The sequence below is a fragment of the Falco rusticolus genome, chromosome 6 (assembly GCF_015220075.1).
Source record: "Falco rusticolus isolate bFalRus1 chromosome 6, bFalRus1.pri, whole genome shotgun sequence".
NCBI classification, from domain to species: domain Eukaryota; kingdom Metazoa; phylum Chordata; class Aves; order Falconiformes; family Falconidae; genus Falco; species Falco rusticolus.
This window is the reverse complement of record NC_051192.1, coordinates 45104291-45226186: the sequence shown is the minus strand read 5'-3', so window position 1 is coordinate 45226186 and position 121896 is coordinate 45104291. Positions and strand designations below refer to the sequence as shown.

Here is a 121896-nt window from a genome sequence, read left to right as displayed (position 1 = left end):
TCAGGCCATGTGCACAGCTGCACAGGGTCCCCCGGTATCTCCAGCTTGAAGCAGAAACAAAGATTGCAGGTGGGGGGAGGAGGTTCCCAAGTGCTGTCTGGCTGCAGGAGGGCTCTGCTCGCCACATACAATGTGCTGTGAAAGCTACAGTTGGGTTCCTGACGCACTCAACTTCCCATCGTGGTATTGGTTCTCCTGTGTTCAACATCGTGAGAGTATTCTCACTTTCTAGGATAGTGGGGTTAGTTGCTCATACTTTGATGCAGCTGCCAATGGGTAGTGTGTGGAAAAAAAAGTGGATACAAAGTTTTAACGCACAGGTAAGGCTTAACTGCGGCTGCAAAACTGAGTTGCCACTCAGCGCACTAAGTGGAGCTGGGGGCTTGGCGGGAGAGTGTGTGGCTTTGTAGCTACTATTTTATGTGCGGATATAACCTGATTTAAGCTTTCGGAAGTAACTGTGTTTCTCTTGTTTTAAGTGTTTGACTTGGTAACTCTTAAATACGGTCCCAGGACAGAACGCTTAAAATAATCAAGCCTAGATATTTTATGCTTTTAAAGAGCATCTAGGAGTCCTCAAATGGCTCTGTTAAAACCACTTTTCCTGACAGATGCAGTTGGCCTGCAAATTTACATTTCAGCAATCTAGCTGAAATACTGAAACATTAAATGTGAGATGAATGAGAACTTACGTTCTTGAGCATAGGTGTTACGCTCAGATGTGGTTAGGGAAAGCCTGTTTGTCTAAAGGGGTGAAAAATGTTTGCTAGAAAAATTACAATTAAAATGTAACCTAATTCTTTGTCACTGGAATTAAGTGCCAATTGGCAAGTTTCTTCTGCTGCATAAAGAATCTAATGTACTATTTCTCTGATAACCCTGTGTAAGTCAGATCAGTGCCGAGGAGCTGTTCTGCAGTGTACTGTGAGACTCTGTCACCCAGCTGTTCTGCTGATGGCACTTTCCTGAGTGGAGCTGGTGGTTCAGACCTTCTCAGCAGTTCAGAAAAGTAGTAGTTGAGCTTTTCCAGAACCAAGATCTCCAGGTACAACCCGTTCTGATTCTGAGGAGAAAGCCTACTCTTTAAGAAGAGCTGTTGCTTCTTAAGAGGCTCCTGCTCCCATGGCACTAGTAACACAATGTAGGGCAAAAGGATGGGTTAGCAGCTGGATGTTTTGGCTAGCTCTCCCTCATTTTATTGCCTTTCCCATCATGTGTGTCTGATGTATTCAACAGGAGTCTAATATCACACTCAGAAATAGTTTTCAGGTGAAGAGAGAACAGTAAGCTACAAGAAACACAGTTGCACTTCTAGCCTGAATTCAGTCATTGTGGCTTGTTAATGAGACTTCAGGAGCTTTTAACAAAATTCTTAAGTTATGTTCCTGAAGCAAGACACTGGACCAACCAGAGTTTGAAAAAGGTGGTAAGACAGCAGTTGCGTAGTAGTTCCTGAAAACACGTTTAGCGAGTGAAGTTGCTGGGAAAGAAGATTCCCTTACAGGAGCAAGTGATAACATTCTAAAAATAGCCATCTACAGACTTATGTAGGTTAGGAGTAGATTTTTTTTTTTTTTTAAAAGGAAACTTTTAAAGTTTTTTTACTTATATTACTCAGGTAATATAAGGTAGAAGAGAAATTTTGTGAACCTTAGTTTATCATTCTGATGTAGCTTCATGTGACCTCAGATAAAGTCCAACTAGTTCCCCTTTCATATAAACACTTTCTATAATAAATGTATTCCCATACAAGTATGTAAACACATTTTGTGCAACATTAAGTACACCTGCCAGGTATATTAAAGTCATGCCAGGTAACTTCAGGAGAACAAGTAATAACGTTTCCAAGCTTGGGACAGTGTCACAGCTATCTAAGAAGGAGCTGGGGAAAACAAGCAGAATCTTCATCATGAAAACATCATGAATTTCATGAATTTTCATGAAAGCAGAATGCACTTATTGCTCAGAAGTGCATGAAGTAGCAAAGTACTTGGCATCTTTTTAACTGTCAAGGGGACAAGGCAGTAGAGTCCTTCACCAAATGAACAGTCAGCACAGAAGGGACTCATCCTTCTGTCTTTGCTCATTATGAAGACAAAGCTACATCTCTCCCTGCATCAGTCCTGCAGACATATGGGCCTACTCACTAGAAAAACCTCCCCTAGAAATATGTCATGAGTATCTCAAGCTTTACACTAGCAAATCTGTAGATTAAGACTTCTCTAAAATCACTAGTACAGCAGCTGGTAATCATGTTCACAGACTGATTTATTGTTTTTTAATTTGAATAAGAAGGTGTACATATTTATCAAGGGACACAATTCGACTATTTTCCAGAAGCATCTGATAGACAAGAATTTTCAGGTTTTGTCAGTCTTGAGTTTCTTCTGTCATCAGAAAACAACCCTTGCAAGTTCAAACAGAACCTGTGGAATGGCAAACACATTGATACGAATTTTTATTTGATTTAATAATCCTTAGAACAGCTTATACTGTAAACAACGTAATCTGAAAAATAATTATAGCTGCAATTCTAAAGTTACTTGCAAAGAACTGAAGACTAATCCCCTTATACAGTACATTACATTAATAAAATAATCCTAATTCTCAAATTGTGAAGCATATAAATTGCACCTGTTCCAACATTTTCAGTGTGACAGTGGGGAAAAAACCCACCACTACCAACCTCTATGGTGATGAGTATGACTATCATCCACTCGAGGCGCAGAGCGTGCTTTTCATTCAGGTGATTTCGCATTAGATCTGTCAGGTCCATGCAGTGCTGAAGCTTTTCATTCATTACCTGCAAGAGATTCCAAATGTATGGCAAATCTGGATTCTGTAAGGGGAATAAGACCACTACACAAAGGAACACAATCCACAGAAGGGCTTCACTGAGCAGAACCAGAAAGGTGTTGACACCTTTCTGCGAAAGAACAGAACAGAAAGTCCTGTAAGGCAACATGCACAAGCAACAGAAATTTCAATATAAATGAGCCTGTTATTTCAAGAAGTTCACAAAAATAATAGAAATTTAGATATGCATCTGCAGGTATTAAACTGCTTCTGGCTGATATCTACTCATGGAAACAGGCACAAGCAAAAGATGCAGCTTATTGGAATGCCTTGAAAGTGACTAAATATTTACGGTTGCTGTACCACCGGAAGAGGTAGTTTTAGTGCTTCTTACTCTGGTTCGGCAGTAAGCATCATGTCGTCCTTCAATGAACTGACCTGAATGATCATGTCAGTAAGAAGACTGCTTCACATCTGGTTTTTTTGACTTGTTTTCTTGCACGTGTTTCAGAAGAAGAATTAAATCTCCTCTTCTTACAACTACTTAAAGCCTAATTTAGTGGCTTGGGAAATACACAATCCATTAATGTGAGGCAGCGTTGTTAACCTGAACTGGATAGAAGATGTGAGTGGGTTACAAACGTGGAAAAGGGGATAGTATATAGGATCCTATTATTCTTTATTCAGTTTTTACAATTCAAACATTCATTCCTGGAGCAGTCTGTAACTGTGCTGAGCAAAGACAGCTGATCTGAGTGGAAAATTCTCCTAACAGTAAGACACCTACCTTAACTCTGCGATTAATGTTGAGGAACTGACAAGTCTTGTCATAGAGCTCTTCCAATTTTTCTCTATCCCAGTAGAAATCAGGAGTTATTAGCAGATCTGAACTCAGATTTATACGGTGTCTAAAAAGAATGGGTACTACTGTAGTTCAAACTTCCTTTTGGTGAATATAGGAGCAAATATTTACATAGCAGTTAAAAAAAAACAGAAAAAGTTTCCTGTAATTTTAAATAAAAAAAAAAGTATGAAAAGAATCTCCTTTCATCATAAAAATACAATAGTAGTCATTGTTTAAAATTGGTCACATCTGAAACTTTTATAAGAATACTGTACTGTGTAATACTTTTGAGCATAAATGACTTTTACCTGTGGCAGTGTTGCCTCCTCAACTCCTCACCTTCCTTGGCTTCTGCAGTTCGTCCTTGACTATGCTAGTAACTCACTGAAGCTGAAGTGGTACCCGAATGAAAGTTGCTGGGGAGCTCCTTAACAACTTGACTGTATCTCAGAACTCCCAAGTGTGACTAGTACTGCATGCTGGGTATGTAAGCACAGCACACCTTCCAGGACCAGGCTAAAGTTTCAACATTATAAAGGCTAAGACCTAAAATCTCCCACTTGCAACCTACTGCTCACATAAATCTTTGGACACTTAGAACATCACTGTTCATTACAGAACAGTCTTTCAAATAAGGATATAAAATCCAGTGTTTAAAACAGTAATCACTTTTTAAATTTACCTCTTCACTGATTTTTGAGTTTTGTGAAAAAGTTTATAATGCTCTGTGTTCTCAATGGCCAAACTTCACTTGAGAGGGGAAAAACCCCCAATAAATTTTTACAATGTAGCAGTGGTTTCTGACTAAGTTAAGGGAAGAACAGAACTCACAGAAAAGCTTTACTAACTCTAGTCTGTAGTTAACAGTTCTGCCTACCCCTGTCCTTCCTCCTGGTATCCTTTGCATACTCCAGTATCTACTGTAATTACTGGCGATGAGATGTGTTGCTGGACCTAGGGAGGGAAAAGGGTGCAGAATGTGGGCATTCACAATATGCTGCTTAATGTCCTAAGAGACACCACAGTGTGAGTGGTGAGCCAGTGGGTCCTCTGACCACCATAAACAGCACACACAGTCTCCAGCCAACAGAAGGTTGAAGGAATCCTCACCCACCCCACCATGTTTAGTGTGTATTCTGGTCTTTGGATCATGCACAACTTAATTTTTAAGTTCTGTGTAATACAGTGTCTTGGGTGTAACCAGGAAAGTTACCTTAATGCGAAGAGTTCTCCAATTTTCTGCATTACATCTGCATGAGACAGTTTTACCTTCCTTCGTGACTTTAGTATCTGCAAAGTAACAAGTTTTTTATTGTTGGATCAAGTAGCATGTACCAGCAGTTAAGAAGTATGGAGTTTTACAGCCTGATGTATGTATATGAGTTAAAATCTGGATGCATATCGTAATAAAAAATTAATGCCTATCACAATAACATTGGAGTTTTATTTGCTTAGTGCCTTACTTATCTAGCTTTATAAGAATATCACCATGCAACTGTTCAAACAGGTTTTTCAATAAATCATTGAGTACATCATCGGTACCTATACAAAATCCTGGGGTATTTTCTATGAATCATTTCCTGAACGAGATATCATTCGGTTTTTCTTCCTACTATTGTTATTTTTAAGCCATGACGGTGCTCTTTCACCTTGCCACTACTTAGCCTTTTTACAGTCTCTTTCCTTACAACAAATAAAAAAAAAAACCAATTATAGTTTCTCTTTTGAACTCTATTAATCTCATTTTATATGTGACATCATATGGGCTTTGTATTTTAATTAAGTCTCAGAAAAAACTCTTTTTAAGTCACTCAAACCTCTTCATTATATGCGAGTTAAAGCACATTACTTTCAGCGCAAGCTGCCAGACATTGTGTTTGGCCAGGTTTTTAAATGCTGCTTGTCCTGTTACGTGTACACATTCAACAGTAGCAGTGACAGTGGCGCAACATGGGAAACATTATTCCAGCAGATCCCCGCTCCCAACCCTTTAAAGACTGATGATTTCTTGTCCCACCACTGTGCAAGTGTTCTGAGCTTCTCAACATTGGCTTCATCAAATGCATTAAGCATTCAGTTGCTTTTCCCATATCCTCAGCTGTATCTGGACTGATCTTTTACAAAGCACATTAGAAAAGGAGAGGAGAGCTACAAACAAGACCTCACCTCGGGAATTGACTGGATAGATTCCACGAAGTTATCCAACAATGATTCCCAAATAGCCAGCTTTACTGCAACACAGAGGTGACAAAAGCAGAACACTGAGATGCAGATATGCTTTCAAGTAACTTTGAATCTGCTGACGTGCTGCTTCAAGACATGTTGATACATACGGACATTATTTGCAGCAAGCTACTGTTAGTATTATACAATCAATGCCTGTACATGTACAAACAAATCCAGGCTGGGCACGGACACAGCACTGCACACAGCGCAGCTCTTCTCCAAATGATCAGTTCAGATCCTGGAGAGTTTTTCCTTCAGCTCAAAAGTTACATGTTTGTTAAGTGCTCTCCTGTATGTTCAAAGCTTTTGCAAAGTACGTTCCAAGGAGGCTGGCGATAATGAGCCATCACGCTCACTTCATGTGGTGCCACTCAAAGAGTCTCTGCTGCATTTCTAGTGTCCTCCAGAACCCTCACTCTCCATTTGTCCAGTGTTTGATGCAGCATGCTCAAACCAAGTTGGCTTGCGTAGATACACCACCTGTACTTGCTGAAGTTCAGTTCAAACTTAACTCCCATTTTGTTTTTTGGTGAATACACTGTTCACTGAAGATGTTAACATCTATAGAAGCTGTTCAGCGCAGGCCATGGCAACATAAATTCTACTATGCCTCAGCTTGAGCCTGGAAAGATGTTTCTACAGGAAGATGATACAACTCAGGCCTTTGTTCTTTAGTCCACAGATTCCCAGACAAGAATAAGGTAGCAACAGATCAAACGTTAACCCTATTCACTCAGAAAAATTAATCAGGAATGATTTAATTGTCAAAATGAACTCCATTGTGGTAGTAATCAATATTATCATCTAGTCAGGACACTGATAGTAAATCCAATGCCAAGCATTTTTCACAATCATCTTTTGAACAGAGAGGCCTAATTCAAGCCAGTGACTTAACTGACATTTAATTTAGCCCCTGACAAAAAGCCAATAGGCATTTCAACTATCACCGATTATTTGACAGAGGCTGTTTTCCGCTGTGTCATGAATTTGACTTCAACTATACTTGCATCCTTTATTTTTATTGAACATTATTGAACTGTTTTCCTTCATGTGCATGTTTCACACTAACATAAACTGGTACCAATTATATCCCGGAAATAAATCACTTGCTCAGTTATGTGGCACTACTCTTCCATGCATTTGCTTTATGAATAGGAAAGCTATAGAGAACATAAGTTTTTTTCTCAGTAGCTTTTCCTTTGACAGTCAAGAACCATTTAGTTATGCTGTACTCCTTGATCAAGTGGCGTATCAGTTCAAAAATATGCATTCTGTGTTTAAAGGTGCACTTCCCAAACACTGCAAGAATCTTGTAATTTACCCTAAAAGCAGTAGGGGTGGACAGAACTGATGTCCTTTAAAGGTCTTTTCAAAGACAGCCTTACTGCTGCTAGATTGTACTGCCACTTTCTACCTCATTTGCAGTCTGAAGCAGCAGAGAGGGCATTTCCTCAAGCAGCAGCACTGCTGCTGAGCCTGGCTTCTTCCCAGTGCCCCTTGCTATCTCCTGCCATGGCTAGTAAGCCTGGAAAACACTATCTGTGGCTCTGGTCCACACCTGTATACCAGTACACCTCCCCAGCTGGGAATCACTGCTCTACATTACTTCTTCAGCTGACATCTTGCTTTTTCTGTTAGAGGAGATGATGTCAGGATTAATTACCTAAGATTATTGACAGGTTTCAAGTACTGAACTTTATGCTCATTGCTGTCCTAGAATAGTTCTCAAGGGTGGGGAACAGAATGTTCAGCGGAATGAGTATCTTCTGCAAAGTATGTTTCTTAATGTGCTTTGTTCATCTTTAAGGTGATTTCCATTGAATAATTCCAATTTATAGAAAACAAGGTAAAAACTTTGAAAATGAATCCTCCCACTGAATCACAATCAATCTTTGCAGTTTGCCTAAATCAGACACTGAGCCTTCTCCAATCTGTCACTGTACAGGTCCCACTTACAATGACATTTCACAAGATCTGTAGCATAGGCTGATATTACAAACAATATTAACTTACCAGAAAGGCAAAGGGCATTTGAAAAGGCAAATTTCTGCAGAACAACTTCATCACTATCCAGCTCAGAATTTAATAAGATTTCTCCTTTATGAAGCTTTGACTGACCTCTGTTAAAATAGGATTGAAACGTCTTCATTGACTAAGCCACCACCAAAGGAACACTTAAAGAACAATCAACAACGCAAGAAAGGTTGTTTGTTTATATAAAGTATGCCATATCTTTATGGATGTCATCCCCATCCTTGCGTTTTACTCACATTCAACCTGACAGTAACCAAAATAAATCACTAAAAATTAGTTACTCAGTCTAGTATCATGACCAGGTTTTCTAGGTTTAAATGAAACTGCAGCACGCTATGATGGTAACTACAGCATGACTATATACACAGTTAATTTAGAGTAAGCAGGATGCTGGCCTCTCTCTTGCTCTCAAGCTCCTGTATTATCTTTCTGTTTCTGTTTGCCTTTTCTTCTGCTACTTTTATGAATGTCGCTCCCTCCCTGCTATGATGTTACTTTCCCCAAAACCTCTATTTTGCATAGTGGGCCAGGAGCAAAGAAAAAGAGGCATGAGAGTCCTTCTATTTATCATGTCAACCTCACTATGAAACTTGCATTAACACAATGGAATATATCAGGAATCACAAATTACACAATTGGATAGTACATGCAGTTTTCAAATGGCCAGGAAGAAAAACCTGCCCTCATATCAGGTTACCTTAAATAAGATCAACCTCATTAGCTCAGCTCCTAGCGTTATAGTGTCCTGTCTACGAGATGTTTCTTGGTGCTGTTGGAAAGTGACAGAATTTATATAATCACTTACATAGAGAAATATTTCCATACAGATTATTTGCTCCTCATGATGAAAAAACACTATTTTACAAGGCAAGACAACTTGCCAGGTTTATTGTTCCACAGTATTCAAGTTATGGTTTTCCTAGGAAGTGAAGTGATGTGCTGAGTTACATCCTTTATATGGACCTAGAGGCCACTGAGGAAAAGCTTACACAGAGAATCCTCTTTAAAATCAGGCTTGTCTCAATAATCCTTATTTGTTTTTTTGGTTTGTTTTTTTTTTTTTTTTAAGGTACATAGTTTCTGTTTGGGACTGCTGTAGAATGTTCAGGTGTATGGGCAGGGAGCTTTGTAATTTACAAAATCTACTATATAACCAAGTCACAAAGGCCACTGCATAAATGCAAGTTTAGCAGTACGGCAAAATTTGTCAATTTGGACATACTGTTTTCTCCTTTCCTTATTTTAATCATTCGGGGTGGGGGTGGTGGTGGTGGGGTGGGGCGGGAGGGGAAAGAGTAAGAACACCTATATTCTTACTAGATGCTTTCATGCTTTCACTTGAATTTGTCTTAGGTGTCTATTAGCTTTTATATAAAGAGTGCCTGAAGATACTTACTCTCCTATTCTATAGTTCATCTCTTCATTCTCCCAGTAGACTAGTGCAACTTCGTACGGCTGGATTTCATGCTGTTCTAGTACTTGCATGATATTCTTCATCTATGAAAAAAAGACCACTGCATGCACAGGAACAGTTACCACGCACTATACTATCACTCTACAAAGATCTCGTGTCTAATAGGTTGATGATAACTCTTCATGCTGAAGTTATTTAAATAACAATTAATAGGTTTGCTAAGGAATTAAGTGATAATTAACAGTTTACTTCTGAAGCTATCTGTAGCTGCGTGGAAGAATTTGTGGCTATGAACACGGAATCTGTAAAGACTAAGATGTCATTTAACAATGAGCTGTTCAAGATTTTGGCAGATATCCTAAAGATTCATTCCCACACTCGGATAAGTACATCAGGTGGCTGTCTCTGCCGAAATTACTAGTTTGCTGATAAAATCAATAGTTTGGTTTCAGCTACCAGAGGTTGGGTTGTTTTACAGAAATCCTTTACTGCTACAGAAATCTGTAAAAATGCTTTCAACTGCCCACAATCAACCCTGTAAACAGTTAAATGTGCAATTTTACTTGGAGAAGTAATCTCATTGTCATTTTATTCTCAAGCACACTAAAACCTGATGCAGGAAGAAAGAACTCTTTTCCTTCACAAAACTTTCTCCTCTGACATCTGTCTTAGGATCCCTCATCCTTGTTTTTTTCTATGTGCTACAAGGCTCCTCTCATAAAAATCATTCTGCAATTAGCTCAAATTCTGAACCAAAAAATAAAAGCAGTCACCTACAGGTTTGTAAAGGCATTTAGTTACATAACAGTCAAAAAAACCCCTCACTACCACAATACACTTCTGATACATAAATTCTTTAAAGAGGTAAATCTTCTACTAAGTCATACCTGAAACACTGTCTTCAAAACAACAGATAATAGTTTACCTTTTAGTGCAAAACTGTATGCTAGTAAATTGTTCATGAAGTGTATTCTCCAGTTAAATACTCTAAAAAAAATCTGTTGGATCACCTGCAAGAAGGATTTTCTTCGCAGTGCTAGCTTTCTTACTTGCTTTCAAGAAATTTGGCTATACTGGCTATGTAAGACACGTTAACATTTTTCACTAACCCCCCTCCCCAACCCTACAGCTGCAACTGCTTGTTTCATAATCCTGAATTTAATATTAGTGTGACTAGTACCTGCCATATATTTCAAGTCTTGTGATAAAAAAGGGTATGAAAAATTGTTTTGATTTTTTAAGCAAGGAAGGGTCTGCTGTTAGACCAGTCAGTTTGGCCAACCAGCTATGCTGTGTCCAGGGACAGTTCAGCAATGCAAACCCCGCTAAAATAATGCCAGAGTTAATAGCCAAACCATAATGCAGCATGCCAAACTTCAAGAGTGTGTTCAATTGAACTGAGGTGCTCTAGCTGGCTTTGTGAAATCATTACTAATACAGTAGTAATTACGCTGTTAATAGACTAACATTCCCTTCCAGAACTACAACCAGCTCAGGCTTCCCAGGGCCAGTACAGAGCAAGATTTAACAAAGCTTTACAGACCGCAATCAATTCTGTGAAATTCATGTGTCTTGTAATATGCGTACTTCCAAAGTTCTCCCATTGCTCTGGATAACGAGAAATTGTATTTCAGTGGCAGCTTTCTTTTATCTAGTTAAAAGTAATACAAAGGCTTCCACTAACTTGAGTTTCTTCTAGGCCCAGCCTAATTTTACAGAAGGGACTACCTGTCACACAGCACACTTAATGAGAAGAGATGTTCTGGATTCACTAAATACAAACTCTTGCTATTACAGGCAATCACATCACACAATTTCCTTTTAAGAAAAAGATGAAACTCCACCTCAAAGCTAGTTTTGCTTTTTGCCTGTGTTATTTTTGGTGGGGAAGCTGTTGCTGTACAACCTCCCTATTCAGATATTTTAAAGCACTATTTTACATTTTGAATTTCTATTAATGATCAGTCTGTATCTGCTAGTTTAAAGTGTTTTTTCTTCTCCTAACAGTCATTCTGGAGTACTTTTAAAAAGCAAGTTTGTCCACTCACAGCAATTCTCTAAGTTTTGTTTTACTGAACTACTTTCAGTTTCTGTTCTACAGTTTGATTTTCTTTTTTGCTTCAGTTCATTAAAACATGTGCATAACACCTCTATTTGAGCAAGTCATTTGGAAGTTAAAACTTTGACTATGATTTCAACGAGCAGAAAACGGCAGTTTTCCTCCGCTTTTATAGATAAAGCTAGCAACGGACCAACTAAAGGTACTAGCACTGACAGGAAAAACGTGGTATCAAATTTTCAAAGGTACTTAAGCGTGTACAACAAACCAAGATTTTTTCAGAGTACTCCAGTGGTAGAGGTGCCCAGCTCACAAAAATCAACAGGAGTTAGTCAGCTAGTCTTCAGTAATACCTATGGATCAGTACTGTAGTTACGGCCATAGCATCCCAAGTGTGCTACAGGCAAGATTTGAAGGGAGAACTAGTATCTTTTTGTAGGCCAGCTGTCATACTGACCCGCCCCAAAACAGACAGGAAATGAGGAACATTTCAGGTCTGAAACAGAAAAAGCAAACTTGAATCCAGAAATTGTTCACATCTGGAAACAAATGTTCTGTGTTTTCATTTACTTTAATGAAAATCCTCCTGTGAACTCCTGTGAATCTTAGTATCATCTATTCAATAGACCATTTAATTTCACATATTCTGCCTACTGATAAGATTAAGACTTTTCCTCTTTGTATCTGGACTCCATTTTTATTTAACCACAGTACTAAAAATATATCACAAAACCTGTTAAATAACTATAAATATATTCATAAAAAAAGATATGCCTGTGGCATACCCCTCTTGGTCAGCAAAGAGCACCCAACTATCATAACAGGTTTGTCATTTCAATTATCAACACATTTTAGCAATTAAATCAATCAATATACATCTTTCTTCAGGAAAATTGCTAGCTGCTAGAAACACAAAGCATTAAAAAGTTGCTTACAAATCTTGCCTCTTGCAAAGTTCTGCAAACATAGGTTTTGAATAGTTTTGACTTGAATGGACTAGAACAGAATGATACTTTTTTCCTAACACATTTTCTGTTATATTAGTGCCTTTCAAACAACCGTTCACAGGTTGATTTTTCTGATCTACTTCCTCCAGATGTAGAGCTGCAAGAATTTTCTTATTGTCAATCTCACTAGATTAAGCTTTCAAATTCTTGGCCTTAAGTAGAAAATGTTACCCACTTTGTGTTACACATAATCTTTGCTCATTTTCTGCAGAAATTCAAGTTTCAAAGCTGATACATCAGCGACCCACACACTCAAGGGCAGCAGCAGGCAAGCACCTGCACTCCTTAGGAGAGGAATCGGTCCTTTTCTTTCACAGAATGATCCAGGCTCCCAAACAAAGCCCAAGCATGCCGAGCTTTGTGGGACTGATAAAACACCTGCTTACGAAGTTTTTGACAAACAGTTTTGCTTTACTTACACTCTTCTCTTCCACATTCCAAAACACAACAGCCCCTTCCCTGTGAATTCAAGGAAAAAACTGATGTGTAATCATACTGTTTTAAATGTATTTCAATGAAATTGTCAGATTGTACTGGGCAATTTTTGTCATTCTGAATCATGAAACTTAATACTATCTTTGCAAAAACAACATAATAGTTGTTTTTAAACAATACCTTAATTAAAAGAAAAACAAACCACAAGGTAAGTTATTTTTTAACTGTTGAAATAATTCTGATTTCCCCCCCACCAATCATTCTGATTGGGCAGTTATTCCTCCTCGAATTTCATGAGGTAATATAACGCAAATATCTAACAAGCTGCACTACTTCTTTCACACCATTGCTATTAACAAAATAACACTTTGGGCATGATTTATAGCTTACCTGAAAAAAAAAATTATGCCAGAATCATCACCTTTTGCAGAGTGCTCAGTACCAACCACCAAAACATTTGCAGCATCTAGTTTGAAATACATGAAAAAAATTGAATTAGTCAAACTTTTAAACATGATAGCTATTAAGCATATAATTCCAGTTTAACAGTTACATGCTAACATGTCAGTCAGTCCCAGATTTTATTTTTCTGATGAAAATGTTTTCAAGGGAACAACTACAATATGAAACTACACTGCTTCTCTGAAGTGTCACGCTCTAGACAGACTCAGCTACAATGCTGAACTTCACTGCAATCTTTCATTAATGAAATGTGAGTTTTGAAGAAAAAAAAAATACTTATGGGAAAACTGATGCAGGGCATAGTAAATAACCAGGAACAGAACACAGCAGTGGATGTGCAACCTGAGTGGACTGTGGAAGTTGCCCACAGGTGCAGTGATATTACCATTCAAATCTGCTTGCCCAGATCTCTCTCTTTTCTATATAGTAAGGGACTAATCTACACTCAAATTCTGCTGACTTTGCTTTCACAGAAACACGAAAGAGCACACCCTCAAGACAGGAGAGGGTACACCTGCATTTTCCTCCAGAACAGAAGCATGCTTTTGAAACAAATCTTCCAGCCACCATCATTTACCACACTTCTGATGTGTTAAACTGGATTTTTTTTTCCACTAAATTAAAATGAAAGAGGAGCTCAAAAAATGCACCTGTGGTACTCCAGCCACAAGGTTTTGTGTTTTTTTTCGAATTGTTACATTTGTTACATGCATTTATTACAAAGGACCAGACTTGTGCCAAGGTAGGGACAATGTCCCAAAACTTACAAAATGTGCATGATGGATTCTCAAAACAGGGTTTTGGTTTTTTTCCTACAGGTCTGCTCCACTGTTCTACTTGCTCATATAGACAAAGTTTTATAAGTCCTGATGTGGCTTTGACAAAAAAACATTACTTTCCAGCATTACTCATGTTGTTTCAGAACTAGTGGAAGATAGACCAGCAAAACTCCCTATCTTCTATTATAAAGTGAGACTCCGCAAACAGGAATTTGCAGGGCCTAACACCTAAGCCTTGAAAAGTTCAACCTCTTTGCAGAACGATCACAGGTCAAGTGACAAGGCATCAAATTCAGCCCATGTACAAATTCCACCCTCTGCTTTACTGCTCAAGCCATACAGGCCAGGTAGACTGAGGCCGCAGCGAAAGATGCCTAAATATTGCATGCTCTTTTGCCAATACCTGAACTGAGACCACACACTTGGTCTGCATGAACTCTTTTAAAGACTTCTCTTCCACTCGCTGTTCCAGTTCAGAAACGCATCATTTGATGAATCAATAGAGCAAGTTTTGGGTGTGGAGTTTGAGTTCACCATGGATTTGCCTGCGTTTTCTCATTTGCCTTTTCAAATATCACCCTTATCTATTTATCCACTCAAGATGAAACACAATTGAAGAGAATTTGGTCCATTTTGGTCCATTCTAAGCGGAGGTACAGGATCTGCCTCCAAAATGTCTTTAAAGAGGTTGAAAACAAGAATAATGCTTAAGAAGAACACTACAAAGCAACAAATCCACACAATAATTGCTAATTTGGATTTCTGTGTGATAATATTTTTTTATTTTCCAAGATTCAGTGTTTGAGCTGCTAACCAACCAGTCCTACACACACAAGCCAACTACCACAACACATCAGATCTGCTGGCATAATCCAACATCCTTTCACCATTACTTCCTCCAAACTTTTGATAAATAGAGTACCTATTGTGAGAAGTCAAAAACCACACCATGAAGAAATGAAAAAACTGTCAAACCCACACTCCCAGGGTAAAATACCAGCAACAGCAACATTTGCCTTACAGTAATTCACAGTCATACTAGGGATTGTACGAAGTTTCTAACCCAAAGCTGTGAAACCACTGTTGGTTTTAATACAAAGGAACATGAAGCCTATATGCTAAAGCCCCTTGTCTTTTTGCCATGTTCAACTTTCTGAGCAAGACGATCTTGGTAAATCTTGTCTTTGAAAGAGACCCACTAGAGCATTCTTGCACTTGGATTATTAAGAGTTTGAGAGACAGCCAGATATTTGATAACCTCTACTGAAGTGCCCATAAACACTACCTGTCATTCTCTTGGTTTCATATAATCTGTTTATTTAAAAAAAAAAAAAAAAAAGATTCTACTGCCAACATATGAAAATCACAGCTGTTCTAGGGCATAAGGTTCCTTAGGCTATAAAAAGCTCCATTTGTTTTTCTCTTGTATTATATATACTTCAACTAGTTCCAAGCCATACTTTCCTAAGTCTTCAGGGATACTCTGAGCAGAAATCAGAACCAATTATTTTGCTGAAGCCTAGCTAAGTGAAGCATTCAACAATTGCTAGGATATATTTGACTCAGTAAAAAAACCCAACAAAACAACCAAAACCCAAACAAACTATCAACTGCATTCTCTTTACTAGAACTAAGCATTTATGTGTATATCTTTTCCATTTCACTTAGTCAGCAAGATTCTCTCTCGCATGCCTTCCCCTCCAACCCTCAGTGATTTACATTAATAGAACTGTGGGTATGGAAAGAAGATGCAACTTCAAATTACAAAATTTTTTTGACAGCTGAAGCACTACGGTGTCACATTACTGGAAGATTAATTAAAATAAAGAAAACTTTCAAAATCTTTTCAGTTAGCAAATTTCCATAGAAATTCTTTGTACCAGAAAAATTTCCAAATTTATTTTCCTGCATGCATCTAATTTTTCAATAACTCTAGTGTAATACTAATTTTGAGAAAAATTATCATAAGATTAACAGCAAGTGCTGGTTATACTGCTATTCTGTAAGGTTTAGTTATTTTTTTTTAGGCAAATGGAATTTTTAAGCAAAGCAATATTTTTATAGGCAGTATGATATATTCCTCGGTATTAGCAGAATAAGAATACACAGTTATAAAAATTATATCCTCATCCATATTTAATTTCCCAAGGTATAACATTACTTTTAATATGTTTCAAAAATCTACCTCTAGGCAAACTTGTTATTTCAACATATCCATGTGAAGTCAGGTCATGACACAGATTACCAAGATGATATTCATCTGCTGTTGCAAAGGCTGTGCACTGCATCAGATTCTGCACCAAAGGAATAAAGATTTGAGTTAGGGCAAGGCTGAAGCAAGATGTCTGTAAACAACTGTTTGCCTCAAATTTATCACGTGAGTGACATTTTTAATTTATTAACTCTTTTCCACAGTATCATTGCCATGCTGTCCACCTAGTGCACAAATACTAATGAGATTACTTGCTCCCTGTTAAGTGGCAAAGCAAATCACAGACTGTGATCAAACCAGGTGACATGAACAAGTCACACCAAAAACTTCGTTACAGAGCCACAAAGTGAACCTTTCTTCCCCGAGTGCCAACCAAATGCTTTAACAGTAGAGCTACACTTGCTACTCCTGTCCCATCCTACAGCTTATGCCATACTTGGCTGACCACTGAAATAAAAAACAAGATACCCCCAAAATCAGCTTTAATTTTACAGACAAATGGGTGTTCAACTATCCTAGCTTGTTTATCAAGCAGAAGCTCCAACTGCAATCATGATGTTCTTCCATGCACAAAGCTCACTGCCCAGCTAACTCCCAGGGTATGAGCTGCTGCAACACTGCAGCACAAAGTCATGAATCTCCTGGGCCAGTTGTAGGTGCTGCAGATCTACAATGTCCCCGCCTTGAGCTGAATCTTGCACTAACAACATAGTCTCAACTGGCACCACAGTCCAACAACAGCCAGTTTCCCTCAATATTCCACAGCCTTAAATAACTAAAATGCCATATTCAAACAAGTAACTGGAAAAATGATGCTAACTTGCAACAAGACTGACTCATGCATGGCAAAGAAATCAGAAGTCATCCGTGCAAAGATTTTCTTGATTAATCAAACAAATCACAAGAAACCGATTTACAAATTCCACTAATTTTAAGTGGATTTCTTTGTTCTGATACTGTGTATGTCCCATGATGATGTTTTTCAGTACAATGTAGTGGAAGATATCCAGAAAGCAATGTGTCTCATTGTGGATCAGTCACTTCCCAGCTTTTTGTAACTAATACAAATGGGGATGTAACTAACAACAAATGAACAAAAGAACAGTACTCATCTGCAAGCATTTATACCCACAATACACTTCAACTTAAAATCCAAGTTGTATTCTCACAGCACTCCTGCAGCATCAAACAGCAAGGCTTAAAAAGGTGTTGTACTCCTTGGGAGGCCTGTTACCAGTCATCACATTCACAACCACACATTTAAACTTCTTTTTTAATGTTAATATTCTGTTACCACTTCCAAAGCTTTGCTTACACATCATCTTAATCCAGTAATCGCTAACAGAAAATATGTTTTAAAATTACAATATTCATTGTAATTTTATAGGCCTATTTCCATGACTGTACTGTGAGGCTGAGTTAACAGGGGAACAGAACTGTTTTCAGTTCCCTCGCTGCAATACCTTTGAAAAGTTGCAATATCACAATTTTGTCTGTATAAATCCATTTTCAATCTCTAAACTGCAATGTGAATTATATATTTCAGATTCTCCCAGACAGCTCTGGTTACTAGAAGTATACATGTCCTGCCATGAAACCCTTCTGTCAAGAATTAAGGGCGCAAACTCTTATCTAGCTAGTGTATAATCTGAAAATATCTATCTTGCTCTATGCTTCCCATAGTTTATTACTTGTGCTATTGGCTATTGTTCACTCCAAAGCAGGTACACTAAAGGACAGACCTTATGGCTGCAATTTTAGTTTCAATGTAAAGATGACACTGAGTTAGAACCAGAAGTTTTCTGCTAGACTACATGCCCGAAATAGCATTTTGGATATGCACTAGTTTGTTTGGTTTGGGGTGGGGTTTTTTTTTGTTTGGTTTTTCACACTGTACTGTTTTACTTGTACTTTTAATAAAATCTCCAATGTTACCCATCAGATGAATTGGGTGTAATTTGAGGTTAAGATATCTAAAATACATGTGCCCACAGGCATGCTAGATACCTAAGCTTCCATGATAGCTGGAGAAGATAGAGCCAGGAAGTCTATACTGTAACGAGTGATTCAGCTAATCCTAAAATAGACCTGCTTACTGGCTGATTAACCTTAATGCCATGCTTTCACCTGCACATTTCAAAAAACCAGAATACAAAATCTGTACTGGCGCTAGAAAGAAACTCACCACCCTCCTCCTCTCTGCCTACAGCTGGGGCTTCATTGAGATTCTATTCAGAGCACCGCAACAGCTATCCTTAGGAGTAGCTATCCCAAGTACCTTAAGAACTCCTTTTCTGTACCATCACACCCCCAACAACTGTACAGGCTCATGGAACCATCATTCTCCTTACCTCATCCCTTCCACTTTAAGCATACACAATTTTATAGAAAGAAAACCTGTAGGATGAGCGTAAATCCTGATATCACCATAGGAATTAGTCTTTATCTTAAGTGTAGTAAATACTATATCTTTACTTGAATTTCAAGCTCTTTCTATACTATATGTCTGTAGCATTAAAAATTAGCTCTGAGGCTTTTCAGGCCATCAGACCTTACGATTTTAAGTAAGCTGAGTAGTGGTACTCACTGTCAGACTGACTAAACCAGTTAACTGCTTTCAAGTAACTCCTCCACCTATCCTGAAAAACTGGTCTTACCACCATTTATCACTGCTGGGGCTCAGCACTCTGCCTGTAAACAACACATGAAGACCAGGAGTGAGGAAGACCTCATTCACAGACTGTTCTGCAAAAGAAAGGCGTCAGCTGTCAGGCCCTCCCAGACAGAAAACACCAGAGATCCTCGGGGTTCATCTAACCGAGAACCTTTGGAGCAGGTCTAGGAGCTAACGTTCCAAGGGGCAGAGCGGTAAGGCGAAGAGGCAGCAGCCTGCCCCTGGGTACCTGCCCTGGCAATAAGCCCTACGTTACTGCAGGGTTCTTGGCTGCCTCCACACGTGCGCAGAAAGGCAAGAGCAGCTTTTTTGTGACACCAGGATTTAGAGAAAACTGACTGTGTGGTGAAAAAACCCCTCAAGAACCCTCCATTTGTGCTACTTCTATTAGTCATCTTGCAGAAATCAGCCACATCTGTAAGTTCTTTCTCTATACATATCTATAATGAAGTACACAAACAGGTAAAAAAATATGTTTATTCCAAAATACTGTCAGCCTGTGGTCAAAGTGACAGTCTGTCTGTACCCCTGCAGATAGGGCTGTATCTCTGACCAAACCATAAGGGGTTTATTCAAAAATATCTTTCTGTTATGTCTGAATTTATGTGATTTCTGGCACAGCATTTTGCCCTGTGGAAGCTTCCCCAGAAAGCATATTATTATTTCAGTGTATCAGCAAGTATTTTCTCCATTTCTTCACAATGGAAGAAAGTAAAAATAGAAGTGCATATTACTTGCATACATATATATGAAAATGTCAAACAAAGAAAGTACTTGTATTCTATGCTGCCACTTAAAAGCCTCGAGAATCTGAGAAAATTGTCACTTCAATTCACCCAACAACAAAAAGAGGAAATTTCTGAATGTAAATGTCATAGTATGAATAACAAACTTGAAACATTACATCATGTTTCAGGACTAATATTATTCACTTTCTTTTTTCAAAGCAATGGGAAAATACAAGTGGGAACTAAACTGTCTATAATGAAGTCTTTATGTTACATTAAAGCATATCCCTGGTCATCATACGAAATATTAAACAGAAGCATAGATAATGAGAAGGCAAGCATTAAAACTTCAGTTTCTGCGCTCACGTTCAGTACATCATGTAATATGACATATTGTGCAATGTGGAAACTATTTCTGAAAGCACAATACTTGTTGCAGTCTCATCTATAATACTATTTTATTAACAATACCCTGGAACTCAGCTGTTTTTGCAGCTTGAGGCCAACAGCAACACTTCTTACACCAGGATTTTCCTTGGAGATTTTCCTTGGAGATCTTGTATTCAAATGATCTTGGGTATTGAGGCTTGCAAAGAACTATCTTAGGGAGAAACAGCCACAAATGCACTGTTCCACTTACTTGTACCCAAAACAGTTTGTTGCTGCAGATACTCTGTATACCTAGGAGTCTGGAGATCAAGGTGCTATTTCTACACATGGACTAATTTTCCTCAAGGAACACTGGCTACATCTGCACCTCTGTTTCCCATCTGAAACTTAATCTGAATGTGAACTTAAACTATTTACTTTCATCATCATTTCTGTTCGAGTGAAGCCTTAAAACTGGGTAAATTGGACAAGCAAGGATACCTAGGGCAACTTAAATTATTCTGAAAGCTAGACTTTGTTTCTCAATATTAAAAGTGAGAAGCACTGTGACAGCACTGGTTAAAAATTATTTTTCATGGACTTCATCTTCTCTCTTTAATAACTACTTATCTTCCCTCCAGTTTTGTTTACACATTGACATTAAATCTCTATTTTATCTTGAAAATACCAGACACACTAGTTTCTACCAAGCTTGTTTCTGTCTGCAGCATTCCAACACTAGGGTAAATAATTAAATCCTCCATCACTAAATAAACATGTTCATTTTACTAAAACGTTACTCTAAACCCAAATTTGAATCTAAATTAAATTGATGAAGTTCCCTTAACGTTATACAGACTATAAATTTTATACTTTACCTCCATGTCTGATGGTAGTGGCTGGTTAGCTCTGGATGGCTGCTTGGTCCTTGGTGCCTTTGGTGGCCTCTTAACTGGCTGGTTACTGTGTTTTGGAATAATTTTTCCAGCTGATACAACCGAGTAAAATCTTGATGATATGTTGCTAAATTTTTTAATATGCTCTGCATTGAGCTTGTAGTTTTCCGTTATGGCCACACCAAAATGTTTCCAGGATGGAAAAAAACCCTCCCCACTCTGATAATAAACATTTTTTCCCAAAGCTGATCCATTTCCTTGGAGCAACTGCCAATTCTTGATTTGTACACATCGACTTGTCAAATAAGGGGAAGTGCTTCTCACAGCATACACATTCCAAGATTTTGCTGTTCTGTGAGCTGTTCCGTCAACTTCATTATTCTGCTTCAATAGCAGATGTCCAGTTTTCTTAAAGGTTTGGCATTGGCATACTGTTGTTAAAGTGTGGAAAGATCTAGCTGGAAAGTGCAGAAGTTTCAGTCTCATAGCTTCCCTCAGACCTGTATTTAAAACAAACAAAATCACCCATCAACCTTTTGGAAAAAATGAAAAACAGCATTATTTTTCCCTTATCTAAAAGGTCAGCCATACTCCTTCTGCACGTGTTAGTACTCCTAAGCACATACATATTGGTGGGATTAAAGAGCTTTTTTTCAATGCTGTGGAAATAGTCTAATTAAAATCAATACACAGTATTGAGCTGCGTGCTTGCAACACATGGTGAAAAAATAGAATTGGCTGCTACATCAATATATAAACAGGCATCTTTCTGTTGCTCAGTCTGCGTAGCTGTCTGCACTCCCAGTAACTCTGCCGACAAAATTACTCATGAGCAAGCACACACCTTAAAGAGGACATCACATTCTGTGAATCATTAGTTTATACGTAACAAAACCAACAATTAGATTACTGTGTGGTTATATGGGAATGTCACCTATGGAACACACACACTGATCAACATCAGCTCATAGTGCCTTATCATAAACGGCCAAGCATGGATCCAGCTCCATTCATCTGTCTCGACTAGAGTGAGAGCCGAGTCAATCAGGTTACGGTCTCGATCCTGCTAGTATACACTGGTGCAACAGGGACCTGGCTTGCAGATCTACCCATGCTGACAGAAACGCGACAGTGTCCTTACTCTGTTATTCCAGACTAAGAGTAGGTTTATTATATTTACACTACATTGCATGAGCTGATCAAATAAACTTAGTATCCACAGGCCACAGACTGAACACCTCAGTGGCTGTTTCACTTGCTGAAAAATCACAGTGTCAAATCCCTGCCCCCACCAGCTTTTATTAGCCAAGAACATTTCCCTTGTGACATAAAATCCATCTTCAGCAAGTTATTAATAAAAAAAGTCATTAAGTTGTGTAGTTTGAAAAAACTGCCGGTTTCAGATCATTTTTCAAAACTGTGTAAAGAAAGATCTTCAATACTACCCATACACTACCTAACGTAATAGTTCAAACAAGGATTTCCTTAAGAACAAATCATTGTGTGCTGACTGGAACAAGCCCTCCATCCTGACAAGGGTACCTAGATGCTAGCACAATATACACTTAACTTGAAAAAACCCCAAATCTCACCCTGACATAACTTAACGGAAGGGTAGTACACTAACTCTGGTGAACGATATACAATTCTAAAAAAAAATAATATAAATAAATAAATATATAAACCACCTTTAGGCTATCACAGAGTAATTAACATCTGTCATAATTTTATATACTCTTCACTTGTAGCTTTTTGCCAATTTAGTAAGCCTCTTATTTGCATACTTATTAAAATAAGCTGTTGCTTTTATTTTAAACTTGTCCTGTATTTAAAAAGCAACCCAAAAGACTCTGCCTGGGACAAGGTGCTGTTTTTAAAGGGCCTGTTACACCTGGATAATAGAGAGAGCTGGCAAACTCAGCAAATACAACCCAAGGTGGTGGAAATCCAGGACGAGGCAGTAAGTCTCTGGTGGTGCAGGGTAACTAGCAGAAAGAGACTGACAAATGCCAGGTAGATCCATACTTTCCCAGCCAACAAAACCTTGTGTCAAATCACAGCGATCCCAGGGGCGATTTTTCGACAGCACAGGCTAGTAACAAGGAAGCAGTGATCATACATAACGAATCCCATCGAGGAGCCCCAACGCCACATTTGCAGCAGCAGAGGCACCCAGCCAGCTAGTGCGGAACCGAGCAAGCCAGGAAACAAGCAGGACAAAGCGCTACCACAGGGCAGCGGGCGCCATCTCCGAGCAGCAGCCACAAATCTGCACTTGACTTTCCAACGTCCCTTTAATACAAGACACACTTTATTCACGCCCGTTGCCTTTCAAGGCCGGGAGCCCAAGCTTACTGCGGCAGAGCCAGCAAGATGGACAAATAAGCCGGGCCCGCTCCACGGCGGACAGACCGGCCCGGCCCAGCCCAGCCCAGCCCCGCCAGGTGCTGCGGACCCCGCAGCGGCGAGACACCCGGGCCTCATCTGCCGCCGCCAGCCGGGCGCTGCTCTCCTGCGCCTCGCCGCCGGCACGCTCGGCTCCGTCCCTGCCCCCACCCGGCGGCGGCGGGCCCCTCACCGCCCCCGGCGGTATGCGCGGAGGAAAGGCAGCGGCCTCGCTCCCATTGGCTGCCAGCCGGGGAGGCGGGAAGGAGGCGGCCGGGCAGCCAATCGGGAGGAGAAGGCGTCTCGCCTCCGCAGGAAGAGCGAGGCCGGCCCCGCCCCTGCCCCAGGCGGCGGCCGAAGTGCTCAGGCCCCGCCGCGCCGTGCGGCTCCCGGGCGCCCCTAGCGGGCGCGGAGAGGCACCACCCGCTAGGCCGAGCGTCACCCCGCGGGGGGCCCGGCCCACCCTGTTCCGTAACGCTCGGCTTCCGCCGCTGCTGCGCCACCGCCGAGCCCTCCTCAGCGGAGCGGCCGCGCGGCTGCGGCGCCACAGTACCCGAGTACGGGGCGAGGTAGGCAGGAGAGCGGCCCGGCAGCCGGCCTCAGCCCTGGCCCCGGAAGGGGCATTGCGGGGGCGAGGGAGGGGACGGGGCAGAAAACCACCGGCCGCCCTCCCGCGGGTAGGGTCTCCTCAGCCCCGAAACCGCCTCCCCTCGCTCGCCCTACGGCCGTGCCCGTGGGGCCCTCCCACCCGCGGCAGGATCGGAGTCCGCGGGTGGGGCGGGCGAGACCGCCCCTAGTCGCCACGGCCCCCTGCGGGCGCTGCGGCGGGCCCAGCCCGCAGGCGTCCACGCCGTCGCCCTCCGCCGCTCCGGGGGGCGCCGGCAGGGGCCACGCCACCCCCTGGCCCAGCACGAGCTCCCACCGGCGGCGGGAACCCGCCAAGGGCAGCCGCGCCGCCGTCCCGCCCCTCCCCACGGCGCCCGCCCGCCGCCGCCGCGGGAGGGGCGAGGCGGTTCCCGCCGCGCGCCAGCACTGACCTGGGGGAGGGGGCGAGCCGCTCTCCGCCGCGCGAGCCGCGGCCCCGCCCACCGCCCGCCGAGCTCCGCCAGGGCGCGCGGGCCGCCAGGCCCCGCCCGCCGGCCCGTCGCCGTGCCGCGCGGCGGGCGCGGCCGCCTCGCCAATAACGTCCGGCTGCCGCACCCCACTTCCGGGGGGCGGCCCGTCGGCTCGCGGGGGCGGAGCAAGATGGCGGTGGTGCCGGCGCTACCGGTTTCCCTCTCGGGCAGGTTTAAAGGGTCCGTCACGGCCTGGCGCGCTCGCCCCTGGCAGCGGGGTGGGGGACAGGCGGGAGCTGCGGGGCTGGCCGGTGCCCGCTGCCCGGCGGCGGGCTGCTCTTGAGCGCTGGGCCCCCTCGGTCGGGGCCCTGGCCTAGCGGTGGGTGCCGGGGGCGGGCGCTCGGCCCGTGCGGGCGGGCGGGGGCGGTGGCAGCAGCGCTGCGTCGTGGGCGGGCCCGCTGGGTTGGGGCTGTGCGGCCGGTAGGGGGCGCTGTGGGCGCGGCGGTGCCGGCGCCTCCTGGGGCCGGTGCTGCTTCGCCGCGCCCTCTCGGGGCGCTGCCGTTGTCCCTGGCCGGAGCGGGCCGTGCGGGAGGACGGGGACAGGGACAGGGATAGGGCCAGATTGCGTTTTTGTTGTCAGGCTGTTCTGGGTTCCCCGCGCAGCAGCGGTACCGGTCCGGTTCCGAGGCGGGGACTCGCGGGGTAGTGGTTTCCGGGTAAAGTCATCCCTCACGCCGGTCCGAGCTCGCCGTAAGGGTGGTCGCGTTTTGCCCCTTGTCCTTCTATAAACAGTGTTCGTGGAAAACGCAAATCAAGTATATAGCAGAGAGCAAGTAGCGTGGATTTTCTTGTCGGTACAAAACATGCTACAACTTTAAACAAACCTCTTTTAATTCTAAATTTCCTTGACTTTACACCTGGGTAACTGTGCAATCAGTGAATTTGTTTTGCCTAGAATTAACTGCAGTTTTCACTCTTTTGGCAGGGCCAGTCATTTAGCCCTTTCTTCTTTGAAAAGACTGGCGACCAATTTGAGATTTTGTTTGTTTTTTTTATTAGTGTCCACTGGTTTAGCACATAAACATACTTTCAAGACTGTGGTGGTTTAACCCCAGCAAGCAACTAAGCATGGGACAGCTGCTTGCTCGGTGTCCCCACCCCCAGTCCCACTGGGGGTGGGGGAGAGAATTGAAAGGGTCAAAGTGAAGAAAATGCATGGGTTGAGATAAGAACAGTGTAATAATTGAAATAAAATACTGCTAATAATAAATTGTCATGAAAAAGAAAATAACAAGGAGAGAGAGAAATAAAACCCAAGAAAAACAAGTGATGAAAGCGCTTTACCACTAACTGACTGATGCCCAGCCAGTTCCTGGGCAGTGGTTCCCCCCAGCCAACCTTTGCCCCAGCTTTATGTGCTGAGTATGATGCCATATAGTATGGAATAGTCCTTTGGTCAGTTGGAGTCAGCTGTCCTGGCTGTGTCCCCTCCCAGCTTCATGTGCACCCCCAGCCTATTTGCTGGCGAGGTGCTGTGCGAAGCAGAAAAGGCCTTGGTTCTGTGTGAGCCCTGCTCAGCAATAACAAAAACATCCCTGTGTTATCAACAGTGTTTTCAGCACAAATCCAAAACATAGCCCCATACTAGCTACTATGAAGAAAACTAACTCTATCCAAGCCAAAGCCAGCACAAAGACCTTACATTTATTTTAAAAAATGGAAGATATTTCATCATTCCCTCTCAATAATAAAATTTTGATCCTCTCCTTTTTAGATCCTTTGCATATTTTACGATTAAAGACAGACTGCCCCAGATCCTTACAAGAGTTATTGATACTCTGCATCGACATAAAAATGAATTTTTTGAAGAACATGGTGAGGTAAGAGTAACATCTCTTCTTGCCTGAGATCCCCACCCCAACCCCTGAGACCCTTTCTCTGCCTTGTTTTTACTGGTTTCTTACTGCAAACATTATTTGTCTGTCTTAATCTTTTTTTCTGTTGTATTTTTTTCTTTATCATCTCTTTCTTGTATCTGTTTTTCATTAATTTTTTCACTCACCTTTTTCTGATCTATCTGTTCTGCAACTGCTTCACTGTCTCAAGGTTTTTGTGTTGGTGCAGTGTTCAGTAGACTGTAGCATCTTCTGAACATGGCAATGTTTCGGTACTCTTCTGCCCTCTAATAAGCAAAAAGTCCAATATAATAAGAAGTCCCATAAGTGATTCGTTTTAGGATGTCAGGTGTAAAATGAGCTTCATTTACCAAAATGTGTTTTGGATTTAAGCTCTGATTTGTTGGAGACTCGTATTTGGCAATTAAAACTTATCACTTACATCTTTCACGAAAAATTGATCTGTGTCTCTACAGGAATAAATATTCAGAGTAGGAACTTTTGTTCTCCACTTATTTCAGAAGGGTGTTGAGGCAGAGAAGAGAGCTATATCTTTCCTCTCCAAACTGCGGAATGAACTGCAAACAGACAAACCAGTGACCCCTTTAGAAGATGAGCTGCCTGATGCTGCGCTGTGGAACCACTACTTAGACTACCAACGAAATTTATCAAATGGAAATGGAGAACCGAGCTGGTTTCAGTCCCCTTGGTTATATGTAGAGTGTTACCTGTATCGAAGAATTCATGCAGCATTAGCACAAAAGTGAGTATTCAGTTGCTTGGTATATTGCTCTGCAAAACATTATTCTTTCCCATTTTTATGGGAAATTTAATTTAATTTAATTTAATTAATTTAAAATTAACACTTTTTCTTCTTCCGTGCAGCAGCATTTGAAGCTTATTAGGTTTCTTAATTCTTTGGTTTCAGCTTGGTCTACATGAAAGCTCTTAAGCTTGACTGTATAGCTTGACTTTCTTGCAGACTAATGTGCATTGTAATATGAAAGTTATTTAGCATTTCTAATAGGTTTGTTAGTCTAGAATTATCTCTTAAGACATATGTTAGTCTAAAACACAAGACTGCGAGAGCCAGTAATCTGTTGGGCATTCTGACTTGTTTTCCTGCTTGAAATCTGAAGTTACCATTTGAGAATGGTTTCTTAAAGCAGTAGACCCAGCTTAATCAGCCCCTGTTGTTCATTCTACACCATCATCTTAATTACAGCAGTGTTTGCAGACCATATGTTGCATCAAACTTTGGGAGCTGATCCTGGTTAAAAATAACTTGGCAGGAAAAACTTCTGCTGGTACTGTGGAGGGGTGCCAGTACAATGTAATGGGGTAGGAATGATCAGCTTAAGTTCCCGCTCCTGCCAAAATACTTGAAAGCTCCATACGTGCTGGATTTGCCCATAGTATTACAGAGGTGCAAACACAGTAATGGGACTCTGTTTCTACTGCTGTGTTGCATAATTTGAACACTTGTAGCAAAAACTTCAATATGAGATGGATCTGCTGGGTTGTGTTAAAAAAACTCAGCAGATATTTTCATTCCTAAGTTTTAAGTTTCTTGACCTTCGTTGTTTAGCTGCTCTTAAGCATATGCTTGGATGAAAGTTCAATCATTTGTCAAAAGGTGTACATTCAAATATGTTTCATAATAGATGAGGCTATTTTTGACATATTACAAGAACTGAATAGTTTTGTCATCTTTGTCATGTTAATTTTCTGAAATCCTACTTAAAAACTTCCCTAAGAATAACTTCATATCACTGTAAGAGATTTTGGTATGGAACATACACTTCAGCGTGCACAAATGTGCTTAAAATTGGGCAAGCAAATTCACTACATTAGTTCACTTGTATGTTACAGTTTTAATTCTCTGTGTCTGAAGACTGGAGTTCGAAATTGTCACTGTGTGTGCAGTTCCCAGAATTGTGCAACTGAACACTTGTTCACTTTCAGAATATGTTGGTAGAAATATAAAGATGTATTGTATACTGTCTGTTTCAGTGAGATATGGTATCAGGCTGTTACTGAGATGTGTGGAAGTCTAGTATGACAAATTAGAAGTTTAAAACCTTAACTAGGGCCCATAGTATGGCCTAAAAAAGTTGAGCTTTGAGCTTGCATTTTGAGGTGCATTTGGTGTGCTGCCATGGAAAATGTGGCAAATGTGTTAATATATTTGTTCTCCTTCTACATTTAGCCCGCCTATTGACAACTTTGATGTATTTAAGGAAGGAAAAGCTCAAAATTTCTTTGAATCCCAAGAGGCTGTTATTGCCTTATGCACTTACTTTCAGGAACTTCTTAAAAATATCAAGGATCTAGATGAAAAGCAACTTCAGGAGGAACTTTTTAAACTGCTGCAGGTAAACTAGTAGTGCTTAACATATGAATTTAAAACATCTCTCCTATGTAACAAAAACTTGAGGTTATAAAGAACCTGAACTTCACCTGGAAATTAAAATGTAGGCCTTTTGTATGTAAAAATATGAAGAAATTCTGACAGCTATACTGTATTGCTGCTGCTCTGGAAATACTTAGATTTTGGTTGCTTGTATTAAATGTGACATTTTCATTATACTGCTGGTCTTCATTTTGTATTTGAAAACTCCTTCAAAACCAGTATCTCTAAAACATTTTAAGACAAGTTCCAGGTAGCCTTTTTGTTATTTAACTATTAAATTGCAAAGCACTTCATTTTATTGATGCTCAGAAAATTTTTAGGCTTCTTTGGAAAAAAATGTTAGAATTCAATCTGAGCCAAAAGTAGTTTAAAAGCTTTTAAACTTTTATAATACATATATATACACATATCCAATATAATAAACTTTTATAATATAATGGAAAATAATACCTTTGGGTAGAATACAAAATATCATGATTACAAAAAAGTCCCTTAGCTAGCAACAATGCATACCAAGTGTTTGATGAATCTTTATAAAGACCCCATCAGTGTGTACTTAAAATAAAAGTTCTTACTTGACTGCATGTAATAAAAAAGTAAACATGCTTTTATTACTCCTTTCTTCGTGTACCCACTGATATTTTCTGGAATTACAGTATGGAGAGTATTTGTGTTTTAAGCTTTGTGATCAGTGTATTTATGCTGATCTAAATCTCCCACCTTTGCCAATTCTGATGCATTTTTCTGATGCATGCATAAATGTACAACATTGTTTGGTTTCTTCCACAAAATCTTGTCTATATTAAGATTTCTGCGCAAGAAGTTGAATTTTATTAAGGCTTGGAGGGAAATGTGGAGTTAGTGCCTGCATGTCTCTAAAATGAAAACAAAGAAACAAAATCTTTAGTGTATGTGAAGTTTAAAATATAACTACAGTGAGACTTAGCAAATGTTTCTTTTTTTCCCTCCTTCTAGGTGTCATTGTGGGGCAATAAGTGTGACCTTTCTTTTTCAGCTGGTGAAGGCAGATCTCAGAAATCTAGTCCTTTACAGTCCCTGGAAAACATGATACCTTACATCTTAGTGAATGATATGGAAAAACTTTGGTCACTGCTTGTAAACACCAAAAAAAGAAATACAGAAAAAAGTAATGTTAGAGTTGACATAATCCTGGATAATGCTGGATTTGAACTTGTAAGTGATCTTGTGTTGGCTGACTTCCTGTTATCATCAAAGCTAGCCGATGAGGTCCATTTTCATGGAAAAAGTATTCCATGGTATGTGTCAGATACCACAAAGCATGATTTTAACTGGACTGTTAAACAACTGCAGTCAGCTAATCATATGTGGATGTCTAGATGTGGGATAAACTGGGAGGGGAATTTGAAAAAGGGAGTTTGGGTTTACCATGATCACATGTTTTGGACTTTGCCACATGACTTTTCCAGTATGGCTGAAGTTGCTCCTGACTTGTATGCTGATCTACAGAAGTCAAACTTGCTTCTTTTCAAAGGTGATTTAAACTATAGAAAATTAACAGGAGACAGAAAATGGGAATATACTGTTCCGTTTTGTCAAGCCTTGAACAAGTTTCATCCTGCACCTCTCTGTAGTTTGAGAACACTAAAATCTGACACTCAGGTTGGCCTAAAACCTGGACAGGGTGAACAAATTCAGGCTTCTGAACCTGAATGGATGGTAAGTGGAAAATATGGGGTGGTTCAGTTTGATGCTGCTCTCTAAATGGTTCCTAATACTCTGAAAGAGATTCCATCTGAATTTTAACTACTTTCTCTGTTCCGTGCTTCACTTCAGCAAAGATTCTTTGTTTGCGCTTTTTCCTCCAAAATGATTTGTTGGTTTTGTTCAACAAAAGACTTTGTTGTACAAAAGTTTACAAACTGTCTTTGTATACATAAATCAGTCTGCATTTCAATATATTTTGTTTTCCTAATGTCCTGTGTCAGCAAATGTTTAAGATAAACATTTATTTGTCCATAATATTTTTTTTTTCTTCATCAGTGGGTATGAGAGTTCATGGCTAACAAGTGAAAAATCTGCTTCAGAAACCAGTTCCTCAATCCCACATTAGCATGTATTTACTTATTTCAGGATAATTTGTGCTCCATATGCCATGTATTGCATGAAAGTTAATATTTTAGAGAATGCAGAAATCAATTCCAGATAGGTTTTTTGGAACTCATTGTAGGATCATATTTTAAAATTGTTGAAAATTGAGTTGACTTCTACCAAGATTTTATTACATAATTTGGTTTTTGCTTGCTTCATGTCTCCATGGACAGGTAACTTTTGATGTTTTTTATATAGTTGACGGTATGTTGAGAGAAAAGTTCGTGGGTGATACCTTATAAATACTGATTTCAAATTTGAAAATTAAATTTTAATTTTAAAATACAAGTAGATGTTGCTAGCTGGTTGCCTGTAGGAGGGGAGTTGTCCCACCTGGTGGGAAGATCAATGGCAGAAAGGACAATCTCACATTAAGAATATGGAAGATATTGTTTATCTAAGAACCTCTACCAAAAAAAAGCACACAAAAAATCCCACCAGACAAACCAACCAGCCAACCCAACCGGTTACATTGATTAGATTTTAAATTTAATACAGATTTGAATTAGAGGTGGCCTGTCTGCAGTGTTTGTGTTTCAAGCACTACTGCCTCTTTCTGTTGTGATAATTCTCTGTCAAAAGTATTTTGTTGTTTTTTTTTTAAGAAGGACGCTGTCATTTGCATGGGGGAAATACAACCCCAGTTGCACTGAGAAGTATATGCTAGAGAAGTGTACACCATACAGGTTGCTGCTAATTGGAACTGTTAGATGCCCATTTCTTCTCTCCTACCTTGGTCTCAAATTCTTCAGAATTTTTGGGAAAATTTAGGGATAGTTTAGTGAGTGACATGAAATGAAAGTGGAAATGCATTATCCATTTATAAAGGAAAAACTGAAATTGAGTCTGTCAAGTCTTAAAGTACTTCTGAGGTTTGAAATAAGACCTCTGATAGGGGACTGATGTAATGCCAGTGATAACCACAGGTTTGTTAGAAAACAGTGACAGCATAGAGTCTGGCTGGGTTATGTCCTTGTCTAGAGCTGCTAAAATGCAGTGAGCTTGCCCCTGGTAGCCAAGGTGGCTGTGTTGTAGAGATCAGGAGTAGACAGCAGGAAAACTTCTATCTCACATATGTCCTGCACAGTGAAAAGGAGAGCTCAGAAGTGGCCCTATCTGAATACATTCTGGAAGTGGTGCTATGGCAAGGGAGCTGGAATAACTGTGTGGTTGGTAGAAAGTGGATTTAGAAAGACTTTTGCACTTATGGTTAACCTAAGACAAGAATAAGCTTTGGCAGGCCTAAAGAAGTGGGAGAGGGGGAAGTATTTGATACCTATTTCGGGCTTTGAAAATGAAGCTGGATTCCTCTTCTGGTCAGTGAAATCACTGAAAAAGCATGTCTTCCAAAGTGGAGAGAATCAGCTGCTGCTTATTGTGTTCATACAATAAAGATCTGTACAGTGAATAAATAAGCTCCAGCTGCTGATGACTTTGGTTATTTTTGGTTGTGTTCTTCTTACATCTGAAAGTATATTAATATTTCAAAGTTGCAAAGTCAAGTAAGTATTCAAAAACAAAGATGCTAGGAATTTCAGGAGGCAATGTGATATTGTAGGTAGGGTTCTACTTTTGAGACCTGGGTTTGGTGTTCTCATATCTGTCGTATCTCTGGCTTAGTACTCCTAAAGTATGAATTCATGCTCATCCTTAGGCACCTGATTAAACTGCGTAAGTTAGAAACCCAGTCAAGAGCTGAAGGTCCGAGTGCTGAGGGTCTCTGACTGGAGAGAGCTCAGGGGGCTCCTGTGAATCTGGGCACTGGAGCCTGTTTCTCGTCTGTGAAAATGCTGTTAACTTGTTTCAAATGCACTTTGAAGCAACAACTTTGGGTCAAGAGCAGAGGGATGGAAGTTGTTGAACACATGCAATGCAAACTTCCCGCATTGTTCAGAGAGACAAAATGATTACAGGAAGAAATCTGCATTGCCTGCGGACAGATTGTTTGTAAGATTTTTGCTGTGTGCTGGCTTAATTTGCTGGGGAGGTTTAAAAGTGTGTAATGGCCAAGAAGAGAAAGGATTATTTCACTATTGAGGCCACCCTTGAACAGTAGATTTGTCTTTTACACAATCTTTACACAAACTGAGAAACTTGGTTTCATTTTTCACTGGTGTTTAATGTGTGTCTCTGCCCAGGTTGCTTTCGAGCTGTTATTTCTGGGAATTCACGATGCAGATCAGTGCAAATGAATATTCCGAAGTTATGATAAATAGAATCCTACAAAATGCTAAATCACCTAGGAGATGCAGCAGTAATCACTCAGTATTACTGAATCATCTTATTGGAGATTGTTGCATTAATGTTTGTGAGGAAGTAGGGTGATTTCATGAGTACTGTAAAACGTAGTTTAACTTAGATCAGCATTTGAATGCTAATGTAAGATATAATGTCATGCTGAAAAAAAAAGGAAATACATCAAGTTAGTTCTGTTCTCCAGTTCATTAAGTGACCACTTTTGATCTTTTGCCCCTCACAAAGAGAGGTTTATGTGGTAATATACTGTGTGGCTACATAGTTACGTGAGGAAAGTACAGCCATAACTGCAATTACAGCTATAGAAGTCAAACAAGTATTTGGAAATATTTGCTATATATAGACAGAACTGAAGGGGCAGCATACTTTTCTGTTTCTTGGGTTGGCTATGTTTTTGCAAGAATTGGATTGATTCTATGATATAAAAATAAATGGTGCTGTAATGCCAGTGTTACATTCTCCCATGCCACAAAGAAGTAGTGAAGACATATTCCAATGAGGCACTGTGCTCTGCTGTTGCGTTCGCTACAGTTTAGTAGGAGATGCTTTTGTAGATACTCAATTACTTGTGGAATACAGCTTCATAAAATGGCAGCATGTGCCTACTGCATTTACGTGGAATTTGCTGTTATACAACATAAAGCATATGTTATAACAATAGCACATGCTATAATACAACTTTTTTTCTTCTTGAGTATTCAAGAAAGTTGCTTCTGTACATCTGTGTTACAACTGATTACCCAAAACACTTACACAGCATAACTCAGGAGCTGCCTGTTTGTGTACCCAAATTCTTGAGATTTTATTCATTTCATGTGCCATTTGAGTATTTGTAGCAAAAACATGGGCATTTTCAGTAATTCTGAGGACCACAATAGACCAACATCTTTTGACTTACATTTTTTTGTTCTACCTTTTGAGAAACTCTACTTGTAAATCAGTTTTTGATAGCAATGATTTGATTTGTGATGAAACAGGAGGAAAAGTAATGTCACAGGCACAGTGAAAGCCACTATACACAAGTCTGAATACTTGATAATTCATTAAAGAAGATATGATAATTCTGTATGTATATAAGGCTTCTTAAAATAAATAGATGTGGAAAGTAAGTTGATTGTATGACTGGAAATGGTTGCAAGAATATTGAAATAAGATACACAATTTTGTGCAAAAGTCAAACATCGTTATAATATTTTGGGGGCTGGGAAAGCCAACTTAAAATTATTCAGGTCTTGGTTCCTGAAGTTGTTTTCTCTGATACAGATGTTATACAAAAACCTGTAAACCATACTTATCTAATGAGTTGCAGGAGATGGGTATCATAAAATGTTCCTCCTCATCAAGATTGGGGCAGTATTAAGGAATTTCCTACCTTGTTACTTTATCAATATTCTTGTCCAAATTTCAAGACTTTAAAGCATTGATTGAGTCTCTTACAATGTATCTGGTAATTACGTAAGGTTGGTGCAGCTGATGGTGTCGTTATCAGGATCACTTCCCAAACTGATAGGTGTTCCATATGTTGTCAACAAAAATGGAAATTTTTTAGTGTTACGCTTGCTGTAACTAAAATATTTCCAAATCACTTTTTTTTTTACACACCTTACTGATGTCCCATGAACCCTAACTATTGTTGAAATAGTTCCTTTAAAGTTCATAGTGCACTTCCATTCATGGTTGAACTACTTAACTACTTGGTCCACGTGAAGCATGTTTATCTCCTGTACTCTCAGTCAGTGTAGGAAAAATGTTCACTCTATTGCATGATAATTATCACATGAAATATTTTTAATCTAAACCCCCTGAAATCATGTCTAAAATGGAATTTTGTATGGAACTTAGTTTTTTTCATTAAACTGTTTGTTTGCTTACAAGCGTTCTGTTTACTCAGAATTACGGAACATAAGTTTGGGATTATTTTTATTTAATGTCAGTTCAAAATCACCTAAGACTTACCTAAGAATTTTAAAATAAAACTGAAAATGTGCTGGTTTAAGATGGTCCTTTTATTTCTTTCCAATATGGTAGTTGCAGAAAGCACGTGGGAAAAAATTTCCTCTACCATGTTTTCTTTTTTGTTTGCGTTTTTTTTTCTTTAAGTTTTCTTTTTTGGTGTGATTTTTTTTTTTTTTTGCAGAACAGGTTTTCAAAATTCCAGTGAATTTTTATTGTGGCTGATACAGATATATTTCTATTTCTATTATACCTAGGAGGCCACTTACATAGATTTATATGAATAAATTAATCCACATTCTGTCTCAGCTTTACAATTGTGAATCCTGCAGATACATTGTGAGAAGGGTTTTAATTTTAACTGCTTTTTGAGGTTTGCCTCATTTGGCTTTGTTTACACTGGTAAATATAAAATGTCACATTATGATCATATACAGTGAAAGAAAATATTCAGTGCTTGTAGGCTGCTTTTGGTTTATCACTTTCCAGTAAGCTAAATAATCATAGTCTTTCAAACTTACTGTGAACAACAATTTTCATGTTTTTAGGAATTTCTTTTATCTTTCTTAGTATTCCACTTACTTCTTCCAAGTCTTTAATGAAGTAAAAGATTAAGAGCTGAGCAGAATAAGGTAAGATATATCAAGGTATATATTACGGGCTTTTTTGTTTGCTTCCTTAATGTTAGCTACCTGATTACTGTGGTACTATCATGGTAAGACTGATGCTTTCTAAGTGACTGTAATTGATAAAGGGTCTGATGATACCATTAGGTGCATCTTTCCATGTGCATTTCACACTGAGTTTTGCCTGCAATTGTGGTATATCATTCAGTGATTAATTTTAAAGGAGGACTTGGTTGTTACCGAATGTGGAGATACAGTGCCTGATACCTGGGCACACTGATGATGGGAGGCGGAAGGCGTCCAGGCCTCCTGTTCCCTGTATGGAAGTGGCTGTACAGAAACCCTGTGTCGTCAGTGCAGTGCTGCTTAACCCCGACACCAGGTGCAGGAGCATCTCACCCCTGAAGTTCAGGTACCTGCAGAGAAAGGGTTTCTGCCCTGTTACCTGTTAATGTAGTGAGTACTGGGTTAGAGGTAATCACACAGAGATTCCTTGAAATAGCTGAGCAAGGCTCAATCTTTAAAATGCTTGTGTGTATTAAAATAACACAGCAGAGAAGGACCTGCAAGCTGGTGAATCCATGCTTTCCTTCAATGGTGTGTATAGAAAAGTTGTTCAGGAAAATGAGACCTGGCTTTTAACAGCCATTCATGGCCTGAAATAGGTTATCTGCCACTTCCCAAGAAAACTGGCTGTCATAGATTAGGAAATGTACTGGGTTCTACTCCTAGATGGCTTATATACATCTATAATTATTATTTTGGTCTAGGGTCTATGTAAAATACAAAACAATTCTGGAAAAAGGCTTAGGGTCCAGGAGTGACTCCCTTTTAGCTAGCTGAAGGATCCATCCTTCACCTGCTCTTCCTCCTGTCTGGTGACTCTTGTGTTACGTGCCTAATGGCCCTATTTCAGCCCAGGGAGTAGGTGTCCCCATGGCCTAAGGTTAGGGAATTAGGAGATGGATAAAGTTCAAATTCCTCCATGCAGAGAAGGGCCTACAACTTGCTGTGAGAGCTCTGGTATCTTTACATGAATTAAAAAGTATCCCTATTTCTACGTAATCGGCCATGTTCTTGCTTTCAAGCAGTCCTGAACTAGAGCTACACTGGGATGCCTTTGGGATGTGTTGGATATGCAGCTTTGACTGCATCAGGGGCATTAGATTTGGCCCTTAGAAGCTTTGCTGCTACTTTTCTGGATTCTTAGATCCAGATGGGACATTAGCAGGAGCAAGTTGCCCAGCGCAAATCAGGGAGTTTCCATACATATGTGGAAACGTAAGTTCCACATACAGAGAATTTCCAAAATAACTGCATTAATGGAGTTTAGACTTTCAAAGCCTTTATATCTGGTTTAACTTCCCCAAACTGAAAACCACCTAATATTGTCATCAGCAGCTTTTGAAGAAGGAACTCTTAGATTTTCGAAGAAAGTAATTTGTCATAAATTGTCTGGATTTTTTTTTTTTTGTTACCATACTTGTGTTTCAATAGCTGCAAGTATCATTCAACGGATTTTTTTGCCTTTGCTTTTGTTTAATGTTGTGCACTTACTGCTGATGTCCTGAGCTGGAAAGCAGCTGTGCAAAGTGTTTTATTCTGTGTCCTCTCCTTTGTCTCCACACAGAGATAGAGATATGTCTGTGCATAAATAATTTTTAACCAAATATTTGCTTATATGGACATTATCTTAGCACTCATCTTGTTTCTCCCTCACTAAAATGTAGCTTTTGCTTTGGATATAACACTTGAATGTACAAGTAAAAAAGTTTGACTAATTTCTAAAACTTGAGGATATATTATTTTGAAAGAGTAAGTACAGTGTTTTTACACCATGAAGCTTAGCATTTTCATTATTTCTGTTTGCCTTGTGTTTCAGAATTGAACTTTTTGGTTTTAGTCCATGGTTTTTCTGCCCTTACAAGATAAGAAGGCATCTAGCAATGCTATCATAAAAATGTTTGGTTACTGTTTTGTCATCCAAAGATATTAAATATCTGCTCGTGGGCAGGCTAAACTGTTTTTTTGCTGCATAGGAGATCTTGAGGAAAACCTCTCCAGAAGTGACTTATTTTTCCCTGACAGATGGGAAACGACTTCCTCAGACTGAAACAGAACAAGGTCTCAAAAATAATACATTAGTCAGGATGAGTTTGGTACAGTGCCCTGGGTGATGCTCTCTTTGTGTTGAGAAAGGAATGTACTCTGAATAATTAGAAAAGATAAGGTGGGCACCTGAGGAAGATAAGCTGAACAAAGAAAATTGAAAGGTCTACTCCACCTAGATCCCACCTATTGTGAATGGAATGATTGGGTGTCAAAATATACCTTATGTATATTATATATATATATATATGTATGTAAAGATGTTGTGTAACCTCTCACAAAAACTGTAGAAAATACCTAACTTTTCCCTGAAAACTTTGGAGCTAGTTTGTCCGGTGCGAATCGGCTAGCTCCCCGACGTTGCACGAAATAAATACCTTTGCTGCTTAAAGACAAAATTAGTCTCTGAGCAGTTACTCAGTGCCATTTTGGCATCAAGGCCTGAAATGGGAGGAATCATGCCTAAACAGATTCTGTGTTAAAATCTCACTTCTTTCCCAAGTCTGATTAGTTCCACCATATGCAGGCATATTGCATTTTTACTACTTCTCTTTGTCCCCGTGGGGGATTCCAGGGTTGTAAAACCAGCTGATTTATCTCTTACCAGAAGATTTACTGACCCCACAAGATGTCTCCATTGGTTTAGCTGAGCTGTGCAAATTGACTTAGGATGAGGACAGTGTTAAACTCGAGGTTTCAGGGGAAAAAAGGGACTCCCGTGTTGGTTAGGCAGAGAAACTGCTGCACTCAGGCTTAAGCTTGTCCACTATGAGATTTACAGTAGTAACTGGTAACAGACACAATTTACACACATACAACTTACACATCTTGATAAGTTCATGATACCGTCTCTCCAGTTTCCCATATGAGCCTATTTTTTCCTGATAATACAATTGGATTAATACCTTTCCCACCTCGAAGTCTGTAAATGTGTTACGAAGTTACCTCCAGGGAGGCAGTTATCTCCCTTTGTTGACGGAAGTTGTATTTTCAGCCATATGTTTAGGATCTCTACATCAAATTGTCTGTCACTGGTCAGGAGCCAGACTTCTGTGTCAGCTGGCAAAAAAGAAATGAGAGTAAGTCCTGTCTTGACTTCTTTATTATTTTTGAAGTAGGTAAGCTGAGAATAAGACACACTTCAAGAAAACTTTCTTTACCACATGATGTGATATTAGTGATTTGAGGGGGTGGAGGAGGAGCACAGCTTGGTGTTGGGACATTCTGTGCTTTTGGAGTTGATACTTTCTGGAAGGCAAGCAAATGTGAACCTTGGCAAGTTATGCCCATGACTTTCATGCAAAGAATATGAGAAAATGTGGCTGTTTTAGTTATTCTAGCTAAATTTGTAGATAATGAAATCCTGTGGACTAAATTTCCCCTGATTCTCTTATGGAGAAATAAATTTCATCTTTTTTAAATGTTGCTAGTGTACAATACTTTTCTCTCGGCTACAGCTGCTCTTAGGTAATAGGTGTCTGAAATGCGTATATGCATTCAGGAAATAATTTCAAATTTGTGTGCATGATAAAACACAAATACTTTACTTTCTCAATACTGTGTTGATGTCAATGGATTAAGGTTAATAACAAAGCTTTTTTGATAGTGTTAGTAAAAAAAGAAATTTTGTTTTCAAAGCTAATATTAAATGCTTTTATTCAGTCTTTTAATCAATTGTTATGATGTATTTAAATTACAAGATCTGTGAACACTAGAATTAATGAAGCAAAAGTTTATTTTTCCCCTGGATTCTGTCCCATGAGTACCTGAACAAAAACACCTGTAGTAGTTTGTCTCATTTTCTGATGAGGCATTTTGAAAAAAAATAATAACAAACCCCCCCAAACCAAATCAACAAATGAACTTCAGTACAGGTTGTAATAATACACAGACCTGTACTGCAGGCTTTGCATACAATTGGGGCATCTCAGAGTTCATTCTGTGCTTGGCTGTCTGTGTTTCACAATATTTGCAGGAAATTCAGCATCATTCTGACTTAACCTCTGTCAGATTTGCTTGAGATTTGTTAAGAACTTGGAAAAAAAATTGTTAAAAAATTGTCTGCATGCTTGAACACTGTGATTGCACTTGGTTCTTTTGAAATTGGTTTAAAAATACAGTGCCAAAAGATGCATTTTTTGGTAGTGTTTTTGATTTCTTTAACAAAAATATTTAAAAGCAATTCAAATAATAAAAATAAGATCTCATTAAGGAGTTAAGAATTCCATTCTTAAGAATGAGTTTGGCTCTGAGACCTTTGTGAATTCTTTCTTGAGGAAATAGTGCTGCAGGGACCTCTCTCCTACATCAGGTCAGTCTCTTACAATGTCTGTGCATCTGTACATATCACATAAGTGGGGCTCTAATGTTACTTATTTCAGTTTTCTTTTTATTAAGTTCTCAGAAGTCCACAAACTGATTTGCTAGCAAAATACAGATACTGACATGTCATTTTAGCCTGTGGCATGCTACATGCTTTGAAAGACAATCTAAGCTGACTTGTGTCACTTGCTAGGGAATCTCTGGGTCAAGCGTCCAGAAACATGGAACTGTTTGGGGTCCTCAGAACAATTGCTCTCCATCCATCCATATCCCACAAGATACAAAGGATGTCTCCTTCACTGAGTGAGGAGCAAGCTATCCACATCATCATGTGACTTTTAGCTTGGAAATTATTTTGATATGTCCGTTCTCATTTACTTACAGAAAATCTAATTAGGAGCAGATATTTAGGAACCTGCAAAACTATCTCAATTGTTAGATTTTTGAGTGTAACAGGCACTGGAATTGGGGTTTCATATCCTAGATCAGTTTTAGCATAATTCCTCAACACTGAGCTCTTTCACAGAAGTGAAAGATTGTAGTAATTTTTAAAATTATTTTCTGATTTAAAAATTACAGTGACTTTACTAGGTACATACGTTCAAGAGATTCTGCATCATTCTTTGCTCAAAAAGGCTAACATCCCATCCATGTATTTTCTCTAACACAACATGAAGAATCTGATTCATGAAAAGGACTCCTTGAAATTATTTTAACTAAAAATTGTGAAGTAATCTTTCCTAGGTCATTATTTCCTGCCACTGTTAAGAAAAAAGAAACATGGGGTCTTTTTGAGAACTCTACCTGTAGTATTTAGTAAACAAGCCTAAAGCATTTTAAAGTGTGTCATCCTGTAATAAGATACTTTCTTCTTAGTTGTAGCTTGAGGAGTGGATATTGCACCCCCTCAAACTGACCCATTCTTTTTTCTGCTTTTCTTCATCCTTTTTTTCTTGCCTCTTTTGTTACTCTTGCTACAGTTCATCAGATTCATTGGGCTTTTTTTAAAGCCAAATAACTTTGTAGATCTGCAGTAAGATACAGCTGCGTAAGTGTTCTCTCCCCATCGCCAAGGGCATAGAAGTGGCTGAAGTATAGCTCTTGAACCAGCTGTGGCACTGCAGGACTAGTGATGGGGAAGTGCACTCAAGCACATGCTTGAGCAAGTTAGGACAAAGTTTCACAATCATTTAATCCTGCATCTGCATGCTACTCCATTAGTGGGACAGGTTAGGCTGTAGTCAGATACTGTACAAATACAGGATGTTATTTTTGTCCAAATTTACAGAGAACATTAAAACTTATGCCAGATTTAGGTCGGCTTTATGTAAGACCACCACTGCAAATTTAACCTGTCAAATAGATTTGAATTGTAGAATGCTGGATTGGCATTTTGCACCGTGTGGTGGTAGCAGCTTTGATCCACCACGTTTGAAATTATAAAACCTTTTGATTGGGCTCCCTAGCCAGCAGCATTTTTAGGTACCTCACATAGTAGAACAGTTGGAGACATAGAAGGGAGGGGGGAGATCAGGAAATCATAAAAATATTAAGGCTTTGTGTAAATTGAAATTTGTACCACTTTGGGATACACTTTGGCTCGTTAACTGAATGCATTTTATCTGGGACTAGGGATTCTCTGGGTATTTTTGAGCCGTACGGAGGCAGCCTGGGTGCACAGCTCCCCTCCTGCCAAGGTCCCTGCTCTTCTCGCCGCTTTCTTGCCTGGCTCCTTTGAGAGTTCAGCACTGCAGAACGAGGGTCCGTCCTCCCAGGCTGCAGTCACTGGGTTCAGGGGATGTCTCACACGCTGCTCACAGCTACCTTCTCTGCACCCCATCCGCTCTGGCAGCCCTGGATAATTTTGATTCAGAAACACCTTACTGGTTTCGCTCTACCACAGCAACACTGAGAGAGAGTGTTCATGTAGACGGTCCGCCACAGCAAGGAGCAAGTCCCCCCTGGTTTTTGTAATACATTTTATGTACCCCCGTGCCACCCTGTGTTGCTGTTAGCTCACCCTTTGCCTGTGAGGATGAACTGGAAACACGCCACCAGGTAACTGTCATCACCTCATGCACTGATGGCAACTGTGCCGTTCCCCAGGTGTTTGCTGAGGGGAGGCAGGTGGCTCCTGCCGGCCCTGCTGCCCTGTCTCTGCCAGCCCGGCTTCCTTGCATGAAGCCATTTTTTTTCCCCTCCTGTATGAGCTGACTGGCAGATTTCAGCCGAGGGATGGCATAGTCTAGCTCTGTGTTTTAAGCAATGTAGCACTTGAAGTAGGGTGATGAGCCACACCGGCGCCCCTCGGCTTGGGCAGGGGTCTTCCCTGCCCTTGGCAGGAGCAGTGAAATGGCATCAGGCACACAGACAGGACCGCCCCCCCCCCCCCCCCCCGAAACTAGCCCCAGTTTTTCCATTTTGTTCTCTGGAAAACATGAATAAGTCAGTGTTCCCAAGAAAGGTGAGATGCTTCCTGACTTGTGGGTGAGTGCGGAAGCGGTGCGAGATGGCGCTTGTCGCCGGCGGCACCGGGGCAGGTGGCCGAGCAGCTCTCACAGGGCCTGCAAAGCAGTGTGCAGCACCGGTACGCCTGAGGGTTTAATGTTCTTTTTCTGCCAGCTGCGGTTCCTCTCTCCCCATGTTTATCTGCGGTGTTTGGAAGGGAGGCAAGGAGGCCGAGGCCCCGTTGCGGTGACCAGGGCTGCTTCGCGGGCTGCGGGAGGGAAGGGGGAAGCGCGGCCCAAGCAGGAACGCGCTGCTGTGCGCATTTCTACTCTGCCGGCCGCTGTTCTGACGTTTTTGAGGGAAGTTTTGAGGCAGTTTTCTCAGGTCTGTGGAGTTTTGTTGTGTCATGTCTGTCTGATGTGGGAAAAACGTTCCTGTGGGCACCGCGCTCCCCTCCGGGCGACCAGCGCTGCCCCCCGCCTCCCCCAGCAGGAGGCCCCGCTGCCGCCCCCCGCTGGAAGCCCCGCGGCCGGCCCGCCCGGGCGGAGAAGGGCGCCGCCCGCTCCGCGTTGCCAGGGGGACGGCGGCAGCGCGGCGGCCGCCTTGAGCGGCGGCAGGGCCGGCAGCGGCGGGTCCCCGGCCGGCTGAGCGGGCGGCAGCGCGGCGGAGGTACCGCTCCGCGGGGGGGCGGCTCGGTCCTGCGGGGGCGGCGGCGGTGCCTGCGGGCGGTCGGTCGGCCGCGGCCCGCCCTGGCACCGCGTCCCCGGGGAAGAACGAGGGGGCAGGCGGCCCGGAGCGGGGGAGGGCGGCCCCGGCGGCCGGGCCTGGCGGGCTGGGCCGCTGCACGGCGCCCCCGGGCTCCCCTGAGAGCCCCGCGGCTGGCGCGCCCCGCCGTCCGGCGCAGGGCAGGGCGGGCGGTGGCGGCGGGGAAGGCAGGCGGGGTGGAAGAGGGTTTTGATGTGTCTGGGGTGGTTTTTCGCAGTTCCCTATCAGAGAACGAAGCCCTGACTTTGGGAAAATCTCCAGCTCCCTCCCCCTCGGTCTCCCAACAGCTTTCTGCCGGCTGTTCCGTGGGAGCTGACTGAGGCTGAGTCTGGCTGGAAAGCCGCCTTGCAAGTTATCGTTTCAATTTAAAATTTAATTTCGCTTTTTTTAGGAAAAACAACTTCTGCAGCCGCAGAGCTGTACCTGGCGGTAGACTCGGTTGTAGCTCAGTGAGCTTTGGCTGATGGTTACAGCTTATCTTCACAATTTCAAGGGCAAAACTTTTTTCTTATTAAGTGTTGCAGAAGGGAGTATCTTCCATGCAGTAGGAATTTATAGTTATCTAAGAATTTCTTCTTTGCTTCTTACTTTGAAACAGGTTTGCTGGCTTTGATGTGAATTTAAAGGAGATGCTTGAGGATATTGCTTTGAAGGATCAAACTCTTTTACTAAAGATATAGTAGAAAACTTGTAACAGTTTCGTATTTCAAAGGATAGACAATTTATCAGTGCATGAATAGCTAGGTATATCCATAAAAATTAAACATCAATTTTCTAATTGTGCTACATTGTTCTGAGACAAAAAATACAGAATTTTTGTAGACTGTCATAGCAAAATCAGCTGCCTGCATATTAAATTGAACAGTTTGGACCCAATTACTAAATTATTGTTAGTGCTGCTTAGTTACAGAGTTGACAGTAATCTGCTCCACAACCTACCCAACCTGAAGTCAAATGGTTTGTCAACGTTACTTTTGTGACTCAGAAGCACATTAGTAACTAGATATTTATAAGTTGTGGGTTATAATTAGCAAAACACACTATAGCACTGGTCTGTCTTAATTGTGTATATACCAACACACTTAAATATATCTAAAATATTTGCCTTTCATTGTAGTAAAGTATAGAAGGTGTTGTAGGAAAACTGCAAGTGTTGGCATTGCGTGGTGGTCTGTTTTTTAACTCTCTCACTTCAGCTATTCCCTAAAAATGTTACTTAACTCTATTCAGCACTGATAAAGTAGAAACAGTAGAACAGCAAGTGGTTTGCAAAAATCCCTGCATAAGTGCTTAATTTTGTCACATTTTTCTCCCAAATTTTGCCTTAGCAGTTACCCTTTTTATTATTTTGATATTAAACACACCAACTCCTTCTTGTTACTCATTTCAAAAAAGCTATGAGATAAAGTGTCAGGGGAGATCCAAATTCGTTAATGTAGCCATATAGGCAAAGAACGAAGTAAAACAAAAAACATGTTAATTAATACATTTGGTAGGTGATACGTCTATGTAATTCCCTTAAAATAACTGTTGTCTTTCATCACATTAAATGCCTTTATTATGTTTAGATGCAAATTCACCTCATGCTAACAGAGAGGAAAATGAAAGATGAAAACACTTTAACTGCTGCTTGTAGTAGTAGAGGGTAAGACTAAAATTTTGATAGTCATTAAACTTGCATTTAAGCCCATTAGTCAAGCTTGAAATTGGCCTCTTCAGTAGACGAACAATACCAGAGAGTGATTTTTATCTTTCAATAATACCTTTTAATGATTACTGCAAAGGGAGGAGGGCAGAGCAAAGCAGTACCCTTCTGAAAGGAATTTAGAAAATCTCTTTGGTAATTTTTTGAGCTGTTGGGAGCACTTAGTTTTATCTGTTTCTGGAACAGTACACTACTAATACATGAAACCTCCTTAGGCATGTAACAGCAACAAATAAAGAATTTTTCAGAACTGCACACACAAACTGCGAGCAGTAAGTCGGGCCTAGTTACAGGCAGAAATCAGAGAGGGGGAAGAGGACTTCGCTGAGCAGGAAGCGAGCAAAAGTGATTGGGTATTTTGGCATTTCATAATGTGAAAGAGAAACTGACAGAACAGATATAGCTTTGAAATGTAACTTACAAAGTTTGATTTATGTTAATAAAGCATTAACAATACAAATATTTTGAGATCTGTTAGGCAAATTAGGCAAAGCATTATCTAGAAAGAAGTCAACTTTACCCAAAATGTACATAGAAAGTGGTTAATTTGTGAACAGTGTTTTTCCCCTAAGTGACTCCAGTTCATTTTAGTCTGTTTTCACATGTGTTAATGAAATCTGACTCGCTCTGTAATAGTGGCTCACCCTTCTCACGCTCATTGTGTGTAGCTGGTGTGGCTATTTTGAAGCAACACACGTGCTGGCTGGCTGGCGCTACTAAGAAAAATCTGCAATAGCCAAGTGCTACCTACCTGCCTTCCCTCCATTTCACTCAGAAATGAATTCTCTAAAAGTTGCCCAGTGCCTGATTTTCACGTAACTTGCATACGATTTGCTTTTAATCCTTCAAATTTTATGAAGAGGTATATGCTAAAACTTGTCTGTCTTTATACTATGATAAATTATTTTGTAAAATAAACTAAAATAAAATATTCCCAGCATGCTGAAATAGAATCTTCTTTTATTTTAGATCAGTTTGTACAAGACAATTTTGAACATGGCCTTGTAGAACATGTTTTGATTGTTTAATCAGAAAATTAATCTAGTTAGGTTACGCATGGCAACAAACTTAATACTAAGATTCTAGCTGAAGTTAGAATAGTTACAATCAAAACGTAATGGGTAAGCTCCTTTTTTTCAGCAGTTTAGCCCATAAACAAATAATTCCTTTTGATCCCCATTGTCCTGAAGGGCACCTTAGCCTACCATAGATCCAATAGCAAATCTGGGGACTAACATTTGCTTGTGATTTCTTAGAGAGAGAAATTCTGCTTGGAAATTTTTCAACTGCACGTTCTTCTCAGTACTACATGTTGGATGTTATCTTCATTCTGGCTGCAGCAAATAATATTAACAAACTGTGTTGCTGCATTGAATAATAATAATAAACTGTGTTGCTGCATCATATTTTCAAAAATTAGAACAAGTTTTATGCATGTATACAGCCATGAATCTTAATTTGTCTTAGGAAGACGTATTACAGATTCATGATATCTCATTTTGTTTGTTTTCAGAATATGAACTGTTATGACACTGGTATTTGTAGAAATTATTGAATAGCCCGCTGAGTCCAACTAGTGTATTAAGTCCCATATAAAGAGGTACGTAAAAAGGGCCCACTAGTCATCTTAACACCTGAAGAGAAAAAAAAGTTGTAGTTCAGTTAAGATGGATCATGTGCTTATTGCTCAGATTTTTAAAAAAATAATTATCACTGTAAATGAGAGCTGAGGGATAAAAGGAGACATGAAATAAAAACTTGGAGCACGTGAAAAGCAGCGGCAAAAGGAAGTGATCACTACACAAAGTGTGACTGTGCAGCTGAACCAGTGAATGTAACCTAGAGAAGTCAAAGATGTGTGTTTTAGTTAGATGTGCTTTTGAATACTGTGGAGGCCATCAATGCTCCTAGGTGACTAGAGAAACTTTCCCATAGCATTCTGCTTTTATGCCCTACTTTGCTGAGGTACCTGACAGAGTTTAGTGAAGCAGGTCTGTGAAAAATTAATGTCATGTGTTATCATATTGCAAATCTATTTAATTTGCAACCTCTCTTCCCTTCTCCCCCTGTTTGTTCTCTAGACGCAAAAGAAGAATGGAGTCAACAAAGGTTTGTGAATCATTGTTTTTCGTATGCCAACCCCAGCGTGCTTAGGTGCTTTGGAAATGGGAAAAAATCCTTGCCCTGAGTAGTGTCCATCTACTATGGGCAAGAGGCAATGCATTGGCAAGTTACTCAGGGTGGTGCTCAGTGCTTACTTAAATACTTACTGAGGGCTTTCTGTTTCAATAGAGATTTTAAAAAATATAAGGTTGTTGTTGGTTTTTTGGGTTTGTTTTTTTTTTTTTTGGGGGGGGGGGGGGGGGGAGGGAAGGGCAGTGGCAGTGGTAGCAGCATTTGCCAGGGTTGCAATGAGAAATGTAGCAGGGAACAGAGGAAAAGCTGACAAAAGCAGAATGGGAGTGATCTGAATGGTTGGCCAGCATCAAAGTACATGGTGAGGTATAACACTACTGAATGTTGTTGAAGTGCTGTTTTTTCTGAATCAGGTGAAGTTTGCCAACTACAGGACAGATTCCAGGGAGGTGAAAGCAGTTATTTGGTAAAAAAAAACCAAAACCCCCACAATAATGACCTTATGTTGTTGATCTAAAGAACACCTATTGCTAATAAAACCAAAGTTGCAAGTAGATACTAGTCTTAAGTATTGTAAATATAGGTTTAAGCTCTGTGTAGCATTTGAAGTGAAATGAAAATTTATTTTCTTGCAGGTAAGTGGAAAGGGATCAAAAAAGTTAGCATGAATGGGAGAGACACCCAAACCCTAGACTATTTAGTGCTGATTGAGTGATAATATATTAAGGCTTCTCCTATCTACTGCCTCTTATAACACTTTATTAATTCCATTTTCTTAACAGTAATCAGTATAAACTACATAGTACTCACGAAACATTACAAAACTGATTTTTTCCAGAGATACATAAGTGCCACATCTGCATTACAAATTTTACCCTGATAGTAGTCACCCCAAATTAATTTTATTGTTATAGTATGATTAATGCTCAGATTTGTGAATGGCTGCTGGAAAAACAAAGGAAACTATTTACTTAAATATTAAAGCATGCATATTCCCTGCTAGAAGTATGATAATCATACCAACTACCCTAGCATGGTGTCACCATATATGATGAGCTTTGTGTTTACTAAGGCACTGGAGGATGCAGAGATCTGTTTCTGTAAATCTCACTAAGACTGTAAATGAGTAGTATGGTAATTCCCATTGAGTTTTGCACCTGGCTTCATTTAAATGTCTTTTAAATTGTTCTGGATGTGTATCTGTCTCTTTAAAGTAGTAAAGTAGTAGAGTCGTCATTTTAAAATCTAGATTTGTGTGATAAATGTAGGTTTCAGAAGTTCCAGCTGTAAAGGGTTTTCTTATGTTCATTATTGCTGCTGAACAGGGCTTCTTTCTTCACTGATGCTTAGAAATGTTTTTATTTCATCAGCTTTGAGATATATTCTTTCTTTCTGTGAAGTCATAAGTGGTTGTGTTTTTTTAGAGAAGTAAAAGAAAGCATATGTCAATACAGTAATATAAATATAATAACATACATAAATAAGACACACAGTTTTAATGTTTCAAGCTCCATCCATGGTTTTGGAGCCCTGCTGTCCTACAGAATGAAAAAAACCCTCTCTACATCAAAGAATTTCACACAGTTGTACAAAGTGGAAAAAAAAGTGGAGTGAAGCAAAAAGGAAGACAAAGTAGCAAAGAGATGGCACATGCCTTCCCTCACTCCCTCAGAATGGTGATAAAGTTTTGAGAAAATTAGCAGCCCTTTTTATCTTGGAGATTGTGTGCTATGTTGTACGTGGCCCTGAGCTGTGCTACATGTATCAGTCTGGTTTGATGAGAGGGGCAACTCCTTCCTGAAAGAGCACAGCTGAGCGTCTTCTTGGGGGGAGACGGATATGATTAAACTTGATGGGTCTAATCCGGTGTGTACTAGCTCACTGAAGAAAGATGAAAGAAAAGGGTTGACAGTATTATAGAAACTAATATGAGGTAATTTATCTTCTGCTACAGTCCAGACTAGTAATTTTTGCCTTAGTCCCCAGGAATTTCTGTGCATGTTTCTTGGTAAAGTCTTAATTTACTAGCTGTTCACCTATTTAGAAAGCTGTTAATTTTTTTCTATTTAGCATGGGTGATACAAGCTGAACTTGTAATTTATTTCAGCCTGGAAACCAAGGCTGATGTAAAAAGCATGAAGTGTTGTCTCCGTCTCCACTGGAATATCTTTTTTTAGCAGCAGTCATTAGCTGGGGGGAGATTTGCATGTTGTAATGTGTATCTAAAGCTCTAGGATTGCAGTTTTGTTTCAGTCCTGTGTGGGACCTGATGGAACAAAAAAATCTCATGTTCTGTCTTCTGCCATGTGTGCTCCCAGCATCACCTAAACAAAGTTCTGTTCTGAAGATGTTATTTTTATATTTCATTATTTTGTAGTCACTATCAACTGAAAAAAAGTTCTGTCTAATGAAACTCCTATCAAGACCTTAGGTCTGAATTTTCATATTGAAAGATTTAAGTAACAAAGGCCAAGAAATCCAACACATTTCTGCTTTACTGTAGAAGAGCAGAAGCACACAAAAATGAGAAAGCTTACTATAGTCTAAAAGGCACAGCTAAAAGAGTTGTACAAGTGGTGTGAAGGAGGTTATGCTAGAAGTACAGAACCAGTGCTTGCCCTCTACCAGAAGGGCTTGAAAAAGGGTGAAAGTCAGTCATAAGGTGATTGCTGGGCATGAGAAAGCATCATTCAGAAAGCTGAAGTTATGTCATGTCCAAGTGAAGAAGTTTGAAAGGACATTTAGCCTTAGCTGGTTAGAAACAACAGTACAAATGGGCAAGCCAAAAAGTGACTTTGAGGAGCAAGAGGGAGTGTCTGAATGGTCTTGGCCTCTTCAACTTGGTAGAGAGACCATGGAGGGTGACATATGATAGAAATTGCAAAATTATGAGTGGCACAGAGAAGATTGATATCAATTGCTTTTTTTCCTCCCCATTTCTTCCAGAAGAAAAATGAGGGGGCATGCAATGTAACTGAATTCTAAAAACCAAAGTGGTTCTTTGTGTAAGAGACACTGAGGACTCCCTTTGGGTTAAAGTTTACATGGGCTGAAGGAGTGACTGGGTAAATTTGTAGAAGAGGGACCTTTTGAATGTTGCTAAATACATAGAAATTGCTGGAAATACTCTGAGCTGAAAACAGTGGGAGGCCATGGGATTGTTGAGGGGGAATATCTTACGTGCCTATATATGTTAGCACTGGTGTTGGTAGCTGAACTTGCAGATGAAAGTGATGACTGATAGAAAAGTGACTGTTTATCCTATTTTTTAGTAAGGGTCAGTTACTCTGGGAATAACATGTTGTAGAATGCATGTTGAGCAGCTTAATCAAAGAAAAAAGGACTAAAGCAAAAATGTTCAAAAAATGTGTTGTCTAATGTTTGGTTTTTTTTATGCTGTCTTCCCAGGAATCATATGATCATGTTCTTTTGAATATTCCTGTCACCAGAGAGCAGATGAATCAGTATCGAGCTGCAGCTGAAACTGCTCAAAGTGAACTTGCAGCACTTTCAGTGAAGTATGATTGTGCTCAGTCAGAGGTATATTTAAAAATACTTCCAAATCCTTCTCCAAACCTGAAGATTCCCTGTAGTCACTTTATGCAGAGAATAGAAAGCTTGAAGAAAGTCCAAAGCTTTTTGCTTTTGATACAAAACTTCTGTTTCACGTAATATTCTTAGAATTTCCATGTGCGCTTTATTCAGCTTGCTTCTGTGTTCAAGGACTGAGTGTGAGTTTATATTTGAAAGATTTGAAGCAATCTAGCTTTTTATCATCATCATCTAAATGCTATTGTTTTAAATTAAACCTGAATGTTGATATTTCTAAATCGTGGTTCTATGAAAGTTCTGATAGATGTCCTCCTGTTGTTGCTGATGAGTTAAGATATAGCAGCCCATCCTCACCCATTTCCCCACTATCCAAGTTACAGCTCCACGCATTTGCTTTGCTTTTATCACCAGTGAAGTTGTGTTTGAACTAATGAAATTGATTGTAACTAGAGAGGCTGAAGAGCATGCACACATCCTTTTCTTCTGTTTCTGCTGTGCAGATGGTGTTCTCAGGAGAGAGGAGAATTTTTAGAGTTTCTGTATTTTCACATGTAATTAATTTATTTATTTATTTAACATATGACTGGCTGAGGTTGATTTGATCCAATTCAGCAATGCAGGCAGTGATCAGTATTAAAATTGAGTTGAATTTTCATTTAGGAGATATGAAATGCTTACACTTATTTACATATGTAGATTTGGGTGTGTATATTCATGAATATACATAAATACATAAAATTTGATAGAAACTTGTGAATGTTCATCCAACCAGTTGTTTAAACACATGTACATTTTACAAAAATGTATTTCTTTTGCACATTGTAAAGTGCTTTGTGATATACTTGCATAGCATCTAAACATTAAAAAAGGCTCTATCAATGAAATAAGATTTATTTAATTGTGGATAGCTGAATATGGGAAACAGGAAGAACATGTAGTATTATAAGAGAATGAATTGTTAATACAGTATATGGCCAGAAATACAGGGATAAATGTCCATCAGCTGAGCTTGAATTTGACCAGTTGATACTGAAATTACCGCTGAGTTCCCCTACATTTAATGGCTATGCAGGATCGGTACTTTAAACTTCAATTTTAAAAAGCCAGAATCTCATGTTCTCATAGAAAGAATTTATTACTGGAAATGTTGAATGGCTTTATTGCCAGCATGACTGACTGATTTATAGATTCTTTCAGCACTGTGCTTGCAAAAGCACAGTCAAGAAAGCAGCTGTTCATGCTCTTGTTAATAAAGACCTCCCTGACCCAGCTGAGGTCAGAGCCTTGTTCTGCTGAGTGCTCTGTAAAACTGATGATATGGGATTATTCTTGCTTTTTCTGCTATTGGAACTGACCACAGAGGAAAAAATATCATATTTTGCAGATGGGGAGTTGAACCACAGAGTAATTTTAAGGTTATGACCCCTTTAAGCTACCATAGCTTGGTCCAGCTGCCAAGCAAAGCAATCCTATTGTTCCTTCAGCTGCTCATTTCCTTCCCCACACTACTCCATCCCTTCTGCTGGCACAGATGTATGTGTAGCTTTATGGTGAATGGTTTTGTTGGGGACTGATGCAATTGAAAAATAAAGCTTTTCCTTCTGGGTTTTTTTTTAGCCAGATCGGTTTCCCAATCTTGTTTCACCTTGTAGCCATGTAAGTGCTTCTGCTAGCACAAAGAAGAGGGTGGAGTATGGAAACGAAGCCCAGGAGCCTAGAAAAAAGGAGAGCTGCTTTTCTTAAAATCATTGCTGCTTTATGTCAGCTCCGAAGTGTCTGATAAACCAGTGCTTGCAGGGGAAGGTCATCAGAGACTACGCTGCTGCTGCAAAAGTGATCCTCCTACCTGACTCCTCAGTGTTAGCCTTTTCTCTGGGATGTGGCCAGCTCTCTTTCCTCATGCTCCATTGTAGAAAGTGAATTCTTCTCTGTCAGCTGCGTTAGTTACATTGTTTTTGGAGATGTCAGAGAAACACCAGAGCTGGTGCAAGGGAAAGGACAGGCATGCATGGCTTGGAGCAGGAGAAGCAGGACCTCTCTTTTCCAAGGCAGTCACCATTCAGCTGGCTCACCAGCCTCCTGGAATTTCTCTGAGTATCTTGGGTTTGGTTGCATTGGAAGCCTCTGACAGAGCAGTGGATTTCCTGAGGTCCTGAATTGCAGCTTAATGTTTTAAATATTTATTGCCTTAAAATGTTTGCCACAAGTTAAAAGACCTAGCACATCATAATCAGCAGTTCATGTGGCTTACTTATTTGCCTGTTAATTTTATGTAGTAGGAGATAAATGTTTTGGATTGCATCTTGCTGCTTATAATTGGAATTGTCAGGAAAGCTGAAACATGCCTTAACACTTCTTGTGACAAAAAAAGCCACTTTAAATTACTTCTTCCTTTTAACAAAATAAAACACACTGAAATTTTATGTGCCTGGTGTGTCTGCTTTAGGCTCAGTCTTTTAGAGAGGCTTGTAGCAGAAATAGTTCAATTGAAAACAACATTTTGAACTAAAAGAGAGAGGGGAATGTAAAGAAAAACGACTGAACTCCATGAACTGTTGGGAAGCTCTAGCATCACCTCTGGAACAGGTCCTTGATATTTGGCAGTGATGTTCCTCCTCCCATCCTTCCTTAAAAGGCTCTCTTGTTGTTTCTCTGTAAATCCAGCTACATTTGATTGGATTATCAGACCAAAAAATAACTATTTGCGTAAGATGAGAAGAGGTTGCCTACAGCACAACTCTCCAAAAATGTCTTTGCCTCTGAATATGCTGCAAATCATCAAAAGGGTTCACTCTTACACAACAGGATACTATGCTGTTACAACTCCCTGCAGCTATAGACCATCTGTGGAATTGTGCACCAGAACTAGAGGCAGGGAGGAGGCAGACAAAAGAGGGAATAGTGGTGTTAGTAACTGTACTGTAATGCAGATGCGTAAGGGAGGCGAGTTAAGGTTGTGCAGCAGAACTTAAGGTGGAGTTTTGCTAAATTCTGATTTTGTAAATAAATTTATCTTCCTGTAAGAGATTACCTTGAAAAGTTGTATGTATTACACAACAGCAGATTTTGTTTTTAAAAACCTTTTTCTTGCTTTTTGCTAGTTATACGAAAATAAAATTTTGTACCCTCCACTCAGTCTTGCATGATAGAAGACTCTGAGTCTTTTGTTCCAAAACGTGTTTCTTGTCACATTGCTATACATGTAGTGCAGTCATATATTTCAGCCTGGGCAAAATTATTCTTCCTTTTTTTTTTTTTAATTGATTTTTTCCTTTTCTATCTATAGCTTCTTGAACTCAAGTCCAGAATGGTCTCCAAAGAAGCCTCTTTTCAAGAGCTGAAGGCGGAAGCTGAAAGCTACAAGGAAAACAATGCTAGACACATGTCTCGCCTCCTGTCTTTGCAAACTCGAATTCAGGAGATGGAGGAAGAGGCATGTGTGCTCACCACTTCTAAAAACCAGGCTGAGCTGACAGCTCAGGTGGCATCTAAGGAAAACTGGGAACTGAAGGAGGAGCTTCATGAGCTAAATGCCAAACTTAAGTAAGATTCATGTGAGACGAGAAACAATTTTTGTTCGGGGTGACAGAATGATACAGTTGTCAACACAGAAATATACATTGGTGGACAGACTTTATTGCAGATCTGAATTTTGTTACAATGCCTTGCACAACCGCAGTGTCTATGTGGAAGGTATTGAAATCTGAGTTTTGGTTTGAGTTAGCTCATAAATCAGGTTTTGAAAGTTTTGTCCTTCAGAGGAGAAATGATGATATGAGTCAGCTTGGTGTAACCTCATTGTTTACAAAAAAGGAGCACAGAGGGCTGTTTGAACACAGTAGAAATGATAGGTATGGTTTCCTCATTCAGGTATTTCCATGTACGGCACTGAGGCAAGCCTTGTGTCTTTCATAGCACACTTGTGATAGGCAGTACCTGCAGCTATGGTCTAGTGCCCTGGTCTGTCCTTATCATGTGGCATCTTTTGCAGACATCTACCTGTCACCTGACATGCTTCATGGGCCATGCGATAGTGAGTGACTGTGCTGCTGCACCACTCTGGTCTCTTTTCCCCTCTTCTGTGTCATGGCTGGAACTGGAATTCCAGTGTCAAGTGAATTTCTTCCTTAGTGTAAAGCTGTCTGTTAGGAGCAGTATAATCAGAAAATATGGTATAGTTCCTAGTTAGTAGCATCCTGAGGGAAGCATGTTCATGTTTGGTTAATGTTTGTGCAGCTTTCAGAAATGCTAGCTTTCTCTGAGTTTTCTTGTGCTTTCTTCTGGAGGATTGCTGTGTGGGGTTTGTTTGGGTTTTGGTTGTTTTTCTTAATGTGCATACTGATTCCACAAAACTTATTAAAAGATAGTATCATTAACTATACTGTCAGCGTAGTGTGTCAGAGTACTAATCTATCAGTTCTGCCTAACTGCTAGTATTTCAGGTCTGTGGGATGGAGACTGATAGCAATGTTGATCACAAATAAAATTGATTGGTGTGAAAATATTCTGAATTCTAAAATTCCAGAATCAGTCATGTTATATTAATAGACACCTTGTAGACTGTTGTAATGGATCTTTTTCCACCATTACAAGGCAATATCCATGTCTCTCTCAATACAGTCTAGTTAAGAGCAAGGTGAGTGTTTACCAGATGTCTGTATTTCCCAACTCGCTATTTCACACAGCTCTTCCAGGCTTTGTGCATTAGGAGTGGATAATTAAGTTATTTTAACATTTAGAGAAATCCATTGCAGTGTACTTGTCTATTACCAGCTGATTTGCAAAAAGCCCTGTCTGGAGAGTGCTGATGTTGACCACCAAAGATTTTAGATACGATCCAAAAGTAAGTGAGGAGATAGTTAAGCCAAAAAGTATATTATGTATCCTAGCAACATAGACAACATGACAGTCTCTGACATAATGATTGTTAAGATTCTTTGAAAAGCTACTTCTGGGAGAAAAAATAAAGAAGAAAAAAAGGAAGAAAATGCTCCTATCCTGTTTGCCTAACACACTGGGAGAAAACTGCCAAAATACTAGTATCATACTCGCCTATTGTTGCAGTGATATGATCAATTTTATGTAGCATAAAACTGTGCTGTCACTCCCAGTGCAGTCCTGGCTGCTCTGTTTTGCCCATGACGCTTGTGTCAGCACTTCTGTTTGTGTTGCTGTGTAGTGATTGGGACCAGGGAACTGCTTCAAGACAGAAGTGAGCAAAATAAAAAGCTTAATTTCCAGCTCTACCAGTCCCAGGTCTGGTTCACTGTGTGCATGGAGAGTACCACTAGAGTGCTGGTAAAAGGGGAGGGACAAAGGGAAGTTGAATCTGCTCTTTTTGGAAGGAACAAACGTGTTGGATTGGTCATGAGCCTACAGTGTATGCTTTCAAAGCTTTTTCTCATCCTCAGCTAATGGCTACATGTGTCACTTAATGAGCTTTAGTCGCTTAGTCTGGGCACCTTAGTAGTACGTGGCACATGACTAGTCCTATATTAGGTATTTGAGAAAGATTTTCACTGAAAACCACTAATAAAAGGTAAGAGAAAGGCATGAAATGCACATTTACATTCTATACCTAGGGATATAGTAAAAAATGTGTAATGAATTTTCTGACTAGTTTCCAAGATGTACACGTCTCTGATTGAAAAGGATGCTTTTCTACTCAACATGTCTATTGCCAAGGTATTTTTAGAGCTTGAACTGTGAAAAGCTTTTTTTTTTTTTTTTCCCTTTTTTTCCTCCCCTTCTCTTTGCTCATTAGTTCTGAAGAGCTAGCAAAACTGTGAAAGAGCTGCATTCTACTTTTTTGTACCTGATTGCCTATTTTCTAGGTGCTTAGACCTTTATGGCCCCACTGGAGGTAATTATGTTATTTGCAGAGTTGCCAAGTACATGCTTTGTACTTCAGGTTGTTTATTTTTAGCAGGTATAGTTCTGTGTGTGGTGTGCCTTCATTTTTCAGAGCCACAGAACAGTTTGCAGGGTTGATGGTCAATCTCATACATATAGGCATGTATGTACGACATGTCTGGAGCCTCATGCCTTTTCACTTCTGATATATCCCTCCTCAGGACAGCAGCTCAGTAACCATCCCACAGCTTAATTTTGCTGGGGCTATAGAGGAGAGGGAAGTGCCTGGAGGTGAGGAAGCTGTAAAGCACTTGTTTCTTGAAGGCCAGTGCCTGCTGCAGAAGGCAGAGTTCTTTTGGTTTGTGCTGTGTGCTGTGCACTAGCACATGGAAATACCCTTGTCTTGTCCAGAGCAGTAATTAAGGTTTTCCATCATTCTCTGTTATTTTTCTGCTCTCTTCCACTTTGCAGTGTTGACAGCTGTGCTAATCTCCCTCCTAAGGCAAGATTTTAAATTTTTTCATGGACCATCTCTTTTGCTTAGTGATTTATAACCATTTAATGCATGTGTTTGCACTCATTGTGTGTTTCCTATAAGAGTCTCATGCTGCTTTTTGATTATGGAGTGATGCTCTGTTGCCTGGAGGGAAAGAAATCAGAAATGAAAAAGAATGAGTCCAGAAATTACTAACGTGCCCACCTTGAAAACTGAGAATAGTTATATGCTCTAATAAGCAAATGAGTTTTAATAAAATATTTCCTCTAGACAGATGTTTGGTGCTACCTCATGTTTCGTTTTATTCTAGTATTCAAATCTTTGTGAGAACGCTCAGCAGTTTTGTCTCTTGCCACTCTACCACTAAGTACCTCTCTTATGGGTGTTATCTGAAAGGTATTGGAATTGATACTTGGATTATACTAATGGTCATTTTGAGCTTTATTTGGTTGGCTATTTTTGTTAATCTGTTCCTTTGTAGCTTTTCAGAAGTGATGCTCAGCATTGCAGCATCGTGAGCAAGATTTGAATCTATGTATTTGCTACCTGTGCAGACTGTGGCAATGCTTGTTTGCTGGGCTTGTCTTTGTCCCTGGCAATGGGAGGGTTGTAACCACATTTATGCTAATGAGTTAAACTGACTGCTCTGGTTGTTTGTTCTTATAAAACGTTCACAAACTGCTGGTAGGGCTGATGACAGATGTTTCACGTGGGTATGTATCTGCATGAAAGGTGCCTTCTGAAATTGATGAAATTGATGATAAAAAGCTGCCTTCATACTTTTGTGGTAGTCCCTTAATATTTTCTTTTTTAATCTATCCCTTTCATGGGTAGTGTTACACTGCAGAAGACTGTATTACAGCAAAGTTCTGTCTCCCATCTCTGCTGGTAAACACTTTGCAGGTACTTGTACTGATGTCCTATGCTTCTATTAGTCCAGTCCTATACTTCTCTTTCCCCAGAATTTGTTCATCAGCACTATTAGCTTCATTAGAGAGAGGATGTGAAGTGCTTTTAGCATATTTTACTAGAATTTTACCACTCTCTTCTCCCTTAATTTTTCTAAGCTTTTGCTTGCAGCCTCCATTTTTCAGTATCTTGAGAGCACTGTTTATTAACATCACCTAGATCTTGTGTTTTATTGAGATATTGTGCTGAGAATGAGGTTGGGATCATAGAAGATTCTTTGAAGTGCTAATCAAAAGCAAAGATGAAGAAATGTTTACACTTAAGGAAATAAAAGTTATATGTATGAACAGATATAAAGATTTATATGTAACTCTTAATATTCATTTTGTGGTATGCAGAAGCTAGCAATAATCTTGAGATAATGTCTTTTGCCTAGAATTCTGTTTCAGAGAACATTCATCCTGATGTGTGGTTTTCTTTTCTGTCCGATTAGTAAAAATTTGAATGAATGCAAAGAAAGCACGACTCAAGTTTCTAAAATCCGCAGAAAGTATGAAGAGCTCCTTACACAGCTGTCTGGATTCTTGGACACAGACATCAGAGAAAAAGAGAAACCACAGGAACATTTAATGTCAAAGGTGATTATGTGTAGGCAAGGGTTTCTGTATAGCAATTTAACAGAAGAATATTTGGTTGTTAAATAATTGTTTATTTATTAAAATAAATAATAGTTATAAATATATTATTTATTAATAAATATTTGTGGTAAATAATGATTTGCAGACAGTGCTATCATTTAAGACATTTATTTAGTTTTTTTTCCCCTGTTGGGCTGATTTTCAAAGGTGCTGAACACTAACAGACCTCAGTGAACTCGGTCTGCTCTTACTTGCATAAATATTTTATCAGCCTGTATTTTCCAAGTACAACCCTGATTAGATTCTTGTTTGAAAGCTTTTCTGAAAACCTTAACACTGGGAGTCACTAGGTGACATGTAAACTAGATCTTAACGCTTATCTTGAGCTGACATACCATTAAATAGAAACATCTGAAATGGCACACCCTAAAACTACCTTAACTATGCTCTGTAACAAATGCTGTAAATAACTGTGTGGGTTTTTTGAGACTTAGTCACAAAACTCTATTATTTCTCTTCAGAATACTTCTGAAATTTCAAAAACTAAGCTTCCATTTAGAAAAGAAAAATAATTTTTATACTCTTAACCTTTACTGATGCTGCTGAAGGAGATTTTATCCTAATTTTATGTATTCTCGTGTTCTGTCTAGTCTTTGCTGTCCTGTTATTTCTTACCTAATATGCTCCCAAGTGATGTTGGGAAATTCTGTTTCATTATATTAATATTATTATAAGAGTTCCAGCTATAAGGAAAACTTAAAAAATGAAGATTATCTAGTTATGTATCACATTGATTTCTTAAAATACTTGCCCTCGTAATAGTACAAGCATACTGAAATTGTAACAGATACTCTAACAAAACTTGGCTAGTTGTCATTAGGAGCAAAGATGTTTGTGTTAAACTGTAACTCTTACATGCTTTAAGTTGAGGAAATAACTGGATTTTAAGGGAGAAGTATATGTTGATGTATTGTTTTAGCAATGTGGTAATAAATCTAGTTGGAAAATCTAATATGTGCTGAAAAGTGTGTGCATTAGGGAAACTTAGCAGCTAATTTTTCTGTTTGGGGTCAAGGCACGTCTATTTCGCTTCATTTCCCACATTCCCCCACATCCCCATAAAACAGAATTGATCTGGCTTAGTTTTAACAAATGTCTTACCGGTAGGAGTCAGGATACAATTGTTACGTTATGCACTCTTTGAAGTGACCACATTCATGTATTCCACTTCTTGGAAATAGCATAATGTATGAAACCAGTCCTAGAATCCTCCTGGAAACAAGTCCTTTTTGCAAGGTTTTAGTTGCTCAGAACAGCAGCCCACCAGGTATTTGGCCCTGCTCTTGAGCATGCTTATGAAATAGTTGTTGCTAACTCAAATCTCCCATGTCTAAAAAATTTCAAGCATAAAATGCAGCTTTTATTTTCTCATTCCAAATGAGAGGCACATATTTTAAAAAGCCAGACTGAAATGGTCTGCTTTTCACATGAAGTTAGCTACATGATCTGTTTTCATTTTCTGACCTGCTTCAGGTCGGGCACAGACATGCAGTGACAGTAGCTCTCCACCTGTTTAATAGATCATAGAGATTGTGTGGGAGTAAATCTGAACCACATTACACTAAGGTGTGGGCGTCTGGTGGGAATATGGTTCTCTTTTTAGTTTTCTTTCTACTCTTTTTAGAAAGGAGTAGTAGAATCCAATTATAAATTTGACCTAGGGGTCACCAGAAACACCATGTCTTTATTTGGATGATTAGGAGCAGTTATACTGGGATGAATATATATCGTTGTGAAGTGCTTTAAAAAAGTTACTAGTATTTTAATTGTTTCTCTAGGTCTCTGAAATCTGTAAAGAAAATCTGACACTAAAAGATCAGGTTGCTGCTCTTCAAGAAGCTATCAATACCCATGAGATGGAATCAAGAGCTAATAGAGAAACTATCATGAGGCTTGTTTCAGAGGTGACTAAGGAGCAAAAGAAGGCAGCAGGATACTATCAAGACATGGAAAAACTCAGTAAGGTACATAATTGCATGACATGTATGTTTGTCTGTTTTTCAGATGTTTTCTCAAAATTTCAAATTAATTTCCAATAGGAATTTTATGAGAAAAAATGCTTCTGAAAAACTGGTGACTAGGGTCTTTCCTAAAAAGGACATTTTTCTCAGGTTATTTTCAACTTTTTGAAAGCTTCACAATATATGGAGATTAAACGATAACATTGTGTAAAATAGATCTGGATTTAGGTTTGATGCCTTCTGGTGATGCTTGCAAACTTGTATTTTTGCTTCCTTTGTATTGTAGCCTTTTCTGTGCTTGCACAAACATGTAAAGAAACAGACTTTTATACAGTTAATGAGTATATCTGAGGCACGAGCATGGAACCGTGAAAAAATGTTCTTTTAAATATTATTTATGTGATAATACAAGTTTTCTGAGGATTCTTCTACTCAGTTTCTGTAAAAAGTCTAATGAGAAATTGAAAGGAATTGATAAGACGCTATTTTATTCTTTCTCTTAAGGAACTTGAAGTGTCTTGGCTTCCAGGTGCCCTAGATTATCTTTTCACTGAGTTATAAACTTGTGTTTCATAACTGTAAATACTCAGTTGGCTCATATCCAAGAAGTTGTAGCCAGCAGGATTGCTCTTGCAGGAAAGCACTGCTTTGCTGTGGGGAACCCATAGAGGAAACCTGTGCAGCAGGAATGGTGGGGAAATGAGAAATGTAATTTAAGCTGCAAGTCAAGTATTCACCAAACTCATCTAGGTATGATTTCGAAAGGAAAAGGATGTAATTTAAGGATTTACTTGCTCCAGAATAACTCACCATTAAGAGGTTTTGTACACAAAGGACAGGTGAACAAAGTGAGCTTCTGTAGCAGTTTTCCTTATTGCTTTGTACTTTGAGTGATAACTGTGGAAAGGGAGCAGTTTACTAAAACCATAATGAAAATTCCCTGCAAGTACTAGAGCAGTGTGGTTAAAGCTGATGGCCAGAAAAGAAATTAGGAGAAGAAACAGACTGCCACATTGCAGCTGAGTTGTGTGTAACTGAGTTTGTAGACGTTTTTGACATAAAGGCAACCTTGTGCAAGTAAGTTTTCAAATGTAATATTACACACCACCCCCACCCCCCCACCCCGCATTACTTTTTTTCCTGAACAGAATACCACCACCATACACCTTAAAGGATATAGTGTTCTGGTTTGGTTGTAGGCAAAACGCTTAGGAAATGAGAAATAGCTGACAGTGTGCTCTGGAGAAGAAAGAATTTCTTGTAGAGAAAATAAATGTGAAGAACCACAAGGGTCATAAATTTTACTAACTGTTGAAAATACTTCTTACCAAGCTGTGTAAAATTTTCTGAGACTCAAATGGGCCTGAGAGAACCTGCACCAAAAACTTCAACAGGTCCTTTTTGAGAACATTGTGTTCTCATACTTCACTTCAAACTCGGGTATGTGAGCAGAGTGTAGCTTGCTCACTAACTAAGCCAGAATCGGGAGATGTTTTAAACCAAGATGAGGGCTTCATTTGTGACTTGTTTAGCAAGTTTGCTCTGACTGCCAAAAATTTTCCAAAGTTGAGCTAGTTTATGAAAAATATTTTCCTATCGTTATTGTGGATATGCCAAATATATAATTTATTTAACCCATTTTACAGATTATTAGTATTGCCTCTCAAATGAAGTGTATGCCATCGGGGCTTATATTTAGATGCTTATATCTAGATTCTGCAGATTCCTCCAGCGCTGTTCCAGTTTATCTGCTTAAATTTGCAGATACTGAGTAAATCTGTTGAGAAGGTTTTGTGTTTCCAAAAGCCTATTAAGAAATTCAGTAATGAAAAAATAAGTAAAAACCAAAAAAATGCTTTAAATCCATATATCTAAAAACAGGCATCCCCTGTTCCCCTGATGGGTGTCTTACTAGGTTCCGAGAAGGGCATTCATGGTATAAAGCTGGTTTGACTTTGTCAGATTCTTTGCTGCACAGTTTAAGCACATGAACAGAGCTGTACGTTTGCAACATGTTCCCCTGTGATGGTGAAAAGCGTAAATCCATACTGTTCCTGTGCCAGGAGACACACACAATTTTCTATCAAAATTCTTCCTAAGTGTATAGAGGCTGTCACACTGTTCTGCCCGTCTTCTCCAGCAAGTCTCAGCCACCACTCTGTTCCCTGCCACCTCTGAATCATTGCCAGTTTTTCTTGCCAGGTAGTTCTTCAGTCCTGCTACTTGGGATTTCTGTGAACTCCCTCTCTTGACCAGGTGCCTTTCTGTATGTCTCAGGAGGAGGGAGCAATCTAATGATCAATTAAACAGATTGTAGAATCTGAAATTCTTGATGAAGAAAATGAAAGCCAGTTGGTTATGTTTTAAGGTTAATACGTGACAATAATTCAGAATGTTCTTTAGTATATTTGATACTTGAGTATTTGGTGCAGGTAGCTGGTTTTCATTTGAGGAACATTAGCAAGCGAACGGTATCTGCAGCCTCGCTGCATCACAGCAGCAAACAGCAAACAGAAACTAATGTAAGTAACAAAAGTAAGCCACTAAGCTGTTTTTGTTGTAATGTATTAGTTTGCTTTTAGAGTTCTGAACTTCTCATATTTCTGACTGAATATTCCAAGACCTTGCTTCTGCAATTCTGTAAATATTGTGTGTACCTTTATTCTGGCAGTGCTGGATATCAACTCCACATTTGATGGAAAATAACTTTTAAATGTGGCCCAGATTTCTAGACTGAGGATCAGAAGATCTGATCTTTTTTTATGTCCAGATGGTGGTTATTAGTTATGATAATTATAATTTACAGAATTATAACATTCTATGAGAATGTCTGTAGGTCCTTGTAAAATGTCTTACTTGCTCTAACCAAGTTTCTTTCTTGTATTTAATACATCCCTATATGACACTTATTTAGAGGTACAGAATATGATGCCTGTATTCTTCTTCCAGATGAATTCTTACACCAGCTACATCTCCGGTTACCACTGCTAAACCACAAGGACTGTAAACTAACTTGCTCTTATCTCTCATCTTCTCTGATGATTCAACCTGGAAATATTTGTGATGTCTGCTGAAATCTCTCCCTAATGTGTATTTTCTTAATGATATCTTATAAACAACGACAAGCAAAACCCCCCTGTGTTCTGAGAAACTCATTACTTCATCTATTGGGACAAGAAAAACCTAAACCCATTTGGTTGTGTCTCCTACAATCAAAGTATTTGGGTATATTAAAAATGTAGGCATGTTTATAGAGTTAAATCAGTTTCCTTAAATAATAATTACATATTTTAATTAACTATATTTTCATACAATCAAATGATTGTATAATGAATTTATACTGATTACATACTACTTAGATTTTATTAATAACATAATTTACTACAAGTCAGTAGTAAATAGAACCATGGGATTGTTTAGGTTGGAGAAGACCTTTGAGACCATTGAGTCCAACTGCAAACCTAGCATTGCCAAGTCCACTGCTAAACCATGTCCCTAAGTGCCACATCTGCAGGTCTTTTAAATGCCTCCAGGGATGGTGACTCAGCCACTTCCCTGGGCAGCCTGTTCCAATGCTTGACAGCTCTTCCACTGAAGACATTTTTCCTAATATACAATGTAAACTTCCCCTGGTGCAACTTGAGGCCATTTCTCCTTGTCCCATCACTTGTTAATTGGGGGAGAAGAAACAGACACCTACTTTGCTACAACCTCCTGTCAGGCGGCTGTAGAGAGTGACAAGGTCCCCCCTGAGCCTCCTTTTCTCCAGGCTAAACAACTCCAGTTCCCTCAGCTGCTCCCCATCAGACTTGTGCTCCAGACCCTTCCCCAGCTCCTTTGCCTGTCTCTGGGCATCACATTTGCTAACTTCCAGTCCACTGGGACCTCCCCAGTTAGCCAGGACTGCAGATAAGTGATTGGAAGTGGCTTGGTGAGCACTTCTGCCAGCTCTCAGTACCCTTGGGTGGATCCCATCACACCTCATAGACTTGTGTGTGTCTCGGTGCTGTAGCAGGTCACTGACCATTTCCCCTTGGATTATGGGGGCTTCATTCTGCTCCCTGTCTTCCAGCTCGGGGGGCTGGGTACCTGGAGAACAACTGGACTGAGGCAAAGAAAGGCATTAAATACCTCAGCCTTTTTGTCATCATTTGTCACTGAAACAATTTGTCATGCTTTCCCCCCACATCCAGTAAAGGATTATGATATACAAGTTCAAACATCCTTCTCTAATTACCCTCTTAAATAATTTAACCTAAATACTTTGCTTTTCAAAAGTAGATGAAAGCCCAAAAGCCCAAAGTTTCCTTTGAAAGATTAACAAGGGCATTGGTTAACACACAGCTGCTCCAAGAAATAAAAGGGAGGAGATGGACTTGTGGTTGTGACAGGGGTTGTAGAGTGATAGATACTGGTGAAGGACTGCAATTATGTAAGAATCTGCTACGACAGGTGAAATAATTGTTGATTAAGCTGCGTGAGTGGCCAGTAGCTGGTCAGGCATACAGAAATACTTTTAGCCATGCATCCTTTCAGCTTCCATCGGTCTGGGACTTCTGGATTCAAAGGCTGCATCTCCACGTTAACAGCTGATGCTGCTTACTGTATGACACAGTATGAACGTTTCACATAAAATCTCATGAAAGGCCTTTAGTAAGTAGCCCTGCCATTCTTAGTGAATTTTGACTAAAAATAATCAGTATTTCCTCCAGTTCTGTACATGAGACAGCTGTATTGCCACCATCCAGGTAAGGCTGTGGACACTGTCTCTGTGTGTCTGTTGCTGTTAAAGGTCTGAACTCCCTGGGCAGAGCCTCGGATGTCTCATGAGCTTTCACGTCTGTATCCACCTTCTTACAATGTTGTATTTCTCTTTCATTGGAAGTGAAAAACTTGTGTTTCATTTCTCTGGTTTTTTTGCTTTTCCTGTAGCAAATCTTTGGTTTCATGTTTCCATAAATTCCTGATTGCATTTACTATATTTTAAAGTTCTAATTGTTCTTAAATCTGAGAAAATCCCAGTCTCTTTAAAGTAAGCATGACAATGTCACTGTTACTAAAAGTGTCTTTGAATTTCTTTTCTTTTGTTCTGTAAACACAGTAGGATCTTGACTCCGCAGAAGTCAGTGGAACTTCTGCCACCAATTTAGGTGGGCCTGGGATTTCCCCTGGAATATGTTAGGTACAAAGCTGATATTAAGTATGAAAATAGATTTCATAAGAGTAATCTGTCTTACAGTTTTTCTGTGAAAATAATAATTTTGTTTGATATTTTTTTAAAATTACATGGAGTGTGCACAATCGACACAATATATTTTAATAGCATAACGTACATATTGTTGTAATTTTGATGGGTAACTAATTCAGGAAGAGCTATAGAGGCTGGTCTAGTTGATAACCTCTTCATGAAAAATTTTGCAACAGTTTAGACAGATCAGGAGAGAATGAGTTTCTCTGACATCTTTGGTGCAGCTTCCCTGTTGCTTTAGCCATGGCTGAGATGATTAGTGGAGTTCAGGAGGAGAATGTCCACATAGTTTGTCCACAGGGCTGCTGGGTGATGCAGGCTGTGTGGTTTGGTGGCTGTGGTCTATGTACAGCCTATGGGGAAACATCTCCATTTTAACCTGAACAGCAAACGATGATTCAGTTTCCCTTCCAGTGGGAAATTGTTTTAGGAGCTACTCCATCTGTAGGAATAGTGAAAGACAGAAATGGATGCTGTTGGTTCCTGAGAGATTGTTAATTAAAGCTTCACAGCTCTCCAGAGGGCTCAATGGTAGGGGAGCCTTCATACCACCCTCTCTTCTGCAGGTGTTTTGTGGGAAGACCTTTGCAGAGCTTCTGAAGCTGAACATTGCCAAACTTGCAAGAACCCGAGCTTGATTCCAACATGTAAATCACTAAGAAAATGTGATTGATTACTTTTTAGTATTGGAAGCCAACAGATTTTAAAGATTCATGTAAATAAAAATACATTTGCTCAGCAACTTAAAATGGAACAAAGCCATTCCTAGGGCCAAAAATTTCTGTACAAAAAAGAGAGTTTTTGTACCTTCTTTGCTACTTTTTTTTCCTTTAGAAGTTAAGATAAAAGCTGGTGTTGGACATAAAAACAAATATTATAATAACCTCATCTGCAAAGCCACAATAGTTGCTTTTTTAGTAGGGTGTGGCATACTTTTGTAATGTCATACATGCAAAATAATTAGAGAAAACCCATTTTTACAGCCTCTTTTAATATATTGGATTAGATCAAAATAAAGATTTTAGTTTTTGCAGTGTATGGTTAGGTAAATGAGCAATTAAATTTGTGTTTACTTACAACCATAATAAAATGCTACAGTGCTTTTGGGATGTGAACCTGTGGTGTTTTCTCTGAATCTGTTTCAGTTGTGCTGGTGAGGTTTTTTTGTTTGCTTTTTTTTGTTGTTGTTGTTGTATTTTTTTTCTTTAGGAAGAGAGAACTGGAAGAGGTAATTCAAAGCTCTTGAAAACTAAGTTTAACTACCTGAATCACTTTGGAGTAGGTAGTGTTCACTCAGATGTTCTAAAGATATTAAAAGTTGAAATAGATGAATTATTAGTTATAGTATGTAATCTGACACTTAAAACTGCCTCTGAAATAGTGACTAATTTGACTAGTATCCACTTGTACACTAATAATGTACAACATTATTGTTAGATTATTTTTATTATATGATTGTTATATGATTATATGATTATCATTAATATCATGAATATCATTAGATCATCATCATTATAAGATGAAACAACAGGCCAACAGACCTTTTATATGTATAGGACATTCTAGTTGGAATCTTGAGAAATATGAAAGTATACAGTATAGTAAGAGTTATCACAGCTTTAAAAAAACGCATTGTAGTTATTAAGATCAATAGAGTGAGGGTATGTATTAATATGTATTATTACTGAAAATATCTTATGCCTTGTTTCCTCTTTTGTCTGTCTCTTTAATGTGAATTATCTCCCTCATTTTGTTTTGCAGTGTTAAATACAGCTCCTTTAGCCATTCCCTATAAAAGAGCCCCTCCCTCTGCTTAAAAGACAGAAATAATTTTCCCCAACTTTGCAGCTTGAATGCATTTTCTGTGAATGCAGCTGACCTAATATTGAACTCATGAGGGGACCTTGCCAGTGTCTTGTGCAATGGTCTGGGTACTCTTACACCTTCACTAGTCTAGTGCAGGTAGGGTGCCACCAGGTGAGCCTGGTTAGACTGTGTCCCAGCCTGAGTGGGTAACTAAGTACAGCGCTATGCTGTATGAGCCCTTTTGCTCAGGTCTTGGATAGCTGAAGAACCTTTGGTTCTGCTTTCTATGTCTGCAGGTGGGCACAGCCGTGGTAGATCTGCTCCATCTCTGGTATCTAACAACTTGTCACTGACATAGTCTACCCTGCCTAAATCCACCTAATGTCTAATTCTTTTTTCTTTGAACATTAATTTCCATAGTTACTCTTGTTTTCAAAATTTACGATCTGTCAATGTTGGGTAACTTTTTGACCCTACAAGTTGCATACTGAAACATTCATATAGTTCAGAGCCATGGGACATCAGCCATGAATGCTGAGGAGCCAAAGAGAAAACACAAGCTGTTGCTGTTCCATCCTTTCAGCCTTCTGTGGTGGAAATTGTTTTATCTGTCTGCACTGATCACTTGGGGTTTGCTTCTACTTGGGATACCACTTTTACATGTCACAGTCCCTAAATTTCCTGGATAGTGTTCAACACACATGCTGACCTTGCCAAAGCCAGGCAATGTAAGTTCAAGAGAGAGGTTTCAAGGAGGATTGGTCAGAATTTTTATATTTTGAGGTTTACAGCTTTTCATTATGTAAATTGCTTGTCTTTTTTTTTTTTTTTTAATGTTTGGGCATCAACAGGCTTGCAGTTCCTTATTTTATATCTTGATCTTTTGATTCAACTGTGTTTGCAGATACTCACAATTTGAAACAAGACCTAAAATTTCTTCTTTGAGGTGAAATTGGTATTTGAGCACTTGCATCTTCTTTTATTCTGTCTTAATGTCATAATCTTTTTTTGTTTGACCCCTCACTCCCCATTTCTGTGTATAAAGAAGCTCAGGAATTTTTGTCACATTCAGGTAAGTTGATCCCGAGATCACCTCTAATTCTGCTCTTAACACTATATTCAAAGAATTCGCATTCTTTTGATCAGCCCTGAACTGGTCAGGCAGTTGGACTAGATGATCATTGTAGGTCCCTTCCAACTGAAATTTTCTTTTCTGGCCTATCCTATGCCATGCCATGCCATGCCATCCCATCCCATCCTTTTCCCTCCAAGATGAAATACTTTGGCTTTATTTGTGTTATATCTTGTTCATAATTTGTTTTCTAAGTTATATTATTTGAATGAAAAAATAAGATAGCAATAGTTTTACAATAAAAAAATCGGGATTTGTCTACAAATTTTATCCATGTACTACTTCTTGCAGGCTATTGCAATAGATTAGTCTATACTGTAATTGCAGGAGGCTTTGGGCTTTCATCAGTTTCAGTGGGAGTTCTATGAAGCCCTGACGTCGAGCCCATATGAGCCATATGGGTCCTACCTTCTCTATCTGCAGTACCTGCTTCTCATTTATTCCCTGCTTTGTGTGTGGAGGGGAGGGGTTATAACAACTTTTAAAGCCTAGTTTAATCTTTCATGTATTTTAGGATCTTGATAGCGCTATAATAGGGAAACGGAGTTTGGAGATGGAGATCAGAAGCCTCCAAGATAAACTGGCTACTAACCAGAAAGATCTGGATACCTCAAAGCGGGAACTGCACAATGTGAAGAAATCTTTCAGTGAGCTGGATGGAAGCTTGAAGAGCAGCAGAGAAGAGGCCAGGACTGCTCAGAGCTCTTTAGTGGCTTTTAAAGAGCAAATTGCTACCCTGCTCAGCGGTGGATCTGCGTTAGTTAAACCTTCTGAGAAGGCCATTTTGGAAAGGATCCAAGAAATAAATTGCAAGGAGGAAAGTAAAGAAATAGTAAGTCACCAACTACTGCACTTGCCCAATGCATGTGCTTATTTGGATCCTTTTTCATTAGAGTGTCGGTTCCCTCTGCTTAGGTTTTGAAATTACAGAAACCTTTAATTTTGTTGTCTATTGATCTGAGATAATAGGTGAAAAACATCTATGTTTTATTAAGTAGGAAGAGGTCAGAAATGAAATTAATAATAGATGTTGTTAACAAGAAAAGATATGGACAAGCCTCTCAAGACAATGGAATTTGGTTTCAGTGCCACTTAGTGGACATCAAAAGTGGCTGTGTGGCTGCTATAATTTAGTGGAACATGTGAGCAAGTATGGATTTGCTGCTACAATAGTGACTTCAAGGACTGATTGACTTGTTTCTCAAGGCAGACATAATTGATGAGTTGCCCCAGGAAACTTCTTTCCCTCCAATCCTCAAAACCTGCACCTGAAAACAAAAAAATATTTTTATGTTTACAGTTAAATGTTGTTGAAACCATAACTGTTCATCATTCAGGACAAAGGCAATGGGAAGGCAATAGGAAGGCAACTGGGTATTCTAATGTTCTGGCTCAAGGTGTTCTGGCTGATAGTGTTTGCAGAGGTATGTCTGCATGTACAGGTAGAGAAGGACCAGCTCAGGAGGAAGGTGAGCCAGAATACAGTCTCACTGATGTCAGTAGCCTGACACTGCACTGAAGTTTCTCACTTGCTTACATGGGCATAAATTAATTTTGTCAGTGAGGACTATTATACAATTAAAGGTCACACACTAAATCAAAAGCTGTTTTCACTAAGCCACCAAAAAACCTGTGTCCTTGCCACATTTTAAAATTGTAGCATCTTCTGTTGATGTGATAGTTTTTTATGTTAGTAAATGTTTTCCTATTCTGTCCAAGATTGGAAATAGCGCTTGAAAATATCCCAGTGTGTTTTGATTAAACATTTTGTTAAAAACTACAAAACAGCTCCCCTATACCAGAGAATTAGTATGCCAAATTTCAGTGAAAACAAGCTTTGTGAAAATTATTCGCATTTGAAAGTGATTCACTGAAATGGAAGCATGGCAGCAACTTTTTAATGTAGAAACTCTTTACAGTTTTGCTATGTCATGGAGTATTTGTTTCTATAAGCAACACACTTTCAAATTGAAATCCAATGAGAATTTTATGTGTGTATGTGTCTGTACTATTTGGTGTTTTGGCATACAGTTCACATTGTTGAGATGCCGATTATTTTGAGAACTGCTGCGAAAGGGACATTTAAGTTGACTGGTAGCTACTGAGTGAAAAGGTTTTGCTCCTGGAAATGATTTCAGGGGACCTGCTGCTTTTGTAGGATTCAGTTGCAGCCAAGTCCATTTGTGTGCTACACTGAGCAGCTGTTAGTCTCTGTGGATATACTATGGTACATTCCTAGTGCATGCTGCTTAGTTCTTATTGTTCCTGATTCTTTAATGTTATCTTTACATGCTAGGTTGCCCACTTGATCATCCTGTATACTGGTAGTATTGGGGAGGATTCAAAGTCAATCTTTTCTTGCAGATACAAACTTCTCCAGCTGCTTGAGAGGAATGTGGCTGGTTCTCCAAATAACAGCATTGATTTGAGAAGTCATGTTCTGTTAGAGAACTACTGTAAAATATACAATAATAAATTCTTCTTCTTCTAAAAGCTGTGCTTATTCTTATTTTAGAGGTGAAGAAACTGATGCCCAGAAAAACAGATATTTTTCCATAACAGTGTTAAAATTCATTTATGTGGGTGCTATGCTCTAACCTCTCTCTCCCCCTCAGAAAGACTTGTTGACTTTTCCTGTTGACTTTTGCAATGGAAAACAACTCCCTTTTTTGAGGGGCGTGTGTCTGAGGATGGAGACAGATTTGGTTTTCAGAATTATTTTTATGAAAATTAAATATATGTGCTAAAAGGAAGCCTTTATTACTAAGACAGAGCATGTATCAGCTCCAGTCTGCTGCTGCCTAAACCTTTGCTTTGGAATTAAGATGCTGCTCTTACAGTTGCCAGCTTTTGTTTGTTTATTTTTGTATAGTAAAGGAGCTATGACAGGTATATCTAGAATAGCATTCTGCTTCTGCTAGCAAATGCAGCAATTGCCTTCTATACTTCTAGCAATACTCCCCACCCAGATGTCAGTCTTTTCTAAAAACAAAAACGTAATTGGAGCTCTGTTTCCTGAACCATAAATATTAGCTTTAAATTTAATATTGCTTGGTGAATTTGGTCATTGTAGTTGAATGATGAATGATGATTTTGTGGATCATTTTATTTGCTAAATATGTTAAGTGGTGAAGCTTTAATGTTTTACTGCTATGATTCGTTTGGAAAAAAATTATTTGCATGGCTCCAAAGGGAACTATAATTACTAAAGCAGTGCTGGCACATCTATTCTCAGAATTTCTGCATGAAGATTAGAGGCTTTGGAATAACAAAGCAAAAAATGCCAATATTATACACCTGTGAATCTGTTTCTAACAGGACATGGACTTTGTCATCAAAAAGTTGTTTTATAGTGAACTGTTTTTCTTTCTGTAAATCAGAATTAAAAAAAATTTTCTAAGCTTCTATTTCTAAGGAATATAAATGTTGATATATATGTGTCAATCAGATTCCTATTGCATCTCTGGGTGAATTTCTTTCCAGGATTTGGATATAACATCAGTGTTAGGCTATGTATGCTTTACTATCAGTCAATCAAGAAAAAAGTTGTTTATTCAGGTACTATTTCTTATAGACTTTTTAGTAAACTGTCTGGCCTTAAGTAAAAGACCCGCAAAAGTGAGTCATTAAACTTCTTGGCAGGCTAAATTAGCCTGTGGTGTTGCTGGTGCCCGAGCGAGCTTGTTTCAAAACAGCCTCTTTGTGGCTGCAACCCAGCAGCAATGCCGACAGCTGGGGATATGAATCCAGCAGCCAGCCAGTACCTTGCTGATGGAAACTAAAAATGTGCTAATGAATGTGATAATGTATAACAAGAGGATTACAATTAGGTCTTTCCTTTCCCTGAAGAAAGATTGTTTCATTTTTGTCAGGACATAGCTGCAAGCAACTTGCCTTTGCAAACTTCATTAGTGGGATCAGGAAAAGACAATGCAAGAATCTGGGAGAAAAAGAACCCTCCCTGTTTGAGTGTTTTGATGCCTTCTCTAAACAGGTTTTCGTGGTTCATTTTTAAATCATCACTGCAGCCCCTCTGGGAGTTTTGTGTATACACTAGAGGAACTGGCAAAATGTTCATCTTTACATTCGAGCCTGATCAGCTATATCTGGTTTACCTCTGCACATGCACCTGTCAAACAGAGTTGTGAAAAGTTTAGATTTTAAAAGACTTGTGAGAAAATCATTCACTGCAACTGCTATATTTTCTGTGAAAACTGAAATGCTTTTGAAGATTATGTCTCCTAATGATGGAGATTTTGGTATCTGAAGGGCATCTGAGTGAGTCATAATCTATATACCAACCCTTAGCATTAACATCAGCAAAAAATTTTAATTTCATTTTAAAAAATATCAGCTTATACTCTGACAATGTCCAGTGATAGGTATTCTATTGCAGGATTAAGAAACTGCTTTGAATCAGTGTCCTAATGATCGTTTCAGCAGTTATAGTAAGATGCGTATCGTCTGCATATGTTTGGACAGCTCTTGGGTGATACTGTCATTTATTACTTGTAACGTACCAGAGGGGTTCAGGGACACCTGGAGTCCAAGGCAAGCCAGTGTTGCAGTTCATACAGTGCTCAGCTCTGGTTATGAGGTCTCTGGGTTCAGGTCTTTTCTGTTTCACAAGTTTTGTTGCAGAACTGTAGCAGCAAATTAAATTCATAAAGTCAAGTTTCTGTTGACTACCTACAGCTGATCTGATTGTAGATGATATTAATCTTACCAGGTTTTGTCATTGCATATTGATATACCAATATCTTAAGTGCCAAAATTTATTAGACTCTACTCCAGCTCCTGTTAAGATCTCCTGTTCTTGTTTCTTAATGATTTATGGCAATGTCATAAACACATTTTTAGTTTTAGGGATTTATCGATTTTATCCTTCCGAACAAAACATTTATGTGGAAAATAATTTGGGAAATTAAATTAAACATTGATAAAAGCAGAATAATATATGTACTGACTTAGGGCTGACCAAGAAAACCTCAAACAACTAGAATGTGAGAAATCAGGAAAAAAGTTGAGAAAAAAATGAAAACCATAATTATGCCACTCTATAAATCCATGACTGCTGCATTCTGAGTAGCACACATAGCTATGATAATTTTGTTCGAAGAAAGCACCTTCAAAAAACACTGTGAAGGGGCATGAGAGTGTCTAGAGGCTTCCATGCAAGGAAAGGCTCAGCAGACATGAACTTTTCAGCTTGGAATGGTGTGTGTTATGCATAAGGCAAAATACAAGTTGTAAGTACCATGATAAGAGATGTGGCAGCTCTAATGCTTTTCAGCTGCTAGGGAAGAACATTTGTACTAGCTGCACATGTGTGTGCATATATGGGTACGTATAAAACAGTGGAACTTTAAGATAACATCTTACCAAACCAGAACAGTACAGCTGATTGTCAAGATAATACTAAGAAGATGAGAAAATTAAGTTGTTATGTTGGAAAGAGGAAAAAAAAATTGCCACTAGGATGTGAAGGACCTTCTGACTTCATCGTACATGCTGCTTTTTTGCACTCATCCTAAGTCATCCCTATGCCTGTCTCTGTGACTTTTGGGCTGTTGAGGGAAATGCCCTACTGACTGCACAGCTGTAGCCCACTTTCTGTTCTGGTGTGCTGTGGGGCTCGACCTGGTGCTTGCACATACCTTCTTAGCACAAGGAAAAGTAAAAGCTAGAGCACAAGAGAAAAATAAAAGTTCAGGAAAATTTTACTTAGGCTTATTTAGTTTTATATAGATCTGTATTATATAGATGAACCCTGCTGTCCCCAAGGTAGGAGCTACCACTGGAAATGAGTATTCTGTAACACAAGAAATAAAAGGTCTTAGTTTGAAATTATCTGGTAGCCACAATAAAACAAAAAGCAGGAGGTGTTTATTTGCAGGCTGGCTGATCAAGCTGCACAAGTCATTGGCACAGGAAATTGTGGAGATCAGAACTGCAGGACCGAGAATGTCGCTCTTTTAAGTCACTGGTACAGGCATGGGTGGGTAATAAGGGTGCAACTCTGCTTTAGCAAATCCCTGAGCTGATGATTGTCCCTAAGCCAAGGATGAAGGTGACTCCAGAAAGTTCTGGAGGATAAACAGAATTTGGTAGTTTTGTGGTCCCACCTTCTGTGGCATCCCTCCTCTTCTTCTGTTTATGGACATTTGAGGCCTGTCAATGTCACATGTGGCTGGGCTGTGCCCAGAGCGGCTCTGCAGTCTGACAAAGGGGCTCTGGGTTCTTGGGCAGCGGAGCATCTTTGCAGGCACATTACTGAAAGCTTTTTTTTCCCCTGCTGAGTGATACAGGATGCAGCAAAGCATAAAATGTGTGTGGCTTCTTGCATTTTTATTATTGTTTAGTGTTTTCTACCACTATATGAGCAGCAGCAATTTCTCATTGTTTTTTAGGCAGTTTGGGTGCAATCTATTGTTTGTAGTTAATTGCAGCCTAAGTTGGAAACCTTTCTGTGCCATTAAAATTAATTGGAGTTTTGTGTGCTTGTTATTAATTTTATATTTATATTTATAAATATTTATATATAAATATAAATTTATATAAAGCATAAACTTCTTATATTTATATATATTTATATTTATAAATATATTTATATTCATTTTATTAACAGGAAGCAAACAGATGCTTAAAATGAAGAGACTGGTTTGAGATGAATGTCTGAACACTGAGTTACAAATGCAACATAATTAATTATGTAACCAAATAATTATATGACAGTAAGAAGAGGAGAGAGGGAAAGAGGGAAGCAAGCAACGTTTTGGCTAGAACTGTCTTTCAGTATTTGACAGTAGTATAATCAGATGCTTTCAAACATTTGATTATATAAGTAGTTTACAATTTAAAATCCATTACATTATATGTAGGTGTTGCAAAGTTAACAGTGTAGAGCTAGAAATGTTTTCATAATTGTTAGTCTGGTTTCTTGTTATGAGATTTTATCCTTTTAGCTTTGGGCTCATGCTAGATTACAGGGTTATAATTTTTTTTTAAGCAAAATCTTTTAGTTAAACACTCTTTAATAGTTAACAGTTGGGAAGAACTCCTCTGAGACTTAGTTATCCATATCTACATTCTCACCTACATGTTGCATGCATTTTCTAAATAATTTACCTGTTTTTTCCACTCAGATCTTTGATAGACTAGTGATTTTATTGGCTTACTTTAAAGAATGTTCATTGACCAGGTGTTGCTGGTTTGCTAACATCTTTGGAAAGTTTGTGTCTAAATTAGTTTGTATTAATTTTTAATAATATTAGTCCCTTTTAGTCAGTTGACTCATTTTAAATACAGTTTCTGCTCTTCACTTTGGGTGTCTCACATGTCACCACTTCTGTCATTTTCTTCTGGTGGTTACAGCAGATTTTTCTGTCTTTTTAAATGCATACACTTTAAAGGTAGATATTTTACCCTCTTTTTAATAATTTGAGGATGCATCTTTCATATCTTTCTAACGTTTCTACACCTGCCTAACCCCATATGTTTTGTTGGTTTGCTTGCTTCCTAGATGGTATCTCAGCTTGAAACCCAAATAGCTAAATTGACTGAAGCTTTGGAAAATCAGACCAGATTGCACCAAGAAGCTCTGGAGAGAAGCAGGAAAGCTGAAAAATGTTCTGAGACTTTCCAGGATCAACTGAAACACTTGGAAGAGGAATTACTGTCTGTAGATCTGATGCAAGATGGTTTGAAGCTTGAGAAGCAAAAAGTAGTTCCATACATTATTTTCTTTTGCATAGAAGTCGTTAAAGACAGAGATATGACTAATTGTATTGCATTGATCAGCTGGGTATTACAGTAGTGCAACTAACGCAAATTAGCAAAGTCGGGCGTCATCTATAAAGTAGCAGTATCTTTCACCAACAATTCTAGCTGGAAAAAGTAGCTAAGCTTTTGAGTTCAAAGTCCCTTTAACACAAAAAAACCCCAAACATACCCCAAACCCCAGATTAAGTTCTCTGTAAATAGATCAGAGGTCCTCCAAGGATTCTCTGATCTCTCTTTCTCTAATATATCACCTAGTCTCCAGTCTTTCAAGACCTTGCAGTCCTTGATACTTTTATATCCTTAGACCATCAAGTCTACCAGGATATTTGTATCAATTTTGTGAATGAGCACACTGTTAGCCTATAATACATCCACATACTAAGAGTTTGAAAAATGACAGTACCTGGAAAGCTAAACCAGCCATCCAATACAGCTAAGACAAAGTTGTAGCATGTTACCAGGTCAAGATCAATGCTTAGAAAGTTGAATTTGCAAAAAATCAACAATGTGGTGCTGTCTGTTTTGCATTAGTCTATTATACAATAACTTTTATGAATGAAACATCCACCACCACATTGGAAGCAAACCAGAAAATGGAGATGTTCTTCCCCGCTCTGCTTCCTCTGCAAAGAACATGTGGCCCTAGTTCCTCAATTTCTCTCTAGATTTTGATGCAATAAAGATATTTTGTTGTGATTTTTTCCTGATAAAGAACAAGTTCAGTGCTTCTGATGCTGCTGTTTTTAACTTTTTGAACCAGAAGCATCATGAAAAAAAAAAGAGATTCTTGCCATGTTTTATTGTCTTGAGCTCAAGCCACAGTTATGGAATTGGTTTGTTGGTTGTTTTCTTTTTTTTTTCTTCTTTATTGTTTCTTTGCAAAGATTATTGCCTGCAACAGAAGTAAGAGAAAACAAAGGCAAACATAGATTTGGCGAGGACAGCTTTGGATTTTGCAAGAGAGACTAATTGAGAGCAGGAACTAACACAATTTTTAAAGACCTAGGGAGGCAGAACAAAAGGAGAAAAAACCAGATTAAATAATAATTGATATCTGCATGTGTCCACATCAGTAAACCAGATGGAGATGCAATTAAAATAATCTTCAAAGCAATTTATAAACCAATAACTGTTAACTGTCAAACTTGCTGTTCCAAAGAAGATCAAAAGACTGATGATGTTAACATTCCTGCATCTCCACAGACTACATTGGATCTCACCTATGGCATTCCTGGTACCAGTTTTATCTGTTTTAGAGCTCAGAGCAGTGAGCAATCATAGCACTTGCAATTAGCTGGGATGTAGCTGTCCTTTCTAACTTCTCCCTGCCAATGCATGGTTCGTGTAAAGCAGCAGAGCCACAGACAAGAACTGAAGTAAAAAACAGACACATGTACCTTATGCTGTTCTACCTGCAGACGAGCAAAAATCAGTCTGGTCTTGCTAAGAAGATAAATACAGTAGGTCCAGGGATTTATAAAAATAAATGTTGACTAAAACAGGACAAATGGAGAATTTGCAATTGTGTCAGAAGCGTGTGCAATAAACATACCCTTTCAATGCATTATTTCTTGTGGATAATGGATTTAGCTTTGTATAGTTCATTGCTGGTGTAGGGGGAATTGCTTTTAAATTGTACTTCAGGACTTTTAATGAAGTTTTATTATTCTTTTGCCCACTTTTCCACATCTTATCTTAGTATCTGAAATTTCTGGAGCAACTTAATGAGAAGATGAAGCTGGATAGCCTGGTAGTAGAAGTTGGATTTGATATGAATGCAGCTGCAATTCTAGCCCGCATAGAGCAGTTAGTGAAACTGGAAGGTGATGCAGTGATTGAAAACAAGACTATGGCATATAGCTTAAGAAGGAAGGTAGGCAAAAAAGACATATTGTTACTGTTTTTTTTCAGAGATAAACATTGTTATGGCTATATTTCTGTAGTGGCTTGCTAAAGACAGCAGCTTGGAGCTTCATATATGTACAAGGAATTTCAAAGATGTCTTTTACATAAAAAGAAGATAGTAGATGTTTGCAAACTCTGCAAACAGGCTGCATATTAAAACAACTAAAACCACCAGTTGGTTAAATACGTGATATTGCTTTTCACAACTTCTTAAACAAATGCGTGAAGTTAGTGCATGTTTATATGTGTGTATGTCTGTCTACTTTTTAATACATTTATAATATACTTCTGTAAACAACTACCATCGACATTTATATCTAAAAGGGTCTGTTGAGAAGGGGAGCATCTTACACAAATTTCTCTAGAAACTAGTAGGATGTTGGTTGTACTTCGCTAAGATTTTCAACGCTTGCAAGAATAGTGCTCCTTTAGGAGCAAATCTGTTCAAATTTGTTCAGACTCCCCTCCATCATCCTGTTATGACAGAGTGAAATCTTCTGGTTTTAGCCTTATTAGAATGGTTTAGAGCTTAGAATCAGGTCTCTTTAAGGTTTAAAACAATACTGCATTTTTTCTGGAAGCAACTGCCTCTCTAGCAGGGAGTATAGCGTAGTATGTATGTTAATACTTCCCAGATGTTCTAGAATAACGCCTGGCAGCTCAGTTCAAACTGAAAACAGGTAGCTCCCTGAGCACCAAAATTACAAAACTAAGCTGGTGGACCTTGTATTGGAACAGTGGGTGAAAGCTTTCTTATTTCTGTATGTTGATTCTCCTTCTTGCACACTAGCTTTAATTAGCTGATTAAAGGTGGAAATATCTTAAACTGCCACCACTAAACCCACTGTCTCCTTAATGAATCTCTACTACCTTTTGCATTTGACTACTGTCCTTAGACATTCTCAGAGGTTATGAAAGATGCATAAGTATTTATGTTCAAATAGGGTGCAGTCTGTATGTAAATTCATTCTAAAAGGTAGTGCACAAATTCAGAAATGGAGAAGCACAATGAATTGGTAATATAAGAGGTATCAAATATATATGTTTATACTTCTTTACAGAGTTTTCAAGAGAAGAATAGGAGTTCAAGTTAAATATGCAACACAGGGATTAAGTTTGCAAAACAATCTGTAGTACCATTGTGTTTCATATGTATTTTTTCAAATATGTTTGTGTTTGGAAAACTAGTTGAAGAGTCAAAAAGAAAAACTTGAAAGCAATGAGCTGCACATGAACCTTCTGCGGCAGAAAATAGCCCATCTGGAAGAGGAGAAGCAAGTAAGGACCGCCTTAGCTGTGGAAAGGGATGAGGCCAATCTTGCTGTCAGAAAGTTACATAAGATGATAGAGAGGTTACAAAAGCAGCTTGATCTGGCAAGGGAGAAGAATACTGATCTCAAAGCCAAGCTGTCTGAAACTAGTGAACTTAAGGTGAGTTAAAACATTATATTTGTGCTTCTATCTGTTTTTCTATTCCAGTTGGATTAAGCTGGAGTTGATTTACAATAAATGTGTTCATGGAGAACTGCTCAAATCCATCTAGGTGGGGAAAGCACATATAATATTACAATATTTTGGGTGTTTTGCAATGTGTTTTGATATACGAAGTAGCATCTGTAAAGCATCATGTAAACTTTCAGACTAGTGTAAGAAAATATGATCTATGCAACCCTTTCTTTCCTATGGATGTGATTGTAATCTTATATTTTCCCATACGTTGCTCACAGATCTATTCTGATCGGTATGGGGGAAAAAAAGTTTTTTTTTCTGCATAAACCAGGCTAAATTTTCATTGTTTCTGTGGTTTATTACATTGCAGCAGTAATAAATTACCTGCTTTAACGCAGGTAAATAGAAGTAGTTTGCAGCCTTGATAGCTTGCCACCACTGGAAGAAAGGAAGATTGATTCTATGTGAGCTTTTGTCATGTTGCTGATGGAGTGAAATAGAAAGTAGGTGCATGTTCCAACCGAACAATTTTTACCAGCAAAACATTTGGCAACTCTTTTTCATACTGTTTTCCCAGAGGTTAGCAGAGCATAAACTCTCATTATGGGCTTTTGTCTGTCCAGTTACCTCTTTTCACAAATTCTGAAGATAATTAACTGTCTTGGAACAAAACCCTTTTTTGTTAATCGAGTTGCAGTTGTCCAGTCTCCTTTAACAACTTTTCAGTTTACACATACATGTGATCAGGAACCCATAAGAAACCGCATTAAAGTGCTTACTCATGATTACTCCTAGTATTTTTATTATTTCTTTCTGTTAGGTGAAAAGGTGTGCATATTTAACGTTATGTTATTGCAGATCAAAACTTTGGAGCAGAACAGAACAATAGAAGAACTCAGTAAATCTCAAGGCAAATTGGAAAGAATGAAAGAAAAGGCTGAGAAACAACTTACCTCTGTCAAATCAGAACTTCTTTTAAAGGAGCGTAAAGCTACTGAAGATAAAGAAAAAACCAAAAATATGTTAGAAGCAGTTACCAGTGAGATGAAGGTGCTTAAAACAACCCTTGCAGAATTAGCAAAAAGAGAGAGACAGGTATGTGTATAGGTATTTGACAAGTGCTAGCTGTCACTTGGAATATAACAATGTGGTATAGGTGGAGCAGCTATCCAGCTGTGCTGAACTTTTGTGAACATTACCAAACAAGGAAATTTTAGCTCACCCTTGTGAGCCAGTGGTGGGTGTGATTCTGAGAGACAAAACTATTGTTCAAGTTATATATGGGAGTAATTAATACAGGCATTGTTTTCTTTGTTCATTGCAAAATATTATATCACCTTTTGGAGAAGTATAAAATGTTTTAAAATCCTAGTATCTTTTTAAAGGTATGTTTTCCCCATATATCTTAGGTATAAAACTTACCAACTTCTCCTGCATTTCCTTTTGTTTCTCCTCATCTGTCTCATGCACTTTCTCCTTGCCAATTGTATGAGATTCAATAAGGCTAAGGGATAGGATAAGAGGAAATGTGCTCAAGCTGCGCCAGGGGAGGTTTAGATTGGATATTAGGAAAAATGCCTTCACCAAGAGTGTTGTCAAGCACTGGAACAGGCTGCCCAGGGAAGTGGCTGAGTCACCATCCCTGGAGGCATTTAAAAGACCTGCAGATGTGTCACTGAGGGACATGGTTTGGTGGGGGACTTGGCAGTGTTAGGTTTGCAGTTGGACTCAACGATCTTAAAGGTCTTTTCCAACCTAAATGATTCTATGATTCTGTGTTACGATGTATAGGCCATAAATTCAAAGAATGTTGGAAAAGGTCATAAAATAATAATAATAAAACACCAAACAAACCAAATCAGAATTAACAGACAATATTGAATGTAATTATTTTGGATCAATTTGTGACATTTAACTTTGTTATAGTTTAGGTAAGAAAACTTTTGGTGGTAACTCACCTCAAGGAGGGAGTAAGGAGGTTGTGGGAAACACATTAGTAAATGTATTCCATTCTAATTTCAAAAAATTGTGAAGTATATATGTAATTGCCCTGCATTTTGTGTTTTGTAGAGACGTTATAGATGGCATAATTATTGAAAGCCAGTGGGATGTTTCTTTAGAGTAAAAAATATGTAATTTTAAATTCCTTATTCCAACTGCTTAGAACTTTGTTAGTTTTTCCAGCTGAAATTTTTGTGTTACATGTAGGAATGACTGCATGAAATTTAAAGATGCTATTTCAAGAAGTCAGTCTAGAAAAACAGACTAACAACCCAGGGATCTTTCTTCCTGGAAAGATTTAGCACTGTTCTATTTTATAACGATCATTAGAAATTTGGCAGGAAAATTTAATTTCTTCATATATCTCATGAAGAAACAAAGCATCCTGCACACAGAAGAAGGTATGAATTATATTCAGGAAAGTATTCTGTGGAGCCATACGTTGAAGACTTGCTTAAACCACACAAATGCTGAATTTTTACTGTCTGAACCTGAGGAGTTTCAAGCCTTTTGAATACTGTTGCAGTATTCTTTGGCCAAATTTGAAGAACATGGGAAAAGTAAGCAGGCTACAAAGTGCAGAATGCTCAAGCACAGCATAGCGCTAGTTCTCAAGCTTTCTGGGCTAGCGAAAGGAAAATGCCAGCTTATGATTCACCAGCATCCATAGTCATCTGCATCACAGGAGCATTTGGAATACCTGCAGGTGGAACTATACTGCTAAACTGGGAGCAAAGCTGTTTGCAAAACCAGCCTGGCACTTGTGCAATGCTGATTAGCAGTAATGGCATTTTGAGAATGTGAGAATTGCCAGTAATACTCATAGCATACTCTCCTGTATCTTAACAGTTTCCTTAGCTAAAACCTGTCCTTAAAATAAAGCTACTGATGCTAAATCAAAGAATTTGTTCTAAACTCTTTCACTCATTAACATGTGAGTTTTTGTCCTGACTTTTCCCAAACCCAAGGAGAATTCCTTCCTTATCCCCAGCTCTCGTGGTTCTTCACCTGCTTTGGACTTGCTCATTCCTCATTCTTGGGGAAGCTAAACAAGACCAGACTTCTCTCACTCTCTGTAAAAGGTAGCAAATGCAGATGTTACATACTTGTCTGAGCACGTGTGTATGTATTTGATCTGAATATAAGCACAGTCATGTCATCTGTGTATGTATGTGTGTTAAGAAAACTACTAGAAACTGAAATTGCTGTTACCTGATGGAGTTGTTGATGTGGCCAGGCTGACTGCTTGTACATGCATTGCATGTTTTTTTCAGGCATAGTCTGCTCTCCATGGATATCACTACATGTAATGTTAAATAACATCATAATATTGCATGGCTATTTTCCATGCTATCAAAATTAAAAGTATGAAGAATTTAGTTACTGACAACTGATTAAGACATTGATTTTTCTTGATTGATTGTCATGAGGAAAGGCAGAACATACTCAAGTGAAGTCAGAAATTAAGGTCAGATTGAAACAATTTAAAATGAACTCATAATTGGGATTTAACACACTGTTTCTGATTGTTCTTTGCTCTTTAGGCTATTAATTCCTACTAAGTTTAAGAGGAAAATTTAGCTTTGGCATGTCTGTGTTTTGCTCCTTTTGTAAAAATATTTTAATATTTAAAAGAATGCACAGAATCAGAGCATTTTAATTATTAGAAGCGAAGCCCTGTAAGCAGGGTGTAATAACACTGCCAGTCTGCTTTAGGATTAACAGTCAGCCTTGGTGGCTGTAGGGAATAACAGCAAAGTGTGCCAGTTCTTGGGTAGAAGTATAAAACCATTTAAAAAAATGATGTTCAAAGCATTATTAAATCATACTGCAGAGTGAAAACCATGGAGAAGTGAAGCTGTATGTGAAAAGTCAAAAAGCGGATATTACTAGAATGGATATGTATTGGCGAATTAGTCGGGTAATTGAAATTTTACAAGAGTAAATGTAAGTTAACAGATATCCATATGGGATTTTCTTTCTCTGTGGGGTGAATAGAAAACCTTCGTGACTTCATATATCATTATTTGTATTTCTGAATATAAACAAATGTCAACATAGCCCAGATTCATTTTAGTAACATTAGATAAAAGGTATGGATAATGACTGTTGACAAAAGGATGTTCACAGGAACTGATAACATCAGTATATGACCATTGAGGTCAACTACAGATTAAAATCTGAATATATTCTATTATTATATTTATTTGACTCAAGTCCTTATTTGGAGTAGTACTTGGAGTAAAAATATAAATGTCAATGTTTTGGTTGCATTTTTGGTGATTTTTTATAAGGATTTTTTCCAGTCTTAGTTTCCCTTTTTTTTCCTCTTTTCTTTCTTTCTATTGGAATAAGACCCCTTCTACTTTCTTGTAGGTACAGCATAAAAAACAAAACGTAGTGTCTGTTTTTTATTTTTCTGCTCCCCCCTCCTTGTATCTTGGGTTAATGCTCTAAATTGCATTCATTTCTTCTCTTTTACTTCATATAATTTTACTCACTATATGGAAGGTGCAAAGAAAACTTATCATGAATGTTTACTGCAGTACTAACCTTTGGTTTTGAGTCTTCAGTGATTATCTTTTATTATTTCTCTCCTTTATTCCAAATTGTGATTATCTTAGAAATATTAACTACTATTGAAGAAAGCCTTAAATAGACAGGTGCTACTTCTGTTAGCTTCTAGTATTTCAGCAGAACAGTTATGTTCTTAATGCCTCTGTTGCATTGTTTTTAAAGCTGAAATACATTTCTCGTCTAATTTTTTTCTAGGTCCTGTATGTTTTAGTGCAAGATTTTAAGAAGTTGTTCATTATGTGCTTACAGCGCTGTATTCACTTAAGAGTATAACATATAACTTGCTCCATGTGAGACGTGCAATAGCATTCTTAAGATTGTCCAGCTTCTATCATCTGTTGCTTTTGTTTGGAGTTTTTAAAGTTCAGATTGATGTCCTCTGGTGGGCCATTTTTGCATCCAGGAGTGATGGTTCTCTTTGTCAGTTTATGTGAGGAATTCCTCTTTGTTGTCAACCCTCTTTCTGCATTTTCACTGGACTACAGCTTTGTCTGCACTGTACTTTATAAGCCACAATATAATAGTCATAAAAGTTGTTTTTTGTCTAAGTATTACTCCATTAAAGTGGAAAAAAATCCTCAATTTAAAATTCACATCAATTAATGCCTTAGACTCTGTGTGCTTTTTAGTTTAGGTTATTTCCTGATGAAATTTATTGAATTCTTAACATTTTTATTGTCCATTCGGTATAGTTGTGACCTGCTTTTCCCATCAGAAATAAAGAGATGGTTGTGTATACATTTTAATTTGTATCTATTCCCTCTGGCAAAATGCTGCCAGATCAATAATCTGTGTCAGTGCATCAAATTTAATTTGATTGCATTTGATCAATGGTTGTAGTGCAACTTGGTTTACTCACAGTTGTAATTAAGTTGAACAGCTTGCAATAGCAAAGATATAAGAACAAGAAATTTCGTGCAAAGCGCAGACCCTAATGTACTCCCAGGTGATCAGTTGGATTTGCTGTGCAGGTGTCTTGTGGGGGTTTAATTCATCCAAAAACTGGATCTTTGCAGAGGGCTGCCTTGATCTTTTAACATAAAGTCTGTATGGAAACAAATTCCAGCTTTGCTGCCTGCTTGTTCTGTCTGTGATCCAGATGTTTAAAAAAATCTTCAGCTTCTGCTGAAATGTACTTGCCTAGCACACTGCCAGGGCCCCAAAACAGTGATCTTCTGACCTGGTGTTGAAGGGCGTATACGGGGATTTGTTTTTTTTAGTGTTACATTGTTGCAACATTTCATCCAAGACATTGCACTGCCTTGGTAAGACAGCTGGGACTGAATTCGCAGATCCTCCTGCCCTGTACTGTTTTGGTTTCCATATTTGTTTTTCTGAAATGATGGCAGCTCCATAGGGTTTGCATTGGGATGAAACAAACTAACTTTGGCAAAGTCTTGGAACTGAGGGTTTCAGGGTTTTTGCAGCTTGCCTCAGAGATGTTATAACTGCTTTAGAGTTCTGCACAGTATACTTGGGGTTGGGCATGTGTTTCAGGAGTGCGTTTATCTCCCTTTTACCATTAGCCGTCAGCATGCTTGGTGGTGTAACGGTGCTGCCCATCAGATCTGAGCTGGCTTCTTGGTTGTTTTGATGTTGCTGTGACATTTTGAGTCTCTGCCATGCCTGAGAATGGGGATCTTGATATTCAAATAGGTAGCAAGACAAGCATATTTCCTCAAATAGGAACATTTTCCTCTTTTAATTGTGTGTTGGTGATAAGGACTGTGTAATGTATTGCCTATTGAAAAGGCACTGAAGTTTGACTTATAATGAACCATATAATGAGTTGAGAAGAGTAAATCAGCATACATGTTCATCTGATCTTAAGTTTTTAATCTAGTTGCTGGCAGGATCACTAGTGATGACAATTCATTGTGGATATCTGTCCATTTGGAACTGCACAGAGAAAGCTGGTTTCTTTAATTACTTTACCAAATACCCTTCCTATGATATATTTTCAGCAGCTAGGCACGGAAGAAAAATGAGCTTTTGTGAGGCTGCATCTTGATTCCAAGTCAAAGCCAGACTGAAGGATGTGCCAAACCTCCACCATTCTTCTAACTTCTTTCTGCTGTAGTTTCCACAAGAAAGTGCAGAGTGGAGGGGAGAAGTGGCAGGCAGTGGTCAGGAGCTTGAGGTCAGGACCAGCACCTTAGGACATGCTGTGGGATGTACCCAGCAGAGTTTCCATTTGTCTGTATAGTTTGCAGTCATCTAGGTCAGTTTTTGCTGTTGAGTCAGCAGGGAAGATATGCCTGTGAAGGGTTCCAAAGAATACTTGAAACTCTGTTTCATGTTCACGATCATCAGCACCTCACCTATTTATTTGAAGTTTGCTCCAAAAGACTGTTTCCATCCTCTTCAGTTCTCTGTATTGAGCAACAGCAGAACTTCCTATATTTTCCACTGCTAATACAAATGCTTGTATTTGTATTATGCATATCTGTGTATGTTTTTCCTGGCATCTCCTTTGATTGCATTTGATTTATCAGTAATTCCTTTCTGTTTGCTCTTGCAGCTGGCAGATTTCCGAGAGGTGGTCTCACGGATGCTGGGCCTCAACATTGCCAGCCTGGCTCTTCCTGACTATGAAATCATCACACGTCTTGAAGGGTTGATTCATGCTCATCAGCACCACTACTTCCCTTGTGTCTGCCTCAAAGACATGGCAAGGGCCCCAGAGGAACACTCGCAGTGAAACATACAGCTGCTTCACTGAAACACACGTTTTGTAAGAAGATAGAACAAAGTGACATTTTCTTTTGTGCTTCCCTACCTGCTAGGCATGCATAGAAAATAGCTATTTATTTGTGTTCCTTACCCTACAGATACCAATTTATGCTGATTTTTAGTGTTTCAGTAGGGAGCCTGAGCTGAATAGATAGAATAAAGCCAGTAGCCTAGAAATAGCAAACAGAAAATCCCTGGGCAGCATAATACCTGTTATGAAAATGATAGGTAATATGTGAACAATGTATAGCCCTCCAGTTTCATTGCAGACATTGAAGGCATGGGCCACCCGAGGTCAGTGCAAAATTTTGGGAAGCACTTGCTAATCAGTGTCGGATTCAGTGACATCCCTTGTGCTTTACCTCTGGGTGACAGAGGTGAAATAAAGTGGGGGTTGTCCTGCTACTGTTCCTCTTACTAAATGGGACCTCTCTGCACTTTGATGCATAAAGACTTGTAGCTTCAAGACAGTTAGACAAAGGACTATCACGATTTTGAGACAATGGATTTTTTTCTTCTGTTGTTTTCCTTAGTCTGCTCTTGTGCCAAAACAAAAAGTCACACTTTTTCAGCAAAGGCTCTTTCACAGGGTCTAGTAATACGCCTGATGTAGATATATTTGGTAAAATTGCATGTTGCCCCCTGTCATGATGCCTTGAAAATTTTTCTTTCAGCTGCTGTATTCCTTGGGAAAATTAATCCATACACGAAGTAAGTGGCAGTTCTGAGTTAATAAGAAGTTATTTTAAAATGCTTATCCACTGCAGAAAATAGCTGAATTACTAGTCTCTGTTTTCAGAAAAGCAATAATGAGGTGTCCAGAACTACCTCTGAATCATAAAGGCTGCTTGTCTATCAACCTTTCCGAGTGTTGTTAAACTTCATGTTTTTCTGAAAGAAATTCGAACAATAAATCTGTTTTAATAGCACACTCAAACATAATTCTGTGTTTTCAGTGATGTACCTAGTTATATCTGACCATTTGTGGACTTTCAACAGTATCTCAGCAAATGAGAACCCACTCACTAAAACTGAGCACACTATTTTAAGAAAAATGAAACTTTTTCAAGTAAGTGTGGTAATTTTAGTATCTGGCTAGGAACTCAAAGCATTATATGCTTTCATTTTACTTACCTCTGAAGAATCATTTTTCAGTGACTTGTTAGTAAAAAACCAAAACACACTCAAGCTTTTGCAAAATCAGTCATTTGAGGAGATATGGTAAATCACGTATTCTTATGCTCCAGTGGCTACCTGGATTAAAATCAATTTCCCTTCTTGTTTTTTAATGTAACATTGTTTTTCAGGTAAAGTTTAATAAATGGTATAAAGGAAAAAGCTAGTATTGAATTATATAGACTTAAACTTAGGACAACACCAGAATTTCAAAGTAAAAGATTGAGTTATAAATATTTTCTGGCATGGTAAGTTGGTTGGAATCTAAAGGTTAGAAATGGACCGTAATAATTTTCTAATTCTTCATGAGCAAATACAAGTAGTTTCAGCTTGTGTTTTGCTGCCTCTATAGGCACTTCTGCTTGAGTTATTACTAAACAACAAAACCTGTTTTCTTCATCCACATTAACTAATATTATACAAAGCATATTTTACCACATTTTGCAAGGTAAATAAATTGCATTACAAAATTAGGTCCACTTAGGCCAGATAATACATTCATAACTTTAAGAGTCTCTGAGTGTGCCAGTCTTCAAATAAGTGTGCATATTTGGACATATTTTATGGCTGTGAGGTGATTTTCTAATGTCTGCCAGAAGACTTGAAATCTCCTGCTGTGCTCTGCAGCCCTGTGTCCTGCTGCCCTGTGACCAGCCATGGCACCAGCAGTGAAGTTCCAGCCCTACAGAAGGCACCAGCAAAGTTCTCTGAATTACTTCAGAAGAGGCAGGTTTTCACATGAAGTTGGTAACAAAGCTTGGTGAATGCCTTGTGAGTTAAGTGAGCAGAAAGCAGAATAAGGGTGCTCTGATTCTTTTTTTTTTTTTTTTTACATAGTGGATTTGTATTTATTGAAATATTAATGCTAATGTTCATCAAGGAATATGACCTCTTAGCTGGCTATCAATATTCCCTGTGTTTGCTTTGCTTTTGGAAGAGTACTGATATCTTTGTTCATTTACCCAAAGCAAATAATAATAATTAAAAAAAAAATAGCAAGGAGGAAACTTGATGTGAACAAAGTTCGGGTGATTTTTGACCTGTGTAATTTAGTTAACCCCTGAACAAAGTTTAAACTGACTTGCAATCCTTTTTTAGGGATAGTTTCACAAAGCATTGAACCTAGTATTCCTTTTGGAAAAAAAAGAAAAAAGAATTTTGAACAGGCTTATGAATGTTTTCAAAGTTTATTTCAAATGCTTTCTCCTGTTTTACACCCAGATGCATTTGACACATGATAGGTCTGATAGGAACCTGAAAGTGTGTATTAAGGCTGTGTCAGCAGACACCTCTCAGTCGATTCTTTTTACTAGGTTTGTTTGTATTAATAAAGTTATGGGATTAAGAGTTTGCTATCTGTTCATAATGACTTTTATTGTGGTAAAGGATACTTGATTTATCAACAGAATACCTTTTTTTTTTTTTTAAAGTAACGTGAAATCACAGAATGGTACAGTTTCAGGGCTAGATTTTTTTCTCAAAATAATAGCTGAACCAACTTCAATGAAGACAACTTCATTATTCCAGAGTGACAGTGTTAAAAAAAAGGCAAAACTCAACAAATTAAAATATTGCAATTGTAGATATCGAAGTGAAATAATTTACATGCCATAAACATTGTAATGACAAAGTCACAATTGTGAATAGAAAAATGAATGTTGTAACATCATGAGTGTATTAAAAAATATGCAACTGAATTTTGGTCTATATGGAATATTGTTGGTAATACATTCTTCCAAACACAGTAGAGCCATCATTAGAACATTAATGTAGTAGAACCATGATTCCTCAAAGAAATTAAGTGCAAACCCATTTAAATACTTTGCTGAATTAAGATTAGAAAACAAAGACAGATCACATTAAATTACTTTTTGATTTATATTGCTCTAGAGATTATTGTTGCTGCATAAAGCAGTTTGCTTACTTTTCTCCCATTTTCCTAGGGCTCTAAAGTTACTGGATTATTTTGTACATTATGATGGTGGAGGGGAGGGGAAATACAGATGACCCAAGTCATAACAGTTTTTAAATAAAAAAAAGTAGATGGGGAATGAGGCACATTTCTAGAGAAAAGGACTACTGGATTACATATTCTTCCAAACATTTTTATATGAAGTATAAGTATTTTTTAAGAACACGGATGCTGACTGTTTCTGTTTACCATCAAAAAGAAAAAGGGGGAGGAATGGAACAAAATGAAGTGAAATTATCTATGAAGTTAGAGAAAAGGCATCTCTGATATTACTGAAGCACAGAAAACAAAATTAGTTAACTATGTGGAAAATAATAAAAATAATACAGTTTGCCAGAATAGAAGTTGGCAAGAATGTTCAAACATAATCCTTTTCAAATGGAAGATTTCAGATGGCTTTGTTTTTCTGTCAAAACAAGTAAGAATCTTCTACAGCAATGGGTGTTTTTTCTGGAAAAAAAGGATAAATTTATTAGACTTTACTCATAATTAGTCAGGAATAACTGAGTCAGAAATGAAAGCTCTACAAAACAAGACAATTTGCTTGAACAAAATAGATGACTTTTCTGACAGTTTTAAAGTCAACTAATGAGCGCTGAGACAAAGAAAACCACTTATTTTCAGAAGGGATTAAATAAGAAGGTTGAGATGTTTCCTTATTTCCGCGCCCCCCCCCCCCCCCCCCCCCCCGTGATTACTTACATTTTTAATAAATAGGAGAAACAAGGAAAAGAAGATTACAGTGTGAGCAAAGGGGGTCCAAACTATTAACTTCCAAGAGGTCTTGAGTAGAGAAATCAACTGCCAGATGGCTTTTGGTAATGCCAGGGGTGGGACTGGAGAGCGGGAGGTCTAACCAAGCTGGGAGCTGAATAGGATTAGGTCCCTGGATATGTGTATGTACGCAGGTGTTTTTATGAAATGATGATTTGCGCTTTTTTCATTTGGAAATGGAATGTTAGTATGTTGGGTGGGGAAGATGTGTGCTTGGTTATAAACCAAATATTCAATGCTATTTTTAAATAGGCCATTGAATGCAATTTAATCTGAGTAAAGAACCTCGATCTACAAAATATTCCCACTACCGCACCTTAGTCGTGACAAACGCTCTTCCGCGCATTGATTAAGAAACCTGAATTCATTCCAAAAGAACAAGCTTAGTTTCCCCTTCCAAAATCAGGATGTTGCCTGCTTGGGTAATCCTTCCCACAAGGCAGCGCAGCCAAGCAGAGCACCCCGCTGCCGGGGCTGTGGCTGGTGCCCACCGCCTGGCTCCCCATCGGTCACCAAGTGCTCCCCTCAGCCACGGCCCTGCCCAGCTGGGACACTGCGCTGCTGCTCAGGCCACGCGCTGGGGGCTCTGGGTATGAAACAAATACGTGGTGGTGGCTGCGGGGTGCTGGAAGCCCTTCCCCAGTGCTGCTATAGAAGGCAGTGATGAGCCAGCAGAGCTTCCTCAGACCTTTCCCCTTCTGGTCGTGTTTTCCTACTGTGAGGAAGGGCAGGCTGTGGCAGGGCATTAGGGAGAGCCTTGCACATGGGGTGGTAAATCTGGGCAGATCAAGAAGCCCACCTCTGGTCCCAACAGGGAGCATCTACAGCCTGTAACCTGTGCTTTGATTGATGGCCAGGCTCCTCGTGGGCTCAAGCTGGAAGAGTGAACAAGTAAGAAGCACTAAGAAAAGTATTTTAAAATGTTTCTTCTGTGAATCCTTCATACTGCAGTAACAGTGTAAAATATGCAGTATAAATTGTAAAGTGGCAATATAAATTGATATGGGCAACCACTTTGTCTGGCTTCTTGCCCTTAGGGGTGGTCAGAAACTCACGATAAACCCAACAGGCATCCCAAGGGGCAAGCAGAAGTACAGTACTGGCAGACAGCTCTCAGACCTTTGAAGTCGTCTGTTGTTTTTTCTTAGCCTCCACTGTAAAATTTGCTGTCATCAACAATGTATTTCTCACCTTGATCTCTCACAGACTGCTCCTCTGCAGCGAAATCTCTGTGGCCTACCTTGTTCTTCACCAGTGAGGTTTCAGGTCCATCCCCTGCAGGCAGCCCCAGTGTCGGCCAGGTTGTGTAGGGCTGCTGGAGAAATCTGCCCATGCTCTTGCTCTGCTGCCGCTTTCTTTCCTTCAGCTCCGGCAGCCTCCCCCTGCGCCGTGCACCTCCTCTACAGCCAGGGTGCTCGGACCTCTGCACCATTGTGTGGAGTTCAGCAGACACCAAGATACAGTTCACTGTCTCGTGTAAGAGTCTTTGAGACTGCTGCAGACACCTGCAGATGCTTCATACCCCTTTTGGGTGGTTTTCTGGGGCTGCTGGGGTGGGGGCAGTAAGCATGCTCTTGTGTGGGGAGAAAGAGCAGAAAGGCTTTGGTCTACGAAACAGCGAGCCTGTGTCAGGCACGTGACCGCAAGAGGACAGATATGAGCTGCTGGCTCGTGGCTGGGGAGGTGGAGCTGCAAGAAGGAATAATATGAGGGTAAAATGATGGCAGCAGGCAAACCAGGTGTAGGTGCAGATGCTTGTGAAACAGACTGCAATTGTTTTTATAGCAGAAGTACTATGGCCATCAGTGTAGAAGTCAAAACCTTGCAGGTCATGGCATAGAAGTCCCTTAGAGCTTTCCTTGGAGATCAGGCCAAGCCAGGCTGTGCAGAAAGGTGCTAGACTAGTGCTGAGATTATCATACTACTACCAATGTCTAATAATTTTGATATTGCTTGTATTACAGACATTTAGAATAATACTTTTACGGTCTCACATCAGCATGTGACACCTCTAGCTAGGTCTGGCTGCCTTTGAGAATATGGTTTGAGAACAGTTGAACAGAGGATACACAACGGTGTTGGAGAGTGTACAGCAGGGATGCAGAAGTAGTGGGGCTCATATAGGGACCCAAATCTGATGACACATTGATGACATTTAGCTGCCTGAGGGTTTGTGGAACGAGGTAGGGACAAGAGAGTATTTGAGATGCATCTCACAAAGCCGTGTACCTACAACTGATTGATTCAAGTGGCTAAAAATATGCTGGAAGATTACTCCCCTTTTTTACTGTTAGCAACTATTCGTCTCAACAGCTCAAGACAGCAGGCCGTGGAGAGCATAGGAATAAGAAAAAGAATAAATATTTGAAAAAGCAACCAGTACACAGAGATTAATTTAGACTAATGACCTAAACAGAAAATAATGTCATGGGTTCAGGACTGCGCAGACTAATTCTCTGGTGGTAAATCTTAACTGCAAGACTTTATAAACTTCTCCGGACTTGTGGATGAGGTTCAGGATAGAAACAAGAGGAGCTAGTGGCCCTTGGCAATCTGCTTGTGATGTAGAGGGAAAAAAAGAGGCTGGAGCAGGAGGGAGAGCTGGTGAAGTGCCTGAGGACTGCTGCCTAGCTGGTTTTTGAATCAAGGTAGATAAGCTTCCTTTCAGCCTCATGAAGGTCTACAAATGGCAACGCCTGCACCAGCAAGTGACAGAGATTCCAAATACCCCCAGTTAGGGTAACAATATTTTACAACAGCTTTTTTATTCTTAAGCAGTGTGTTTTCAAATACTTCTAATATAGCTATAGTGGCTTCCTGGCTTGAAAGTCAAAGAAGAGGTTGTATTTCTCCAGAAATGTTCCCTTTGTGGTTTTCCTAAGAAATTCTTGACTGGTTTGGGACTTCAGTTAATATATGTGTCTGTAGCACTAGTATCATTGCCTTTGATGCAATGTGATGCTTTGCTCTTATTTACAGGAGTGAAGTCTTCCATGCCAGCTGACAGAATTTATTCATTTGAAAACTCAAGCCAAAACAGTTCAGTCCTTCCTAAGAACAAGACTAATGGAAACCCCATAATTTGCCTATATCCATAAATAAAAATCTGGCAATTCCTAGCAATTCAGGCCAGAGTGTAAAATTACTTTTCTTATAATGAGTGTTCCTGACTGCTCCGGGCTGGAGCAAAGGCTGACACATCTCTCTGCTCCCAGTGCTCTTTTCATTAGAAACAAGTGGGAGTGGAAGGAGTCGTCCAGCTCAAAGCCACAAGGGAAAAAAGACAGACTTGGGAAGGAGCTAGTTATGGCAGGTTTCACAGGGAAGGGAAGTTTCATGGGAGATATACAGGAAAGGTGGGCTGCAAGGAAAAAAGAAAAAAAGCAGAGGTGTGAATAGCTGGGTAGGGATGTGGGAATGAGTGTCTGGGAGTGGTGAAGCCTGGGAAGCGAGCAGTGGGTAGCGGTGAGGATGGGAGCAGTTTGAAACTTCCTATTCATAGACCAGGATGAAGGACCGGGGGGAAGCCAAGGAAGGGAGACTGAAGCTGAGACTGTTGGGTGCAGTAAGGGGAAAACCCAGGAACAGTGTAGGAAAATCAGCACTCACACATCCAAATGAGGGAGGAAGAGTGACAGGAAGATTATACAAAACAGTGTTTTGTTTTGCAGGGACTCCCTTGCTTTGTGTGCATCCCTGCGGTCACTACAAGTGCCTTCTAGCAGGGATGCATGTCACCAGACTACTGCTTGGCGAGTGCCTTTTGCTTCCTTGTCCACCTCTCACAGGTACTGCCTTGAGTCAAATCTCTTTGCACAGACAGCACTACTCCCAGCATTTCACTGCATTTCGCAGGAGACTGGATGTGCAGCCTTTGTGAAGTTCTTCCACTGTGTTTATGTACACACATTCTGCATATGGGAAGGACTTTAATATCTGGGTTTGGGAGGTGCAGAGAATTCAAAATGGCTGTTGAAGATCAGTTGGAATTATGAGGATGAGTATCCTCTGAAATGCAGGAACATGAGTTTGAAAAACAGATACAACCAAAACTAAAACAATCGGCTTCTGCCCTCCAGCAGACTTCAGCAATACTGTCAAAATGAGGGGGGTGGGTGGGTGGGATTTCTGTCACCTAGCACTTCTCAGCTTCTTGGTTACTGTAATGGCAACAGCTGTTTCATTTTGAGAATGTGAGAAATCAATGGGAAATCCCTCCCACTTTGCACTGCCACCACCAGAAGCCTTTCATCCATTACTACTCAGCAGACGACTAGGCTACAGTTTCACCTCGTGGTAGCAGGGTGCTGCGGTTTGACTCTCCCCATCAAGGCTTCTGGTCCCTGCCTGCCCTCCACCGCCTGGCCTTTGCAGGAGCCAAGTTCCTGAGGATACAGCTAAAATACTGAGGAATCTGTCTGGAAAACTGCACAATGTTCAGAAGGTGGTCTTTTAGATTAATAAGATTTATAGTGAAGAAAAGTCACTTTTCTGGCTGGTAGAGTTCCCAACCCTTCCCTTTCAGGTGGTGGGAGAAGCAAGAGTAGAAAGATGTCGCCTTTGACTTGCGGCCAGTGTCTTGGTGAGTTTGCCTAGCTCTGGCTGGGTGAAACACTCCACCGAAGGACATTATTGATCCCAGAAGGTCAGAGGAACTGCAGCTTTGGATAGCAGCTGAGAATCCTGTGACTCCTCTGTACAATAGATTAATTTGTTTTACAGTTTCTATATGAAACAGGATTTGAAACGTCTTTTCTATGTGTATTCAATGAAAGATAATTATAGTTGTACCATCACAAAGACTCCACTTAGCAAAACAAACCAGTAAATTTAATAAATTAATGCTTCTTACAAGAAGAAAAAATTGCTGGTGACTACCACACATCCTTAACAGCATCAACAGCGTAGTTCACACAGTATACAATTACTGTTTGTACTACTGTTTCAAAAAAGAAAATTTCATGAATGCCAAGTATTTTATTGTTCCATTTTACAAATCCCAGTGCTCCAGTAACTAATGTCCCCTTTGCCATCCCCAATCCTGCAAGTTTGCCAGCTGCTTAGTTACAAACATGTTTAATGGCTTAGCCTTTGTATAAATCAGACTGTGATTATCAGAATTATTCCAAATTTTAGAATATGTAAGAATATGGGGATTTTTAGTACTTTGGCCTTTATCTCTGTCATGCTTAGCCCCCCAAAGTACATGTACAAGCTATTTTTTTGCCAGAGAAAAATGTATTTTTTTTTTAGTAATAGGAAAATGTTCCTTTCTGCTCTATGGTCCAAGGCTCCAGTTCTGGAAAAGTTAAGCATTGAAGTTTTTATTCTCTGTCTAAAAAGAAGGTAATTACAGTTGCCCACCAACATTTAGAAAGTTCTTTAAAATTTTCGTAGATGAAGCACTAGAGTATTACAATTTTATATTCAGTTACATAAAAGACTCCCTATAATTTATTGAACTTTTTCTTTAGAAAAACTTGGAAATATCACTCTATGTTATTCGCTTCTAGTTTTTCTTTTGGCTTAAAGAACACTGTAATGAATTTTTTTTCTAAGATGGGTTGTAATTTTCACATCCCCAAAATTGCAATCTTTTAATGTTAAAAGAATCCTTGCTTAAGCTGTTCTGAAAAGTCTCTTCTAGGTGACCACATACTTTCAGTGGCAAATTGAGCTACCTCGGAGAATAAATTTCTCACCATGGTACACTTTAAATAAGTATTTCACAAATGAGACTATGCTTGTCTTACAGTTGTAGTCAGAAGTTAACAGAAGTTTTACCATGCTGCTGTTTCTTAGCTAGGCACAGGTTAGTGACCTTTTTCTTCAATGGTAAACAAGAAAATCTTTCTCATGATAACAGTCATATGTTATCATGTGAGCGAGATACATGACAATATGTGTTCATATGATATTATATGAGTGAAAAATCACAGCAGCAGTGCAACCACCCAAACACCTGCCATTCCTTCTTGTGCTTTGGGAAGCTGGAATTACGTTCCTGGAGAATGATATAGGTTTACAAGGTACTTGAATGTGATACTAACCAATATTTCCCTTTTAACCACCTTGGTTACTTTTTGAGAACCTACTGTGAGAGCAAGTCTCTAACTAATGAATACCATAGTAACGCACTCCTTTAATCAGTGCCTATCCTGTAGACCTGTTATCATCATTGCCCATATGTAAATTAAATTAACATTGCAAAGAAAAGTGTCAGAATACAAAAATACTATGATATGATGAACAGAAAATGCACAGTGTTGTCCAACAAATAATAGTCATATTGATGATGATAACAAAATGATAATGCTGACTTATTTCTAATAAACACATTTTTTTGGCAAATGTTTTAAGAATAACTTACTAATAGCTACAAAGATAATTAGACTATATTAAAATGCAGTAAAAGGAAGCATTAATAATTACTTCTGATTTATTAATTTCTAATAATAAGACTATGCTCCGTCATAGTACTTTCTATGGCAGGATCTCAGATTGCGTGACAAAGGACTGCTGGCCCATTGTTTCTGCCTTTACAGACAGAGAAACTACAACAAAGAGAACTAACTTGCTGAAAAATGCAGCAAAGTGCGAGGTGGGTGGATCTCTGTGTCCTCTGATTCTTTCCTGGTGCCAGGCCACACATCTGTGTTGCATCTGGACCTGACACTTCACTGCTTTTCCTGGGCTCCTTTTTCAGCTGCATTTCCTGACATGAAATTATTACAGAGCATGGATCTTCCCGCAGTACAGTAAAACCTCCAATTTAGCTAAAGGAACTACCTGTTTGCTTCACTGAAACAAGATGCATTTCTTGATGAAAGATATGAAAAGCAGTTCAGCTCAGGTGCAGTCTGAATGCCATCGCTCAAACTCCAGTCTGTTTGTTAGATCATGTAGAAAGGAGACTGGAATTAGGCAGGGGTTGTATTTAGGAATTTTAATATTGCTTTCACCATCCCTTGTAAAATGTCTGGATATCATTATCACAAATATTTGTAAATAATCCTAAATAGAGGGTGTTTATCAACATCAGTGGGGCCAGAAGAATCAGAAATATAAACAGGATGTGATAAAATCCAGTTTATAAAAAAATTGGTATTTATGCTTTTTATACTTCTAAGAGAAGAAATCTGAAACAGGATTCACAGTTTAGTGAAAAGAGGTTTTTCTGTTTGGTTGGTTGGTTTTTTTTGTCACAGACAAGAAAATGGAGACCAAATAATAGAGAAATCTATCTTCTAAAAAAGCAAATATGTATTGGTGAGTTCCATACCATGTAAAAAAGTGACTCAGTAAGCATTTGTAAGTGTAAAGAGTCTTCAATACATCTGAAATGACTACAAGCTTATATAAGGAGTGCTCTGATAAATATGAGGAAAAAAAATACAGGCATTCTTAAATCAGAAAATCATTTTCAGAAAATTCTGGAAAGCTTCGTATTTATATGCAGAAGTGTCATTGAAGGAAGCAGAAGTTGGTTTATATTTCATAGTGGAGTTTACAAGCCATGTCCAGCAAAGAGGGGGTTAATTCAGGAAGCAATTAATGGCCAGGTGATAATGGACCAAGCAGCTGTGTGTGAAAGAACCAGATGAGGAGAGTGGGGGAATAAAAGCCAAATGCATTAGGAGAGATGGAAGGCAAGGGGGCCTGATCTTTGGAGAGAAGGGAGGGATGCTCTGGGATGTGAGGAGGGCAGCAGCGGGTTGGGCAGCACAGGTTGTCCTGCCTTGCTTCAAGACGTGCTGGCACTAGAGAGGAAACTCTCCTGTGTGGGATCATCTCAGCTGGAGCAACCTGCTTATTACCTACATTAAGGGACTTTGAATTTATAAGTAAGAGTAGTCCAAATATTAAATTTCAGATATTCTGATTACCTCAGAATATACTTGTGTTTGTTTCTCCTGGAAGCTGACATAATTTTCCAGCTGGGATGTCAGTTTTGACAGTTCCACATGAAAACCAACATAATTTTAATGTGAGCTCTGAGGAAAAATGCAGAAGGCCCAATATCTTCAATTTAAAGAGGGGTTGCATCTTTCACCCCAAAATATGCCTTAAAAAAAAAAAAGAAGAGTTGTAAAACCCCCTAAGTATCAGCAAGGAGGAGGTAAGTGAATGCTGGCTTGGTCCCTTAATAAATGCTGTAGGATGGGTGAGAATGGCTGGCCTGAGGGGTCAGGGCGCTGGCACAGAGGTGTGCAATGACGGAATAGGACCAGATTGCAAAGTGATAAAGTGATGCTGGTGCAGAATACCCACCCAAATTACTGAAGTCTCCACATGGATATAATGTATATTCCTTATATACAGCCAGTCACGTGGTGGTAATTGTTTTCTAATATATAACGATTCCCAGTCACAAGACTGTGGTGTGTGCTCATCAAATAGGATAAGGTGATGTTTGCCACATTGAACTCACAGTCAATTCACATGTAAAATAAATCATATGGTGCTTTATTATTGTTGAAATCTGGCTAAAAATGCCTGCTTGAAACAAAGGACATCTTCCAGTCGTTTGTGGTGCCTTAAAATGCTTTCATCCTCCCACTGAAGGCATTTCATTTAGTAATGGTCAAATCTTCTTTCTCTTTAAAGACTACTAGTAAAGGAATGGTAACAACTTGCTAAAAGATTGGTAAAGAGCATACTGGTGGGCTGTAACAAACAGGCAGAAAAGGAGGGGCTTATTTACCAAAACCATCATTAGGCTGGAAAAGTCTGTCACATGAACTCGTGGTAGTGGCTGTGATCAAGATGTGACAGGACAATTGGTGGGTCAGATGTGTCCGTGCCTGGAGAGAATCTGATCATTCCCACCACAAGGACAGAACTGAAGCGGATGGATTTCAGTTTTTTTTTTCCCACCTGGAAGTATGTAATAATGTGTTAGAGATCTGTCTAAGGCTGGTAACATTTTCAACAATATAAATAGCTATAATGGTATTTTTCCATATTGTTTCTATCCTCAGCCTTGCAGTTAGAAGCTGTAGTTCAGTATTTTATTTGTAGTTACTTTTAAAGTCTTACACATAACAGAGTAACTCTTTAAAGAGTTTGTCTCTTTAAAGAGCCACAAGACCAGCTGAAAAATTAAAAATGAAGGGAATTATATTCTAGCACTAACTTAAATACTTTGGCTATTGTGGAATTTCTGATTTAACTGCTTCTAAGTGTTCTTTCTTCTGCTCAGAAGGCTAGGTAGTCCAAAATAAGTGAAATGTAAAATCCTTTACATTTTCAAGTGCAGTTTCTTTAACAGATTATATTACATGTGTACTTGTATGTTTTAGACTGTTAGTAAATATTAGCAGGAAACAAAAATGAGTGCTTACTGCAGATGCCATATTTTATTGGCTAGGCTAGCACGAAGAGCTATTGTGAAAGAGGGAAGTGTGCTACTAATGTAATAAATAACATAGGAAGATGAATGCCAGTGCATAATACAATTTAGGAGTTCTCTGTGTGGGGAAAAAAACTGAGAGCTTTTACCTGATATGTTTTCAGAGATGACACACACATTTGTGGGGATTTTCAGCTCAAATAGACTGGCTAACAGGTACAAAGTCAGCACGATGCTGCTGTTCAGGCAGCAGGCAGCAGCTGTCAGTTACACATTTCAAATTCAGAACAACTGATGGGAAAATATTGACTGTAAACAGTCAAAAAAATAATGAGACAAAATGCTACCAGTGCTGTGGCTATCACAAAGTGAGATCTGGAGGCTGTTGCCTAACAGTCTCATGTTGGTCCTTCCAAGGGTGCTTAGCTGGTGCTTCAAAAGGTTGAAAAACTGTTTAAATTGTTGGTCGCTATCACAGAAATACAGATTCAACATATTTTGCATGATATATCAACTAGCTGCTTTTTTCACTGCCATATGGTTTAGATCATGTATCAGATGCAAAGAAGTGTGTCCAGCTGTTTAGTGCACGTACCTCTGGAAAGAGCAACATCCTGAAAAGCTCAAGGCATTCAATCCCAAGGGTATCCACATTTGCCCTGTTAAGGCCAGGTGAATTTAACCTGGAGAAAACATTAAACTATGATATGTATCCATGAAGGCATCAAAAAGAGTTCAGTTGTAGAGTCTCGTTCCTTGTGCTAAGAAAATGTGGGAATTAATAAGAGTAGCCCAGTTATTAGTGGGATAGACATTTGCTTTGAGTAGCATGCATTTCTTAGTCCCTGTTGGAAATAGCATATAGGACTGGGTTCTACTTAATAGCTTTGGTATAAATTTTCTGAATGCAACTACTGATTTAAATTTACTTTAATTTTATTGCTAGTAATTTAGCTAAATACCAAGAAAAAGAAACTTGATTCTAGCAACAACAACAAAAGGGTATTGAACTGGAATAGGGCCTGATATACCATTAACCAATTAATATTTTTATTCTAGGGCCAAGAAATACACATTTGCCTTTAACAGAATGACCGACCAAATTGCTGTCGATCAGCCAATCTGATAAAGGTCAGCTACTGAAAACCCAGTCTGTCAGCACACAACCTAAATGATCTGGGTAGTCATAAGTGTATTTGTTGTTTTGAAAGGAAAATACACCATTTTCATCGATGTACCTGTAGTGCATCAATTACAAACCTTTTTGTAAAATTTTATGGTGGAAATATTAATATCAACTTTCCTAGTGATACTTCTTGTTCATCAGGGGTCTTCAGGTATCTTGACAGCACAAACTTGGTCTAAATAAAATGGTGTCTTTTAACCCCTTTAAAATGTTGTTTACTTTTAGTTTAATCAAACAACTCTTTCCAACCATTCAACTGGCTGAATAAAAATGACAGGGATGGGAAAGAGGGATATGGAGACTATTTCTAAGATAGGCAATTATTTTATGTAGAGATCTAAATTTCAGGTTGTTGAATAAAACATTAACCGCTTTATGTTTACCTAAATTTGAACAGATTTTAAACTGGTTTAACTTTCCATAGGGATCTGGCCTGGAAAACCTAACCATGGGATGTGCTGCAGCAGAGCCAGTCAGTGCTCTCGTGGCTGGTGCTCACCAAAGGGCAGGGTCAGTGCTGGGTGCCACAGGCAGGGCGCAGCTCTGGAGCAGCTTTCCTATGCAAGGAATTTTGTGCAGGAATAACTTATCCGTACAAAGAAATCCCCTTGTGTTCTTGGTGAGGGAGCTGATTTATTTGTCATGGTCTTCTTTATATCCCTTTTAAGAGAAGAATTAAAAAAATGTCATCCTCTAAATGTGATTGCCTGTGATACCATCAGCTGGACAAAGGTTTAACTCCGGAGTCAGCTTGAATAGTTGCATCACCATGCTGATCTCTATCTGTCCATGCCATGTCTGTCCGGAGGGAGTACTTTGTGTCTCTTGTAGCATCCCTCATACCAGGGAACAAACAGTATTTCAAGATGTATGTAGCTCTTGTTTTTGTAGAAGTTTCAGAAACCCACAGCCCCCAGAAAAACTATCATGCAAACCAGATGTTCTGTCTTAACAGGTAAATTATGTATTTATTCTTTTAGCATCCATTTTTCTTTTTTAAAGTACCAGAATTATTTGAAAGAGTGAAGCTGATCCCCCCTGCTATGCTGTGGGTGCCTTTAGCCATGTCTTTTGTCCTCTCGCTTTCCACGGTTCTGGCATCTGTTATCTGCAGTCACTTCTGTTATATGGACAATGGTTTTTACATCCAGCCTCTCCCTTTCAAACAAAAGTGAAAACCACTCTCATGATTTTACAAAGATCTTAAAGGACTGAAGATTTACTCTTTTCAAGATCAGATATAATCATCTTTTAATAGAGATGAGAATTTCATGTGTGGTTTCACAGAATAAATTACATAAACGCAGTGTGAAAGCACTGCACAAAAATTCTCACTAATGATGCTGAATATATCTGCTTATACAATTCCTGTAAACAAATACGGTTACTGAAAATGCCTGCTAATTCTTTCATTGCTCAAATGATGCCAGTTTCAGTAGCTTGAAAATACAAGTTTATTGTCACTTGTTAAATCCTGATTTTTATGCTTGTTTTATTTTCTACTTCTGTTCCCTTATTAAGCTGGAGATCAACAGAAGTATTTCTGGTTTATGTGCTTGTTTGTGAGCAGAATCTTCGCTAATGCCAGCATTACTGTAGAGAAGATGTTGATACCGATAGGCTGCCAAACAAGCAAGATGGTATTTTCCCCCAGTTTATACAGTGACACTGTGCTATGAATGCATACATGAGTATATATGCATGTATCAGCAGTACTTGTACATGTATGTGTACATGGCACTGAGAGAACAGTGTGTGTGAAGCTATAGTTTTATCTAAGGAGATGTCAGCCTCTCTATAGTGGCTTGGCAGGAGTCAAGCTGGCTGTATTTTGGAGCCTAAAGCCTACAGTTTTAGCCATCACATCAATCTCTTTCCTTCAGTGTTCTTGGAGGACACAGAGGATGTTTGCCTGGCAGCTGGAAACCCCCAGTTTTCCCCTGTCTGATAGACCTTTGGGGTTTTGTGCCATCTTTCTTCCTTTCTTTCCCATCTTTGTCCTTAGCGTCACCAAAGGGATGTGGGGAGAGAAGCTGGATATTGGCACCGTGATTCCTGTCCCATGAGGACTTTCCCCACACGCTGTGATGGAAGCGTTTGGTTACCCTGATCCATCTAGAAGAACTTTGTTCCTCAGACTAACACACCTTCCCGATTGCAATTGTATCACCCTCACCAATCCCAGAGCATGTGGCCTCTCCAAAAAATCCTGAAGTGAGTAAGATAAAACGGCAGCAGTGCAGAAGCTCCTAAAGTGTTTTTTTTTTTTTTTAGCCTGGTTTCTGATTTCCTTCTAAGTGCGTGTGTGTAAGAGTGATGATGGCTGTTGCACACTTTTCTGAACCTAAAAAGGGAAAAGAAAAAAGCAGTTTTGGACTGGTGTCAGAAAATATTACTGCTGCATGTCGTGTGGAGTATGATCATTTAAAAACCCTGGACTTCTCTCCTTTTCTGTGTCATGGCCTCCATATCTTTTGTGCATATACTCTGAGCAGTTTTAAAATGTGTTTTTCATAGCTGACCTATACTTCAATACAGTTAGACATGTCAGTCTTCAGAGTGCAGCTGCTGAAGAGCAGAAAGAGCTACAGAAATGATCTAAAAAACATTAGAAAAAAAGAAACAAAAAATACACTGCCATGTGGCTGTGTTCTGCCTACTTGGTGTGTGTGTGTGTATATATATATATATATATAAAAAATGTGAAACTGTATAGCGGGGAGACTGATTATTAACTGCCTGCATGGCATAGTCACATTTGAAATGAGTCGAGTCTGAATACACCTACCAGTGATGCCAAAACTCAAGCCATTTGGGAAACATCAAAGTGGCTGGCAGCTGTGTCTTGGGGCAGGGACTGACATTTTTTGAAAATATTTGAGAAATCTGTTCTGCGGACTTTCCTACACTGACAAAAATGAAGGTCACTCACAGTGAGGATGTTCAATCAACACATAATTGAAAGCATGCCACAATTCTTTATGATTTGAGTTGGTTTGAATTGTGCAAACACAATTTCTGAGCCAGAAATATCTAAAAGAAGAGTAACTGCTCAGACAACAGAACCAGAAGAAATGGGATGAAACTAAAGTCGGAAAAGTGTTTTGTGTATTGAAGCCATTAATGACAATAGAGAGCCTGACAATACTTCTCCAAGAAATTGATGGTTTTTAAGGTGGCTTTAGAAGTGATTACACAGTAGAGGGAAATTTGAGGTGCAGAAAATTTCTGAGGAAAAGGAAGCATAGTTTTACATCCATTTTGATGCGATGAAACTGCTCAAGTTGGATAAAAAATAAAATACTTGAAACTACCTGATCCAAAAGATTCATTTAAAAAAATTGGCTTGTGCTTTCTTGCCTTTTTTTTTTCCATTGTCTGTATAAAAACAATATCAGTATTTTTCTGACTGCTTTTGTGTATCTAATACAAAGGCCTTAACTTGTGCACATCAAAGTGATGTCTGCTAACTTCCATAAGGTTGTGCTGGGTGATGTCTGATAAACAGGAGGCCATAAGTAATATTTCTCATTTAAGGACTCTTTTTCTCATCTTTCTTCTGCATGCCTAACGTGCACTTATTTTATGTCTCAGTTCTGCCTATTACAAAAATAAATGTAGGTGATACTTTCTTTACCCGATTAAGTTGAGGCTGTGACAGTAAGAAATTGTTTAGGAATCTTCAGATGCTGGGGCACCAGAATCCAAGCTGATACATGGGCCTTAGCCCACCTGGTAGCTTCAGGTATCTGTTTTTTGAAGTTTTTGGATGATAAAAGTGTGTTCTTTGTGGGAAGGCTTGGCAGAGGAAGAAGTTAAACTACAGATTTGCAACAATAATCTTGGGGTGGTGAGCCTAGTCTGAATAGTTTTCAGGAAAGAGTTCAGAAGTGAGGGAAGATAAACTTTAGTTTTTCTTCTTCATCCTCTTCTGGACTTACCTTGCATTGAGCAGATACCAGATAATATTATTATGAGATGGAATAGGTATTTCTTGCTCTTCATCTTTTTCACAGATCTAAATCCAATGAAAATTTTTATATTTACTTCTTAATAAAGAAAGGAGGAACCAGAGTAAGGTATTAAAAATATGATTTAAAAAACTTTCTGAAAGAGATATTTACTAGGTCATTTGTGTCAACAGTAATGTCTTGATAACAGCAAAGCTTATCAAAATATTAGTGAAATAGACATGTTTCTATTAATTCTGTAAAAAAAAAAGTAGTAATTGTAGAGCTGGTTTTGTCTCACATGAAAACATTTCCCCTTCACAGTAGTTTTCCCCTGAAATAGTGAAAGGCTTAATGCATCCGTTTTTATGAATTGATTGAGTGGTTGTCATCTGTAACAGCTACATTTGTTGCTCAAGAGGAGCAAAATGAAACTAGCAGACAGCAGGGAAGGCAGAAGCAAATTAGATTTTAAAAATCTACGTCAGTTCTGATCTCATTTGCACTTTGCAATACAGTTGTCAAAATCTGTTTCTTAATAAGTAAAGGAGCACAGCCTGACTTTAGAATATGCATTGCTTAAACAAGATTTGTTCTGCTTTTCTGCTTCACAGACTTCCTCTTTCTTAGAAGCAAACTTTTTCAGAAAACAGGGGGCAGAAATGGAAGCACCATGACGGTGGGGAAGGGCCCTACTGGCAGAGGAGAGCTCATCCCTTCCAGAGTCATGTCACAGAAACCCCGTATTTCTTAGTGTTGGGATGGCAAGGGATGACAATAAAACATGTGTTTTCCAGGGGCATAGTAGTTGCCTTAAACGGTTTCAGGCCATCTCTGCCAGCTGCTGTATGTTTGCTTCCAGTATATGGTTAGGTCTCAGTAATATTTTTGTTTAACTCAAATAATGAAAAAAACCCTTGTGTGAAACTGTTTCTACACATGAAGATTTGTAGTGCTGGGAATAAAAATCATCATCTGGACTTCATTAAGATTTTCCTGGCAAGTAATAAATGCTGAAACATGTTTTGATTAAGTATCTTCAATAGCTGCAAAGGTAAGTGAGTTAAAAGCAGCTAGCATTATAGAAATAGGTCTACACGGTCTCTTAAAATTTCTACTGTTTTTTCCAGCCCTCAGCAAATGGTGGTGCTAGTACCTTATTTTTCATTCACTGTGTTTCCTCATTTCATGGTCATATCAGCCTCTTGGTGACTGCCAATGAGCAGATCCCATCATAGCTGAAAATTCAGGAACATGTGCAAAGAAGCCACCCAAATGGGCAAGAAATTTGAATATTCTCTCTCCTGGCTTTTTGCTTTAAAATGAGAAGACTGCAGGTATGAATCTGTCAAAGTAGGTAATTAATTTTTTTGTTTCTGTTTTGATTCACATCTGCTGTGACTTAATTGCATGTCTATATTTATATGTACAGAAAGTAAATGTACGTTTTTTCTGTGCTGCACCAATTGTGCATTTGTGTTCTAGACTATGAGAGCAGGACTCTCTCAGTCTGCTTTTGGGAGAATTGGCTTCTGGAGCAATAATCAGGAAGATGTAGGGTTCCCTTTTCCCAAAGCAGCAATGACAGTTTATTTACTGTACTTCAAGCAAAATACATTGTGTACAGCTCCTTGTGAAGTTCCATGTTGCAGAAATGCAGAAATACCCATTGGCATCAAAATAGTCTTTTACATTGTGCACTGGGTTGGGGAAGTACCGATGAGATAACTTTACCCTTAGTAATACATAATAACTATTGTCTACATTCAAAGTGTGTTTATTGAGTACATCAGAAAATGGTTTGGAGAATTTTCCAGAAATTACTGATGGCTTAGAACATTTAATGTAGCAGCAAGTGTGCAACTACTGTTAATTTCACCATTAAAAATTACAAGCTGGAAAAGCCGTTATGAGTTGTTTTGAGAGGTTTGTGTTTTATCACCAGCTTGAAATTGTGTTTCTGGCTGTTAGTCACTGGGCTGCCAAAATTCAAGTGGCTTGAAGTGTGGGAGCTACTGGATCTGCAGGGCAATAACGGGAAGGAGGTTATTTTATGGCTGATCTCCCTGCATATGTAGTGTGTTTCCCTGTGATAAAGTGGTTATATCAGCCCCACCTATTATTAAAGTTGTCTGACACTTCCCATTACAGACTTTGTTTTCAGATGCTTATAATGTAGTCAAACTATAACTGTCTGAGTTGAAATCTGACTTCTCCTTATGCTGGGCTGCATGACTGATGCAGGTCTTTGGGGGAAATTCTAGCTTAAATGCTTCGTGTAGAACTAAATCAAAATTATTCCCTTGATTTTTTTTTTTAAATAAGAATAGAGAAGTTGTTTTGCACAGTGAAGATAATCTCTTCTTTGTGGAACTCTAAATGTAGCTGTGGGATCTTTGATCTGCAGGTCATCATTTCATGATCTCATTAGTGAGAGGAGAGTCAGCGTAGGCTTTGTATTAATGTAGAAAATGTGGACCCTAATGGATTTTTCACGTATGCTGTGGGCTGCCAAAGGTATTTTCAAGCCCTGCTTGGCCCTCATTAAAGGAAACTTTCTTGCCTGAGTGCATCTGCGCTTTCTGAGTGGAGACTTGACTTGGAAGAGAAGTGGCCATTGGCTAAAGTACAGCTTTTATCTCTGTGAAATCAGCCTAAATCTGGCAAAGCTGTAAGCTGCTTAAAGAACACATAATTCAAAAACGCTCATGCTTGCTAGATGTTTTCAGCCTTATTCCCTAAAGTTTATCTCTGCATGCCTAGGCTGGGACGGTGCAGGGCTGAGAAGACATCTCCTGTCACTGAATTCCTGGGGTGCTGCTGGCTGTGCTGGCTCTGGACATCACTATGACCAGGGGCACTTTTCCTTCATTGGCTGTGTTTAATAAAGTTATAATATAAAATTATGAAATTGAAAATAATAACAGAGGAGAGCCTGACCTTGGCCAAGGGACCAAGGCAAGAGACTGCAAGGAGGGATTTAGTTGTAGAAGACCATGAAATACAGGGACTGGAGGCTTATGGGGCAGTGGAAACTGGGTATAGGGGTTACTCTGCTGGGTAAAATGCCCCAGGATTTAGGAGCTGGAATCAGCTGGATAGAGATTAGGGTAAGGAATGAGGAAGGGCGTGAAGGCGTAGATAGACAGAGGCTATTTTACGAAGTATGAACAGAAGAAATGGGGCCAGTGAGCCATATAGCCTAAGCAGGTATTTCTTGCAGGAGAGACTGGGAAGGTAAAAATTTTTTTCCACTCGAGTGTCTATGAGAAGATGAATTCTGATTAGAAGGCGAAGCAGTAAAGTCCAAAACTGTCTAAGAAAGGCAAAATGGGAAGAGTTATGTTGAGGATGGACCAGTCTAGGAAAGTCTGTAAGAGAAGGGACAGCAGATGGCTTTGTGGTGGATCCGTAGTTTTTAGTTCTTCACATGAATTGAGGGTGTCAGAATGCAGCACATAATTGAAATTTTGCACAAGGAAGCGTAATAGTTTTTCAAACCAAAAAACCTATACACAACATCTATTTTAAATGCATTAGCAATTCTGCAGCATCAGAGACTCAGAATGAGTAGATTGCAGAGATAAAATATCCCATGCAGCCTTGATTTTGGTCTTGTTTGTTTGCACCCTGAAAATAAAAAAAAACCCTCTTTGCCTAACACATGCACAAAATAGGAGATTGAATACTCTGTGGGAGGTCATGTCACAGTCCTTTTAATGTTATTGTAAGGCCAACAGCAAAGGATTTTAATAAATACATCGCACTGGCTGGTACTTTCACTAGAGAATTATCAAAGAGGGCACTTATTTAAAACAAGTGGAGGGGAGAAGGTGACAAAAAGCTGCTTGTTCTAACCTAAATAGTATGCCAGATTTTAGAACAAATTATGAAAGAAATAATTTTAAAAACTGAACAGTTCAGTTGGAATTAAGAGGAAAATGAAATTGATGTTAAGATGTATCCAGCAAAGTAGCAATGAAAATGTACAAATGGAAACAATGAAGGCAACTGGTTTCAGCTTTTATGTTTCTTTACTTCAAATGCCTGATTTTGCAACTCCGATAATGTTCTTTTAATTCTTGTGTTGGAGGAAATTAGTTGGTTTTCTCCTCAAGACAGTCCATTAATGTTATAGTATACATGTGGAGTGGATGACAGTGGATCAGCACTCAAGAGTGAAACTGGCAGTCACTCAGCTTTTCCTGTAGGATACTGCCTAAAGGTGTGTAAAAGCTCTGTATAGCTACCATGTCAATTTGAATTACTACCATGATGTCTGCTGAATACTTTTTTAACCACGAGACTGGTATTTAATTACAACCCACTAAAATATGGTGCTTTCCTCAGCCCCCGCCCCTCTACCTTCCCCCAGTACTGACAGGTGTGCATATAGTTTTATTTTACTTCTTGAATCTGTTGTGAAGAATGAAACGTTTTCTGTTATCTAATTTTTCACAAGTGTTTACCTCTATTCGTATTATTTCTTACTAGGTGGTTTGCATCTGTTTCTCTTAGAAGATTTTGCCTGCTTAATGAGCAGAAGACGAGCTCACTGGTAGAACAAAACCCTCATGTATTATAATATTCTTTACCTGACACTGGCAGCTTGCACTCGAAGGGGAAGATTTATGCTTTTAAGTTAAAACACCCAGCTTAGGTGCCTATTAGGAATGGTCTCTGGTTGTCCGCTCAATGGAAAGGGTTTAGTTTGTAGTTTAGGACCCACCTCTTTCACTAATTATATAGGAAGCTAAAATGAGACATACATATCAATAATAAAGTTACATTGTCAAAAAAAAGTTCAGCAGCGTGTTATCTTTTGGTAGTCATCTGTTACTGTCTAGTGAGACAGTCTCGTTCACACTTACCACTGCAGAGCTGTCATGAGAAGGCCTTTAATGATGAGCCTTGTTTTCATTAGATGCAGCAGCCAGTGTTCATATATTTCTGCTTGTGAAATCAAATTCTGCCACAAGCAAATCGAGGGTGTGTGATTTAATAATTTATGAGGTGAAACGGTTATAATTTTGGAGAAAATGCTGAAGCTTGAGTTCCCATTCAGTCACAGTAATTGTAATGGTAAGCAGAGAGAAACAACAACTCCCAGATATGTTTTAATTAGAACAAAATTGTGACTATGCCTATTCCTAAGAGCAAATTCTGTTTGCACTGTGCTGAGAACCCCTTGATGCACTTAGCAATTTGGAAATTTTGAATTCAGAATAAAAGCTTCAATTATGTTATTTTTGCACTTTGTGTGCCTTAAATAGAATCAGCAAAAAATGAATAGGCAAGATTTAATTTTTTTCAAACCAAGTAACATACAAATAAAACCATATGATGACAAACAATAGCTCTTGTGTCCTATTCCTGCTATTTGCAGGTCCATATAATGGTCCTTTGGCTAGCTAACAAAACTCATAAAATGCTTTTAGGCAGCTGTGTCCCATTAAAGCCACATGTTACATCAATAGGAAACCATAGAAGTGCAGAGTTGACAGGGATTTTACTTACTTATCTCCATAGACTGGGAAAGGATCAAGCATACCATCCTGGAAGATATTATGAGCCCTCAGGGAAGGAGATTCCACATCTCTTTAGACAGACTATTTTGGCACTTCCCTTCTCTGACTATTAGACAGCTCTTTGTAATATCCAGTCCAAGTTATTTTGCAAATTTTCTTTCTCATGGTGGACATGGTAAACTATTGATTACTGTCCTTTAATAGTGCTCTATTACTTATTGCAAGATTTTTGTCATATCTGTTCCCAGCCTCCACTTCTTCAGAGAAAAGAAACCCAATTAGTAGCCTTTTTTATCTTTTCATCACCTTTTCTGTTCAAGTTCTCTAATACTGTTACAGTCCCCCGGATTCTGATCTTTTAACGCTTTTCTTGAAATTGGATGACATTAATTCTTCATCTGAGGATCCATCAGTGACAAATACAGCAAATTAATGGCTTCTATGCATATATGGGATGCTTTGACTGCCTAGCCAAATATTCTGTCTTGTGTTTGTGCGTTTGATCTGATTATATTCTATAACTTAGTACTTCATAGTTAAGTTTTCCATAATGTAAAAATAATATAGAACATAGACATGAATATCTGCCCCTTGGCTATGGTCAAAGTAAAAGGAACTGTAGAACACGGATACAGGTCTGACTTAAAAGAGTTATCTTTTCTTAACAGTATTTTGGTTAAAAACCTGAATTATACACCTGCGGGAAGGAACTTTGTTAGCAGTGTCTCTTAAGAGTCGAAAGTTTCTCGGTTTTCTTCATGCTTGGAGATAAAATGAGGAACAGTGAACTAGGATAAGACTCATCAGCCTGAAAATAGATTAATTGTGGGGTATTGGCTAGAAATCTGCAAAGTTGTGAGTGGCATTGACTATCATTTCTTTCAGTACACGAAATCTAACAGAAACCAGGTTCAAAACAGAGGATTTATTTTTTTTTAATTATTTTTTATTCTTTTTTAATGTAGCAGGTGATAGACTTTGGAAGTTCCTGTCCAAGTATGTTCTGGATAATTCACACATGTGATAGTTCACATATATTCAAGGGCAAATTGATAAGTATGTGGAAAAGATTATATACATGGTTAGTAAGTGGGTAAACCAAGGTCAGTAAATGGATAAACCAGATCCATTTCAGGAAATACCGTGAGATGGGAATGGCTAGAGGGTAGTAATGTACTCAGAAGTGTCATATGTAATTGTTCACTGAGCATCTGCTTCTCATCAGTGCTGGAGATGAGACACTAGAAGAAATGGACCCTCTGTCTGAACCAATGAACCAATTTCAATGCTGTCATGCTACCAGAAACCAAGGCAGTTTCCTAACAGCATTGCCTTTTCACCAGAAGTTTGAAAGAAAATTTTCTTTTTCCCCCACCCCCACTCAAGGGGAGAAATACTATCTCCCTTCCAGTGGCACCTCTGTACATTATTTCACCAGGCTGACTTTTAACCTTTCAGGAACTATTCCAGTGTGAAAGTGTTTAGGCAAACTGGGTGGCCCAGAATGAAATGAAATGTATTAAATACCATTATGATTTAGTGGATCAGGAAAGAAAACGGTCCCTCCTTCAGTAAGTGTTAGTATTGCAGTTTAAGAGGTAACAAGAAGCATACACTAAAAATTAAAAGAAGCCGAAGAGAATAAACCCCCAAACATATCAGTTTATTCTGTGCAAGCTTCATTCAAACAAAGGACAGCATTTCAGTTAGGTGTAACTGTGATATAGATATCATATGTGTAGGTCCTAATCTGTTCTCCCAAATTTTCTCTGCAAAATGCAGATAGAATGACAGAGGAAAGGACGGGAAAGAAGGGAAGGCAAGGGAAAGAAGATTCTGTTTGAACTGGAAAACGCAGAGAGTTTCAAAAATGAAAAGAAAAATGTTTCCTTATTCACTAGTAGATCCTTTATAATCTGACAAGTGGCTGTGTCTTCGTGTATAAATCACTTGTTGATAAGTGAAAAAATATTAAGATAAACTCTCTAAATGAAGGCTGGAATTGAAACTAGCTTCTAAAATAAACTCACAACCCTCCCTTTACCTAGCAACTCATGTCTGGATGGTGTACCAGTGGAAGACATCAAATTTGCCGTGAGGTCAATGGCATGCAGCATTACCAAAAAGAGACATCTGTGTTTCAGACCTTGGAAAGGAGATAGCACTTTAAAGCATTTGTCTGTGCTCGTTAAGCTTGTTCATGGGTATGGAGGAGTTGCATACAAAGATTCTTTAAAAAAATCCAGAGAAAGTAATTTTTTTGTCAGTGAAAACTCAGAGAGGGCAGTAAATCGTTCAAAGGAGCAGCCTGGTTTTTTTCTGTCTGGCATAAAGGACTGACAGATTGGGCCTGCTGTACAGCACAAGGTAGAATATTCAGACAGAATTCATGGAAAAAAGTATATTTTTAAATTCAGGACAGAAGACAGAGCTCTGGATGGCTATTCCTCGGCAGTGAGATAAGAGAAAGATTGTTGGTGGCTATATGGAGGTTGTGGGAGATTTCAAATCTGGAACTTGAGGTCCTAGAAATAGCAAAGCTGCTCGCATCAGTGCAATTTACATTTTAATCCTGCCTATAACTGAATTCAAAGTATTTAATATCATAATAAAAAGTTGTTCCTAGGCCACTGATTGAGGATTAATGTAGTCCTCTTTTGAACAAAACAAAAAGTTAAGAGATGAAAAGCTATTTCAGAAGGTTTTAAGTATCTTCAGGCATATTTTCCATAGTTTTGATTATTTTTAAGTGTCTGACTTGCTCAAGAGTTGGAAATCCCAGGATATTGGCTGATGACTGCTTTGGAAGACTTCTTCAGAGTCAGGAATATTTCATTAATTGATAAGGATTATTACTACATTATGCTTCTTTTCATTATGTTAAATATATTTTCTTCTTCCTTGGTACCTTTTAAACTTCTGAACACCACTGAAGTGCTCTTAAACATCACTTAGTCAATATAGATTATGTGACTGTTTATATCTTTCCTTGTAGGTCACCCATGCTAGCACCTTTTTTTTTTTTCTTTTCTTTTTCCTTTTTTCTTCTTTCTTTCTTTTTTTATTTTTCTTTTTTATTTCATCATTTTTTTTTCTATTTTTTTCTGTCTTTTTTTTTTTCTTCCAGTGGGGACTTTTCCTTGTCAACATCTTTATGGCAAAAAGTTCCCCCAAATTCATATAATGTCCCAAAGCCCTTAAGAGAATACTGTCCCATTGCAGATGTCTGCAATATAATGTGGTATTTCTTTGGTTTGTTGCTACATCCTACAAAAGATTGAACCCTTCCCCCTACAAGCTCACAGTTCATCAGAGGAACAATGCTTGACCTGAACAGAAGGCATCTCAGACCACGCAGTGAAAGCATCTCTTTGCTATCTGCTTTTGCTAATCTGCTGATTTAGCAGTCTTGGGTTAGCTAAAATCTTATAGGCTTCGGAGTAGCATGGACTTTCAGTGAACATTATTCAGCTGGTCCAAAAGACGTACTCTCAACAAGGTATTCCCATTATGCCTCAGTGGCCAGTTCCTCCCTCCTCCCATCCCTCCATGTGCCAGGGCACCCTGTGCAGGGTGCAGCCAATGCTGTCAGGTACATACTGACCCCTCTAGAGGTAGCATAGGATGCTCTCCTGGTTTTCTTTTTCTTTTTTCTTTTCCTCTTTTTTTTTTTTTTTTTTTTTTTTTACTGGGAACATTGACAGAGTTTGTGGTGAGCAGATGGTAACCATGGACAAACTGGGCTGAATCATCTTTAAACCAAAAGCAAATGGAAGGTGACTGGAGAATTCAAGATGTTTTTGCCATCAAGAGGTTAGTGCATGGCTCACAGATCCAAAGAGGAGCACCACTATGCAGCAGGAAAACTGCACTGTGCAATTGAGCTATGTCCATTCACACAGGGTTTAAAGAAAAATATTTCTTTTATAAGCTTGCAAGGGCATTAATGCAATAATTAAACAAGTATGCTGTCTTCTCAGTCTTGTGGATGTTAAGTAAAATGTCTTAAAACTGACCCTATTATAGATTGCATTCTCTGTTCTTTCCAAATGTTAACTAGTCATAGCAGTGTAACTGTAGATAACTTATTTCACTGAATTTGGCAATGTTGCTATCCAGGTCAGCTGCAATTAATTTTTAAGTTATGATTTTTATAATATATCAAATGCCTTTCTTACTGTCACTCCTTTCACTAATTTTATAATTGTTTTTTTGGAAAGAGTCAGGGATTTCTGGCAAGCTTTTTCTCTTATAATTTTAATACTGTTTGATTCACATAAAGCTATTGCTAGCCAGTAAATATTTTTTTAGTGTTTGTTCCATTTGTTGTTTAATGATAAAGATAAATTTACAAGAAGTTTACCAGAAATACTCCTTGCTTTTCTCCTTTCTTTGGAAGGAGTACTTTGCTTGTTTTTATCCTTCCTTTCAGTATCTCCCTAGATATTAATAACTTTTTGAGAAGATTGGAAGCTTTTCTCTACAGGATAATTCTCAGAATTTGCTGTGGGGTTCATTGCCTGGACTCATGTACAGATGTTATAAAATTTCCACTTACCTCCTACTTTCCAGCAGATCTTTCTTTCTAATTATACAACCAGAGAACTGAAGAGTCTGTAATCTTGGAAAAAAGTGATCCTGTGCCCTTGGGGAAGCTGAGATCCAGTGTGTTTTAGAATCAATTACTGCAGTATCAGCTGCTTTGCTGGGTGCTGGGTAGAGGGTCATCATCACTGAGCTTGTAGCTAAAAGTACAGAAGCCTATGGTGTGCGTTCATGCTGTTCAGACATGGTGAGTTGGAGAGCAAGCTTGGCCACAGTAGTGCACTCTTTATTACCAGGTGCTTAGGTATGGCAGGTGACACAAATTATGCAGAGTGACTTGAACCTTTTCACAGTTGTTATTTTATGGGTTAAAGCACTCTCATCAACTGCAGTTGACCTACATTGCTAGATACTTTGCCGCGGTTTTCAACAAGTGAGAAGTATTAACATCTGTGTACAATGACCAGTCTTTAAATTCTCTGCAAATATTGTCCTCTGAGATTTTACTTCCCCATCCCTGATGAATAGGTATGATCAGGTTACTTCTGTGTGCACAGATCACTCTGGAAATTTTCCGAGAAATGCCAAGAAGTGCCAAGTGTCTTTTGGAACGGTTCTGCTGCTACATTAGCAAGCCAAAGATTGCTTTGGCTGGCTCAAACAGTGCCCTAGGGTACAATCTATCAAGTGTTTATCTCTAATAGTTGGTGTTTAACATTATCCTCAATGACTAATGGATTCGAAAATTCTTTGTTGTTACCAGTTACGCAAGCACATCATTCTGCTTTTTCTCCTAAGCTGTTCTTTTCTTCCTAATTATCAATTTTATCATCTCCAACTACATTTGGAAAGCAAACCAAAAAATGTCCTTAAATCTGGCAAAAATCCACAGATTTCCCCCTGAATTCTTCAACATTTTAGCATTTCTCTGCACTTTACCCTCCACGCAATTAATTCTTTCCTCACTGTCACTATTTTCTAGTGCTCCTGGGAGGAGTGGAAGGAAGGGGAGGAGCAAAGAACAAGCACTAATATATTTATTTTATTTTCCCCCCTATTTCAGCTCTTTCTCCTTTCAGCTTAATCTAAAATCCTGGCACACTTCTCACAGATGTTCGACCATTAGCTTAAAGTAAACAGAATTCTTGTCAGCCTTTTCATTCTTCTTTTTCCTCTTCCTGTTCCCTGCACCATCCATACTTTTTTGGTCTTTTGACCACAGTGCAGAAAACTCTCATCCTTCATGTTGCTTAAGCCTGAGTATCAGCTTTGGTTTGGACATCCCTGCTGATGTTCAGTCTAAGTCTGAACCACTACTCAATATTACATACTTTAACTAAAATTAAATTAAAATTAATAAAAAGTAATTAAGTAAATTTAAATTAATATCTAATCTTATCCAGGCTCTTATACTAGACAGTAGTGCATACTTATTAGATTTTCAAGCAGATGATTTGTGTTTTCTCTCCACTGAAGGCATCTCTCCCATGCAGGAGGAGTTCCTTGTTCCCAGTGAAATCTAGAACACTCTGCTACAGAGCTTTGGGATCTGCCTTGAAATGCTCTCTCCTCTGGGACTTAACTCAAATGCACAGCACAGCAAACACTGACTCACTGTCTATGTGGTCCAGGCATAAGAAGATAAAGCTTCTCGTGGGCATCATTGGTGCAAAGGAGCTGGGCTGTCTGCCTTGATAAGGGGGCAGGATCGTAGCATCACTTAGACTGGAAAAAAGTCCAGCCATTAACCTAACACTGCCAAGTCCACCACCAAACCATGTCCCTAAGTGACACATCTGCAGGTCTTTTAAATGCCTCCAGGGATGGTGACTCAACCACTTCCCTGGGCAGCCTGTTCCAATGCTTGACAGCTCTTCCACTGAAGACATTTTTCCTAATATCCAATCTAAACCTCCCCTGGTGCAACTTGAGGCCATTTCCTCTTGTCCCATCACTTGTTACTCAGGAGAAGAGACCAACACCCACCTCACTACAACCTTCTTCCAGGTAGCTGTAGAGACCAATACAGTCCCCCATGAGCGTCCTTTTCTCCAGGCTAAACACCCCCAGTTCCCTCAGCCGCTCCCCATCAGACTTGTGCTCCAGACCCTTCCCCAGCTCCGTTGCCCGTCTCTGGACATGCTCCAGCACCTCAGTGTCTGCCTTGCAGTGAGGGGCCCCCACCTGAACACAGGGTTCCAGGTGCGGCCTCACCGGTGCCGGGTACAGGGGGGTGATCACTGCCCTCGTCCTGCTGGCCACACTGCTTCTGACACCAGCCAGGACACTGTTAGCCCCCTTGGCCACCTGGGCACACTGCTGGCTCATGCTCATGGCTGTCACCCAGCACCCCCAGGCCCTTTCCCGCCAGGCCCTTTCCAGCCGCTCTGCCCCAGCCTGTAGCGCTGCGTGGGGCTGGTGTGACCCAGGTGCAGGACCCGGCACTGAGCCCTGTTGAACCTCATGCAGTTGGCTGGGCCCATCCAGCCTGTCCAGGTCCCTCTGCAGAGCCCTCCTGCCCTCAAGCAGATCAACATTCCTGCCCAACTTGATGTCATCTGCAAACTTAGTGAGGGTGTGCTCAATTCCCTCATGCAGATCATGGATAAAGATATTAAATAGAACTGACCCCAATACTGAGCCCTGGGGAACACCACTTGTGACCAGCTGCCAACATGATTTAACTCCGATCACCACCACTCTTTGGGCTCAACCACCCAGCCAGCTTTTAACCCAGCACAGAGCGCACCCATCCAAGCCATGAGCAGCCAGTTTCTCCAGGAGAATGCTGTGGTCAATGGTGTCAGAGGCTTTACTAAAGTGTATGTAGAGAAATCACAGCCTTTCCCTCATCGGCTAAGTGGGTCACCTTGTCACAGAAGGAGATCAGGTTAGTCGGGAGGACCTGCCTTTCACAAGCCTGTGCTGACTGGTCCTGATCAGCTGGTTGTTCTGTATGTGCCCTGTGATGGCACTCAAGATGATCTGCTCCATAATGATCCCAGATAAGCCAGGAATGGCCTTTGCCTTCAGTAATGCTGGGGGTAAGGGGAGGCAGGGAGCTGGGAGTATTTAGGAATGCTGGTCAGGGGGGAGCGGGCAGCTGGAGGCAGAGGACAAGGGGTTACTGGGTGTGCTTTGCCCTCTCTTGGGTGGGGAGGGAGGCAGCTCAGGACAGGAGAGCCGTGCCATGAGCGAAGACTGACCAGTTCTTCAGACTGCTGATTCTGGAGAAAAATTGAGCCAGGGTATGGGCTGGAAGGAAACAAAAAGTGTGGGAAAGGTTAGGAAGAGGAAAGCAAGTGGCTGAGGGGCTTAAGGAGTGTGATTTGGGAATGAGCTTGCGATGGGATATGGAGGGACTTGAAGGAGGGTAGGACTTGTGACAAGTGGCAGATGTGGAGACTGCTCTGTGGTGAGCTACCTCAGACTTCTGTTGTGGGTTACACAATATGGGAACTCTGTTAATTAAAAAATGGGCAGAGTCATCTGATTAATTATGTTCCTCTTTTGTTTAACATGAGCTTCTGTTCTTCACAAATGCAGAGATTAGTTAGAAAATTTTGCCGAAAAAGTAAAAAAAAGTGAAAATAAGTTAAAACCCCCCAAAAAACCTCAAACCTGGGACATACTTTTTTTGAAATAAGATATGACTTTTGGCTATTTAGGATTTGTAGCCATGTGGAATGACAATTCTGGGGGAAAAAACACCCAAAGATTGGGAACATGGAAGAATGAGGAATTTGTTTTCAGATAAGAAATATGCTTGAAGGGAAGGAAACAGGGCATAGGGGCAGAATTACGTCATCTAACTGTGCCTGCCGAGTTGCACGCACCTTGCTCTTGGTTTAGCTTTTTGGCCTGTCTGACATAAGCTATGGTAGTATTGGAGAACGAGCCTGTTACTACTACGCTAATTAAGATTTCAAAAGCGGTATTTCTGAATTCTGTATGAGTTAGAACATAAGGCTGGGCAGCTTGTTGATCTGTAGAGTAACAGTTTGTCTAAATAAGTCAGTCGTGAGCTCTGAGTTTATGTCCCAGTAACTGTAGCCTGCCTGAACTCTATACCTCACTTTTACCTGTAAGGTCACACTTAAAAAAAACAACAAACCAAAACCAAAAAAAACCCAAAACAAAAAACATTAGGGCTTACTTAGCAGTTCCCTTTTTTCTCAGTTTTCCTGTGAGTTTAATTTTTAGGCCTTTACTATCTTTTAGGTAGAATTTAGCCATAGATTTCAGTGCAGACTTGCAAGGGCAAAAGTGAATCACACTGCTTGGTTTGCCTGTGCCAGAGCCCTGCAAGAGCAAGGCAGCTGCCAACGCCACCCACCAACCCACGAGGGAAGGAATACCTGAGTGGGCAGAGGCTACTGCTGGAGGAAGGTCTTGCAGTTAGTGCTGACCAAGCTCACCTGGTTATTTTGGGCAGCTGAGGAGCAGCAAGGCTGGTTATTTAGGGCTCTACATCAGCCTCTCTTTTTGCCTTATCCTTTCCTTAACCCTCCATCTCCCTGCGTTCTGCCCGCACAGTTATCCTCCCTCTTGCAGAGCACTCATCTGTTTCTGAGAAGGCTTCAGACAATTTTGTTACAGGGTTGGGGTGAAAAACAGATAACTGAATTTGAGAAAAAAAAGATTGAAATGAAAGGGTAATGTTATGGTTCAAATGGCACACCATCAAAAGATTTGCTACCTCTGATAGAGTCCTACGTAAAGATAAGTGTGTCAGGGTTGCTCTTGATTGAGTAAATTTGCCTGAACTGTGCTTCATTGGATCCATTTATCACTCAGCAGCCTGGTGGGATTGCTGCAAGGACAGAGATGTGTAACAAACTCAGAGCAAGGTGGCTGTTATGTTCATGTAGTGTGAATTAACCTATCAGTATTTAATAAGGTTAATACACTTCCCCCCCCCCCTTCAATTCACTTTCATTTCATACACAAAGATACAAATGAAGAAAAAGGATTTTTTCTTTTCTGTCAGCAGTGACTACTTAGAGTACAAGATTCAAGGAATATTCTTGGCTTGCATATTAAAGAAGCATGCATTGCTTTGTTGCAGAGACTGCTTCCTACCACTTAAAGAGTGCAATCCCAGAAATTTAGAAGTCAGTTTGCATGTCCTTGTAAATTTGTTATGTTCCTTTTTATTTTTTGTTTTTTTGGTTAATATTTTCATGGAATCTGAAAATGAAAAGATTGTAATTTTTTTTTCAAAAAAAGAGCAATAGTAAACATAAAGGCAGTTCCTTTTCTTCTATCCTTTTTTATATATAAAGAGTTGTCAGATTTTCTCCCCTATTTTTAATAGGAAAAAATGGTTTTAAGATGTATTAAAGTATAGAGTGTTTTTAAGGATAAATTTGCTGGTGGTTTCTGCCAAATGGTTCTGCAAAGCAGGACTGAGACCAGGACAGGAGAACCTCCTTTCATTTATCTTTCTTGTTTCTCTGTTAGGTTTGGGCTTTTTTTGTAGATTTTCTCAAGAGTGTGCTTTGTGAAAATACAGCATGTTAAGCTAGAGCTAAGAGGAAAGTCCTTGGGTTGCTGTTCTTTTTCCTCAAATAACCTTTCCCAAAGACATACATGTATTGTTGCTTATGGTTTACAGAAGCTGCATCTGGCTCAGGAAGCCTCCACAGATGAAAATAGCTGGAGGTTGGCCAAGTATGGGGGGATGTCACGGGTGCTTACCTGTTCCTGCTCTTTCCTAGATGTTTGCTTACGGGTGGCGTCGGAGACTTGCTGCTGGGTAGTTGTCTGATCCAGTACAGCCTGCCCTGGCTACTGTCTGACAGCCTTTATTTCTCTGAATATGGAGGACAAGGTTTGCTCTCCATCACTCCTTCTAGAGGTGACTCACACGTGAGGGCTTCTCAGGAGCCCTGCCTTGTGAGGAGGAGACATCCCTGGTGTCCAATTGGAAACTCACTTTCTTGGGAACCAGGCACTAAGGTGCGTGTGCATGTGAGGCTCAGCTGTTGGCAATTAATTTTGTCTGATCTTCAAAGGGAAAATGAATTTAATACCTTCAGTCTATCAAAAGGAAGAGTGTGAGAGAAGCATTTCATGGCATCACCTGACTGCTAGTATACTGGTCAAATCTAATCATTACAAATAGGGTTTGGTTCAAGCAATGAGAGCTTACTCTTAGGATTTTATGCCACAGTCT

The 121896-nt window shown here is 39.2% G+C and overlaps 3 protein-coding genes across 12 annotated transcripts; 2 read left to right on the top strand and 1 right to left on the bottom strand.

Annotated features, from left to right (window-relative positions):
- Positions 1-2250: 2250 nt before the first annotated feature.
- On the bottom strand, positions 2251-24426 carry RMND1 (required for meiotic nuclear division 1 homolog). Of its 5 annotated transcripts, none has more exons than XM_037390914.1 (12): positions 24358-24426; positions 20918-21435; positions 16242-16350; positions 13206-13281; positions 12800-12839; positions 9297-9397; positions 7880-7986; positions 5807-5871; positions 4854-4930; positions 3584-3704; positions 2687-2803; positions 2251-2426 (listed from the first exon to the last, which is right to left on the bottom strand). In XM_037390914.1, exons 2-12 carry the CDS (start codon positions 21419-21421, stop codon positions 2394-2396), a joined length of 1350 nt encoding a protein of 449 aa, XP_037246811.1. In that variant the 5' UTR covers positions 21422-21435; positions 24358-24426; the 3' UTR covers positions 2251-2393. The 5 variants fall into 5 exon arrangements, 3 of the variants coding, with proteins under 3 accessions (XP_037246811.1, XP_037246814.1, XP_037246812.1); XR_005104762.1 differs by lacking the exon at positions 2251-2426 and adding an exon at positions 3235-3408 and having other exon boundaries at positions 2707-2803; XR_005104764.1 differs by lacking the exons at positions 2251-2426; positions 2687-2803 and adding an exon at positions 3949-4594 and having other exon boundaries at positions 3590-3704.
- A 72-nt stretch (positions 24427-24498) lies between these two features.
- Positions 24499-35065, top strand: ARMT1 (acidic residue methyltransferase 1). The gene is made up of 5 exons (XM_037390918.1): positions 24499-24615; positions 26150-26255; positions 26792-27033; positions 28480-28645; positions 29659-35065. Exons 1-5 carry the CDS (start codon positions 24566-24568, stop codon positions 30424-30426), a joined length of 1332 nt encoding a protein of 443 aa, XP_037246815.1. The 5' UTR covers positions 24499-24565; the 3' UTR covers positions 30427-35065.
- An 8064-nt stretch (positions 35066-43129) lies between these two features.
- On the top strand, positions 43130-89392 carry CCDC170 (coiled-coil domain containing 170). Of its 6 annotated transcripts, XR_005104972.1 has the most exons (14): positions 43130-43196; positions 47079-47106; positions 50542-50673; positions 53972-54228; positions 58437-58581; positions 60420-60605; positions 69303-69620; positions 76311-76511; positions 78270-78443; positions 79664-79906; positions 80783-81019; positions 87024-87236; positions 87910-87946; positions 89039-89392. XR_005104972.1 is itself a non-coding variant. In XM_037392569.1 (13 exons), the coding sequence occupies exons 2-12, from the start codon at positions 47092-47094 to the stop codon at positions 87201-87203; spliced, it is 2088 nt and encodes a 695-aa protein (XP_037248466.1). In that variant the 5' UTR covers positions 43130-43196; positions 47079-47091; the 3' UTR covers positions 87204-87236; positions 87910-89392. The 6 variants fall into 6 exon arrangements, 4 of the variants coding, with proteins under 4 accessions (XP_037248466.1, XP_037248465.1, XP_037248467.1 ...); XR_005104971.1 differs by having other exon boundaries at positions 87024-87946; XM_037392569.1 differs by having other exon boundaries at positions 87910-89392.
- The last annotated feature ends 32504 nt before the right edge of the window (positions 89393-121896 follow it).

What these genes read in the sequence shown, in the direction of transcription:
- CCDC170 (XM_037392571.1), top strand. Translation starts at nt 44,861, where the DNA reads ATGCAAATTCACCTCATGCTAACAGAGAGGAAAATGAAAGATGAAAAC. An exon ending in GAGCTAAATGCCAAACTTAA is followed by an intron (nt 54,229 to 58,436) that starts GTAAGATTCATG and finishes CTGTCCGATTAG; the next exon opens with TAAAAATTTGAATGAATGCA. An exon ending in CTGAAACTAGTGAACTTAAG is followed by an intron (nt 79,907 to 80,782) that starts GTGAGTTAAAAC and finishes ATGTTATTGCAG; the next exon opens with ATCAAAACTTTGGAGCAGAA.
- ARMT1 (XM_037390918.1), top strand. Translation starts at nt 24,566, where the DNA reads ATGGCGGTGGTGCCGGCGCTACCGGTTTCCCTCTCGGGCAGGTTTAAA. An exon ending in TTTTTGAAGAACATGGTGAG is followed by an intron (nt 26,256 to 26,791) that starts GTAAGAGTAACA and finishes CACTTATTTCAG; the next exon opens with AAGGGTGTTGAGGCAGAGAA. An exon ending in CATGCAGCATTAGCACAAAA is followed by an intron (nt 27,034 to 28,479) that starts GTGAGTATTCAG and finishes TTCTACATTTAG; the next exon opens with CCCGCCTATTGACAACTTTG.
- RMND1 (XM_037390914.1), bottom strand. Translation starts at nt 21,421, where the DNA reads ATGAGACTGAAACTTCTGCACTTTCCAGCTAGATCTTTCCACACTTTA. An exon ending in CACTACCATCAGACATGGAG is followed by an intron (nt 16,351 to 20,917) that starts GTAAAGTATAAA and finishes CCTTTGGTGCAG; the next exon opens with AATCTGATGCAGTGCACAGC. An exon ending in TCATACTCATCACCATAGAG is followed by an intron (nt 2,427 to 2,686) that starts GTTGGTAGTGGT and finishes GCCATTCCACAG; the next exon opens with GTTCTGTTTGAACTTGCAAG.